Source organism: Caretta caretta, chromosome 5 (assembly GCF_965140235.1).
Source record: "Caretta caretta isolate rCarCar2 chromosome 5, rCarCar1.hap1, whole genome shotgun sequence".
Classification (NCBI taxonomy): Eukaryota; Metazoa; Chordata; order Testudines; family Cheloniidae; genus Caretta; species Caretta caretta.
The window spans coordinates 36,089,989-36,213,815 of NC_134210.1; the positions used below are offsets into that span (position 1 = coordinate 36,089,989).

A 123,827-nucleotide genomic window follows, 5' to 3' on the forward strand; every position below is an offset into this window, starting at 1 on the left:
GCATTTCGACACTCACCTAGTATTCTTTTCCCAATAAAGAAAAAAGAAGAAGCACAAAGTGCTCTTGTTCAGTGGTTTCTTGCTAACCACACAAACAAGTTTAGATCACTGGCAAATTTCCAAGGGTAAGATTGGGAAATGGTCTCCATTTGTTTGTTTTCTTTGTATCTTTGGTGCATAACAGTTTTAATTTGTACAAATACAGCCTGAACAAATAGATGTGTTTGGCTGTAGGTGGTATTCCAAATCTTGATGAGTGCTAAATTATTAGAACTATTTGATGCTGCAGTTTGGTTGATTGTGAGTTCTCACAATACATTTCATTAACACAGCTGATGAGTTATTCCTGGTTCATAGCACCAAAGAATTAACACCACCCTTCCCACCAAGTACACAAATTCAAATAGCTGGATGATCAGTGCTGACTGCTTCCAAGTTTCTCAAGTGTATGGCATAAAAAAATTGAACTCTAATTTTTCCTGAGAAGTACATAAGGCTATTAGGATAATTATGTGTTCTCCTAAAGATATCACTGTAATGTTTTTCCTAAGATGACTTCTTGAGCCCGTTTCAAGGCCTGAGTTCTGCTATGCAGAAGACATTTCAGAAAGAGTTTTCAGTGTAAGTTGCTCATCTTGAATCTAGCATTAATTTTGTTAGTGACTGAGTTTGTAAGGAACGGGTTTTCACCTGTAGCTCTGCCTTGTATAAGGCTCTTAACTGAACAGAGATCTGATATGGTTAAGCTGCAGAATGACCTTTTAAAAAAAATAAAATAAAACAAAGAAAAAAGAATTTGAAATACAAATTGACTTGAGAGACTGTAAATGTAATATGACTTACTTACACATAGGCTATAGCAGAAAACAGAAAATGCCGCATGGAATTGGGAATCTGTCACACACACATTACAAGTTAGAGCAAATTCTTCTGCTAACATTGAGACAGAGAAGCCACTGATGAACTAGAAACTTGAGAAGAGGGGCCCAGATAATTAATTAAATTAAGATTTATCTTAATCAAATTGGAAATTCAACAAAGACTTGAACTGCATATCAACACAGAGGTTAGCACTATAAGGACTTTCTCCAGTACTTTATGAAAATATATCTATTAAAGGCAGTTTGATTTATAGATGGAAACAACCCCTACTTGTGCATCTCAACTGAAACTGATGTTTTAAGACTCTGGTTAATACACAACAGTATTATAGAAATATTAGGTGCTTTAGCTGGGGTCTGGATGGCTACGAGTATTGGTAATGGGATAACAAGCTTTTAAGTCGAGGTCACACATTGAAATCCAGCTCCGGCCACTAGTCACTAACAGTTATCATCGTGTGATGGCTGTTTGGTGACCTCTGTGAACCGAGTTGATGATTTCAATTCAATTCTCAGAGGACAGTTGTATGCATAATTAGGGTAGGCGCCCTTGCTGGTGGCAGTGTCAGAAGAGCAGAACATGGAAACTGAACTAAGATCTTACCCCAGAGGTGGTCCATCCAGTCCAAGTCAGGTGAGACAGATTGCTGGGAAATTTGCTATACTGTTGCCTGAGCTATAGATAAAAGATCTCTTTGTCCCGTGCTGTTCATCTGGCACCTTGTATCAATGAAAACAATATGCCTATGTCCTTAAGAAGAGAGTGTGTTGGAGGTGGCAAATATACAGTGTGATGACGAGCCGTGTCAGATTTGGTGTCTGCAGGATGGCAGTGTGAAAAGAGAGTTTTAGTTTGGAATTTGAATCTGATTTTGAGAATGGAAGTCTGGCTGTGAAGATGTGTAAGGACTGGGAAATAAAATTATTCGCTGGGTCAATGGCTGTTGCATTTCCTGAATGTGTGCCTTCGACTTGTGGCTAACTGTCACTGCATATTGATTTTATCCTTTGTTCATTTTCTCCATAAGCTATTGTTGTTGCTATATGATAGGTTCAGGTGAGGTTAAGTGTTTGACATTTTCTCCATAAAATCTTCAAGTGCATTCAATTTGTATATGCTTTGTACACAAATATTGTATCTCGTAGCAGAGGTGCCAACTTCCTTATTTACCTGGGGGTGCTCAACCCCCGCTTTGCCCCAGACCCCGCCCCCACTCCACCTGTTTCCCCAACGCCCCACCCCACCCCTTCCTGCCCTGTTCCGCCCCCCCAGCGCACCCCACCCTTTCTGCATCTCTTCCTGCCCCTGCTTCTCCCCCTACCACCTCCTGCACACCATTGAGCAGCTGATCACGGCGGGCGGGAGGCGCTGGGGGAGATGGGAAGGAGCTGATCAGCGGAGCTGCCGGTGGGTGCTGAGATGCGTGCTCTAGCCCCAGAGCACCCATGGAGTCAGCGCCTATGCAGCAGGGAGTTGGTAGGGGAACCCAGGCCCGCCCACTCCACTGGATTCCAGCTCAGGGCCCTCAAACTAGACAAGGGTTTGCCGACTCTGACAGTCACCTCCTTCCCCCAGGCCTCTGCAGGCTCTCCAGCTTGTTGGTCTGTTTCTGGGGTGTTGTCCCTGGGCGGCTCCCTAGAGGTCTGCCAACAGGAGTTCCTTCCTCAAGCATGCTCACGCCTCTAGTAGCATCTCACCCCTCTGCTTCTGAGCCCTTTTGTCCTCCTGCTGTGAGGCTGCCAATCAACTGTGGCTGACAGTGCCTATATTAACCCTTTGGTTGCTGGGCCACCCCATGACAGGCATTTTTTGCCGAAAAGGTTTTGTCCAAAAATTCCTAACCGGCTTTAGTTTTAATCTGTCTGTCACAGGCAATGAGACTGAGGAACTTGGAATTATCCCAAGGATAATGGAGGAGGTGGTGCTGGAATTCTCCATGGTTGTTTCTTCCAAAGGGTTCAGAGAAGATGCAGCTGCAAGTCTTGACTCACTAGTTCTTTCACATCCTTTCTTTGACACGGATTATTAGAAACCATGAATCAAGAGTAGTATGGGGAAAGGCCTGAGTTATGCTTTAAAATAGTTGTAGTAGAACAGCAGCATGTGAGATAGAGTTGCACAATAACCACAACTCTGGGCAGTAAGAGCTGATCCTGCAACAGGCTCAAGTTTGGAAAAAAGGAACTAAAGTAACATCTGCTTTAGTAGTAACAAATCTGATTATATACTAGAGGAAGCTGAGCTGTGGAACAAGTTCTTCCATATATTATGTTCCCCTAGGGAGCCAGTAAAAATCTGCATAGAAATTTGCATGCAGATATCCAGCATTAAATCCTGGTGGCAGTAGGGCATAGACATGTGTCTTGTGAGAGAGTTGCATGATACAGCCAGTTCTCTTAATGGATGTCTTGCAAGGTTTAAAGCCATAACTCCTTCCCAGTCCTGCAAGACTTCAGGGAGAATTTCTTGGAAACTGGCAGTTCAGTCTTGGTTTTTGAGAACTATCTCCCGTATTGGTTGTTTTATGGAGGGGAAACATTTTATCTTCTTCTTCACATGATAGTTAACAAAAAAGAGAATAACCAAGCGCGGAATGGAGCTAGCTGTTACAAACTCTGACCTTGTGGTCTAGGACAATGTCTGTCAACTGCTTCTGGTTGGTGACCCCTTATTTGAAGTAAAAAATGTTCACGATCCTCTTACATTTACTATAAAAGTAGAAGTCAAGAATATAGCAATGATAACAATAAGCCTATATATGAGTGTTTCGAGTGGTTGACAGAGAATACTTGGCCTTTAAGAATAAAGGTTTGCGGTCAGTGGAGAAGCAAGATTTTCTTTGCTTGAGATTATATTAAAATGTTCAATACCTTGCGACCTCTCTGATCACCTTTTGGGACCTCCTCTGGGAGAGCCTGACCCACTGGTTGAGAAACACCAGTCTAGGAAGTCAGTGAGGTCTTGTTTTCCATGGTAAATGTATTTGGAGAAAATAAGGAGGCAGATTTATTAATTGGAAAGAGGCCACTGTAAGAAACCCTAATTGTGTTCCAGAGCCTTGAGAGCCCCTCACAATTCCAAACATGTAATAAACTGTATCAACTGCCTTCTTGGTTGAACCACATGTGTCTCAAATGAAAGATGGGCTAGGTCCTATCCCCCCAATACTCCACAAAGGGGGCATGCAATTGCCTTAACCCTGAAAATGGGGATTTACCTGGTGTTGGGGAGTCCCTGGGTGGTGACATAACCAGCTCTACTCCACTCTCTCTCCATTTCTTTGGCAGAGAGGACATGTGTGCCCAGGAGGTGCTGGCATTGGTGGAATACAGCAGTGTTCTCATGATCCTTGAGTAACGTAATGGCCTATTAGGGCCATTAGTTGCTGGCATAGCTATCGGAATCTTGAGGTAGTTCTGATTTACATTGGTCAGCCCTTGGGAATACCAGGGATGTTTTCCCTTCTGCTCCCTTTTAGGGCTTTGTGCTGAGTGCAGCGTGGCCCTATGATTCAGAAATGGTAAGCTTGATTGAACTTCTACACTGAGATAGCACAATCTTAGTACTTCCAATGAATAGTGCTCTCACTTGCAAAAGAATGAAGTATATCTGAGACAAAGACCTTAGAGACAGTGATAAAGGATTATATAGCTTTCTAAGCTCCTGTGGTATGTAATTCCTCATGTGTACTGAAAAATAGCGACACTGAAGATGGAAAAAAGCTTCTGTGAATGAGGACATACCTGGAGAACTGTGGAAAGACATTAGAAACTTTTCTTTTTTCAAGAGAGTCTGAAACCGCAAACTATGAATACATTATACACTTGGACTTCTAAAATGTTCAGCTACTACCCAGTAAGGGCACCAGACACAGAACATCATAAATGTTTGTCAGCGTTCCATGGACAGAGCAGAACTGGCCCTTACTTAGGTCCATGAAGAAATTTTAACAGTGGGAAACTTTGTCTGTAGAAGTATGTATTTTTAGTGTGACTTTTAAGATTTTGTTAGTGTGATTTTAAGATATTTTTAATAGTCTTCCCCTTATTTATATGGGGCTCATCTACAAAACACAGATCCAATTCTCTGTAATTTTTCAATTGTAGCAAAATCCTCTTGTACCTCAAAGTTTTCCCTCTTCATGCCTTTCAACATACACTTCCAAAATAAGGCCGCTTTTAGCATATAAGAAATCAAATTATGTTCCAGATGAGCCAAAGCTTCAGCAATAGCAGGTGTGTTGCATCGTAAAGTCACCTCCTGGAACTGGCATCAGAAGGGATGAATGACTAATTTAGGACCTGGTCCTTCAAGCTGCCTGTTTGAAAAGTCTGTTTCAGTGTGGTTGAAATGAGGTTACTACAAAACCAACTTAGAACATGATTTGTCCAGCCTTGTATGGAGGGAAGTCAAGCCATGTAATAAACCAGATTTGCTCCCACTGCATTTGAAACATATTTAACTACTGGGGTCTGCCCATGCCAGAGGAACTTGCAGGATTGAGAACACTTTTGATTATTTTCCTCAGATCTCTCTGTTTTCCTTTACTTTTGCTCGTAAGTGCAAGAGGCAGAGCAGTTTGATTTTGTGGATGGGCCATTCAAGATTAAGATCTAAATCTTGTTCTGATCTAGGAAACCTGGTGCAGTAGAAAGTCTAGTTCAAGGGCTACATGTCCAGTATAAAGGGTATCCTTCCAGTGCAGGGGAGAATGGATCAGTGTGGGCCATTGTAGTACATTGCAATATGCCTGTCACAGGGTGCACCACTCACCACTGGACTGGCTCCTCCTCCTGGTACTCCGAGGATTACTTGAGGCTGATGACCTATCTGCAATTTGCATACCATCAGTCTGTCACTGCTATCCACCTGTGGCCCTGCTTGCAGTCTTAGGCACCACAGTGTCCTTTTTGTGTCTCAGCCCATGTCACTGTCCATATTCCCCCTTGCAGGAGAAGTTTAGCTCCTCAACAATCCTAGGCAGTCTTCCCAACCACTACCTCAGTACCATTTGCCCAGGGGCTGGTAAGGGAACCTTTCCAGGTTCCAGCCCAGGGACCCTCAGCTCAGCAGTCTGGGCCTTCTCTCTCTGACCTCACTGCTCTATCCCTGGGCTGCTTCCTACCACTGGTTCCCCTTTTCTTGCTGGTCCTACCAGTTCCCTAAAGCCTCCTCCCTCTTCCCAAGGAGTGACTGCAATCTCCACTCAGTCCTTCCTTTCTCCTGAGAGTTGCTGCCTTTTCCCAGCAGCCCCTTCTCCTTTCAGCTCCTGGACTTTATAGGCTGTGCCCATTCCTGCCCAGCCGAGTCTCCTTAATTAGTTGCCTAATGGGTTAATTGGCCTATCTGGTCTGTATTAAACCCTGCAGGGTGAGTGTAGAGTAATCACCCCATCAAAATGCATACTGCTGCTCCTCTGAGCATATCTATATTCAGGTTAGCGCAAAGCATAAGACAATCAATATCAAGGTTACAACATTTCGGAAATGACTTGTCTACTATGAAGGCACAATTAGAATGCTCCAGTGTTGTGGGAGCAGTAAGGTTGGAGTTGCAGGACTCTTCTATAGCAATAAAAAACAAGTATAGTTGATAAATTGCAACCTTTAGTTTGGACTTTTTCCACAGACAATGCTGAGCCTTCATATGAGCAAAGATATCACGCCAGAGCCATCACATTTTCCAAAACTATGGAAGATGGGAAATCCCTATAGAACTGTGTTCAGCCTTAAGGAAAAGAAACAAAGTACAAAGGGGCATTGGTCTGTAGTTCCCAAGTCTCCCACCTTTGCTGGCTATTCAACCATCTGTGATGCGGTGTGCTCTCCACACTTGCCCTGAATGGGGTTAATGTAGGCCAGATGGGCCAATTAATGTAGTAGACTGAGAGGAAAGCCCTAACCAAGGGAAGCTCACCTGGGCAGGAACAGGCAGGGCTTCTATAAAGCCAAGGAGGTAGTAGTAGAAAGAGGGCTGCAGTCGCTCTTCTTGGGATGAAGGAAAGAAAAGGATTTAGACCATGAGGAAAGGTTTAGCTAGAAGAGTGGGGAATGTGAGCCTGGGATAGGCAAGGTAGGAAGTAGTCCATAGGAGTGCTAGGAAGGTTTATGGTAGTATGGACCTTAGCTGCTGGCGATAGGGCCCTGGACTGGAACTCAGAGTAGAGGGTGGCCATGGGTTCCCCTACCAGACACTGAATAAGTGGCACAATCTGGACAGTGAACTTGAAGACTGTTTGGGTTTGTTTGCTCTAGTTACTGAGGGAGTGACTCAGCCAGGGCATTGGACTTAAGGACTGCCTGGGATGGCGAGGAAGACTGTGATAATCCCCTGGAAGGGGAGGCCTATTATGCCTTGGCTGTAAGACTTGGCTCCTGAAGAGCAAGCAGGGGGCCACAGAGCGAGAGAGTGAGATGACAGGCTGAGGAACTGTGAGAAGAGGATGTCGGGGTGCCAGAGCTAATCCCTAGACATGGCCAGAGGGAGGTGCCCCTGTGGTGAATAAAGGATCCTATGACACTGTCTTTAAACGTGGTTCAACAGCAGCTGCAGCAAAACTGGTCTAACAACAGTCTGGGTCGAGTCCATAAAAGGTTGGCAGAACCATATTCTAAATTGGTTTTGCTGCAATCTAATTTCAGCCATGCAGAAATGTGATTTTAAAAACACATTTCTGCAGCCACAAAAGAGAGCAACCTAGTGAAATTCTAGGTAATCTAACTTATCTTTTAGGTATTATAGTGTGTTCACTACTATGGTAACTGAAGACTTTTGAATGAGCATTCATTCCCCCAAATACCAGAATTTTAATTTTTTTTTTACATTGGGCTATGTGAGGATAGTTGCACAAACATCATTTTACACATGAGCATTTGTTTTTACTTTAAACAATAATGACTCCAGCTAAAACATCTTGCACAATATAGTGGAAAGGAGGAACTCTGCATATGGGATAAATATATTACTGGGTGGGGGCAATGGACGAAATACTTAGGCAGATTGGAGTGCATCTCATTTTCAAAAGAAAATGTTTTTTGAGAGGAGTCAGTCTTTGGTTCTACAAATCAATCTACAAAGTGTAAGAATATGCTGAATGTAAACTATGTTACAGTTTGTAAATGCATTCAACCATATTGTATTTTGGTTGGTAAATACAGTGTTCCATATGTGTAGACTGTGACAAAGCTCTGTCCTTGCCTCCGTGGGTCCTGCGTTTCCTGGCGGATTTCGCTAGCCTCAGAGGCTCATTATGACCCTCCATGTAACCCTTCTCTCTCTAGAGACAAGGGTCACAGTCTACTGAGCCATTTTCATCATAAGCCAGCGAGGGAGGTGAGGAGAAGTTATCCTTCCTTGCACAGTCTCTGTTGTCTCCCAGTCTCAGTGATTAATCAGGGGGCAAAGGTCGGGGGGGGGGGCCCAGGCCCACCCTCTACTCTGGGCTCCAGCCCAGGGACCCTAATAGTATCAGCTATGGTAGCTGACCTTTTAGAAACATAACATGTACAATTCCCTGGGCTACTTCCCCTCCAGCAGCCCTCACTTCCTCAAGCTCCACTTCACCCTTACTTCAGGGCCTCCTTCCTTGTGCCTGATATGGTGTGTACTACTCAGCCTCTCCAACAGCACAACTTCCTCCCACAGCTCCTGACATGCATACCCACCTGACTAACTGGGAGGCTTTTAACTAGTTTCAGCCAGCCCCTGATTGGCTTCAGGTGTCCCAATCACCCTAGCCTTCTTCCTGCCTTCTGGAAAGTTCTTAATTGGCCCCAGGTGTCTTAATTGATCTGGAGCAGCTGCCATTTCACTTATCCTGGTACCAGGGATTTGTTTAGCCTGGAGCTAATATATCTATCTCCCACTACTTTTCCATAGCCATCTGGCCTTGCCCCATCACAATACATTCATTCCCAGATTCCTGCTCTGGGCCAAACTCTCCTCTAAGTCAGTGCTTCTCAAGCTAACTGATGTGGGGGACCAGCAACTTTTTTTCCCAATGTGTGCGCAGACCGGCAGCCGATGGCTCGCGGACCGGCACCCGTCCGCAGACCACCACTTTGAGTAGCACTGCTCTAAGTGATACTGTTGCAACACCCAAATAGTTATACTGGTGTAACTGACAGGAGAACTTGTCCAAGTCATTTTACCCATTAAATAAATAAATAAAACCCGTTGTGCCTGCCTCATCAGGCATTTCTTGGCAGCTAATAATCAATTGTGTTAAATACTCCATCTCATCATTATTTTCCAGGAAGACTCAGGCCACAATGACCTCTTGGGGGTGGAGTAATTACTGGTTCATTTATTATCTTTTATACAGTAGTCTCAAATGAACAATATGTTTCCAGTCAAGAGAGAGATTGTAAACTTGCTGTCTTTTTATTTACTGCACTGTTATTACTAGCTTTCATTGCCAAGGAGGTCATGATAGTTCCTGGTAAGATTGCTTCTGAGAATAACATTCAGTGCTTTCTCAGAGCATGTTCTGGATGTTTTCAAGTTCAATGTTTGGCATACTGTCAATTGTATAATTACCAGTACATCATGGAAACGTATCAAAATACCATTTCAAAAATGTATATGCCCCTGATTCAGGAAAGCTTATACATAAGTCCATCTCTGTTCAGGGAAGAAATGCTTTGCATTTACACTCTGTTCCTGAAATAGGATGTTTTCCTGATTTGTGGACCATTGGAAAAGAAAAATTATCTTTTTGGGGAAAAGTAAAAAGTTTACAGTATGAAAATGTCAATTGGCTTAGGTCACCTGGATAGCATACAAAACACTGTACATTATTATAGTGAGGATGTGTGATACCGTGCTATTATAGTGAGCAATGGTGCTTCCAGCTTCAAATTACTCCTACTTGAATTCTAAATAGTTTGGATTCTATGTGGTCTTTGGAAGAATGTATTTTCTTTGATCTAGATCTCTTTTCAGCTGAAAATGGCTGGCAACATTAGTTCATTACTCAGCTTTGTCTGTGCAAGACTGATTGATAAAACCTTTCTGGTAGCTAAATTTGTTACCTGATACTTTCTTTTCTGGGAATGACCCAACCCCTAGCCCAAGCTTGGTTGTGCTGTCTCACTCTTCTTAGAATATTGGAGGCAGTTCAGACTTGTCCAGGGGTTTATTGGCTGTGCCCCGATCCAGACGAGTACTCCCAAAGCTGTAAGGAAACATTCCATTCTTATTAGTAGATTACATGTAATGTTTTAGGTAGTAATGCTTTTTAATCTGAAGAGATCACTTCACAGACACCTGAAGAACTTGTCTTAGGTGGGGAAGGCTAAGCAAATGGTTAGTCCAGAAAAGAAACAATCCTACTTTATTCACATTTACAGGTAATACATTTTCCATTCTGGATCCTGACCTCTCTCCCAGTCTCTAGATTAAGGCAATCCAGGGCCCTAGAGACACCATCATATGGGGCTGCTGTGGTGTTCCCCCACTTGGAATCTTAGAGACCAACTACATAAGCTACCTGCTGGACTGGTAGGTGGCCTGATACCACTTCTCTGTGTGCAGCCTAGGGTCCTCCTACTCCCTGGATAGGCTGTGGCAACAGCTGGGAGGAGACTCTTCCCCCTGGAGTAGGGGCTGAGTCCCCATTCCTTTCAAGAGCAGCAGGGGTAGTGGCAGAAGGATTCCCTCGCTTTCCAGAGAGGCAGAGGCCTTGGCATGGGGCTCCTTCTCCCTGCAAGACAACAGGCATTTGCTTCTTTCATCCTGCAAAGGACAAGAGTGGCAACAGGGGGTCATTAAGTACTTACCCGAAGAGCCAGGGTGTATCTGCTTTGGTGAATGTTTGGTGGGCCAGGCCTGCCACACACAGTGCCCCTTTCAGGGTGGCCTTAGAGTTCACACCCCACTGAGAGGCAGGGGCAGTTCACATGTCTCAGAGCTATTATTTCAGGCAGTGTGCATACGAGGCAGACATCACTCTGGTAACACTTGGGTCACCACCTCAAACTTTCCGTGCAACCATGAGGGCTAGAAACGTACTTTTTTTCATGAAAGCTTAGATTCTGATGTAATAACATCGCTCTAGGAGAGTGGGTCTTGAGACTGCTGTATTCACATCTGTGGAGTTTTATACACGTTCATAGATAACCAAGTGGTAAGTTTGCAGACTTCCTCTGTAGTGGCTGCCACGCGTTTTGCCCAGGAGGCTGCTGTGCAATGCATTGAGTGGGCTCTGCATCCTTGTGGAACTGGTTTACCACTGACTTAGTGTGCTTCGGTGATACAGCTTTTTATCCACCTAGCTACAGAGGATTTGGATGCTTTCAAGCTTGTGCATTTAGGGCCTGATATTTGGATCAGGTGCAAGCACAGGAATCAGGAACCCATTTATAGGAGTTCTTTCCCCTCTATTTTCCCAAAACAGCTCTTGACTGTTGGGCAGTTTTTGTCTCAGGACACCTGTGAGAAGGACAAGCCATCCTTTTCTTTGACTAGATCACCTTGCATTGAAATCAGAAACTTAGGTATTGGCACTTGGACAGGTTGAATACCTAGGGGTATGTTGTGCTGGATTTGGCCTCTACTGTGAGGCAATTAAAAAAGAATAATGTAGTTAATAAAACGTTTATCTAGAACTACTTGGGAGTGCTTATTCCATTCTCATTGACAGAGTGGGATTTGGAGCTAATCAACTCATGTATTTGACTAGAAATGGAGAAGTAGGTTGTTAACTGAAGACTGTAATATGGGAAAGCAAACAGATGAGCACCCTGTAGCAATCATATGCTGACTAACTCTGTCAGCCTCCAATAAAGTACAGTGTTAGAAAATGTTTTGCAAAAGACCGTAGAGCATGCCCCCATATAATGCAATTCAAATTTCTGTTGATTAAAAGACTTTCAGTTTTGATTTTTTTTTAATTTGTAGTTCAGAAGGATTAAATTGATGAAATAACAGCTAATAACACTGATCTGATTGAATTATCCTTGTTATATGAAAATAATACAGTGTCTTGTTATTGAAGAATATAAAGTATTAAGTAAATCAGATACATAAATCAATCCGTGCAATCAGCAAACATTTTGAAAGGCCCATGCTATGTCCCTGTCTGTCTTACAAAGATTTGTTTTTTTGTATTACATTTTTTTGGCATGTGGAGATCACAAAAATCACAAATTCACAGTGTAGAAAATGTGTTAGAAATAAATTGGAAAATAACAGCTGATTTACCAAAACTGATGTTTCTTTAGAGTTCAGAATTTTAGTTTAAAAAAAAAAATTGGTTTTCAGCATCAGAGCCTTTGCTTTTTGAACTGCAGTAGAACCTCACCAACTCATATTTCACTTATCCAAACACTTTATGACTCTCACACAAACCCTGGCATTCTAGCCCTCCTTCTCAGCAAAGATTTAATACAGTGCTGTAGTGGAGTTGTACGCTACCAGGGTCTCCTTTCACAAAATATACTACAGTATATTTACTACTCACTAGCAAATTAATCATAAATTAAAATACTAAAAGTCAAAACAATGCACAAAATACGGTGTGTGATACATTATCCTTGCTTTTTAAATTGTTTAATCATTAACAGTCTAGTTGTCATCAGCTTTCATTAATGTGAATTAGCGAGGTTCTACTGTATAGTTATCTTGTAATAAAAAGCTTCGAAATATTTCCATCTATGTGTTTGAGGCCAGCAAGATGAGCTAATTTTCACTGTCTGATTTGCTGGAAGATTTCTTAAAGTATTCCACTGTGAGAGTAGACCCCTTCTGACTTGGGATAGCAGGCAGGACACGGCTTGTTCTGAGAGACTCCCCTGATACAACAGGTAAGAAGGAATGCAGTGAATGACTTTGAGAAAGTCCTCCTCTCTGGGATTTGGAGGTAAGTGCTGGTGGGAGAATAGTTGTGCCAGTCCTTAAGGAGTTTAAAGACAGAGACTTTGACTTCTTGACACCATGAGAAACTTCAGTAGGTGGTAGCTGGACTGAGGAAAAAAGAGAAAGAGTGCCCAGAAAGTCAGAAACAAATTCTATAATTTGTCAGTTTGTCACTTTCTTATTCTTGTACGTTTATCTTGTATCATGTGCACTTAAATTGAATCCATGAAATTTAGAAACAGTATAGAAAATGAGCAAAGAATTACTAAAGTAATTTAAAACACACTCTGGCAGAACTAATCATGTGTGAAAATACTTTTCTTTGTAATAACCAAGCAAACAACAAAATGACAGATGATTTACAAGGAGTTTTCAGTGATCTGTGAGCCTGCATAGCTTCACTTTTGTTAATCACTGAAACACACGGATACGTGTCCAAAACTTATCTGAACATGAATCTTCATGACTCCCTCCCTTCCTTGGGCAGTTCTTCAGTTCTTTGCTCCTTCCTCACAACCCACCTGATGGGGAGATTCTCTGCACAAGTTTAAGTAAATTCTACAAGCCAACAAGGAGGAGATTCTCTCTTAATCTGATGTAAATCTTGTGTAATGCCACTGAAAACAATAGAATTAATCCAGATGTAGATTGATTGATTGACTAGGGGTTACCAAATGAAATTAATAGGCAGCAGGTTTAAAACAAATAAAAGGAAGTATTTCTTAACACAGTCAACCTGTAGAACTCTTTGCCAGAGGATGTTGTGAAGGCCAAGACTATAACAGAGTTCAAAAAAGAACTAGATAAATTCATGGAGGATTGGTCCATCAGGGGCTATCAGCCAGTATAGGCAGGGATGGTGTCTCTAGCCTCTGTTTGCCAGAAGCTGGGCATGAGTGACAGGGAATTGATCACATGATGATTACCTGTTCTGTTCATTCCCTCTGGGGCACCTGGCATTGGCCACCATCGGAAGACAGGATATTGGGCTGGATGGACCTTTGATCTGACCCAGTATTGCCATTCTTACGTTCTTATGATTTAATAGAGGAGAATTTGGAGCAATTTTTGTTAGAATCAACAGGTAACATCCTTAGCTGGTGTCAGTTGAGTATCTTCACTGAAGTCACTGGAGCTATGCCAATTTATATCTGCTGAGGATCTTGTCCTACAAGTCCACTTTAAACAATCTGAATTTACCTGGTAAGAGTAGATTTGCTGTATACGGAACACTGTAGAATCCATATTTACCGATTAATTATACCGTTAGAAAGAATAGCAGGTAAAAAATGTGCAGACAGAAGAGTGGCCTGTTTGTTACACATCTAAATCTGTTTTTATTTAGGATATTTTAATAGGTTTACAAATCCTAGCCATATAAATATCAGAGACAAATGCAATAACCGTTACGACAGTGAGCTTTGGTTTGGAGAAACATGTAATTGTTGGAGCTCTCCACTTAACATAGTGCTACCATGTTACAGAGTGAGCATCTTTACACTACCCATGACATGTTGTTGTCTAGTGATTTATTGAATTATATTTAACAAACCAGGTATGTCTACAGAATGTTAATATAAAAAATTAACTGGTGTGCTTTTTTTGTAGAGGTGAATGTACTCTAAATGGTAACCAGTATCTAAATGTCCCATAATTTGTGACATGTTGGTTACAAACTGCACGCCAGTACTCTTTAATGACTGGACATGTCCACCACAATTTCTTCAACATTTATCCCCATTCAATCTATAAATATTCTTTAACCTGACTGGTGCGAGCGACCATTGAAGCAGTATCGGAAAGACCCAGTGTTTGGCTGGGTTAGAGTGCTCTCAGTCCACCACTGCAGGGGCAGGCAAACTTTTTGGCCTGAGGTCTGCATTGGGTTTCAGAAATTGCATGGAGAGCCGGTTAGGGGAGGCTCTGCCTCCCCAAACAGCCAGGCATGACAGGCAGCCGCATCTCCCAGCTGGAGCCAGCCATGCACCCCACAGCACAGAGCCTGGGTCAGGCCGGGCTCTGCAGCTGTGCTGCCCCAAGAGCTCGCAGCCCCACCGCCCAGAGCATTGCGCTGGCGGTGCAGTGAACTGAGCCTACAGGGAACAGCAGGGGAGGGGCTGGGGGCTAGCCTCCCAGGCCAGGAGTTCAGGGGCTGGGAAGAATGGTCCCATGGGCTGGATGTAGCCCATGGTCCATAGTTTGTCCACCTCTGCACTACTGCTTTGAGCGGGCTGCCTTGGTAGTGTCACAGAATATTTGTAATAGCTAATCCACCTTGTTCAATGGGAGTAAAGAAAGTATCTGCACTTATACTTGGTCTTTTCTTATTCCATATACATTCTAACACCATCCTCTGTATTTCTGCTAGGCTTTTTATCTGGATGATTTCAAGAAGACTTTGAAAAAAGAAAGATATCCTTGGCAAAATGTTCATTTTGACTGTGACTATTTCTCCCAACCAAGAAATGGCATACTTCCCCCAGGACTCCAAATCTCTTTTCATTTGCTGAAGTAGAGATTTGACATTTAAATTATAAAGCTCTTCTAGGTTGTTTGAGATGTGAATTCCCAGGTATCTTTGTGAGTCTTTCTTTAGGTGCCCAAAATCACAAGCCACTGTTACCCCACTACTTCTGTGAGCGAGCGCTTTACTGGAACTTAAACTGCATGTGTCCTCTCCTTGCCACACCATGCTACCTGTCTCACCAGCAAATTCCTTGAGACTCTGCCAGTCTTAACCTTGTGTGATAGGTGGCACTCACTGGCAGTGTCATCAAGTGGTTAGGATGCTAGGTCTCTATTTGCCCCACTTCCAGTGTCTCCCACTGGCTATGGTCATGTCCTGTGGTGGTCTGCCTTCTGATGGGTGCCCATCCGACCCTCTGGTCATGTCATCCATAGCTGCAGATCATCCAGGGGACTGGGCTTGGTATTCAGTACCCCAGAGGGCATTCCCCCCGCTGGGCCATAGATCCGTAGTCTGTGATCCTCTGGAATGAGCTTATTGAGGCCTCAGTGTTCCAGTGGCCAGGCATGTGGTCACCATATAATTTTCTGACAGCATTATTCCATCAGCCAGCGTCTCAGGCTTGTGTCAGAACACTCACCCATGTCTGCCAGCTGGGAGAATCTGCATGAATTGCTTGAGTGTGACTTGCTCAACTGGAGCCACAGCCAACAATGTTCTTTAAGGCTCTGAGCCACTGCTTGAGGCTGGGGTCCCGGTGAAAAGTGCTTCTGGTGGGTCTCGGCCATGATATCAAAGATGTCTAAAATGGCTGCCTTGACATGCATAGTCTTGCACATCCGTGGCATCAAGGTTCTGATATGCTGCTTGAGCTGTCCTGGTAAGATAAAGTACTGGCGAAACAGCCCAGTGTTCAGATGGCTATTGAGCTGCTGCCGCGATCTTCTCCAAAGTAGTAAGGAAAGCATCAGCGTTGTCCCCAGACACCTTACCAGAAGGTTTGGGGTTGGGGTGGGGTTTGTGGGCCTGACCACAAGATTTGCGCTTGCCCCTAGTGGTTGTGAAAGGGTCACCAGCTGCTGGAGCAGGTGTTGTGGCTGCTCTAACTGTTGTGCCATCAGCTCCCGGTTGAGCTGCTGCTGTCGTGCTGCTCACCTCTGTTGCTGGGTAGCCATTTATGTTGGAACAGCTGGTTCTGTGAATTCTGGCTGTCCACCAGCCACTTCAACAGTTTGTCTATATCCATGATTTTTTTTTTTCTTCCAAGGCTTTACTGCAGACCTCTGATGAGTGCCCACCTTCTCCATCAAGTTAGAATCGTAGAATCATAGAATATCAGGGTTGGAAGGGACCCCAGAAGGTCATCTAGTCCAACCCCCTGCTCGAAGCAGGACCAATTCCCAGTTAAATCATCCCAGCCAGGGCTTTGTCAAGCCTGACCTTAAAAACCTCTAAGGAAGGAGATTCCACCACCTCCCTAGGTAACGCATTCCAGTGTTTCACCACCCTCCTAGTGAAAAAGTTTTTCCTAATATCCAATCTAAACCTCCCCCACTGCAACTTGAGACCATTACTCCTCGTTCTGTCATCTGCTACCATTGAGAACAGTCTAGAGCCATCCTCTTTGGAACCCCCTTTCAGGTAGGTGAAAGCAGCTATCAAATCCCCCCTCATTCTTCTCTTCTGCAGGCTAAACAATCCCAGTTCCCTCAGCCTCTCCTCATAACTCATGTGTTCCAGACCCCTAATCATTTTTGTTGCCCTTCGCTGGACTCTCTCCAATTTATCCACGTCCTTCTTGAAGTGTGGGGCCCAAAACTGGACACGGTACTCCAGATGAGGCCTCACCAATGTCGAATAGAGGGAAACGATCACGTCCCTCGATCTGCTCGCTATGCCCCTACTTATACATCCCAAAATGCCATTGGCCTTCTTGGCAACAAGGGCACACTGCTGACTCATATCCAGCTTCTCGTCCACTGTTACCCCAGTTGCGAAGGGTGGCTCACTGGTGATGTTGCCTAGTGGTTAAGACAGTAGGTCTTTACTTACTTTGCCTCCAAAGTCTCCCACTGGCTACTGTCATGTCCTGGGGAGGCCTGCCTTTTGGTGAGTGTTAATCTGACCTTCTGGCCAGGTCACCAATTAGCTGTAACCCTCTGTGGGGGAACAGAGCCTCAAGGAAGATATTGGGCCCCACATCCCCATGAAGGGGTGATGGGGAGATGATCTTCAGTCTGTTTAGTGACTCCTGGGGGTGTCGAGTTCCAGCTAGGCAGTTTGCAAAGTCTTTACCCTCTCTGGCTTTCCCCAAGGGGGAGTCTGGAAGAGAGGGTTTTTGTGCCCCCCGTAACAAGGTGGTTGGAAGGGGAGCATGGGCCCTCCCCCTCCACTGGGCTCTGGCACCCAGGAGTACCTTAAGGCTGCCTCTGGGATCACTTCTTATCACTCGCTTACCCTGAAAAGTCTTACAGTTTGTCACAGTAGCAAAGGAAAGGAGAATAATTGAAATTTCTGCCCCTCCGGGCTCAGCAGGCAGGGTTTTTCTCCCAGGGAAAAGTTTTTGTAGCATCCTTCAGAAGCTTTTAGGGTAGGTGTCTCTCCCTGTCCTGTCAGGCCTCTTCTGAACTGTCTGGCTCCCTTTTAAACTCCACCTCCAGCTCGAGTATGCTCTGCAGGTGAAGATGGGTAGGGCTGCCTGGGCCCAGGATTACTCCTTAACCCCTTCAGTTCTGGCGTGGGGTAAGTACATCCCATAACACCTTGCCTTGCAGGTAACATTCAGTAAACTCTAGTTCCTGAACCTCCGGAACAGCATTCATTTGCAATATCCAGTCCTTCCAACTGGACAATCACAGAAATTACCAAGTCAGCTGTCTCCAAAGAGACAGAATACACCCCAGCCTATGGTCTCAACTGAGAATGCACCCCTCACTTTAGTATAACAGCACTGAGAAATTAATAAAACAAGAATAAGTTTATTAATAAAGAACAGATGTAAGTGATGATAAGCAGAGCTAATACAAGCAGAAAATAGTTACAAATAAAACACGCTTTCTAGAGTCTAAAATTTAGATTACAATCCTGGTGTCAGGAAATTTCTCAACTACAGTCAGTTCTGTATCTTAACACATGGGAGGGGGAACCACCTTTCACAGATTCCAAGAGTGCTGGCCCCTTTTGTCCCTTAAGTAATAGGTACCAAAGGAGTCCCCTTCCTTACCTTTTATAGTCCAGAAAAGCTTTGAATTGTATTTTTCAAACAGTAAGCCCAGATAAAGTTTCTCTCCCCTGCTGCTTGTTCTTTGGGGTGTAGGTACCAAGTCTTTTGATTGTCCTCCAGTCAATTTGCTCTTTTTATTGGCTTGAGCACTTTGTTTGTAACCAAGCCATGCTATTTTTTCATCTGCCTGTGAACTGGGTCCATGCAGACAGATAAATCCACATTCCTTTGTCTAGGGCAGGCTTGTTTATCAGCTGCCTCCACACCATACTTTAAGAACTTATTTCCAGCATGCTCACGTAACTCTGTATACACAATATGCACATACATCACACAATGATATTCCTGATCAGTGTGACACCAGTTTTCATGAGATACCTTACAAGACACTGTTTGGTAAAATATTCTGACAACTGTGTGTTGGGTGTGCATTTTTCCCGTCGGTATAAATGGGTTCTTAGGGCCACAATCTTATAGAATTTGTTGCCCATTTGTATCCAAATGTCTTCTGGAAGAATGACTTCTTAGAGCCTAGCAAATTTATAGCTAGCATTTCAGATTTGGCATAACTGACTTTAAATTCAGACACTTTCCCAACATCATGGATTTCTTTAGATACTAACTTCAGGGAAATATTTGGTTTAGATAAAAATAGTACTACTTCATCTGAGAGATACCTCAACTAGTTGAGGATTCACTGCCTCCATGCCTATCCTTCTCCAGCCAATCTCATGACCTCCTTCCAAGCTGACATCTAGGGAAGCTCTGTGATTTGCAGAAACCCTACGTGGAATCCCTGAATCCCACCTGCCCCTGCAGAGTGCAATCAGACCAGTATTGTCATGCTCAGGGCCCTCTATACCTGCAGAATTACAGAGGGGGTAGGGAAGCAGAATTTCCCCTTGTGCATCAAGGACCTGATTCAACTCCTATTGAAGTCAATGCTAGCTTTCCTGTTGACTTCAATGGACACTGGAACAGCTCCCCTCCCCATATATATAGAATTTTTTTTTTGTTATATGCCTGATACAACAAAGGCTGAAGTTCTCCCAACCATCCCCTTCCAAAGCCACATGCCTATATAATAATTCGTCATTTGCCATGAACAATAATTCCAGAATGGCCACTTTTTGCAAAGCAGATTCTTATAGAAAGGATTTAAAAGTACTGGAGGTCTTTTATTTAAATTTTTTTTACTAGCTTCTAAACGCACAAGTCTATTCCAAACTCAAGCTTGATCAAAGCACACAAACCAAGTTCTCATGGGGCGTAATAGGCAGTATTGTAAGCTAACTGCCTGGTCTTTTGCAGTTTAACATGATGCATAGCTCAGATTCATGGTTCATTAATATTTAATACTGTAATTCAAGAAACATTTTTAAAAGAAAAAATGCACCAATTATGGTTTCAATCACTTTGTACAGAATTTGCCTGGGTGACTCCAGGGACACATGCATTGTGATGTTCTAAAAGGGAAGGGGTCAGGATTTCTATTTTGTGGCATGTGGAAGAATTGGTTTAGTGGAGACTTTTGCATGGAAACCAATCACATCCGGAGGAGCACTCACTCATCTCTTAAGAGGACGGCACCAAGCTCAACATCTGTGACATTTGCAGATTGTTATTCACCTAAGTGAAATTCACACGAGTGCAAAGGGTCTCCAGAAGGCCCTAAACACCAAGAAAAACCCACTTAAGCCCTTACTAAAAGTGTAAGTGGTTTAGAGAACCTTGCACAGGCCTGCTGCGCTGTGGTGATTTTACCACCAAGCATCAGAAACCACTACATAGTAACATTCTTTCAAACAGGCAAGACGAGGTGGCCAGAAATCAAGCCCTGTCTGTCTGTTGGATCCTGAATAATGCAAAACTCCCTCTAGGACAGTGGTTTTCAAACTTTTTTTCTGGGGACCCAGTTGAAGAAAATTGTTGATGCCTGTGACCCAGTAGCCCTGAGGAAGAGGGGTTTGGGGTGTGGGAGGGGGTCAGGGCTCTGGGGTGGGGCCAGGGATGAGAGGTTTGGGGTGCAGGAAGGGGTTCTGGGGTTGAGGGATGCTCAGGGCTAGGGCAGGGGATTGGGGTGTGGGGTTGGGGCATTGGCTTACCTCTGGTGGCTCCCAGTCAGTGGTGAACCCGGGGTGCAGAGGCAGACTTCCCGCCTGTCCTGGGACTGCAGACCGTACTGCACCCCGGAAGCAGCCAGCAGCAGGTCTGGCTCCATGGCGGGGGTGCGCAAGCGGCTCCATGCGGCGCTCTCCCACAGGCACCGCCCTCACCGGCCAATGGGAGTGTGGAGCTGGTGCTTGGGGCAGGGGCAGCATGTGGAGCCCCGTGGCCCCCCTGCCTAGAAGCCGGACCTGTTGCTGGCCGCTTCTGGGGTGCAGTGTGGTGTGGTAACAGGTAGGCACTAGCCTGCCTTATCTGGGCAGCACTGCTGATGGGACAGGGCAGGGTCAATTCTCTGGGGAAGAAAGAGACTCCAGCAGCAACTCTATGCCCTTCCAGCCCTTGGTTCCTCAATACTCAAGTATGACTATTGCGAACTGCTCGTGTCTGCAGAGACAAGAGCAGATTGTCGGAGAAGTGGTGCCCAAGGGATGCTAGAAGAGAAACTGTAGAGTGAGGACAAAGGCATCATAGGTAAGGTTTGGAAGGAGAATGGAGCAAGATTAGTCATGACAAAATGAAATAATACTGGTTGGGAAGGCAAGGGCTGGGGAAATATTTGGAACAGTGACCGGCACTTCCGTAAGTTAAAAGTTGAGATTTTCACTTAAAGCAGAGATTCAACCACTTTGTTACACATGAAGAAAGTGTGACTAGAGGGCTAATCTTTCAAGATACCCTCTTTCAAAATGGCCTCGGACTCCTATTATGCCCTATGGGAGTGATGCCAACCTGCCCTCAAAGAAGATGGCGGCCTGAGTCCACAACTTCCCTGAGTAAAGCTTGGCTTCACTCTCATTGGGAAAAATGGGAGGCAGTGGTCAATTTGAAGGAGGGTGTCTTTGCAAAGGGCATTTTCAGCCTCCTCCTACTGAGACCCATAGGAGATGGCAGCCATTCTGAAAGAGGAGAGTCCTTTTTCGAATTCTCTGTTGTATAACATTATTCTTCAGCCCATGTTAATGAAGAAACTTTCACATTTCAGAGTAGCAGCCGTGTTAGTCTGTAACCGCAAAAAGAACAGGAGGACTTGTGGTATCTTAGAGACTAACAAATTTATTTGAGCATGAACTTTCATAGGTTACAGCCCACTTTATCGGATGCATAGAATGGAACATATAGTAAGGTGTGTGTGTGTGTATATATACACACACACACACACACCTTACTATATGTTCCATTCATACACACACACCTTACTACATTCTATGCATCCGATGAAGTGGGCTGTAGCCCACGAAAGCTTATGCTCTAATAAATTTGTTGGTCTCTAAGGTGCCACAAGTCCTCCTGTTCTTTTTGAAGAAACTTTCAGTTATAAAGAATAATGGCAAAAATGACCATTATTCCTATTTTCAAAATTGACCTGTTGAACCAGATCTACTCATATTTATATTTAAGAGGTGAGAATTTCACTGCAGTTCTACCCCCTTTATGCCACATGAAAGGGCCAGAGCAGTATAAGTGGGCCTTAAAAGCCCAATATTTTACCAGGGGAGGACTCCTCCATTGCAGGAGCTGTGAAAGTCAGCCCTAAGGCTGTCTTCTGAGGACCCTTTTGCAAGCCTTGGTTTAGGAGGTATATACCAGGGGCAGGAAGGGTGTGTTGGGAGTGGGGCAGCAGCACTGAATACTGCATAGATTCCAGGCCAACAGGGCAGCCACAGGAGGTTATGTTATGCTAGGGACCTCTCCAGTTCCCAGAAGCAGCTCAAAATTGGGAGGTCAAAATGATGGCTTAAAAACAGCCTAGTCCCTCCTCCCACCATATGTTTTTCTTTTCTTATGTTATTGTTTCAGTGCTACTTATAAACTTTTTTCTAAAAGATATTTTTAAAGTTGTTTTAAGGCAAATACATCTTCCTTTTTTTGCTTCGCTTCCTTTGGGAGGGGGGTGTACTTTTTTCTGTTTACATTCACAGAGGTTTCAGTTCTCTTTCTAATTATTTTTATACTTTTATTGTGTTTTATTTCACCTTTCTATTCTATGTATTTAGCACTTGTTTCAATTTAATTAAAAAGTCATTGAATCTTGTCTTTTCTATTTGAATCCTAACATTCTTACTCAGGTAAACTTCCCTGGGAGTAAAACTTCAGGAGTGGAAACCTAGATCTATTGAAATAGTCTCTAAGGTGCCACTAGTACTCCTTTTCTTAATTTGATTTCAGTAGATCTAGGTTTCCACTCTTGAAGTTTTACTCCCAGGGAAGTTTACCTGAGTAAGATAAATCCCAACAGTGTTGGATTTCACCCATCATTTAAGTTTTTCTCTGTTTACATGTTTCACTTGCTATAGAAAACAATCAGTTTTGCAAACAGATTTTCTTTTTGTTATTTATATCTGCCCTAGGAAAGGTGATACCCTGTATATGGCACTGCTGCTAAACATTAATACCTCACACCTCTATCTGTGATGCTTAACTGTGACAGTAATATGCTACTTGTAGTTGAAAATACCCTGGTTGCTTGTGTGAATTAAATCTACATAAATACCGATGACTATGAAATCCACCTTTGAAAGTTATACCTAACAACAGTATGCTAATTGGGGATGAGCAGAGAATATTTAAACATCAGAGTTTAAAATTAAAGAGACAACTTGAAGCTCTGATTCTGAAAGTAGCTAAAGAATTTTTCCTTGACGACATGGAGTGTCACTTGAGCATTCTTCATGTCTTCGCCTCAAAAGAGAAGAGGTGAACATTAGTTTCTCTTTTACTTTCTAGACAACAGCAGAGTTCAGGGTTCTGTTTTTCCACCACCCTCGCTGGAAACATCATTAATGTGCAGAGCAGTGTAAGGAGTGCGGCTTCCTTTATTTTGTTGTTGTTAGCAATGGGGTCAACTTCAGCTGCAGATACACAGATTCTGGAGTGGTAGAACTCAGGTCCTAATGGGCAAGAAACCTTTTGCTTAGCTCTAAAACATTGGTGTTGTAGGCCCTGGCTGATTTGTGCTTTGGTAAATGGCAAACGCACAAATCCTTATTCAAAACAAATATATGGGTTTGGAGCTTAATGGAACACAGAAATGTGAGACCATGCTACTGTGCTGAGAGTGGGGCTGGCATTGGTAGCATCACACACCCAAGTGCCTTACCATGTCTAGCTCCAGCTAAAGCTCTGACACTGGCCTATAGTCTTCCTCCTCTGTCCTGACTTTTTAAACATTCTCCCCGCTGCTGATGCTGATAACTGGGGCAGGGACCGGCTCTCTTTGCTCTTGCAGCAGCTGTCTTGGAGTTGCCATGGGAATGAAGAGGAACTGGCTGGCAGTCTACAGCAAGAGAGGCCCTCATTGTCTTCCTGCTCCTCTTGATTACAGCAGAAGCTACCAAGACAGCAATAATTTCAAGCACCGAGCACAGCTGTAGAGAATGAGTGAAGGCAGCTGCCACCAGCTTCCTGTGAAGGAGGAGACAGCCTCAAGCTCTACCTCCCATCCTTTCACTTGCAGATAGGATTGTGAGGCTTTGACCCACAAACTGTACACATTTGTAGCTGTGTATGATGAAATAGTGACCCAAATTACCTAGCACCTCAGACACCATGGTAAAGCGCACACTGTCAAAACCTAGACACCTAGGTTACTGTAGACAGATAAACTAATGCTTTGAAAGGTCTGTTGTAGCAACATATAATACAGTACTTTAGGTTGACTATGCGGATATGAAGTTATATGCTCTTGCTTAAGATCAAGTCCAAGCACCAGACTATAATACAGAGTAAAAGGCCAGCACAGACCACCTTCTCATTTGTGCACGATCTCTGTCTAAAGAAAACAACTTGATTTGTGGTAGGCACCCAACTAATCCAGAACTAATTCTCTTTCCTGTCATGATCATGGACAAGGACACATAAATATAAGCACATACTTATGGGAGATGATGGATTTTCTTCATCTTAACAATAGTAGAGCCATTGTTTATCCATGGTTTTATCACACACATCAAGCATTGCTCCAAAATGCACCAAGCAGGACACATCTTCACTTTTCAGTGGCACTGTACCTATTATATGTTCTATGATCTACAGCACATTGTAAATACATCCCTACTCTTCAGTAGGTAAAACATTGCTTTGGAGTATCTAGGAAGGGCTGCTAACAGAGTGGTACAAGGCACTTTCACTTCTACTGGAGACTGAGCATACCACATCTGCAACATATTCCAGCCCCTGCTATCCTAGTATTAAATTCTCCTATATGATCATGCTCTTAACTAATGCTAGACCAATTATATCAAACACATCTGGGATAAAGAAAAATTAAAAAACAATCCCAATGCAAATGATTTACAGATTCACATAGGAGTGCTACAGTAATTTAAATGCTCTACTTACTTTTCTGAACACAGTGGTCTGGTATGGGAGCTAGATTGTTCCGTACAGGAGTAAGGTCTTTTACTTTGAGTTGGTCTAGGGACATCTGTTGAAAACTTTTCCCTGTGATAGAAAAATATATACATACTATATGTACTTAGAAATAATATGGAGCATGACAGTACTCTACTTGCTGGTAGACCAACAACTTCTGTGTTAATATTCAGAAATGGGTACCTTCATATCTACAGAAAACCAACTGAAAATGGCTAGACAGAAGGTCACTGGGGATTGCTGATATTTATTTATATTCATTTATAAAAATGAGTTGACATCATTAAGTTGTGCACATAACAAGCCTATATAACAACATGACCTTGTTACTGTCACTCTGGTTCCTGTTCTCTCATATTGTGCATAACACTCATTTGTACTGTCTTGTTTAAAATGGGCCCAAAATCTTGTAACTAAATCCACATAGGAAGCCAATAGGGCTGCACACTTGTGTGTGCGTCCATCCATAGTACAGTTTGCTGTTCCCACTTCTGAAATGAGGTATTGAAGTCAGTGTTTCTTAGTTACTGTCCTCTATGTAGACAAATGTAGTTCATCTCACCAGTCCTGGACCAAAGGCCTGATTCAAAGCCCATTGAAAGCAATGGGGGTCTATCCACTGGCCTCTATGGGCTTTGGATCAGGCCAAAATAGCTTTGCTAAAATATGAAGAACACCTCTGAAAATCAAAGATTTTGCCCCACCACTAGAGTCTAAATGTAGGTGAACTCCCTAGACCTGCTTTTCCTTTGTCTGGCAGTCTGTTTAGTTCCTAATGCTTGTACCAAACGGCTGTAAAATACTGTCATTATCTTACATCCACTTTGCACTAGGATAAATGATGACATAAGCTTCAAGGTAACAGAGAATGTCCATCTGCTTCCATTACTATAGTCAAGTTGTGTTTGCTGTATTGCGATGCTTTAAATTGGAAGCTGTTGGTTTTGCTTAATTTGTATGTATTTGTATGAGTCTGACTTTGGAATTTTATTTTGCATAAGAAAATGACTTATTTCTTAAATGGGGAAGTGTGGTCACATAATGGCCATAGAGCATAATTATATGCTTTGATATGAATGACTGGGAGACAATCCTTGTTGTTGGTTAGAAGGTCTGGAATAAAGTGGATGTATATCAGCATGCAGAGAGAATTTATCTTCCCCAAAATATTTTCTTTGGGCCCAAGGTACAGACTTTTGATGGCATTTGTTTTTGTATGAGGTAGTAAGGATATGCTGTTTTGATTGCAAAATGTTGTAATCTCTGCTGGCATTTTATTACATTGCCAGTTTTATGATAGCTGGCATTGCAGCTGTGTTGTTGCTCTTTGCTCCCCATTTGCAAATGGGGACATGATCCCTGCAGGGGGGTTTCAAGTGGCACAGAAATAACTTCTGATGCATAGGGTATCATAATTTACCCCTTAGCTTTGAAAAGATCAGCTATTGCCCAGCTCCTTGCCCTCTATGCCAAAACATGTTCCCTTTTTTATTATTAGCCCATTTTTTAGATTACCCTGTCATAGCACTCAAGATATCCTGGGTGCTGTACAAACACATAACAAGGTCTAGTCTTGTGCCTGATGGCTTAGCAATATGCACAAGAAACAAATGAACAATAAAGAAGGGTGGGAGGTGGTTACATGGTGCGGGTCGGAAACATCTTGTGCACCTGCCTTTCCACCCTATACTGGGGATCCCTTTCCCATATTGCTTGGAATTTCTGTAATTTAACTCCTTTCCGTTCCACAGAGTAGATGAAGGGTTGTGTGTGTTTTACTGGCAAGGCTCATTTAAGCAAAATATTCTGTATCGCTGATGCCAACTCAAAGCTGCAGCTGACAGGAGTTTCTGCTGCAATGTTGCCAATGTTTTTTGGGATAGTTGATCCTCCTTGTTCTACCCGGGTCATGCGCTGATGGAGACAATCCAAGACAGTGTTTTTGTTCTAAATTTGTGCCAGTGATAAGATGGTGAGGCTCAAAATGCCCGATGCTACCAACACCACACTCTGCCCTTTGAATAAATGTCAGGTATCAGTAAATAGATCAGCTGAGCTTTCATTGCCAAGAGTACAAAAAACCACCAAGAAATCCCCAGTTTCATGACAGATGTCTCAGTAGCATTAGCATAAAATATAGCTCTAAATTTTAGTAAAGATAACTCCATTTTAGGGCTTAAATGCTGAATTTCAGCTGAGCTGACGACTTGCAAATTAACTTCAGCTACTAAAACCCCCCCAGATGACTGATAATCATAATTTTGTCCTATATTTTCAGTGGATAGGAAGTTATATGTAGCAACCATTGTCAGTATTGAAAATGGAGGAAAAGAATATTAACATTTAATCCCTGTAAAGAGCCAAAATGTATCTTTCTCTCTTATCCCTACCCCCTGTGCAAAGATGAAGAAAATGGTGGGCTTTATGAAAGGGCCTCCCCTATATCAAGCCCAGCTGTCTGGTGGGGAACCTTAATTTACTTCCAAACATCTACGATCCTGCAGGCAGGGAAATGCTGTGAAAGCTATGGAGGATAAAAAACCCAGAGCTAAAGTAAGAGCCAAGAGGCTCTGAATTCATAAAGTAAATGCAGTGTTAATAACAGGGATGCAGGTGTCCCTAATTACAACAGCAGACAGATTTTAAACAACACACACAGCTCTTTTCTATCATGAAATTTTAAGACAATACCTGGGCTATGCAATATGTTCCCATCAACTAGCGAGCTGCCTGTTTAGGTGCCCTTGTTTTATTCATTTCAATGGATGTCCTCTATTCTAGCTTATGGGAATCTTCTTACTGTTGGAAAATTTTCCTTGTTAAAGAGCAGCTGAGCTTGTACACAGATTACTGAACTCTCATAGTGCTCCAGCTTTATTTAGTAAGTTAATTTTCTAACTGTAATTTTTCATACCTCTAAGGTAAATTGCAAACCATTACAGATAAGGGGATACATTCTTCCCTTTGATACACAAAGAGCTCCCATCATAATGAGTTAACTGTTTCCTGTAGGTTCCATACGTGGGCCATGATCCTGCAAGCAGACCCAAGCAGGCAGAACTTTACACCCACCCCAAGCCCCATGGAAGTTAATGGGGTCTGTATGTGGATACAAATGTCTATTTGTTTCAATTCATTTGCAAGATTGGGGCTTTAAGACACAGAAAACTCTTGGAAGGATAGCAACTAGGTGATCCTGTCTGTCCGTCCATCTCTCCCTCCCTCCAGCATAGTAGGATTGACCCTTACCATATTATGCCTTCTTAAGAAAAGCCAACAATCTAGATTTAAATTACTTAAGTGATAGGGCTTTCATCACTTCCCCAGGGAAAGTACTCCACAGACTTGGGGAATGTTTCCAAATATTCAGTCTCCGTTTTCCTTTATTCAGTTTTATCCCATTTCTCTGAGTGAAAACCTCTTGCATGACCCTAAATGATTCCTCAGCCTCCTTGGTTTTAGTTTACGCTTGGGTTGCAAAAAAGTCCGACAGGATTTGTTTCTTAAGGGTTGTGTGAAGTGAACCCTGATTAATTCAATCTAGAGATGATTGCATCACATCAATCACTGCTAGTTCATCTGGAGTCTTGGGTGCATGTAGTGAGAAGGATGGCAAAGGGGAAGGTAGGGAAAAAAACATCCCTAGGCAGAGATCTGGGGTCCCAGACTGTGTGAATTTAATCAGCCAAGGTCTGTCAAACTTTTAGGAACCTGGCTCTACTTAACCCTCTACAAATAATTTCCAGCCCTTATTTGCATAACATCAGTTATTCTGAAATTATCTTGTCTACAGAGTCTCTATTACAAATGTAATGAAAGTTCAGCTACTGTGCAGTAAGTAGCTTAGTGGATTGTTCAGTCTTCACTGCCATGCAGGAGGCAGCCATGGCTCAATAGTGATGCATCTGACCAGTTAAGGGTTTGTATCAGAAAGGAGTCCTTTCCAATCCTCCTTGAACTGAAGGATAGTGGGCTCTGACATAGTCCCTCAACAGCAGTGGTGGTAGATACAAATACTTAAATTACATCTATTCTTGGAATTGGTGTACAAATAGCGGGTTTTTTTTGTTTAATTTTCAATTTGCATCTAGATATTATGGTGCTTGGTGCACTCTAAGATCCCACTTTGGGAAGGTACGTAAACATGTGCTGAACTTGAAGCATGCGAGAAGTACAATTGGGAATGAAGTTAAAATTGCTTGTATGCTTAAGTTATTTCCTGAATCAGGGCCTGATAGACAGATTCATGAAGAGACAGACGTGAATCAAAACATGGGATCCCAAACTGCCAAACGTCAGCTCCAAATTCACTTCAGAACCTTGTAGCTCAGGCTCTTCTTTAGTTTCATTATCATTATAGAACAGCTTACAAAATACTAGGTAAAAGCATTTACTTTCTCAGTAAATTTACCAACTTTAATTCAGCACTGAAGACAACATAAACTTGAACACAGCACATATAACTGAAGTGCTGAAAAGACAATATATTAACTAAAAATCTCTTAAGATGCTGTTTTGGAAGTCCTACTGCATACAGGAAGAATAAACTAAAAAAATTAGAAATATCAGCAGTCAGACTTACCTATATTTCCAACATGCCCCTATCCAACCTGCCATGTCTGTAGAGATTAGATGATACAGGGGATATTGAACAAAGAAATTACCTGATGGAGAACTAGGCAGATAGGGAAGGTGGGGAGGGCACAAAAGCACATGGCTGGATCTTTCAGAGAGTAAACCATCTATCAGTTTATCTGAAGAAGTTGCAGTACAGACTTTATATGAGAGTATTTGGTTAGCATCTGTGTTCCAAGGATTGTCTGATAAAGTCTGGCAGCTACTTCTGTGATTTAACAAGTCATGTTCACTTCTACTTTTCTGAGACCTGTGTGCAAAATGGTAGGCATTAGTAGCCAAGCAGACACTTGAAGTTGCACTGTAGGAAGTTGTTCGAAAAGATTTGTCTATAGTAATGGGGGGGAGACTTTGTGTTCTTATTGGAGGAAGTCCATTACACTCTGGCTGCTTCTTTTCTGATATGAGGTACTTCTGGGTGTCTGTGCTTCTTCTTTTAAAGTCAACAGTGGTCATACATTCCTCGGAGTTGTCTTTACAGTTCGTGTCCATAATGCAATCAAATGTAGTGATAATGTCATCAACTTCCGAGGTCTCTTCCCTTTGATATCTGTCTCTGCCTCTGTCTTTCTGGTTTGTTTTCTGATCATCTTTCTTCTTTTTGCAGGAGAAGATTTGGTTAAGCATACTGAATCTTCCTTCCTTCTTTAGGATTTTATTGTTCTGTGAAGGAGGGTGATGGACTGGCTCAGATCTACTAGAAAATAATAAATAAATAAATATGAGAACGGAAAGTGGAAATCCTTCAGAGTTTTTGTACAAATGTCCTGAATCTTAAAAGAAATCTTGCCTGTCTTAGCACACAAAATGAAGACTGTCATATCCAGAAGAAGCTGCAGGAGTAATTTAAGTAGGTTGAATGGTATTGCCAAAACTGGAATGTAAAGGACATTTATGATCAAAAAAGAAACTAAAAACGGTGCCTTCTGACTCAACTGATCTGCTTTTTGTGTGTATTAAGAATACATTAGATGGTGATGCATTAGCCAAAAATAACAGAGCTTAACTCAAATGCCAGGCTGAATTTACAGGGCAGGTAGTTAAAAAAACAACCTTTTTTTAATTTGGAAACTGAGTACATTTGGTCTGGAATCTTTGAGACATTAATAGATTTGGAACCTGGGGTGCCAATTTTGTGGGCAGTTTTCAGAGTATAAATGCACTTTATGCCAGTACACTGGGACTCCTTTTAACAAGAAAAAATGCATTGGGATCTTGAAAGACAAAGCAGCCTTTGTTTTATGTCAAATTTGAAAGCTGGTATTTCCAACTGCACAGCGATTGCTAGCACCACGTGAGGGGCAATGGTTCAGCAAAACAAAGCCACCGTTAAATCAATACCATTTTTTTACTGTGCCCCAGGACTTTCCTTGGAGGTTGCTCATCCAAGTGCCGAGCAGACCTCACACAGTTTTGGGAGCTCTAAAAAGATCATAGTTTGACGTAGTCTGGCTTCAGCAGGTTTTACAGGAGGCTGTTGCTGCCTAAATAATCAACTTCTAGAGGCTGCTCAGGAAATAGAGTTTGCAGCAGCCTCAAAGATCATTTGAAGTACGTCTCACCCTTTGTACACAGGAAATAATACTGACTGCTGATTGGAAAGAAAAGGGCAGGATAAAGAAATGTGACAAAAGTCTGAAAAAGAACCCAAAAAGCATGATAGCTTTCAGTCTTTATAAGTGAGTTTTTCTACCAGTGAAGGAGAACCTAAATGAACAAAATTGGAGCCATTGATAAAAGGAAAAATAATTGGTAGACAGACAAATAATAAAGCCTCTTTAATAGAAGAGGTTTAGAAAAGTGAAAACATGTAGACAGCAAGGCACAGAAGTAATCATAGACAAAAACATTTTATCAAGGGTGAAAACTATTTTAAAGTTATGGGTATGAAAGCTTACATTATTAGCCATTTATTGAACATGACTATTATATTTAGTGGGGCAAATTCTGCCATAGTTACATGAACCAATGGTGGTTACATGAACACATAGCTAACCTCCATGGGCTTCCACAGAAGGCAGATATTTGAGGGCAAAAATTGTCCCATAAAGTGTATTTTGTGCAGGAGACATTGCTGTATTGATTTACAACTAAATTCATGTTTGATTTGTTCTGAACCCTACAGTTATTATTCTGAACCCTATCTGAGACAGGTCATTCATTAGTTGACTGACTTTACCATTGCTATTTATAGTGAAGAATGTGAACCAATCGTTGTATAGGAACTGCAAATTAATTTCAGTAGTTACGCGGCTCTTACACTCCTCAGTAGCATGCAGAGAGAAGGAAATGTCATTTCTTTCCTACTGATATACTGTTCTAGCAAGTGACCTGCTGGCAAAAGCAAGAGGTTCTTTGATTTCTTGTTCCTTTACCTGTTCTCCTGAGAGAGCAGCTTGATGCATGCTGTGTGCCCACAGTACAAGGCGTATGTCAGAGGAGTGTTTTCATTGATGTCCCGAGAGCTACTATCTATCCCCAGCTGCAGCAGAGTCTGTACACAGTCAGCGTTCCCTGCTGCTGCAGCCCAGTGCAGAGGCGTCCTAGGGAAAATATGGAACAAATTAATGACCCAATGAGAACTATTTCAGTATTACTTAGCCCGCATCTACACAGAGTGCATCCACTAGCGCTCTCAATGATGTGGTGGTAAAAATGCTTGTGGTTGATCTACATTAACACTCCATGATTGCTAGCACTGGTGGATCTGAACTAGGGAAAGAACTGCCTAAAATTCTCAGTGTGGAGTTTGAAGAAAAGCTTTCTAGTCTCCATTGTCCAGTGGCAAATCCTTCCCACCTCTGCACTGGACCCATCTGTGAGGGTGTAGGGGAAAGGATGCTCTCTCTAGCCACAGAGCAGTAGTGGATTTACTCTGCAACTGCTACTTCATCCATCAGACTGCAGTAGCTTCTTTTGCTGCCGTGTTCCTATTACATAGTGGACGATGATCAGCAGAAGACCCATACAGAGGCAGATCCATTTTCTAAATCACGCTGTCCTGATCCTTTTTTGTGTAGGGGAACCTATCTGATTTTCTGCAACCAGGAACCTCTGAAGTCACAGTGAAAGAAGCATTATTTGGGCCTAGGGTCTAGAAACTAATATTTGGGCTCAAAATTGTAACATTACCCAGAAAAACCACAGCTTATATTTCTCAAATTGAAACAAGCTGCAAGGTACAGAACATGCCAAATAAGAAAGACTGTGAATGACAATAGGTGAATATAAGAGGAAATGTGTGAACATGGTGCAACCCACTAATTTCAAATGAGCGTAACAGGGAACAGAACTGAAAGGACAGCTAATGAGGGTTTACAAGGCATTGTCCAGTCTCCAACATGGTATCCGTTAAAGGAAAATGTGAGGGAATTTAATAGAATTTTTTTTTCTCATTTACATATTGAAGATGTTTAGGGTAAAATCTGTAGAATCCTGTTGGTTTAATCTCTATTAAGTTTTATAGGACTTTTCCATAAAGAATTAAATGTGTAAATCCTAAAGGAACAATCCTGCTCCCACTGAAGCTAGTGCGACTTTTGACATTGACTTTATGGGGAATAGAATAGGCCCATAATTGAACTAAGTCTGAGAGCTGTTACTGACAGCCCTCGGGTTCTAGTCTTACTGAACTCAATGCCAGAACTCCCATCGACTTTGATGGAAACAGGAGTGGGACCCTAAACAGTAAAGAGGAGGAATCTTCTGCATGTACAATACAATGGTGCAAAATGCTTCCTATGAGAATGGGAGATGAGGTTCTCAGCATCTTGGAAAATTAGGCTCTAACATCTTAGAATAGTAAGGGTGAAAGACTGCATCCACCAAAATCAATGGGAGTTTTGTCATTGACTTCAATGGGGCCAGGGCTTCACCCCAAAGTTGTAGGTTCTTGTTCTGGTATTTTGGAAGAAATGCCTAATTTTAGCGAATCAAACAGTAACAACCCCCTGTATATAATCACCATCTTTTCCTTCCAGGAATAGCATAAAAAACCATTTACATGAGTCAGCAGTTCTATAAATATCATGGCCTGATTTCCAGAGTCGCTAAGCACACACAATTCTCAGAAAATTCAGTTAAATTAAATAGGTCATGCCCTGTAGAACAGGAAACATGATTATTAAACAGACATTCTTAGGCTCAGGTAATACAATGGGACTTAGAGCTGGGGGTTTCCAGCACTTTCAGTACATTTCCATGGGTACCTGTCATCCACATCAAGGGCCTGTAGATTGCACTCCGGGACTCTAGCCAGCTCACTGATAATGTCACTGTAACCTGCAGCAGCAGCAATGTGCATACACGTCTTCCCATTCTCATCATCATAGTTTATTATCGATGGACCCTGGTGATGGTTCAGAATGATGGAACACAGAATCCTGTTTCCACTCTGGAAAACAAGTAAGGGGAAGAGAAGCATTTAACAATGAAGCACATGTTAGACTGTGCTGTCTATTCTTGGGAGGAATAAATACAATAACAGCATTTTCTGTTTATTTCAGATTTGAGAATTCCTGCCCCTCCCAAAATTGTCTGGTTTGTGAGTTTTCTAGAATGCCTCTGGGCATTGTAGAAATAACAAATAAGGTACCATAATAGAAATATCCAAAGACAGACAGCATATAAACATCCATTAATACTTTCTCAGAAATGTTTTGATTTTTATGAAACACAGAATTTAGAGGGATACAAACATGTATTTGCATGTGTCCCTTTGAAGAGCATTTACATTTTCCTCTCTGTTTTTAATCAAGACTATACAAAATAGTATAAACCCCCAGATTGGCTTAGGCTCTGTTATTCCCTTCTCTCGGTTCCACACTGGGGGTCTTAACTTGGGACTAAATTCTGCACCCCTTCATCGTGGTGAGTTGTACTTATATAAATAGTTCCAGTGACTTCAATGGGATTACAATTGTAAGTACTGCTCAGCAAGAGTAAGGAACAGAGAGTTGGACCTTTGATGATTACTGTTTTACAACCTTGTTTAACAATTAGTTTGTGTTCCGTGCAATGGTACTTTATCAGTTGGCATTTTTCCAGTTTATTTAGAAGCTTATAATGTGATAATTAACTGATGGCCACATTGAAATCCAAATATACAATATCCACTGGCTTCCTGTTATCTGCCAAATGGCTAACTGCATCAAAGATAACAAACCTGAGCAGTGTGTTGATTGGAATCTTTTCTCCCAAATAATGACACAATGGCTCCCTTAAAATATGTCTGAACATTTCATCCAATTGGCCAATGGTTTTCTAATTTTTCCTCCTTAAAAGTATAGTTCTTCATTTGCCTTTTAATTTTTATAGTCATCAGGTACTTTTTATAGTCATCAGGTACTCTATTGAAAATTCCTCATCTCAGTCTTTTAAAACATTAACTTGCCCCTCTCTAGAACTGGCAGTTTCTGTATTTTTTAATGATCACTTTAATTACCCTGGATCCCTTTTGTTGAATGCTGAGCAAAACAAGGTATTTGAGATTACTGTTATTTTGTAGTCCTAACTAATTTTGCTTCTTATTCTGGAATGGTCCTGTGCCCACAGCCCCTAATATTTCTCTTTTTCTGAGGTATTTCCTGTAAATCCAGAAGATCCGGTCACATGAGGATTTCACGTGTGGAAGACTCCTTGGGTGGTGTACAACCTATGCACACTTCTTCATCTACACCAGCATAGAGGAAGCATGGCTGAGACATCTCTACTCCTGGTGTTCCCAGGCTGCCACAATACCCTTTGCGATTGGAAGCCAGTAAAAAGTAAAGCAGCCCTGAGGCTGCTGTACTTTATGTTGGGGACAGGATGGGTGCAGCCCAGCATTTGGGAATGTAAAGGTGCTTTAACACCATCTCCACATTTCTCCCCTCCCCGATGCTTAACCAAATACTACTTGGACACAGCTCAGAAACTGGGCCTATGAATTCATGGGATCTGATTATGGATTTCACACCAATGTAAATTAAGAATAACTCCACTGAAGTCAATGGAGTTATACAGATGAGAATCAGAATGAAGCCTGTATACTTCCCAAGTGAATCCATGATGTCATTTGTTTGCCCGTATCCTTGATGCTTCATCCTCAAAGCACCCACTGATGCAGTGACTCTTACAGAACCATACTGTCCTAATGTGGTTTTGTTTTGTGCCACTCTTGGGGAGAGATTGTATTGTGCAAAAAACTCTGCTGTAAGGGCCCTGAAAACACTACAGACAAATATTTGTCACTGGATCAGTTAGCAGACGTATTTCTAAAATAACTATCCAGCCATAATCATATTACAGTGGAACCTCAAAGATATGAACACCAGAGTTACGGACTTACCGGTGAACCAGACACCCTCTGGAACCAGAAGTCAATCAGGCAGCAGCGCAGACACAAAAAAAGCAAATACTGTACTGTCTCGGGGCTTTAGCCTTGAAGTTCAGGACTTCAGCCATGGGAGGTCAGAGCCTAGCTGCAGGGGGGTGGGGCAGTCAGGGCTCTGGGCTTCTAGCGCTCCAGGCTAGAGTGCTCCAGGCTTAGACGGGAGTAGGGGGAGCCCCGTAGCTGCGCTCCTGGTTTCAGCCCCGTGCCGGGGTTCAGGGCTTTAGCTACAAGGGGGCACTGGTTTCAGCCCGAGTGCTCCCTCCGTAGCTAAAGCCCTGAGCCCTGGTGTGGGTCCCCACCCATTGAAGCAGGGAGCGGAGCTGTGGAGAGCCCCGAACCCTGGCCCCCCTGAGGGGGCTGAAGCCGTGGTTGGAGCCATGGGGCTGAAGCCCCAACCGCAGCGCTCCCCCCAAAGTCTAAAGCACTGAGCCCCAATGCTCCTGCGTGGCAGAAACCCTGAGCCTCCGTCCCGAGAGTCAGAAGCCCCAACTTTCCCTCCCTGTCCTGAGCCCTGGCTCCTCCCACCCTGCGGATGCAGCACCAGCCCTGCATGTCACTGAAGTCCATAACCTCTTCTTCAGAGTTACAGACCATTTCATTTCTCCATTCCTGAAGTGTCCATAACTCTGAGTTTCTACTGTATAGCCTTTGTGCTTTCCAAAAGCTACCAAATGACCAAGGATTCCTTGAGGAAAAGCTATCTGTCTGAAGTGTTGGTTTGTCCCTGTCTTTGTTGTAAGTATTGTTCAAATAAAAGTTGTATGAAACACTGACATTGTCTATTTGACACCTTATATGTATATGGAAATTTCTGTAAAGAGGGCACAGGGTTTATCAAGTACTACGATTATGACTAAAACGAGTTGCGATCTTTCTCCCTTTTAGCACAGTATTGTGTCAACTGGTTTCTGTGGATGAATTATGGTGTGGTTTTAACAAATGAGTGTGCTCCTGCGGGTTCTTTATTCTGTACTACAAAGCAGCAGAACTTTCCATTATTTTTGTTGTTGAGGATTCATTTGTTGGTACCCGAGGAGAAGATGAGTCATGATGCTGCATTTTGATAAGATACAGAAAATTAAAACATGTGGGCATTCAAAAGGTGTGGGGGCATGCCCCTTACTTATGTTCTGGCATTCAGCCAGGGGGCTACACACAGACCATCTGCAAAGAAGATGTCTGTTAATCATCTGTTATTCACCTGTTGTTTCTGTCACATGGCTCCATCCCATTACTATTGAATAGTCTGGCAGTCAGTGGCTCATCTAGGGGTTAGATCACAGCTGGCCCTGCCTGTGTACTCTCTGGATTACTGTTACCATCAGTGATGCTAGGCACATTGCAGGGAACATGGAGGTGTCATGACCCCATTCCTCTTCCACGGTAGCTGGTGGACTGGAAAAACGACATGGCATGTCTTCAGTTGAAGGGCCTGCATTTAGGGGGGAAATCATCTAAGCTCTGGTTAGTTGTTTTGATGACCTGATTACGCTAGTGAGGTTATAGCTGAATACTGAGATCCAGAGCAGTGGACAAGCCCCTTTGTTTATTATAAATCAAAATAAATAAATGTGTATATTCAAAGGCAGAGGCACATTTTTGAAAAGTCCCTGTAAGAACAGATGTAAATAGCTTTTATTTACTTAAATTCTCCTTATTTGCAATTCTTTATTATTCACTGTTTGAACATCAACAGCCCGACTGTTCAGCCCTCACTTCTGTAGAAAAAAAAAAACAAACTATCCCTGTCAGAAGTCCCTTTCACTTCAATGGGAGGACACTATTTGCATGAGGAAAGATCGCGGATGTGAGTACGTTGAAGAATGAGGGAACTGAAGGGTGAGGCTTGATTCAGATTTTTTTAAAAAAATTTAGAACTTAGAAATTTTTTTTAAAGTTAAATAGTCACCCCAAGCCTTAGGCATTCCTGGGAAAACACATGAAACCAGCAGACAGCAAGTTAAGTTTAAAAATGAAAAAGTTGTCTGAAAACACAAGCAAACTCTACCTAGCAAAGAGAAAAGGAGTACTTGTGGCACCTTAGAGACTAACCAATTTATTTGAGCATAAGCTTGCGTGAGCTACAGCTCACTTCATCGGATGCATACTGTGGAAAGTGTAGAAGATCTTTTTATACACATAAAGCATGAACAAATACCTCTTCCCACCCCACTCTCCTGCTGGTAATAGCTTATCTAATGTGATCACTCTCCTTAAAATGTGTATGATAATCAAGGTGGGCCATTTCCAGCACAAATCCAGGGTTTAACAAGAATGTCGGGGCGCGGGTGGGGGGGTAGGAAAAAACAAGGGGAAATGGTTACCTTGCATAATGACTTAGGCTTGAATAGAGACTGGGAGTGGCTAAGTTAATTGTATCCAATTTGCAAATGAATTCAAATCCAGACTCCAGCGAGAAACTGTTGAATTTGAATTCATTTGCAAATTGGATACAATAACTTAGGCTTGAATAGAGACTGGGAGTGGCTAAGTCATTATACAAGGTAACCTATTTCCCCTTGTTTTTTCCTAAGCCCCCCCCCGCCCCCGACGTTCTTGTTAAACCCTGGATTTGTGCTGGAAATGGCCCACCTTGATTATCATACACATTGTAAGGAGAAAAGGAGCACTTGTGGCACCTTAGAGACTAACCAATTTATTTGAGCATGAGCTTTCGTGAGCTACAGCTCACTTCATCGGATGCATACCGTGGAAACTGCAGCAGACTTTATATACACACAGAGAATATGAAACAATACCTCCTCCCACCCCACTGTCCTGCTGGTAATAGCTTATCTAAAGTGATCATCAGGTTGGGCCATTTCCAGCACAAATCCAGGTTTTCTCACCCTCCACCCCCCCACACAAATTCACTCTCCTGCTGGTGATAGCCCATCCAAAGTGACAACTCTTTACACAATGTGCATGATAATCAAGTTGGGCCATTTCCTGCACAAATCCAGGTTCTCTCACCCCCTCACCCCCCTCCCAAAAACCACACACACAAACTCACTATCCTGCTGGTAATAGCTCATCCAAAGTGACCATTCTCCCTACAATGTGCATGATAATCAAGGTGGGCCATTTCCAGCACAAATCCAGGTTTTCTCACACACACCCCCCACCCCCATACACACACAAACTCACTCTCCTGCTGGTAATAGCTCATCCAAACTGACCACTCTCCAAGTTTAAATCCAAGTTAAACCAGAACATCTGGGGGGGGGTAGGAAAAAACAAGAGGAAATAGGCTGCCTTGCATAATGACTTAATGACTTAATGACCTTGCATAATGACTTGCATAATGACTTAATTAATTTAGGCTTAAATAGAGACTGGGAGTGGCTAAGTCATTATGCAAGGTAGCCTATTTCCTCTTGTTTGTTATTACCAGCAGGACAGTGGGGTGGGAGAAGGTATTGTTTCATATTCTCTGTGTGTATATAAAGTCTGCTGCAGTTTCCACGGTATGCATCCGATGAAGTGAGCTGTAGCTCACGAAAGCTCATGCTCAAATAAATTGGTTAGTCTCTAAGGTGCCACAAGTACTCCTTTTCTTTTTGCGAATACAGACTAACATGGCTGTTACTCTGAAACCTGTCATTGTAAGGAGAGTGATCACTTTAGATAAGCTATTACCAGCAGGAGAGTGGGGTGGAAGGAGGTATTTTTTCATGCTTAGTGTGTATAAAAAGATCTTCTACACTTTCCACAGTATGCATCCGATGAAGTGAGCTGTAGCTCACGCAAGCTTATGCTCAAATAAATTGGTTAGTCTCTAAGGTGCCACAAGTACTCCTTTTCTTTTAGCGAATACAGACTAACACGGCTGTTACTCTGAAACCTACCTAGCAAAGAGTTACAGGTTACACACCTTATCCCCCAACAGACATAGGGCTAGACCATGGCCCTAAAGGAAACACCCACTGAACTAGGAAACTCTTTTCTTTATTATACCTTTGGAGGGAGGGATCACCTCTCCCCAAAGAAACCAGGGGTCTCCAAGATAACCTGAACCATAGGATTCAGGAGGGACTCCAGGCCATCCACATGCAGATCCTGCACTTCTGCATTGCCATGGGTGGCTTCACCTCCAGCCTGCGCTGCCAGCTATTCCCCCTGAAGGGGTTTCCCAGCACCTAGAGGGCTCATCAGGCCATATTAACTCTCCTCAAGGGCTGTCTATGGGAGATGGAGAGTGGGGAAAATGATATTTCCTCTGCCTCGTGCTCCCACCTTCTGGAGCCTGCCTACTCCCTCCACCTTCTCTATATGGAAATTCCCCAGGCCAAGCGAGAGCCTTCTATGGAACCTAGTGGGAGAGAAAGGAAAGCTGCTGAAGAGGCAGCCGCGATCCTTCCATAAGCAAAGGGCGCCCTCTACCCACAGCTCCAAAGGGTACAGTCTTGTTCTCAGAGAGCCTGAACTTCAAGTAACTCTCAGTAAGTCAGAGTAAGAAAAAGCTGTCAAGTCTTCCCCTATAAATCTCAACAAATAATCTACGATTTCATCACAAAACGTGTACTAATGAAAGTTTAATTGTTGCCAAGGAGCAAATGTTTCTGGGCACAAGTTTGATAAACTTAGCATCATTCAAACAACATGAACTTGCGCTGCAATAGATCAGGTGTGTGTTGGTTGGTTTTTTTCCCCCCCCTTCTGATTTTTGAGTCTTTAGGGTTCTGTTTTCCAACTTCTCTCTCCAAGCCTAAAGCCTAGAAATGTGTTTTTTTTTTTTTAAATGAAAGCTGAAATTTTCATATAATTACCTGACTCCAGGAGCTGGAGCTTTAAGAAAAAGACCAAATACTGTGACACTTTCTGTAAAAGTCATGAGAATTGGCAACACAGCACAGTGAGGAAACCTTTTTAAGGCGTTTCTAGAACCTTTGCCACTATTGTATTTAAGTGGCAGCATTATCTGGGATTTAGAACATTTTAAAGAAATTACATTTGGTCTCAACTTTAGTAAACATGCTTTCACGATGCAACTAAGTTTCCTTCCGGTTACAAAGATTATTGCTTGTTTGACTGAAAGGGGAAAAACAGCATCCAAGGCCCTGTTTAAATAGAGCAAGTGAAACTACGGGGATGACAGGACCGGGTGTTCACTCACCTACAGACATTCTCCTGTGTTTGTGGTGAAATCACATGCAAAGCTCCTAGTGAAGCCAAAGGGAAGTGTGTGTGTGTGTACATATGCAAGGGAAGTATTTGGCTCTAAGCAGGTGCAGAGTTTGGCACCTGATTGACTGTTCCACAAGGAAGTAGCCATGCTAACACTTAAGAATGCTGGGCCTAGTTCAACACTGCTTATTCAGCAGTATGAACTGGAGTATTTTCATGTGTGAAAGCAGCGGCTGTGTGTGTGTGGGGGGGCAGCAGGGATCTCTCAAGCAATTTTGGCTGTCTCGGGGGAGTGCATGCTGGAGCAGGGGCTCTCATCACCCTTTTTTATGGTGCAGTGTGCATTACCCTACTGAATTGGGCCAGCAGCATGGAGGTGGGTGGAGGTGCTTTGGCTCTGCCTCACCAGGAGATCAGAATTCAACTGTCCTGTATTGTTCCCAAGCAGGGCCCAAGCCTGCCCCCAACTTCCTTATTTTCCGTTTCTAAGTACTTTAATTACATAAATGAAAATACTTTGGGCCTGATTCACTACTGTGGCATGCCTCCATTAGATCTGTATACACTGACCCAGCAACACTGATGGAGCTGAACCAGTGCAAACCCCTAGCGCACATCTGCAAACTGTGACTTGCTCTAATATCTTATTCTCGTTTCAAAGGAGTTGTGTTTTACTCTGATGCAGCACGTCTACAATAGGGGCTTACACTAGGGCAACTACATCACTGTTGCTCTTCCTGTACAACCAACTTCTGGTTTAGGCAGCGCCTATCTGGTTCTCTAGTGTGACGTGCCTGGAACTCTGGTGGGGAAATCAGATGCACAAACTTTTTGTTTGCACCTTGCCAAGTACTAAACATGCATTCTTTGAAACTGTAGGCAGAGGAAATATATTTATCTCCCACCCACACATAATAACTGTAATGGGGTGTGATGGTATAAAATGGTGTATGTTTTAGCAACATCTACCCACGCTGCCTCTTTTCTGTGCCTTCTGGCACAGGTTTCTTTACTATGCCTGATGTTTCATCTGCTGCTTTTCTGGGAAAAAAAAGCACAAGGCCCCATTCAGCTGAAAACAGCTCCTACAGCTGCTGGCTCTGGGAGTTCTCTGGGCCTCTTGTGCTTCGCAGATGTTTAGTGCAGCTCTTATGGGAAAAATATCCCCTCTTCAGCAGCTCCAGAAGTGGTTACTAGACATCCCTTGCCCCTACCACTTCCACAGCACAGTCCTGGGACTCTACCTCTGGGCTCTTGTGAAAAAGTTTGGGGGTATCCACTGAGCATTTTCAGAGTTCCCCAGATCTCAGACTGTGGCAATGAATCCTTCCCCATCTAACCACATGGGTGTCAGCTTGGCAGGAGCTTTAGACAGGCCAAAGCCTTATCCTGCGTGGGCAGCAGGTCTGCTCCTGCCTGGGATCAGCTATGGAGGGAAAGTTATGCTAGTTATTCGTCTCTATTTGCCCTTATATTGACAGGGAGGTAGAGAGCAACAGCTATCAAATACTACTCCCTGGCTAAGCTCAAGTCAGAGAAGGACACTAAGGCCTAACACTACACAGTTAGGGGAATGTAAGGCAGCTTATGTTGACTAAATTATATCAGTGTATACACTACAGCCTTGTCCTGCTGAGGTAGTTGTCCTACGACACCAACAAACATACATGATATACACGAGAAGTGTATGACATATGTCAGTGTAGGAAGGTAGACACTGCGTCACCCTAACATCAGCTGTCTTGTCAATTTCATGGCTCCATACTGCTGCTGGAAGGCTCCCCAGCTCCCACCAAGAGCTGAGTAGGGAAGCTGAGCTCCAGGTGGGAGGGCTCTTAGCCTGCCACACTGCCCTCTTCAGTCAGGGGAAGTGCTCCTGGTGAGGACACGCATCACTGACAGAAGGAGGGTAGCGTGGACATCAGCCACCGCAGTAATTACTGAGCCGACTTTAAGTCAACCTAACATAGGTCAGTTTTGGGCTGTAGTGTAGACATGTCTAAGAGACTACGCCTGGTCCAGATATTTAAACCTGCCCATCCCTCTCCACTCCACACCCCCAAGAAATAAAGACTGTGAACCAGCCAGGTTCACTAACAGAAATTTCACAGAACAAATCACAGCAGTGAAACACTTATTCCCTCTGCTGTCAGGCAGACAGAGTAATCCAGCTGTGAGTGGGTGACTTGAGTGAAGCAAGAGCAAGGATTTGTTAACCACAGGAAACTGAGGGTTTATTTGCACCATTCAACCTCCCATGTTTTCCCAAGACTTGCATTGCACATTTGTTGTTCTGAGAGGAAGGTGTGGGGGGATATGGACTGAGTGGGCATGTCTACACTGCACACTAAGGTAGGGCGTCCATACACAAATCAATCTGACTTGGGTCAGCAACTGCTCGGGACATAGGTCTTAGGACCCTGCAAATGGGTTGGGTCAAAAACCAAGTCCCACTGAGACTCTGATCCAACACTTGTCATTTTGCACAGTACACACAGGTCAAGCTGCAGAGTGAAGCCAGGTCTCCATAGCACAATATGGATACATTAGCATGGCTGAGAGACCTGGGTTCAGCAATTGTAAACCCATGTTTAGAATGCAGTGTGGAAACACCAAGTCCGCAAACCTGGGACCCACAGACCCGGGCTTGATGTGCAGTGTAAACATAAGGCTTCTACTTGGCCTTTTTGACTAGCTTGGCCTTCACCGAGCTTGAATGCTGGACCCTCCAGAGCTTGCACGGTACAGAATTTCAGAAATTTTCAGCTGGATGGAACCTACACTGGAGCAAATGTACAAGAAGTATTTAATAACTATTAGAACAGATCCCTTTGAAATACCAAGGCAAAAAAAAATCTACAAGACAATATAGTTTTGAAATAATCAGAAAAATATGAAGTCAGAGAGGAAGTGTAGTTGAAAGTAATGCTATGTATGGAGGCTACACATTAATTCTATTCCAGACCGGGGGGGGGGGGGGGGGGGAAGAAGGGAGATATTGTAAGCATGATAGAGTTAAGACCAAAAATGTTAGAATGGGGATGTTTAATCAGTGTATCTTCTCCTTGCAATTCATGTTTTCTGTTTATATGATACAGAGATGTTTTGAATACTTACTATAAAAGTGTCACTATAAATCAATAAAAAAGTGTACAGTAAAAACTTTTCATCAGGCATGTTGGGGAATGGGGGGTGCCAGTTAGTCAAAAATTCTGGTTAACTCAGTTATACTTACTAATGAAGGGAGTTTGGGTGTGGGAGGGGGCTCGGGGAAGGGGTACGGGAGGGGTTTCAGGGTGCCGGATCCAGGCAGCGCTCACCTGAGGTGGCTTCTTGCCAAGAGCGACACGTCCCTGCTGCTCCTAGGTGGAGGCCTGGTCAGGCGGCTCTGTGCGCTGCCTCCGCCCGCAGGTGCTGCCCCCACAGCTCGTGTTGGCCATGGTTCTCGGGCAATGGGAGCTGCGGAGCCAGCCCTTGGGGAAGGGGCAGCGCACAGATACCCCGTGGCTGTTCCTCCACCTAGGAGCAGCAGGGACATGTTTCTGGGGAGCCATGTGGAGCCAGGTAGGGAGCCTGCCAGCCCCACACCAACTGGACTTTTAATGGCCCGATCAGTGGTGCTGACCGGAGCCACCAGGGTCCCTTTTTGACCAGGTCTTCCATTCAAAAACTGGACACCTTGCAACCCTATAAAGATTGATATTGGGAGATATCAGAAATGCCGATTTCTAGAGATTTCCAGTTGGTAAAGTGCTGGATAACAGAGCTTTTACTGTACTTTGATAATTGCACTGTAACCTACACACAGAACTCATATTTAGCATTAAAAAGTTATCTGAAGCAAAGTTCATGCAGGACACTTAACTTAAACAGTATTATAGATAATACCTTACCAATTGCTTAACATGATGCATCCTAAGGAAACCATTCACTTTTCTATAGGTTACTACTATTATTATAGTGCCTAGTCACATCTGATATTTGCCTGCTGTATTTTTCCACCTTTAATGAGTCCCTCAGTAATTTCTTAGCTGTTGTACATTTGGGGGAGCATTTGTGATGGGTAGTAGAAACCCTATGAGGCCCCAAAAGTGGCTCCCCGATTGCCCCATATAGCAATGATTTCTTTATAACTTGATAGGAAGAGCATTTAACATTACACTGTACTTAATGAAGTTAGGATTTCCACAGGATGAGAGCTTCAAGCCTTTAGAACACTGTCCTGTAACAATATTTGCCATTTTACACTACATGTATATTATTTTATTCTCAGTGGTCTGAAGTCACAGGTTTACAGCCCAGTCCTGACAGGCGTGGAGCACTCTGGCCCTGATCCATCAAAAACACGCATGTCCTTAACGCTCAGCACGTGACTACTGATGCCCCATGCCTTAGAATTTCAGACAACAAACAATCATTGTAATGCACGTGGTGTATTGTTAAAATATTGATAGTTAGCCCTCACCTGTACTGCCCAGTGAAGAGCAGTTTTAAAGTCTTTGTCCACCAGAGTTGGATCTGCTCCTTTCTGCAGCAGGGTTTGCACATGCTGGGGCCGATTGTGGAAAGCAGCCCAGTGAAGGGCAGTCATTCCCTAAAAATCACAATCCAAGACAGTAAAGAATTATCATTCACAGAAAGATTTAAAATGTCAAAGAATTTAATTTTCCTTTTCACTAGAAATGAGTTTAGGGTGACCAGATGTCCCGATTTTGTAGGGACAGTGCTGATTTTTGGGTCTCTTATATAGGCTCCTATTACCCCCCACCGATTTTTCACATTTGCTGTCTGGTCACCCTAGATGAGTTGGGCAATTTGGAGATCGGAAATCCACCTGCTCAAGATTGAATAATTTGAAGTAGTTTCTGGCTTAATGGGGTTGTATAAAAAAAAGTAGCAGCCAATAAGAAAGGTTGACTACTATAGAAGACATACAAATATTAGATACATGCCTCTTTTATTAAAGTAATACATCAGTCAGAAGCATAATAGGTTCCTCGCATGTTAAAGTTGCATACAGTTCCCAATAGAAAGCCCTCTTTTAGGCTTGTGTTTTATCACAACACAACAGCCTTATCTCTAACTCATAATAATTACTATGGGTTAGCTTCTCAGCTGGTGTAAAGCAGTCTAGCCCCACTGACTTCAGTCTGGGTCGGCTGAGAAAGCGGGCCAGTTATTTTAACAGTAATCTCAAAATACAAACATCACAGGCACCATTTTGAAAAACAAAAAAAAAACAACCACCAAACAATGAACGGAGAACTTGATTCTCTGCTCTATCGAAGCTGTCCTTATGCAGTGCAAACTGGTCTTAGCAGACCAAGAATCCACGTTGTATGGGCACATCAACCAACATCAAAAGCAAGTCCACATATACATTTTAAATCTATGTTACACACTTTTCCTATCAAGGTACCTAAGCAACATCAGTCTTAAGAAATATAGTATAAGCACCATTCTTGTTTGGTGGCTTGTTATACACCCACTTTGCACAGGCATCAAGGACTACACAATGTGTGGAAATCAGTTCTGTGGTTTCTCTTAGTTTCCAAGAGGGTAAAAACCCAAATCATGTAGAATGGAAGAAAAATTAAAACTTCAAATAAAACTCCAAATGATGGTTGCCAATCAAGTCCAAATTCCTTAACATTAGTTTCTCTCTGCTCATCGGGTCTGGGCAGGGGTTGGGAATTCCAAATACTTGAGAGATCAGTTAAACCAGGTTTTGGTTATTTTGGTTTTGCAAAACTTCTTCACTGGGGCTTTGTTTTTTGTAAAACTAAAAAACCAGGGTTAAATCCAGCCCCATTTAAGTTAATGGGAGTCCCCCCGCCCCACCCCATCAACTTCAGTGGTGCCAGGAGTTCACCACAGGGACTGACACTGCTGATGGACACTGAATATCCTGGGACTCTTGACCTGCGGCACTACAGCAGTGTTTTCTGCCCTGAGAAGTGAGAGCGAAGCTAGTTCAGGGGAACAATGAGTCAGTGTAGCCAGGGCAAGCTACAGGACACCAGATCAGCCTCCTCTCATCCATTCGCTGATAAAAGTGGTAGGTGTCCCCTTGAAAAGTTACCCACCTCCCACTTTGGCCCCAATGAGCAGGCCCGCAGGCAGCAGCTCACCCATCCAAACTTCTGTGTTGCCATCTGTGCCCCCCCCAAAGGTGGCATGTAATGTATTAGAAAACTAATAACTCCCTAATCATTAATATTTGCATGTGATGTACATACAATAAACCCACAAAGAAATGTACAGATATGTGCTGGAAATATGTTCTGAAAATGTATGTGTCGACCAGTGCCAGTTCCAGACAAAGGAATATGCTTGAATGAGTCTCCAGTGTAAATTAAGCAAGGTGTGACCAAAGATAAAGAAAAGCACATTGCCACGCAAGTTAAACAAAGCCATCAGGAGAGACAGTGGGGACAGATAATCACTTTATAACCTTGACAGGGGTTGGAAACCGTACCCTCAGGAAGCCTTCCTGAGGAATTGTGTGCCTCTAATTTTTGTTCAGCTGCCCTCCTTCTGGAGAGATTTTCAATACACATCTCTTGGCAACCTCCACTGAAAGTCCTTAGAGATAGCCCCAGTCATAGAAACAGTGCGGCTGCCAGCTGTATTTCTTACTATTTAAAGTGTTTGGGTTTTGTGGGGTGGTTTTATAAAGTTACAGGAAAAAAAAAAACAACTTGTTTTCCTTTAAATTGGGCAATAGCTAGGAGAAGAGCTATTAGTGCAAACAAGCTCTGAGCACATTTCCAAGCAAACATGAATAACCAGGGGGCTAGCACTGAACCGTCAGACAAATATGCTCCTGATGCCAAGTGGTGTTTAATACACTTTTGACCCTTGAGATTTTAAGTTGAATGTGGTAACATACAGAAAAAGCATTGAGGATTCCAAGTGTCCTGCATGGTTCACATTAAGTTTTAATTCTGTGCAACTCACCGAGACTATAACCCCACATTTTCAATATAGGGCCAAATCCTAGATCCTGTTCAGGCTGTTGTAAGTCCTATATAGTCAAGTAAAAAGGCTCTGCAAACCACAGTGTAGATGGGCACGAAGTACAAGGCAGGAAGGAAATTTGCAAGTTAGTGCCCTTCAGCAATATCCTCAAGCTGCTGCCAGGCTGGAGAGACATATTTGAAACAATGCACCAGATTCTCTGTTGTGTGCTGGCTCCTTTGTGCTGAATGGATGGAGCTAGTAAGCAGCCAGATGTGGCAAACAGAGTTCCTCCGGTGTGGGATGTGGAGCCAGCATATCTAATCCATCTCCTGGCACAGGGGTATATTTAGTTGGTGTACAATTAAGGACCATAGCAATCTGGCATAAAATGGTTGCTGGACCTATAACATGGCTTCAGGCAGACCTTCCAAGGAGAACTATCTGCCTGATGGTGAGATGCTCAGTGAAGCAGAGAATCTGTCTAACTTGAAAATAAGCAAAGAAATCCCTATCTTGGCAGGTGATGTAGGCAGGATGTGCAGGGAAGCATAACTGGTGGCATGGGGAGGGAGTGGGTTTGTCGACCCAGATTCCATTTGCATCTGCCAGCTCCATTTGAGAGCAGTCAGCCAGAAGATCCACAGTGAGGCAATGCAGCTAGGGTGACCAGATGTCCCGATTTTATAGGGACAGTCCCGATTTTTGGGTCTCTCTTATATAGGCTCCTATTACCCCCCACCCCATCTCAATTTCACACTTGTGGTCTGGTCACCTTAGATGCAGCATGTATATAAACTGGGAAAAATGAAACCAACTTCTGTAGAGTTCTCTGAGGCCATTAGCTGAGAGGTGCAAGATCAGTGCAAAATACTATAATTAGGGCTGTCAAGCGATTAAAAAACGTAATTGCGATTAATTGCAGTTTTAATTGCACTGTTAAATAATAGACTACCCATATTAAATTTAAATATTTTTAAATATTTTTGGATGTTTTCCATATTTTCAAATATATTGATTTCAATTACAACACAGAATACGAAGTGTTCAATGCTCACTTTGTAATAAAAATAAATATTTGCACTGTAAAAAAGATATAGTATTTTTCAATTCACCTCATACAAGTACGGTACTGCAATCTCTATCATGAAAGTTGAACTTACAAATGTAAAAATAATAATTTTACATGACTCCCTTCAGCTGAGTGAGCCCTTGTTTGCAAGGGAGGGTGGATTTTACCTTGACTTGGCATGCAGCGGGGCCGGGGGAGGAGGGAGGGGAAAGGCTGATGCAGGGAGTGTGGGATTGCCAGGCTGCTATCCTCTATGACAGCGTTTGTCAAACTTTTTGTGCTGGCAATCCCATTTGGACATATATATTTTTTACCCTCCTCACTAGAAAAAATTGTGGCCCCCTACCGTCAACCCCCCCCTCGGGGCACAGGGCTTTCCCACCTCAGGGTGCGGGGCTCTGGGTTTCAGTCCCTCTTGGAAGCAGGGCTCCAGCTCAGCTTGGGGCTTTGGCCCCCTCCACTGCTCCGAAGCTGTGGGCTGGAGTTTCAACCCTCCCCCAACCCTGGCTGTCCCCCACAAGCTGTGGGCTGGGGCTTCAGCCCCACTCCTGCTGCGGATGTTTCCCTCCCCACCCAGAGGGATCTGATTAACACTTTAATTTTGTTTTCAGTTAATTGTAGGTGTTAAATTATAATTAGGGTTGTCAATTGCAATTACTATAATAAAAAAAGTAATTCTGTGGACCCTTTTTAGGCAACAGGGAAGAATATGACCTGATACATGTTTACTTACCTCATTGTCCCGATGATTAATGTCACTTAGATGCGATTGCTGCAGCAGCACCGCTAGAAGCCTGTGGAAGCAAAGATATATTTAATATGCTACATTGACGGCTAAAACTGGATGAGAGGTTTTTAGAGAAACAGAACCCACGATCGAAAGCAAAATTAACAGCAGTGATGGATGTGAACCAGAATCCCAGATCTGGTATGTGTTCATGTTTGAAAGCCAAACCCAGATCCACTTCTGAAGTTTATGGCTTACTCTATTTGTAACTAAAACCAGAACACAAACTCAACACTTGGATCAGAGGTCACCTGTATGTAAATGCAAAAGCAGACACAATCAGGAATAATTCCAGTGTTAGTTTCCAAAATAATAAATGGGCATTAATATATCAGAATGTGCAGTGAATACCTGAGCAATTTTTTTATAGCCTAGAAATCAACAGAACTATTCGTTGTGATCCTTTTAAAGTGTTAAACAGAAATGCAAATTACCTTCCTATTATACTTTTGTATTCTTGGATTAAGAAGCCCCTGTATGCATGCACACACAGAGACAGGGTTAGATTACGGCTCACAGTCTCTCTGTTGGGAGTAAGGCAATTATGCCATAAACTGGAATTTATGGAGAAATACATCTGTTTACTCTTGTAGAGAAGTAGAGTATAAACACTGCCATGTTGTGGCGGGAACAGTTAGAACTATTACACATGAGATGTTGGTTTTTCATGGTATTGAGCCCTGAAATTGACAAGACAGCTGACGTAAGTAATGCAGTGTCCACACAGACGCTGCATCACCTTAGCTACACTGACATAAGCCCTATGCCTATCATGGAGGTGGAGTTATGTCAGTGTATTAGGGCACTTACAACAGCTGTGTCCCACCATTGTATGTTCACGGACATAGTCAGGTCAAAGTAAGCTGCCTTACGTTGTCTTAGCTGTGTAATCGAGACCAGGCCTTAGGTGAAACAATGGTTTTATAACCTGAAAGATTTTGCCCCAGGATTTTCATAATCCCCCTTCAAACTACTGCAGTTAACTCTGAAAATGGTTTGGTCACTGGATTTGGAGCAGGCACATTATGTTTTATAGAAGTGCGCTGAGCATTGGTTAAAGTGTGGAGATGGTAGGGATATCCAGACCATCTTGTCACATCCGCCTAGCAGGATCAGCCAACATAGCCCCTTATGCCTGTTTAGAGTCCATGTGACACTGGCAGATGTAAGGGGCTGAGCTAGCAGAACCCCACTATCAGATTGGGACCATAATACTCACCCAAGGCATGGTGGGTTATGTGGAAGTACTTGCTCCCCCTTCAAACAAAATACAAGAGAAAGGCTCTTCTCTCCTTTGAAATCTTTTACTCTGTTTCTTAGCTGGACAATCCTGAATTCAGGTAAAGCTCAGGTGGATGTATTATTAAACTTTAACAGTATCAGCTTGCAAAAATATAGCAAACTGTGACCCAGCATCATCCCATTCCTGTCTCTTTTCTAGCCACAAACCATCTAGAGACCTTCTTCTAGTCAAACACCTTGTACAATTTATTCACAGTCTTCTCCTCACCACCCTTATAAATGTTTTCAGGTCTATATTTACAATAGCATACACCCCTCCACTCACTCAATCCCAGACTCAGCCCCTAAAAGGCCCATCAGTCTCTTCCTTCCCCCTGTGCACGTCCTTCCTGTGCCTTTTCTACCTCTTGGGTAATGGGCTAATTAGCCTTTGGGGCTCTTCTCAGCCCATCCCAGTCTATCAATTACTAGGCACAGCTTTTCCTCTCAGGTTTACACCATGGCAATGTAATTGGTGATCCAGTGATCACAGAGCTGGTACAGATACAGTTGCCCAGAGCTCTGCCACACAAACCTATAATGAAATGCAGCCCTGCCATTTATTTAGCTGTTTGTGCATGAAGCCTGAAAAAAATCATTCTGCAGTCATGGATTGTGAGCTATTAGACAGTACAACTGTTTAAAGAAGCTGCATTCGAAACTGCTTAGTGATCATTTGCAGAAGTTACAATTCGCCAAGGAGGCAAAAAAATGATTTGCTCTGAAGTGACATACCAACGTGGCAGAACCAGGGTGTAACACACCCAGATTCTTTTCTAACCAGATACTCTCTTAAAAGTATTAAATCAATTAAAAAATATTATTTGGCCAATGGCACACCAGGGCCTGGACTCAGACTGGTATGATCACTAAAAAGCAAACGGGTGTTACAGCCCTCTTCTGAGGCATGCAGCCAATTGCATAGTCAGGCCATGTTATAATGGACTTAAAAGTCAGGTCATTTTGAGATTGCTGCAGGCCTGAATCTTACGTGTTCTGGGCCTTAAAGGGCGTAGATTTTTTTTGCTGGGAAGTAGAGGAAACATTTTTGTGGTAAACTGATATAATTAATAAAACCCCAGACTGACAGCTCAGAAGTTTGGTATATTAAAATAAGTCCAGGTGGAAATGGATTAGTGGGTAGAAGGAAGGAGAGATGATCAAAAGGTGCTTGGTAAATTCATCTATCACATGGCTCTGTAATTTGTTACATAGTTTCACAAATTAACATGGGATGTAATCAATTAAATTAGTGTGTGTGTGTACATATACATACACATACAACCCCCCACAACGCTGAAAGTCTGCAACCACACAGATGAGCTCTGCCAATTTTAACTAAACATGTAGCATGTGGAGAGTCAGCAGGGTCCATTTATCCCATTTCTCACTGAAGGCTCAGCTACTCTATGAAACATGTATTGAAGTTTAAAAACTTGCCAGCCCTTGTGCCTGAAGTATTTAAATGGACTGATTACAGCCTGTCGATTTCAGCGTGGTCTGTGTGCTGCTAGCTATTCCTCCAGTGCATTGATTTATAGCAATGGGCTGCCAGTTCTTAAACTCAGGTGAGGAAGCACTTCACAATTAGCCACCGCATTTCGTCTTCCTTTCAAATCTAAATAGTTGGCAGAGAGCAAAAATTAGTCCAATGGAAAAATCTCACTAATGGGTATGGCACTCCAGCTGCGCCTTCTGGTAACAGGGCAATCATATCCAGAACTAATTTTGTTGACTTGGGCTAATAAGACAGATGAAAAAGAGCTGAGCAGCTGGCACACTGCTGTGTGGAGCAAAGGTCTGCTTGTTTCCATGGTGACTGTGGAAAAAACTTCAGGGAACTCTGTGTGCTGCTGTTGTTAAAGTAAATTACTGTTTCCTTTCTAATATCAGCATGTTCAGTGTGGCACAAACATAGCCTTTTCTCTTCAGAGGCTTTGTGTAATGATAATGCACTCTTGCTCTGAAACCCTCCAACTGTACCATCAGAGTGATGCATGAAAAACAATGATGAAGGTGCAAAATTAATACATAAGGAGACATTATAGACTGTCACAATACTCACCTGTAACTTGAACATCAAGTTACAGCTTTGCTGCATCAGATGTGTCAAACTGCCACTCTAAGTTCTATACGTTTCTTGCAACTTACATTTTTAACCAGCCTTTTTCAGCTACTCGTAAATGATTTACTCAGGAGAGATTTTGCATGAATTTAATCAACTTATATAAATCAGGACTTGAAAAGCTTTAAGAAGCATTCCTATTCACAAAGGAAACTATGATACAAATAGCACATTGGCTTGTGACTTGTTTTGGTGAACTGCTCTTCAGACTTTTTGATACATCTTTAATAACAGCTGTCAAAAATCAACTGTACTACATCTTACCTGATCCTTTAGAGCTACTTTCCATAGGATGGACCAAATCTTAACAGAGTTTGTCTTTTGAACAACTTTCCTCCCATTCCTAAACCCATAGGTTGCCTCCCCTCCCAATAATAAACTATTATATTCAAAACAATAATATAAATCATCATATTATATAACAGAGACATGTTCTATGACTGTGGCTCCAAGGCACTATAATAATACTAATGAATTATAATAATAATAATTAATAAAAATATTTACTATTTAATGCCACTAACATTATCCATGTAATATTATGGTAGCTGTAGCAATTACTTGCACGAGAAAGTAACGTTAGGAAAGTATTTAATAAATTTTTAGCTCTCTTTTAATGCAGCTCTAAACAAGGAGGAGCCAGAACCATGTGACCAGCTATTTCTCCATGAACCACGAGCAAGAGTCACATTTTGGGAACCTCTGCTTTAGCATATAGCCTATAACATTTAATTTATATAATAAGCAGTGGCAATAGAGTGCAGGGCAACTGGTTTTGTGGCTCCTGCTGGGAGACCTGCATTTGTAAATAATGCTGAAGCCTGAGTTAAAGAAGAACACCCTGAACACTGGCACCAAGTTAGCTAGGGAAAATACAACATTGAACTATCATGGAAACAAACGTCCTGTGGTATTTCTAGTATAGAGGACAGCTTGATCACGTTGGTGGTGATTGTTCACTGTGAGAAATCTGGAGTTTCAGACTCCATTCTGAATTCCATTGCTTTTGTGAGGTTTAAATCAGATTCTTCAACCTGCCTGAACACGTTCCTGTAAAACAAGTGCAGCAGAAAGAGCCATAGACTTAGGTCTAAAGTCCCAATAGCTTCTTCATTTAAATATATGATAATCACCAGATGAAACAGCAAATCACATGGGTAATTGCCACAGCTAGCTTGCCTGCCCTACGCTGCCTCCAATCAGTCAATCTCCATGTTCTTTTGGTGACTATGTACCGGACTGAGAAGATGTTTTACTCAAATAAGCAAACGCCCTTTTAACATGTGGGCTTACCTCACATCAGGCTCTGCGGTAGCAGCGTGCAGTGGCAGTCTTCCATTTTTATCAGGTATGTTCTGCTTGGCACCATTTCGGAGCAGACTGACACAGCCTTCAAGCCACCCCTAAGAAAGAAAGGTCAAAAAGGAAGGTCAAAAAGGAGCGGAGAAGATTTGGGGCCAGATCCTCAGCTGGTGTAATTCTGCTTACACCAGCTGAGGATCTGTTCGTTGGTTTCAGAAAAACATCTAGTTAGAGCTTCAAAGATGGTTCACGTTTGGTTCAAATCCTGGACTGGTTCATCCATCCACTTCTGTAATTGAACTTTTTAGTTCCACTGCATTTTGGCCTTTCTTTGGCTGTGGTGGGGCTGGAGGGCTGTTTTAAGATTTGCAGTAGACATGGCACTGAAAATTGCTGTTGTACTAGAAAGTCTTAAGTATGTTCCTGCATATGGATTTTAATTAAATGAGAGTCAGCCAAGAGCCTGAGCATTTGATCTGATTTTCTTTATAAGAGGTTACTACAGGTAGTAAATTGATATGAAAAATCTGAGAATTGGAGTTATTTTAGGTTTTGCTTTCAGCTGTTCGTTCTTGTTTTAGCAAGTGGCTTTTTACAGAGTTCAAATAGAAGTGTTATACTGAAAATGGCACCTTCATTTATGGGGATTGGTCACTGACGGGAGTAAAATGCAGCACTGTCACCTTCAAAAACAAACCAAAGCAGATGAGCACTCTGGTTCTCACTGAGCAAAGTATTTTGGCATGTGCTTGAGTCCCAAGGAAGTCAAACGTGTGCTTAAGTGCTTTCCTCAAACTGGGGCCTCTGCAAGGTCACTCCCCTGCAGCTCAAGTCATCTGCCTGCCAAGCATGACTAGTATTTACTGGGAAGAGGTGGAATGAGGGAATTAAAGTACCTTTGTGTTGCTCACTGATCAAAGTTTTGTTGCAGAGAAGTTTGCAAACTTGGCTAAATCCAGCACTAAGTTGCATTCATGCACACATGCAATCCCATTGAAATCAATCCTCTGGGCAGACGTCACACCCAGATTCTCACGAGGCCTCACACTACTTACAGCATAGAAACCACCACTCACTAATTTAAATCACATGTAGCATGCTCATGGATCTGAAATTTCCCCATGCATCCAAGGCTCTTACTCTCGTTGTCTCTTTAACGCTAACCAAGGGAGTACATTACAATGATTCACTCTCCCTATCCCAGGCACCTGATTAAATTGCAAAGAATCGTGAGCCTAATCCTTAGGACATCCCTGAGGATTTTAGCCTATGTAAATTTTGTGGCACTGGTCACTCTATAATGTAATTAACCATTTGGGGTGGGAAAACAAATGCTCATCCTATCTTATGCCTTCTGTTTAGCTTTAGAGACCGTAAGGATAAGAATTTCAGCTTAAACTTGGGAATTCTGAAGCCATGAGGCCAGCCTAAGTGTCTGGAATGTTTTCCAGTAATTTATTTTTTCAACAGATGTTTTTTCCCCCTTCAGGAAAAGAGGAAGGGAAAACACAGCATGTTACTAATCATAGGATTTTTTGAAAATATCTAGCAAAGGAAATATCTGTTCTTGAAAGCGACATGCATATTTAATATGTTTGAATGGATTGCCCATTCTGCTACTTTTGACACATTTTCTAGCTGAAAATGTCACAGTTAAGCTGAAGCACTGTTCTTTGCACAGTTCCCTAGGACCACACAAGTCTTGTACTTATTCTCCCCTTGCTGTGATTCAAAATTAGTCTTTATTACTTCACCCTCTTGCCCTCCCAAAGTGCTCTCTGTAACAGACAGAAGTCTTGGTACCAGATAGGTTGCAAGAGATAAACTGGTGCGTCCACAGGCATCTTGAGTATTAATATTTGCTCCCATCTTCAACAGCAATTTCACTGTATCGACTTGGCATCCCGAAACAGCATGCATCAAGGGGGTACAACCTTGGGGGGAAATAGATACTAATTAATTAATTAAATAGTTAATAATTCTTTTACAATCCTTCGTTTGTTAAAGCCATAAGGAGGAGATAGTCTTTTGTTTGCTAAATAAACCACTGGTACATTAACAAACCTGCTCTTCTACCAACTGTTTAGCAACTGTACCGGAGGCACAAAGGAATTCCTATTCAAGCTAGCTGATCATCCACTTTTTAAAAAAATGTGCCTTAATTAACAAAAGGCTTGCCTAGTTAGCATTTGGGTGGGAAAATTCTTTTTACATTGACGAGCCTTCTATGTGAGTCAGGCCTCATGTAACAATTTTGAAGCTGATATTCCTCAAAATGCACACAAGCCCAGGCCTGGGAGATGCTCTTCTCCAACTTCAGTTTCACCCTACCTGTGTGTGCCTAGAGGGTTTATGAAAATAGGCACCACTCTGAGGGCACAAATCAGCATGCACCTACAGATGATACTGCATGTACGCAATTGCTTCTTTAAAAATTGGCCTTCAGTCTAGAATATTTTGCCTTCCTCCACCTTTGAAAGTTAAGTTCTCTAGTAGTTACTCTATATTAGCTGTCTCCAAGGCTGGAAAGAGCAGCATAAGCAGCATCCAAACTAATACTTGATTTTCCTCAAGAATTTCATCACTGCATTTAAATTGTTTCTTCTCTTATGTCTTCTTAATAATTAACTACTGACTAACAGCAATATGCTTTTCTCCAACAGGTAATGGAGTGATTTAAAATGATTAAACTGATACATTGAACACTAGCAACTATAGTTTGAAAAGTGCTGTATATTTGTGCAATTTAAGGGCCTTATTCTCATGTGAGTAGTTTCACTGAACTCTGTGGCACTACATGGGTGAATAAGTACCATTCAACATGAGAAAGCATTGCAAAATCTGGCCCTACATTTTGTCTTGAAGCAGGTTGTGATGGGTCCCTTCTAGGGTGCCATATGGAACTTGGGTACAGCTGAGCCCTCTGTTTTACCAGTCTGGGTTCCCTCTCACACTGTGACATTGTGACAAGCTACAAAGCCCTCCAAGCTTGTGCTCACACCAACATCCACAGGCAGGTGCCACACGCAGCTGTGTTCATGAATGCTCTGCCAGCCACTGCATGAACCAACAATAGAAAGGCTCAAGCCAAAATATCTCCAGCTCCCCAGTCTAGGACCCCAGAGCTGTAGCATCCTGCCCTGGTCAAAGCTTGACCAGTATGAATTTATTACACAGTGCACCCTTCCCTCGATGTGAAGAGGACGATGCACAAGCCCTTGTTAACTGAGCTGAGATTTTTCCACAAACACTTCACTCAAAAACATACTGGTTAACATAAAACTTAAAAAGGGTTTATTAATTATAGAAAGGTAGATTTTAAGTGATTATAAGTGATAGCAAACAGATCAAAGCAGATTACCATAAGAAATAAAACAAAACTGCAATCTAAGCCTAATGTACTAGTTAGGATTTGAATCACACAGTGTCTCACCCAGTTAGACAGTACAAGCAGGTTAGCTTTTGCATACACAGGCAGGCTTCCTTCTTTCCTGCCTGGGACCAGTACTTCCCCTCTCCCCCACTTTCAGGTGTTGTGTTGTAGGGAGAGTGAGATCCAGTTATGACAATACTTCTCCCTTTTATATCTCTTCCAACTTGCTGGAAAGCTCTTTTGCTGTGACCTGGGTCAAAGAGTTCCCATTGTGTAGGGCTATCTCTGAGAGGTTTCTATTGTACATAATTTCTGGGGTAATCCTGGTGCTTGTGTGCATTTCCTCAATAAGCCATCAACATTGTTTGGCCTTTTTATTGTTGTACCTGAACGGCTGCTTGTGGGTGTTCTCAACCTCACAACATGTTTCAGTAGCACATACAGAGCCAAACTTCATAACGTCACATACAGTGATAGCACGTACAATCCAATGATATATTAATGTCTCGCAGTTCAAGACTTTTAGAATAATACCTCAAAAGGCATACTTTGTATAAAACATATCATAATTATATGACAGTGGTGAATATGGGGGTGCCAGGGTGTCACACAGATGATCTCAGTTACATCAGTGTGTGTATATAAGTATCACTGAGTTACTTTGGAATTGAAACGTAATGGTTAGTCTACTTCAGGCAGTTAGACACCCTGCCTTTATTCTTCTGGTTTAGGAGCTGGAAGGTCAAAAGGCTCTCGTCTTGACTTTACTGAGATCCAGGGAACTATCTGAAGATAACACAAAGATCCCAATTTCTGAATCCAGATTTTACAACCAGTTTTCAGAAACAGACAGAGATATCTGCAGGGTGGTTTTTGTTTGTTTGTTTCTTTTTAAATGATTGAATCCTGCACTTTTCATGCTAATCCTGGGAAAATGCTGTGGTAAAAACTAGACTCTTGATTGAACACAAAATACTTCAAGGGACAAGCTTTCAAAGATCTCTGGTTCATATTCACTTGGAAAATACATGCCTGAAAAGACAACCAAGTAACTGCATGCACTCAGATGGCACCCTGTCAGGCATGGCATGAGAACCTGAATAGAAAAAAATATGCAGCTTCAAGCATAAAACAGGTAACTGATTATACATGCAATTGCTCTTTTGGCAAGAAACTGCATATGTTACCGTTTTATTAATTGTCTGTTTGTACCTGTGCCCTTATTCAGCAAGCACAAATAACTGCTGGTGTCCACTTTTTAAAATTTGGCCAAATGAGTCTTTAAGATGTCCAAAAATATATATAATTTGGATTTGACTAGAATAAATTATTTCTCCATCCTCCCCTGAAATTTCAGCAACTTTCCAGCATTTCTCTTTCTATGACAAACAATATAAATTCATGGCAGACAACTTTGTGTCTCATGTCCACTGTCTGATACATGGGATATTCTTATTTATATGTAAATGAATAAACTTGTAAGGAGGAAGAAAATATTATTTTGTGGCCATCCAAAATGCATATTCCCCATGGATATCCCCCCCAAAATACCAATTTCCCATTCTATTGCTCATAAAGGGGAGAACTTGATATAATTCTACTTATGATGTTTCACTAATTTTTAAAGTCAATATTAAAAATGGAAAAAAGATGATAGCTCAGTCACATATTGTATTGATTAACTCGTTGGGAACAATCTAAACCCTCTAAGTTTTACCCTCGCTGTCGCAGCATTCTAATATTGAAGGGTCTTCAAGAATCACTGCAGTCAGTGTGTTGACGTCACCATTAGCAGCTGTTTGGTAAACCACAGTGAGGTCGATTTCTTCTGCTGAATCACCTAGAGACAGATACATTTAAGTGGGTATGTGGGGAAACTCTACAAATGATGAATGGTAAAAATAATGCCATTTATTTTCATGAGGCTGGGTTTCATGAGACATCTAACCAAAAATAATCCAACCAACATGATGTTGCATTTGGTCATCTGAATCATGTTCTTCAGTATCAACAACCTCCTACAAGTTCTCAGTCAGAGTCACTGAGAAGTATGTACAAGCAATTTCTGAGGGGGCTAGGTTTCTGACTCAACTCATGAAGGCCATATTAATTGCACAGAATAAAGTCTGGAGTGAGAAACACTAAGTTTTAAAAAAAGAAACCCATCAATGAAGTTTTGACAAATTTCTCAAAAGATAAGCAGCCACGTATATATGTATGATACAGTGTAAGTTAAGGATACAGGTATTTTCAGTTTCTTTATTATCTCACCACAAAACATGAGGTGGAGATTATGAATTTGCTTCCTCTGAAGTATTCTGATCCTCCTCCAGGAAATATAAATGTTTGCAATTTCGATGTTGGTTTTAAAGGCAAATAGTGTTTAAAACAAGGAAGTGTAAACTGGCCGGTGAAGATCAATGAGAATTGTATAGTCCTTATTTTCTCTCTGCATTCTATAGTGCCAGGTGGTAGAAAAACGCTGATTTAAAACTGAAGTAACATATTCCGACAGGTGATCCTGATGACAGTTTGCAAGCTGAAATGGACATTGGGCCAATTTAAAATAAGCTTCCTTGAGGGGTGAAGGTGGGGTGGCTGGTGAAGAAAGCATTGGAGCCATCTCTGCCAGCATGCCATTAGTGCAGAGTTCGCTTGTACACAGGCTGTGACACTGGCTGTCTCCAGCTGCTTTAAGGCCACTTTGTACCATGGCCATGCAGAGTGGTCTTAGTTTACTGGAGAATCCAGCCAAGTACAATACTTCTGTAACTCACAGGGATGTGAGACTTAGTTGTTTGTAAAGCACCTTGAGATTCTTAGATAGAAGGCACTATAGAAATCCAGAGTATTATTTACTCTATTGCAACACTCTGCACTATTTAACTGTACTTAAAAATGAAAGAATAAAAAGTATGGATTACACAATCTAATACTGAAGAGTGAAATCCTGTTTGCTCCAAAACTTTACTTTACAGATTACCACTAGTGATGTAAAGTTACACTGGAAGGTAACCACAAGCAGGGCTTTGCACATATTAATATTTTCAAATAATAAAACCATTTGTTTGTTATATCATAAGTAACCAGCTATTGTCGTCAAACACAAACATTTTGCTTCCAGGGTTCTCTTGATTGTGCTCCATGTGTCATTTTATTCTAGCAGCTGGACTTTTAATTCTGTTTCGGAAAGGCTGGTAAATAGAGTCTACTCTTACCAGAGTGAATGGTTAGTCATTACTTTGCCTATAACTGCATTTGGATTTCATGCAACCATAAATCCTGTTTACATATTACTGCCATGCATAGATTAGAGTCCTCAAAGGGTTGTGTGCCTGTCAAGGGAAGAGTAAAAAGCAAAAAAAACAATCATGGGTTGACTAGACAAATGATCTAATTTAGCCAAATTCAATCCTTCAGAAAAAAGTACTTTTTAAATTTATCATCAACAGCAACTCATAGAGAAGGCAAACAAAAAAGTCTCTATGGTTACTCCGGGATGACAGCTTGGTCAGAGGAAAAACCCAGGAGTCTCATTTCAGAGGAGGTTACCCTAGTTTCATTAACAGTTACAGAAGACCAAGTGCAAAGCAGTTGTTTATTAGCAATAGTTGAGTTCTTCTTCAACTACAATGAACTTCACCAGTCAAAACAGGTGAAAGTGTCTTTTCATCTAATTTACTCCTTCATTTCTGGGAATCTTATTTGTTTTCATGGTGGGATTCTTTTGGAATTTATCTATAATTTCACCAGTGGCCCTTATTCTAAAAAGCAGCTTAGTCTCACTAGACAGAGGTTGCAGTCTCTATGACATCTATTATTGAATTATGAGTACACTCTTCTGAGCCTTCTGTACCAGTGATGAGGAAAAATAATGTCCAAGTAAATTTCAATAACAGTGAAAACAAAGTAAAAAAATTCATGGTTTTAACACAGTATTTCTAGACCTATATAAGCTTAAAATTAAAAAGACTCCTAATTCATCATACCAAGATGAGATTTTCAAGTGTGTTGTAATCCAAAAGTCTAGCGACACAATTGAAAGTCTCTGAATCTGTGACATTCTCACTCCACTCCCAGAAATAATTAAAAAAGATCAGCTATCTGTACAAGAGAAAAAGTAAATGATGGATGAGCATAGTGTCTCTCTATCTCACTCACACACCCACCCACCCGCATTCATTTTGGTGAGAATGCGACCTGTTATCTGAATAAATAAAAATTATGATTAACTCCCAGATTATAATATGTTACATTTTCAAGGTTAGGCATGAGTGTCTAACATGGCATATTAGTATGTGCTTTATTCTTGCCAGCAAGTTAAAGAAGTATGGGCTGGATGAATGGACTATAAGCTGGATAGAAAGTTGACTAGATTGTCAGGCTCAAAGGGTAGTGATCAATGGCTCCATGTCTAGTTGGCAGCCGGTATCAAGTGGAGTGCCCCAAGGGTTGGTCCTGGGTCCGGTTTTGTTCAATATCTTCATTAATGATCTGGAGGATGGTGTGGATTGCATTCTCAGCAAGTTTGCAGATGACACTAAACTGGGAGGAGAGGTAGATACACTGGAGGGTAGGGATAGGATACAGAGGGACCTAGACAAATTGGAGGATTGGGCCAAAAGAAATCTGATGAGGTTCAACAAGGACAAGTGCAGAGTCCTGCACTTAGGACAGAAGAACCCCATGCACTGCTACAGATTAGGGACCGAATGGCTTGGCAACAGTTCTGCAGAAAAGGACCTAGGGGTTACGGTGGATGAGAAGCTGGATATGAGTCAACAGTGTGCCCTTGTTGCCAAGAAGGCCAATGGCATTTTGGGATGTATACGTAGGGGCATTACCAGCAGATCGAGGGACGTGATTGTTCTCTATTCAACACTGGTGAGGCCTCATCTGGAGTACTGTGTCCAGTTTTGGGCCCCACACTACAAGAAGGATGTGGAAAAATTGGAAAGAGTCCAATGGAGGGCAACAAAAATGATTAGGGGTCTGGAACACATGACTTATGAGGAGAGGCTGAGGGAACTGGGATTGTTTAGTCTGCGGAAGAGAAGAATGAGAGGGGATTTGATAGATGCTTTCAACTACCTGAAAGGGGGTTCCAAAGAGGATGGATCTAGACTGTTCTCAGTGGTAGCTGATGACAGAACAAGGAGTAATGGTCTCAAGTTGCAGTGGGGGAGGTTTAGGTTCAATAAGGATAAGTGCAGGGTCCTGCACTTAGGATGGAAGAACCCAATGCACTGCTACAGACTAGGGACCGAATGGCTAGGCAGCAGTTCTGCGGAAAAGGACCTAGGGGTGACAGTGGACGAGAAGCTGGATATGAGCCAGCAGTGTGCCCTTGTTGCCAAGAAGGCCAATGGCATTTTGGGATGTATAAGTAGGGGCATAGCGAGCAGATCGAGGGATGTGATCGTCCCCCTCTATTCGACATTGGTGAGGCCTCATCTGGAGTACTGTGTCCAGTTTTGGGCCCCACACTACAAGAAGGATGTGGATAAATTGGAGAGAGTCCAGCGAAGGGCAACAAAAATGATTAGGGGTCTGGAACACATGACTTATGAGGAGAGGCTGAGGGAACTGGGATTGTTTAGTCTGCAGAAGAGAAGAATGAGGGGGGATTTGATAGCTGCTTTCAACTACCTGAGAGGTAGTTCCAGGGAGGATGGTTCTAGACTATTCTCAGTGGTGGAAGAGGACAGGACAAGGAGTAATGGTCTCAAGTTGCAGTGGGGGAGGTTTAGGTTCGATATTAGGAAAAACTTTTTCACTCGGAGGGTGCTGAAACACTGGAATGCGTTGCCTAGGGAGGTGGTGGAATCTCCTTCCTTAGAAGTTTTTAAGGTCAGGCTTGACAAAGCCCTGGCTGGGATGATTTAATTGGGTATGGGTCCTGCTTTTGAGCAGGGGGTTGGACTAGATGACCTCCTGAGGTCCCTTCCAACCCTGATATTCTATGATTCTATATGGTGATCAGTTGCATCCTGAGCACTTCAGCCAGATCCACCAACCAGATACCTGCGAAAGAATTCTCAGTAGTAACTCAGAGCCCTCCCCACCTTCAGACATTGGAGGTATTTGCTAAGAGCAGTTGTTGATGGACAATATGCCATTGTGGGCAATCTCATTGTACCATCGCCTCCAGAAACTTGTAAAGCTCAGTCTCTGCATCTGTCCCTGTGTGAGTTAATCTTTCTTAAACATAGGAGACCAGAATTGCACACAGTATTCCCGATGAGATTTCACCAGCGCCTCATATAATGATAATAATACTTCTAGATCTCTACTGGAAGTACCTTGCCAGATGCATCCTAGTGTTGCATTAGCCTTTTTCACAGTCACATCACATTGGCAACTCATAGTAATCCTGTCATTGACCAATACATCCAGGTCTTTCTCCTTTTCAGTCACTTCCAACTGATACATCCCCAGTTTATAGCAAAAATTCTTGTTGTTGATTCCTTGTACCTGCAGGGATCAGGTGTCACTAGCCCTGTGGCAGCTTCTTCAGCCCTACTCCTATGAACCTACTCTCTCATTCCCCAGCTGGGAGTGCTGCAGCTGTCCCCAGGCAAGAGCCATTCAACAGCATGGTGCCCTCACAGTATTAACCGGTGGTGTCTTCTCTCCCCCACCAGGTCCTCAGTCTTCCCTGCACCTTGTGCCTGCAGGGTTCAGGTGTCATTCGCCCTGAGGCCATGCAGGGAGCCCTCTGCAGCTCCGCTGTCATGGCCCTGCTCACTCATTCACCAGCTAGGAGTATGGGCAAGAAAAGTTCAGCAGGGGATGATCTTCCCAATAGCCGGGAGTTTGTCCTCCTTGCAGTCCTGGCAGAGGTCTCTGTTCTGCTGGGCCAGGACCGTAGCCTCCCCTCACCTTGTGCCTGGGTATCTTGGGCCCCTTGGCCATGCAGGGAGCCCCCTGCAGCCCTGCCCTAACTCTAACTCCAGCCCTATCCCCCTTATCTTCTAGCACCTAAATTTAACATAGTTAAAAATTGAAACAAAATCTTAATAAAAATCTATATTGTCAAAATTGCAAAAAAACCACCTCCAAACCCAACTTCCCCCCAAATTCTGCCAACCCTACTTATAATGTAATAAATTAGGCTAGGTAACACTTTATGTCTTCACAGTACAACACCCCTCAAAGCCTCGCAACACCTCTGTGAAGTAAGGGGGCACTAAGGCAAAGGGGGCCAGGACATTTATGCCTAGAAAGGACTACAATATGGGTCCAGAGAAACCAGGTCGTTTGCCCAAGCCCACAGATGGCATTAGTTCCAATGCTAATGAAAAATAAGCATGTCCTCCACTGGCCATGAGTAATTCTTACAGACAAATTATATCTTTGAGCATTTCAGAGGCTTTACTGGGTGCCTATTAAAGAGCCATATGGGGTATATTTCCTAGTAGTCAGAGTTTCTTTCACTTCAACTAATCTGCTTTTGAAAGTGTACTAGATCTAATTATTATTACCCAAACTTCTGACATATCTAAGTAATCTTTCATGCGACACAGTGAATGGCAATTTCATTTTGCACATTAGCAAAATTGCTGGGAAATGAAGATGAGCATTTATGAATCTCTAGCATTCAGATGTTAAATTGGACTGTGAACATATTTTCAATTTTAATCTCCTTCTTCAGTGCTCAGTAGCATCAATATGTCTCAGGCTGTTTCAGAATTTCTTTTGCAGTCCCCTATCGTTTATCAACACAATGATTAAGGATGTTTCTGTATTTTCTTTATTATCTCATACTGAGTTTTTAAATAAACATTAAAAGGGTGTAAGCCTGAGAGTGAACTGTTCTTACAATAGCAGAAAAGTGCATGTGAACATGTCTTTCTGAACCGTCTCTGAAATACAGTTCAAATATTAAATAAAAATATTATATACAGTACAAACTCATCCCCTTAATGCAGTCTATTTTTATTAACATAGAAGTTAATAATAAGATAAAGTTCATCTCAAACTTCCTCTCTCCTTCTCAGGTTCCTCCATCCAGCTTGTGTAGCTCCCACCTAGAGCTTCTCTGTCTAGAAAGCCCCCACCCCCACTTCCCTTATATCTTGGTAGGGTAAGGAGCCATCTTTCTCAGTAAGTCAACAGAACTCTCCTACCCTTTCTCCACAGGCTCACACCTATTATGGTGTGATGTTTTAGGTAAATGCTGCTGGCCTGTTACAGTCTGCTCTTTAAGGATATGTCTACACTACATCTGGGAATGAGCCTCCCAGACTAGGTAGACAGACTCACGCTAGCAGGGCTTGAGCTAGCATGCTAAAAATAGCAGTGTGGATATTGAGGTTTGGACTCTCAAGCCCACCTGACCCCTTAGGCTCCAGAGCCCGAGCTCCAGCCCGAGTCACAATATCCACACTGCTATTTTTGGTGCGCTAGCTCAAGCCAAACCAGTGTAAGTCTCTCTACTTGGGCTGGGAGGCTTGCTCCCAACAGCCACATAGACATACCCCTGGCACAACAAAGCAGCCGCTTCAGTTACGCAATAGATCTCAGGCCTGATGCTCAGTTACACTACCTGAGTGACATGAGCTGACCATCTACCTTAAGGCCCATTAGTGTAACTGAGGGTCAGGCCCTTAGTTCTTTAGAGTGAAGTTTGTCAGGCCACTGAACTACAATGTGAACAAAGGAAGGTGACAGAAAAGTGAGTTTAAGTAACGTGAATGGGAGGAGTTCGCCAATAGAAAGGGAATCTAAGTTAAGGTGGCATGGCCCTATGTACATAATTTTCTGTGCTAACATAATTACATTTGAAAATTGTTTGTAGGATAAAAAAGTCCAAGCAGCTGTAAAGAAGCCTGTTCAAACCATTTACTAACATACAAACAAACAATTATTATTATTTCCTGGATGGATACGTGATAAAATGTCTTCAAAATATTTAAAAATTATTTGACGTACAAGACCAATCCATGATCCTATGTGGTCTCAGCTCCGTTCCCATTAGCTCCACATTATAATTTCCCATCCAGCATAATTCCGCACACATGACTTTCTCTCCCTTGGAAACAATCATCATTCTTACTTTTAAAACTTGGCTACCATGGAGACTGAATCAACCCTCACCCTGAGAAAAGTTAGTCTGTCACACTCAAGGCCAGTGCTTATAGTCTTGGTAGATTTAGAAAGCTGACATGAACTCTGCCTCTAAAAATACAGACCCTCCCATTCCATTGCTGTTAAATTGAGACTGAAGCATGCTGTTTTCCTTTCAGTTAGTCTCTTAAATTGCACATTTTAAATAACTTACAAATAAAAATAGATAATTTTACTTTAAAATCCAGTTAGTAGTGGAAGAGGAATGCTCCAGGAGTGGTAAGTAGATATTGAGCCTTTGACCTGTAGGTCACAGCTTTCAAGATAGCTGGGATCAGAAGTGACTAAGAGCCATTACTGTTTGATGGATGCTCGGCAGCCTACCAGTATGTGAAATAATGGCAGTGGTTTCAGTTCAGTGTCCAATAATAGACAGTTTCCACATTACGCAAACCACTATCACAACTGGTAATCTCGGCAAAGAGGCTAAGACTTGATTGTATCATGGAGATTAGTTCTAATCTCTTACTCCAAGAAGAGTATCCGCTGTATGAAGTTTGAAGCAAATTGGCAGGGCAGAGAGGTGACGCTTATGTTGCTGCTACCACTATTCTGCAGCTAGATGGGGAATTCCCTCTTGAGTGCTGTCACTGGGAGTCTTTCACAGTTATAAATGGTTGGAAACCCTACAGGGTGGGAAGGGGAAGAAACTGATGGAATAAAAGAGCAGGATCAATTTTTTGTGTGGGGATAACTAATGAAATTGGGGTATTTGTAGCCTGGGTGCCCACCTGGGATTTTAAAATTGCATACACTTCGCATATGCAAGCTTTATGCAAAAATCCTCAGGCTTTATACAATGTAGGCAGGCCTACTCTTGGCAGAGACATGAAGTGATCCATCTAGAAAAGGAAGCCAAATTCTCCAGTCCTTGAGCATGTGAGGCACTTACCCTCCCACAGAGCAATAAAACGAAATCAATAGAACATTAATATTTAAGTAACAGCGGGTGCACTTTCCCACATAAAAAAACAAACAAACCTTCCTAGTCACAATAACCTACCTTACCCTCCCAATCTCCATAGCAACATCATAGCAACCTCCTTCCCACCCCAGGAAAGCCAGAGAAATATTCAGTGACTCTCTCTGCCCTTTTCCCCCCTCCAAAAAAGATTGACTCTACTGCTGTCAGTAGCATAGGGCTCTTTATAAGATTTACATAGCCCAAAGCTAGCACAAGACATGGGGATAGGTGGGGAATCCTTAACCAATAACAGGAATGACTAAATGAGCATATTATGTATTCCTAACTGCACCGAAGCCATAATATATCATTTGACACACATTTTAATTAATGCTAATTCCATTGATTTGATTTCAGAAAGGATGGCTTAAACAAGATCTGTGTGTTTTGACATACCTCTAATCTCCTATACCTCCATTGCAACTTGCCAAACTTTTGCATCACAAACAAGTTGAACTATACTGACAGACTGAGAAATTGTGTCAAAAAGGGGACTAATACAGCAGTCAGGTAACATATCACCCTTTTAATCTCCTTTGGTAAGTTGTTTACAGTACCAACTTGTGGATTTTTATTGTACGATTGGGGTCACATCCTCAGCTGGAGTAAACAGACTGTGATGGCACGACACCAATTTATCCCAGCAGCAGAGCAGGTCCTCTGCATTCAAGTGTGTTTACCTAACTTAATTTGCTTTCTCACTATGCTGTTAAAAACACCAATAAATGCTACATTTGTTTCATCTAAGCTGACTGTTAGACTGTTTTATCTGGGAAATTACTGTCTGGCACTGCTGAATGGAAGCTGTCACTCATCTTCTGGGAAGCGAAAAGGTGCATATGGGTCAAGGAGAAGCCTGTAGTGTGGCTATACATAGCAGTGCCACAGAAAGATCTGCAGGTAACATTGTGGGCAAAGAGCCAAATGATGTATGGGTTCAAAATGCTGTCACAATAACAAATCTGTGTTTAGGGTTTTTTTTAAAACGCTTCTAGTGTATCTTTAATGTTCAGGAAAGATGAATGTTCAAAGTTGACATCTCTGTTTAGCATTTCTGAAATATGTAGTAGTGTTCCACAACGATATAATTTCTTTCAAGACATTAAATACTAGAAGTTTGGTCTCAAAGGAAGTATATGAAATACATACAATGTGATCTTAATGTAGTGTTTTACAAGGAATGTGTTATATGTGCATGCGATCTTTTTGTTAGACTAAACTTTAGTTCTTAATATCCACATAGAATTTCTGGAGCTAAATGTATATGATCGTACTGACAAGACGACATTTATACATTATTAATTATTATTATTAGTGATTGCAAAACAGGAAAGTTGAAAATCAAGGTGTTACATGTTCAGTGTTGTGAAGAATTCTTTTTGCGGATACAGACTAACACGGCTACTACTCTGAAACCTGTATTTTTATTATTTGCTTTCCCCACCATCAATAAGATTCTGTTGGTCTCCTCATAAAGACCACCAGTGTCTGGCAGATAGTGACGTATGTCATATCAGGCTCACTTCCCAGCAGTTCAGCATGAACAACAGTGCTTAGCAACAAGCGTCCATCTCCCCCAGCCCTTTGATGCTTGAAGTAATGGGACATGCTTTCCTTTCTGGCTGTATTGTGATAACCTGTTTCATGAATTTTCACTGTATTTTCCACTGAATGCATCCGATGAAGTGAGCTGTAGCTCATGAAAGCTTATGCTTTAATAAATTTGTTAGTCTCTAAGGTGCCACAAGTACTCCTGTTCTTTTTGCGGCTACAGACTAACACGGCTGCTACTCTGAAACCTGTTTCATGAATGTTAGTATTCTATTCGGCCCTCCAGCAACAGACTATTAATACTCAAGTAACAGCATGTAGTGTATGAATACAGAATTCAGCAATCACTTAATTCTCTTATTTTATGGTTTTGATTATTTAAAACATTCTTGTGTTATTCAGACCTGTGAGTTAGCAATGTAAGAAAGAACAACTTATTAATGTAGAGACCAATTGTATGGATTCAGAAAAATTTGGACCTCGTCTCTTGATACATTTGGATAAAGAATGCTAAGATAGCTCAAATAATACCTCTGCGCTTTCCCCCTCCGTCTTCCTGCCACCTCTCCCCCAAACCCCTCCTTTCCTTCCTTTCCCCCCCTTTTCTTGTATTATTGTTACCACCACCCTAACATGTTATGTCTGTGTAACATTTTCCGATTTTATATTGACTGGTCTCACAACTTTGACAAGTTGCATAATTTTATTGATATCTTGTGAAATGTGGGACCACATAATGTGGTAACATATACAGGTTGTGAGCCATTAATTTTTTTGTATTTTTATTGATTGTTTCTTTATGAAGATAAATAAAGACACACACCAACAAAACCATCACTGGTTGTGCCAGAGTAGGGACATAATTTCAATCCATAAAGATAAAATTCTTGTTGCAGAGAGTCCTGAAACAACATGTTGTTCTTTGGGATTGTCATTTTGAAAGTGAATTATACCTAGAAGACAGGAGTGCAATATGTGATTCTCTGCTCCATTAGAGAAACCCCCAAAGTCCTGGACCTAAACATGTTTATTCACCATCACATTGTTTATGCAATTTCTGTGTTCAGTCTTTTCCCCGCCTCTCCCAAGTCTCTGTTCTTCTTATTTAGACTAGAAGCTCTTTGGGACTGCTGTGTACTCGCTTGTACAGTACCTAGAGCAATGGGACTCTGATCTTGGCTGGTTAATGGTGCTGCCATAATACAAATACATATTAATAAGCATTACTATCTGAGGGAAAGACAACAGGATTTTCAAAGCCCAAATATTTTGTGCCTAAACCAGTAGTTACATGCAACAATATGACAGGTTTCAGAGTAACAGTCGTGTTAGTCTGTATTCGCAAAAACAAAAAGCAGTACTTGTGGCACCTTAGAGACTAACCAATTTATTTGAGCATAAGCTTTCATGAGCTACAGCTCACATACATCAGTATGCATCCGATGAAGTGAGCTGTAGCTCACGAAAGCTTAGGCTCAGATAAATTGGTTAGTCTCTAAGGTGCCACAAGTACTCCTTTTCTTTATGCAACAATCTGTCATTTTGATACAATTTAACAGAGTGTACTTTAAACAGACTATCAGGTTCTTTTTGGTTGATGGCCCCACTGGCCCGTTACCAGGTAGTGCCCCCTTCATCCCACATGGATGACCCAGAGATCATTTTAGGAACTGCAGGAGCTTAAACAACACTTAACCTAGTGGTTCACAGACTTTTAATAGGACACTTTCCCTCCCATGCTTGGTAAATAAACTGGAAATCTCAGTCTATTTCAGTGTTATCCCTGGCTCCTCCTCAATTTCCTTCCCTCCCCTGCCCCATGTGTTTTATCTTCTCTCCTCTGCATGCTCTTGGACTAGCTTAGTATCCATCCACCCTGGGGGCACTGCCAACAGGGGGTAGAATCATAGATGATTAGGGTTGGAAGAGACCTCAGGAGGTCATCTAGTCCAACCCCCTGCTCAAAGCAGGACCAACACCAACTAAATCATCCCAGGTACCAGGTGACCAGAAAGAGGAGGTAGCATATGTTACAGAGGACATGGGATGAAGAATAGAAAGTGTGTGTGAGAGAAGTATTTGTCAGTAGGAACCTGGAGATAGCAGTTGAGTATCTAGTTCAAAAAAGAACTAGATACATTCATGGAAGATAGGTCCATCAATGGCTATTACCCAGGATGGGCAGGGATGGTGTCCCTAGCCTCTGTTTGTCAGAAGTTGGGAATGGGAAACAGAGGATGGATCACTTGATGATTACGTGTTCTGTTCCTTCGCTCTGGGGCACCTGACATTGGTCACTGTCAGAAGACAGGATACTGGACTACATGGACCTTTTTGGTCTGACCAGTATGGCCGTTCTTATGAGAGCTGTAGATCAAGCGCTAGGTCCTGACAGCTGTCCAGAGGTAGAACTGGACCATGAGAAGCAGCCCCGAAAGGCTGACTGATACAGCCATGAACCAGCATAGAACAAGCTTGAGAACAGAAGAGCAGCTTATAGAGTAGGCTGCTGTGCAACCCCCTTGTGGAGCTAGGAGAGAGCCTGGAGAGCTACAGTTGTGACAGGAGAGCTGGGTTCTGGGCAAAGGCAGCCCAGCCCATGGGTGCTAGGGGGCATAGTAAATTCAAATAAACAAACTTCCCAAGTTGTGAGGAACCCAGGCACTAGTGGCTATGGAAAGAATAACCTGAGTATCTACTGCTCTTGCCTTCAAGACTGTAGCTTACTGGATATGCCACTAAGGGCTTATCTACACTTAAAAAGCTACAGTGGCACAATGACTGAAGCTGTAGTACTTTAGTGTAGATGCTACCTATGCTGATGTGAGGGGTTCTCCCGTCAGCGTAGGGAACTCACCTCCCTGACAGGCAGTAGCTAGGTCAACAGAATAATTCTTCCATCAGCCCAGTTCTGTCTACACAGGGACTTGGGTCGGCTTAACAGTGCTGCTCCGGGGTGTGGATTTTTCACACTCCTGAGCAATGTAGTTAAACCGACCTAATTTTCTATCACAGACCAGGCTTACCCCTGTAAAAGGGAGTGGTGTCCCACAATGACATGCTGCAGGGAGAGAAGGGTGCCATTACACTAGCATTGGTGTGGCTGTCTGGTGTTAATTCCTTAAACAAAGGGCTGTGCGTTCAAGGCAAGTTGCATGGGCCCTTGTATAATGGATGTTTACACAATCCTAGTAGGTTGCGACTCCATGGGTAACCACTTGTGTTCGAATTCAGCTTTGGATACTGACACTGGCTGGTTTCTTGACATGTGGAGTACCTAGGTGTGTTATCAGTGTGTTGGGGTAGCCTCTGAGACCTTGTCCACTTGGTTCCCAAGAACTCAGCTCAATTCCAAACTCATCTCTGAGGTTTCTTTATTGGCATACAATCAAACTACATTTGAACTGGTCAGGCTCAGGTATAGGAGGTGCATATAGGGTGTACCAGACATCCAAAGTTACACAGCAAACCTCTTCCTTTATGTACATTTATACATTACATTGCCTCACATCTTTTGGGACTGGCTTGGTTATTTTGTAGGACCCAATCCCTGAACCGAATGCTCTGTCCATGCTCTGTGTCACCACATCCCATATTCTTCATAGAAATATTGTTATGATATAAATATGACATAACTAAGATATGTTTTATGCAAGATAGGTCATGTAAGTTATCATTGGAAAGGTTATGTTTTACTGAATATGATTATCCTATTTGTATACATGTATCATTTCTGTATCTGAAGTTAGGAATATTAACTATGTAACAATTACAACTGTGGTTACACCTGGGAAATGACCGCCAGACAGTATGCAATCAGCCTGGATGACCCATTAGGATAGACAATAGGTTTATGAAGATGCTGATCTCTCGTCTTCATGGAGTTCCTTCTTGTGGTTGTTACAAATAAACCTTGTCTCATAGTGGCTTTAACACTGTAAGGTCATGTGATAATGTCACCTAGTACAGCGTACCACCTTGGACACTGCTGGTATTTTTCCACTGGAGACAAAGGATTCCCGCCTTATGTAAATTCTACTTAAGGCTGGGAAATAAGTCAATCAGGGCTCTTCTCCATTACCTCCCCACCCAAGAAGGAAAACTGCTGAAAGTACCTGAAGAAACAAAGGAACTAAGCTGGGGAAAGGCAAGGGCTGAGTCCAGGCTGAGACAGGGGTCTAGCCTGTGAAGAGAAATAACTGGAACTCTAAGCTGCAGAAACTCTGCAACCTGCCTAAAACAACATTTAGGGTGAGAAATTACTATTTGTAACCTGTTTCTTTAGTGAATTAAGCTTAGGTTGCGTGTTTTGTTTTGTTTGCTATCCCTTATAATCACTTAAAATTTACCTTTTGTAGTTAATAAACTTGTTTTTGTTTATTCAAATACCCAGTTTGTACAATTCATATCTGGGAGGACCGGATGACAAAAAGCTGTGCATATCTTCCTCCACATTGAGGGAGGGGCAAATTTTTATCAGCGTGCATGGTACAGATCTTTCTATACAGTGTAAGACAATATTATTTTGGGTTTACACCCCAAAGGAGGTGTGCATGTGAGTGCTGGTTAAATGCCCGAGCTGAATCCTCCCACACAGAGCTGATTTCAGTCTGTCTGCTATGCATGTGCCAGGGAAGGCTTGAGGGTCTCGCACAGCAAGGACACGGGGAGGAAGCCCAGGCTGGTGGAATGCGTGGGCTCAGTGGAATCCCAGCACATCAGGTGGACACCCAGACAGGGGGTCCAACCCGTCACATGCACGCCTTACTCTTTATCTCATTTTACATTCCAGGTTTGTCTTATTCATTATTAGTGGTTCCCTAGGTGTTCCCCTTATTTTAGCTAGTACCAACATTCTGTTTCCAGCCTGCTGATTTATTTACCTCCCTAATCATCTCCCTCAAGAAATGAAGCCCCAGCCATGCCCAATTACTTAGGTCGAGCCAGGCCTATATTCCACTGCTTTTCTTTTTTTTTTATATTAGCATTTGTTTCATTTGCATTACATTCCTGTCTTTCTGGGCTTTCTTTTTTAAGTTCACTACCCAGTGACAGATTCCCGAGACCGGTAGCTGTAATCATTTGAACCACCATTGATACTGGTCTCAAAGTACAAACCAGGCAGTGCAAGCTCACCTCCTCCAGTATAGTCCAACAGGGTGTAATCCCACATTATAAGATTCCCTGCCTTTAAAGCATCCTTCTGTAATTTGCTTTCAGTAAAAAACCAGTACAAAATAAATAAAAAAATCTTTCCATTTATTACCACAAGAGATTTGGGTGTGAAACAGAACATAGGCCAATTAAAATAGCATTCCCTGGGTCTATACCGGAAGTGGTCCTCTTTAGCCACCACATAAAAGTTATCACCAGCATAGGCAGTTTTTACTTTATCAGCCTTCCAGCATCTCAACTGTACGGTGAAATTTGGAGACTGTTCCCCTAGAGTGAATCCACATGCCAGCAACTCTGTTTGTAAGACATTACACCTGCACATGCAAGTGTCCTCCAGGTGCAAATAGCAGTACAAACCTGGGACTTTCCAGACCTTGCATTGTCTTACAACAGTATTTGAGAAGGGAAAACAAACTTCTTCCACATTTCAGAGTAGCAGCTGTGTTCGTCTGTATCCACAAAAAGAAAAGGAGGACTTGTGGCACCTTAGAGACTAACAAATTTATTTGAGCATAAGCTTTCGTGAGCTACAGCTCACTTCATCGGATGCATGCAGTGGAAAATACAGTGGGGAGATTTATATACACAGAGAACATGAAACAATGGGTGTTACCATACACACTGTAACAAGAGTGATCAGGTAAGGTAAGCTATTACCTGCAGGAGAGTGGTGGGGGGGAACCTTTTGTAGTGATAATCAAGGTGTTCTTTCTTCCACATTGTACGTGTTACAGTGATTTCACATTTAACTTCATGGTATTGGCCCCTTGTTAATTTTCTTATCCTGCACCAACTCGTGTCACCTCTTGTGCCAAATTTTTAGCTTTTCTGTCAGGTTAAAAGAGCACATGTTTTCTTGCTCCTTATATTTTAAGGCTGCTTTTACTTTGTATAGCACAGTGGCTCTCAACCTGTTTATCACTGTGGGCCTCAGGCTGAGAACCACTGCACTCCCCACACACAATCCCTCCACAATCCCTTATGCCTAGTGCCACCACCCAGAGTGGGGCCAGGAGCAGAGCTCTGGGTGCTGGGTTGGGCAGCAGAGACCCAGACCACCGCGTGGGACCGGGCCCTGCAGCAGGGCCAGACACCAGACCCTGACATGGAGCTGGGTGGCCGGAATGCGGGACACCCCTCCCTTGTGCAGGGCTGGATCCGGACCCTGCAGCACGGGGCCAGGCAGCTGGAGTCCAGGACCCCGTGGTGCAGGGCCAGGTAGCAAGAAGCCAGACTCTGGGACCCTGAGGTGTGGGGCTGGACAGAGGGACTGGACCTAGACCCTACAGTGCAGGGCCAGGCAGCCATACATGGAACTGCCTTGTGGCCGGACCGGCTGACCAACAGCCGGTGCCTGACCCTGGAACCCTGCTGCATGGGGCCGGGAAGCTAGAGCCCGGAACCCCGCCACGCAGGGCCAGGCAGCGTGACCGGGACAGCTAGCAGCTGGACCAGGACCCCGCAGCTCAGGGCCAAGCAGCCAGATCCCAGGACCCGGGGGCCCGCAGCTGGACCTGAACCTCCCACCCCCAACAAGGGGCTGGGTAGCTGGAACCGACCCCTGGAGCTGAACCCTACCTAAAACCTGGGAGTGCTGCAGTACCCCAGCAAAACTCTAAATCCCAGCGTGGCCCCCCCGCCCAATCTACCCACAGACCCACTCTCTCCTGCCCCCTGAAGTACTCACCAGCCCCCTGCTGGGAGCAGCACTTCTGCAGGCTGCCATTCTCTCTCCCCTCCCTCAGGCAGCCCCTCCCCTGCCAGACCAGCAAATCTTTTTTTTTTTTTTTTTAAAAGCACACGTGGCCCACAGGCTGAGAACTGCTGATATAGCTGTATTGCCCACATACTACATGTGGTGTTATTATTAGCACACCTATTAAAGAGATGTTTTGTTAAATTTTGTGGTCGCTTGCTACGTTGTAAACAATTTAGTAAGAGAGACCAAATAAATCTTTTAATTTTGCTTGGCTTAGCCTTGTCAGCTGAACCTTTGAACTTTCTTCTTCTTTAAAATGGTTTTACACACCTGACATTTTCCTTTTGTAAATTGCAAATTGTAAGCAAAGACCATTTAATTTTTTTACTTTTTTAAACTGCAATTTTTATATTTAAGCTTTGAACAAGTTTTTTAAAAAAAAAAAAAACCAAGAAGTGAGAATTTTGGCTTGGGCCCTGATAACTGCACTGTTTTGTTTTACTGCTGTCTCTAAAGCCCTTGTTTTAGCTCACGAAAGCTCATGCTCAAATAAATTGGTTAGTCTCTAAGGTGCCACAAGTCCTCCTTTTCTTTTTGTTTTAATTCTGTGGCTCAGCTAGCTGAAGCTTTAGTAAGCTGATTGCTACATTGAAATTTGTGACAGGCGGTATTTCTTTTTAAAACTTACTAGGTATTCCCTTCCCACCCCTTGTTTTTGCTTGTAGTTACTTTTTTACACAACTGTATCCAAGTTACACCCCCTAGTATATTCAGAAGCAGTTAATCCATATTGGAAATTTCAGTGGCATTCAAAGGATCTCTGCTGTGCTCTTCCAAGCAGTCTCCCCATCCCCATAACACTCTCTGGAGTTCCTTTTTCACCTGGTTCCAAACTCCCCCTAATACTTCACTGAGGAGTCCAGAGGGTCCACCCTTAGATTTAGCCCACTTCTCCAGCATGGTACCCACTTGTTCATATTTAAACCCTTCCAGTGCCATTCCTTTAATGCTAGGCTGTGAGGTGTATATGCTACCTGCTCCAGACTACAGCATCTGAGTGTGATGGGATCTCCAGGGTGCAGCCTGGGACCATGGGACCACTGTGACCCCTTAACTCTCTCCAGCCTGGGCTGTCTCTCACAATGCCTTGCTAATGACCAGCAGCAAACCCCTCCAGGTGTTATCACTCAGCACAACCGCACGTAGAGACCCCACACCCAGCTAGTTTGCATGAATGATCCCAGAGCCACTCGGGAATCACACAGGGAAAGGCACCAGCCAAATTCTCCCCCTCCCCCCAAGACGAGCAATGGAATTTTATTCATTGGTTCACTACTACTTCAATGGAAAGTGCATATATACCAGCCTTTGCAAATGTGGGCAGTTTTGCCACACACTTCATACAGACTCACTGGTAAAGATAAACAGTAAAAGAAGCTTCTTGGCTACAAAAGATAGATTATAAGTGATAGGCAAAAAGTCAGAGCTGGTTACCAAAATAAAATATAAGCATGCAGTCTAAACTCTCATCCCTATTAGAGTTGGCAACAGCTAGATTAAGCAGTTTTTCTCACCCCACTGGGTACTGCAGTTCATAGTACACAGATTTCACCCTTGAAATCTGGGGCAGTCCCCTCAGTTGGAGTCTTCAGAGTCTCCTTGTTGCTTGCCGCGTAGGTGGGTGAAGGAGAAAGGCCCAGCCTGGGCCCCCTGTGTTCAGTTTTATACCCTCAATCCACGTGCTTGGAAAACACAAGTCCAGGCATGTCTGGGTGGGCATTGCTGAGTCTCCAGTCAAGGCTGAGCAATTCCTCTGGTGTGGCCTCATGCAGGTGAGTCATTGCATTGTAGCTCCCTTGTTGGACAATGGTTGTTGATGGGCTCATTGACATCCCGCCTGGGTGTTGGTTACTTTCCTTGCTGTTGTCTCTGGGGAGCTAATATGTGGCTGATTCTTCCCCAACATACAGCATGTTTTAGTGACAACCATACAACACAATTCTCATAACTTCATATGCATTAATGATATACATATATGGATAGAGAAATGACTTTCAGCAGATCATAACCTTTCCCTTGATACCTTACAAGACGTGCTCACGAAAGCTCATGCTCAAATAAATTGGTTAGTCTCTAAGGTGCCACAAGTACTCCTTTTCTTTTTGCGAATACAGACTAACACGGCTGTTCCTCTGAAACCTGGCTTTATATGTAAGGTAACAATGAAGGTACAGGTTTCAGAGGAACAGCCGTGTTAGTCTGTATTCGCAAAAAGAAAAGGAGTACTTGTGGCACCTTAGAGACTAACCAATTTATTTGAGCATGAGCTTTCGTGAGCTACAGCTAATGCATCCGATGAAGTGAGCTGTAGCTCACGAAAGCTCATGCTCAAATAAATTGGTTAGTCTCTAAGGTGCCACAAGTACTCCTTTTCTTTTTGCGAATTAAGGTACAGAATGTCACACTGAGTCATGGCACCAGTACGCTGGGGTAGCCTCTGAGACCTTTTCCACTCAGGAGTCTGTTGGGGTGAATTCTGAAAACTTATGCACTCAGTAGGCTCCCAGACCTAATCACTGAGGTTTCTTTATTAGCATACAATCAAACTACACTTGAGTTAATCAGGCTGAAGTGTAGGGGGCAAGTACAGGGCATACCGCACTTCCAAAGTTACAAAACAAACTTCTTCCACGCTTACGTATTACACTGCATTTACTATACCTTGCATTACACGTTTTGGGACTGGCTTGTTTACTTTGTAGGAACCAGTCCCTGTGCAGCACGCTCTGTCCATGCACAATTTACTTTTACCTCATTTATATGCCAGGCTTATTTTATCCATTGTTATCTTGTTCATTGTAAATGATGTTCCCTCTTATCTTAGCTACTACAGATATTCTTGTACAGCCTCCTGATTTATCTACTTCCCTAATCCTGTCTCCCAAAAAATAAGGCTATTCCCATGGCCAATTATTCATGTCAAGCCAGGCCTACAGAATGACCAATAACGAAGTTTGGCAAGAATGCTTACGTGGGAAGAGTGAATCCCACCAAATGCAAGAGCCAGCACAATGAAGTAATGGGTTTTTTTCTATCTCTGTTTTGATTCAAAACTGCTCAAGCTAGTTAAGTCCCAGGCAGACTGCAAAAAGCTACAAAAGAGCTCTCAAAACTAGGTGACTGGGCAACAAAATGGCAGATGAAATTCAGTGTTGATAAATGCAAAGTAATATACCTGGGAAAACATAATCCCAACTATACCTATAAAATGATGGGGTCTAAATTAGCTGTTACAACTCAAGAAAGAGATCTTGGAGTCATTGTTGACAGTTCTCTGAAAACATCCACTCAATGTGCAGTCATAGTCAAAAAAGCGAACAGGACGTTGGGAATCATTAAGAAAGGAATAGATAATAAGACAGAAAATATCATATTGCCTCTATATAAATCCGTGGTATGCCCACATCTTGAATTCTACGTTCAGATGTGGTTGCCCCATCTCAAAAAGATATATTGGAATTGGAAAAGGTTCAGAAAAGGGCAACAAAAAATATTAGGGGAATGAAACAACTTCTGTATGAGGAGAGATTAATAAAACTGGGACTTTTCAGCTTGGAAAAGAGATGACTAAGGGGGGGATATGATTGTGGTCTATAAAATCATGACTGGAGTGGAGAAAGTACATAAAGAAAGAACTAGGGGTCACCAAATGAAATTAATGGGCAACAGGTTTAAAACAAACAAAATGAAATATTTCTTAACACAACACACAGTCAACCTGTGGAACTCTTTGCCAGAGGATGTTGTGAAGGCCAAGACTATAACAGGGTTCAAAAAAGAACCAGATAAATTCATGGAGGATAGGTCTATCATTGGCTATTAGTCAGGATGGGCAGGGATGGTGTTCCTAGCCTCTGTTTGCCAGAAGCTGGGAATGAGTGACAGGAAAAGCGACAAACTTTAGCAAAGCTTTTGACACGGTCTCCCACAGTATTCTTGCCAGCAAGTTAAAGAAGTATGGGCTGGATGAATGGACTATAAGGTGGATAGAAAGTTGGCTAGATTGTCGGGCTCAACAGGTAGTGATCAGTGGCTCCATGTCTAGTTGACATCCGGTATCAAGTGGAATGCCCCAAGGGTCGGTCCTGGGGCCGGTTTTGTTCAATATCTTCTTTAATGATCTGGAGGATGGTGTGGATTGCATCCTCAGCAAGTTTTCAGATGACACTAAACTGGGAGGAGTGGTAGATATGCTAGAGGGTAGGGATAGGATACAGAGGGACCTAGACAAATTGGAGGATTGGGCCAAAAGAAATCTGATGAGGTTCAATAAGGACAAGTGCAGAGTCCTGCACTTAGGACAGAAGAATCCCATGCACTGCTACAGACTAGGGACCGAATGGCTCAGCAGCAGTTCTGCAGAAAAGGACCTAGGGGTTACGGTGGATGAGAAGCTGGATATGAGTCAACAGTGTGCCCTTGTTGCCAAGAAGGCCAATGGCATTTTGGGATGTATACGTAGGGGCATTGCCAGCAGATCGAGGGACGTGATTGTTCTCCTCTATTCAACATTGGTGAGGCCTCATCTGGAGTACTGTGTCCAGTTTTGGGCCCCACACTACAAGAAGGATGTGGAAAAATTGGAAAGAGTCCAATGGAGGGCAACAAAAATGATTAGGGGACTGGAACACATGACTTATGAGGAGAGGCTGAGGGAACTGGGATTGTTTAGTCTGCAGAAGAGAAGAATGAGGGGGGATTTGATAGCTGCTTTCAACTACGTGAAAAGGGGTTCCAAAGGGGATGGATCTAAACTGTTCTCAGTAGTAGCTGATGACAGAACAAGGAGTAATGGTCTCAAGTTGCAGTGGGGGAGGTTTAGGTTGGATATTAGGAAAAACTTTTTCACTAGGAGGGTGATGAAACACTGGAATGCGTTACCTAGGGAGGTGGTGGAATCTCCTTCCTTAGATATTGTTAAGGCCAGACTTGAGGAAGCCCTGGCTGGGATGATTTAGTTGGGGATTGGTCCTGGTTTGAGCAGGGGGTTGGACTAGATGACCTCCTGAGGTCCCTTCCAACCCTGATATTCTATGATTCTATGATATTCTATGAAAAGGATCACTTGATGATTACCTGTTCATTCCCTCTGGAGCACCTGGCATTGGCCACTGTCAGAATACAGGATAGTGGGCTAGATGGACCTTTGGTCTGACCCAGTATGGCCGTTCTTATGCTCTAATCCTATAGAAGACTTTAAGAGAAAAACGCAAATCAAAATGGATCCAGAAAATGACCGTGACAAAACTGTGTTTTGCACAGTCACTGATTCCCATTGCAATTTGATGCATATATATCTGATTTATATCAATTTATTCACAAACAGCAGAATGGGATGCTGATGTGTTAAAGAGACTAAACAAGCAGTATTCTTGGTGCACCACTTGCATTTTGAAGAATTTTGATGTTAGCCTTTTCACATACGCAGCAAGCCACAACCTTTTGTTTTGGGGCCAACTCTGCTTTATCAGCATGCACACCTTGCAGATGCATACTGGTGATTGGGAAGATTGCACATAAGTCATTTTGGGGCTTTGTAAATAGACAGAGAGATTTGATGCAACATAGTTGTTTAAACAATGAAAATTTCCTGCTTTGTGAAAAAAGGGGAATATAAAGAATACAGAACTTTAGTGAATTAGGCAAAAAAGGATGTAAATTATATTAGATATAGCATAGCCCCCACCCCAACAAATAAAATTCAAATAATCTAACTACAAAATAGATAACTAAGATCCATCTATATTTCCATAGCAACCTATTCGTGTAGAAAATTTATCATTGCCCTAGGGCTTATTTTAGATATCTTATGTTCAGACATAGTAATATTTGCGCAGTACATCTAAAGAGTTCCTGAATTAAGATCACTTGTTAGTGTGTATTTCTTTCATTATTTACATCTTATAATTCCAAAATAGGTGAATTTAATTAGGAAAATGGGCACTTAGTTTTGTACAAGTCAAACACCACATTTTTAACTGGTTCTAGTTTAATGTAACAACCGTTGTATACACAACTCTCATAGCTGACCTTAAAAAACTGCTGTCATTCTTCCTGATGAAATCATTGCTTTATTTTTAAAGCAATACTAGTAGGCAGAAATATCTGTCCTTAACACTAATGGAAGAAGGTCCCTTTTGTATAAACACAGAGAAACAACATACGATAAACATATAAGACATTCACATTAGACCAGACCTCCACCATAAAATATGAGGCATTGATTTACCAGCCAAAACCATACAATTTCAACAGGGATGCTGGGATTTTAGTAGCAATTGACTTACCTTTGTGCTGATCAAACACCGATGAGGTACTAAAATCCATTGTGGTCTCTCTCATTATTGACTGTTAGACCAGGCAAATACCATCTCCGTGGTTTCCAGGGAAGAATCCCATATATTACAGTAAACAATATATGCAATGATAGCTGTCGCCAATCTTCTTGTTTGAGAATTAAATTCGCTTTACGGCTGCAGGTTGTTGTCAAGGCAAAGACACGGTCGCTCACATAGTGAGAATGGTATATTCTGTTAATTAAAGACCCTATTAAAAAGACTTCTCCAGAAATGGCCTATTTGAGCTTCTAGGTCTTGAAAAAACACTAGCTTAAGAGGGGCAAACTGTCTATGATCAGGCCTGAGAAAGACACTGCAGATCACCCAGCATCAGCAATGAGAATGCTGGCTTTAAACAAACAGAAATCTCAATGGGTGAATGAGGATTCACTATGGCAAACAGAGCATGTGCAAAACTGCCAGTGCAATTTGGATGCTTCTGATGTACTCATTTTAGAAGCCAAATGGCATATGCTGTGCTCACAGACAATGCTGTCTTAATTGACTGTTATATAAATATTGTAGTAGGCATACATTCTGTCGTTTATTAATTAATCAGCCACCCACCTATTTGAGTGAGTTTTGAATAGCATGGAGAACATAAATAAAAGGGAATGACGTTTTTTGCTGTATTTAATAGATAAGGTTTAAAAGTTCAATGTAACCGTTCTCAGTAACTACGGTCAGTTGAAATAGAAAGCCTTTTTAATGTAGACATGTTTGGTGTGTTTTAGCAGTGTTTTAATTAGATATTACAATGCAACTTGTAATATACACATTTTATACTTACTCTCCTAGTCCTATGTCCAAGCCAAAGGAGAGGGAGTCCAGCTGTAGGCTGGTTAGTCTGACATCAATTCTGGGCTAGATAATGGAGAGGCTGATATGGGACTCGATTAATAAAGAATTTAAATGAGGGTAATATAATTAGTGCTAATAAACAAGGACTATGGAAAATAGATCCCAACAAACTAACTTGACACCTTCTTTGAAGAGATTACGAGGTAAACGTTTTGATATAACGTATTTAGACTTCTGTAAGACATTTGACTTGATACTACACAACATTTTGATTAAAAAACCTAGCTAGATATAAAATTAACATGGCGCATATTAAATAGATTAAAATCTGGAAAGGTCTCAAAATTGTAAACAGGGAATCATCATTGAACAGTGTTTCTAGTGAAATCCCGCTGGGATTTGTTCTTGGTCTTACATTATTTAACCTTTTTATTAATGGCTTGGAAGAAAACACAAAATCATCACTGACAAAAATTGGGGGTATAGTAAATAATGAAGAGGACAAGTCACTCACACAGAGTGTTCTGGTTGACTTGGTAAGATGGCCGCAAGCAAACTATGCATTTTAATATGGCTAAATATAAAGGTATACATTTAGGTACAAAGAAGGTAGGCCCTACTTACAGGATGTGGGACTCTATCCTGGGAAGCAGAGACTCCGTAAAAGGTTTGGAGGTTGTGGGGGCTAACCATGAGCTCCCAGTGTGATTCTGTGGCCAAAAAGGCTAATGCGATCTTGGGATGCATAAACAAGGGGAATCTCAAGTAGGAGCAGAGAGGTTATTTTACCTCTGTATTTGGCACAGGTACAACCATTGCTGGAATACTGTGTTTAGTTCTGGCATCCACAATTCAAGAAGGATATTAATAAATTTGAGAGGGTTCAGAGAAGAGGCCTGAGCATGTGTATAGGATTAGAAAACAAGTCTATTACTAAAAGGTTTAAGGAGCTCAATCTATTTAATTAACAAAGAGAATGAGTGACTTGATTATAGTCTATAAGTATTTCCATGGGGAACAAATATTTAATAAATATTCTCTAGAAGAGAAAGGTATAACATGGCTGGAAGTTGAAGCTAGACAATTCAGACTGGAAATAAGGCAAATATTTTTTAACAGTGTGTCATGGGTCATACATGCCCTGTCCATTTTGGGGATGCAGCACGGGTTGTTATAGGCCCGTGGGCAAGTCTGTGTGACCCGTCTGGTGTCAGAGTAATGTGGCCTAACAGCCAAAGTCACTCTATCTGCCCTCTCTATCAGGGCTGTGCAGCCCAGTGGCCAGAGTCCATAGGGCGGCCTTCCCAACCAGGGCTGTGCGGCCTAGCGGCCAGAGTCCATAGGGCGGCCCTCGCAACCAGAGCTGTGCGGCCTAGCGGCCAGAGTCATAGAATCATAGAATCATAGAATATAAGGGTTGGAAGGGACCCCAGAAGGTCATCTAGTCCAACCCCCTGCTCGAAGCAGGACCAATTCCCAGTTAAATCATCCCAGCCAGGGCTTTGTCAAGCCTGACCTTAAAAACCTCTAAGGAAGGAGATTCTACCACCTCCCTAGGTAACGCATTCCAGTGTTTCACCACCCTCTTAGTGAAAAAGTTTTTCCTAATATCCAATCTAAACCTCCCCCACTGCAGCTTGAGACCATTACTCCTCGTCCTGTCATCTGCTACCATTGAGAACAGTCTAGAGCCATCCTCTTTGGAACCCCCTTTCAGGTAGTTGAAAGCAGCTATCAAATCCCCCCTCATTCTTCTCTTCTGCAGGCTAAACAATCCCAGCTCCCTCAGCCTCTCCTCATAACTCATGTGTTCCAGACCCCTAATCATTTTTGTTGCCCTTCGCTGGACTCTCTCCAATTTATCCACATCCTTCTTGTAGTGTGGGGCCCAAAACTGGACACAGTACTCCAGATGAGGCCTCACCAATGTCGAATAGAGGGGAACGATCATGTCCCTCGATCTGCTCGCTATGCCCCTACTTATACATCCCAAAATGCCATTGGCCTTCTTGGCAACAAGGGCACACTGCTGACTCATATCCAGCTTCTCGTCCACTGTCACCCCTAGGTCCTTTTCCGCAGAACTGCTGCCTAGCCATTCGGTCCCTAGTCTGTAGCTGTGCATTGGGTTCTTCCGTCCTAAGTGCAGGACCCTGCACTTATCCTTATTGAACCTCATCAAATTTCTTTTGGCCCAATCCTCCAATTTGTCTAGGTCCTTCTGTATCCTATCCCTACCCTCCAGCGTATCTACCACTTCTCCCAGTTTAGTATCATCCGCAAATTTGCTGAGAGTGTAATCCACACCATCCTCCAGATCATTAATGAAGATATTGAACAAAACCGGCCCCAGGACTGACCCTTGGGGCACTCCACTTGATACCGGCTGCCAACTTGACATGGAGCCATTGATCACTACCCGTTGAGCCCGACAATCTAGCCAGCTTTCTACCCACCTTATAGTGCATTCTTCCAGCCCATACTTCCTTAACTTGCTGACAAGAATACTGTGGGAGACCGTGTCAAAAGCTTTGCTAAAGTCAAGAAACAATACATCCACTGCTTTCCCTTCATCCACAGAACCAGTAATCTCATCATAAAAGGCGATTAGATTAGTCAGGCATGACCTTCCCTTGGTGAATCCATGCTGGCTGTTCCTGATCACTTTCCTCTCATGCAAGTGCTTCAGGATTGATTCGTTGAGGACCTGCTCCATGATTTTTCCAGGGACTGAGGTGAGGCTGACTGGCCTGTAGTTCCCAGGATCCTCCTTCTTCCCTTTTTTAAAGATTGGCACTACATTAGCCTTTTTCCAGTCATCCGGGACTTCCCCGGTTCGCCACGAGTTTTCAAAGATAATGGCCAATGGCTCTGCAATCACAGCCGCCAATTCCTTCAGCACTCTCGGATGCAACTCGTCCGGCCCCATGGACTTGTGCACGTCCAGCTTTTCTAAATAGTCCCTAACCACCTCTATCTCCACAGAGGGCTGGCCATCTCTTCCCCATTTTGCGATGCCCAGCGCAGCTGTCTGGGAGCTGACCTTGTTAGTGAAAACAGAGGCAAAAAAAGCATTGAGTACATTAGCTTTTTCCACATCCTCTGTCACTAGGGGTATGTCTACACTACGGAATAAGGTCGAATTTATAGAAGTCGGTTTTTTAGAAATCGGTTTTATAAATTCGAGTGTGTGTGTCCCCACAGAAAATGCTCTAAGTGCATTAAGTGCATTAACTCGGCGGAGCGCTTCCACAGTACCGAGGCAAGCGTCGACTTCCGGAGCGTTGCACTGTGGGTAGCTATCCCACAGTTCCCGCAGTCTCTGCTGCCCATTGGAATTCTGGGTTGAGATCCCAATGCCTGATGGGGCTAAAACATTGTCGCGGGTGGTTCTGGGTACATATCGTCAGCCCCCCGTTCCCTCCCTCCCCCCGTGAAAGCAAGGGCAGACAATCATTTCGTGCCTTTTTTCCTGAGTTACCTGTGCAGACGCCATACCATGGCAAGCATGGAGCCCGCTCAGGTAACCGTCACCCTATGTCTCCTGGGTGCTGGCAGACGCGGTACGGCTTTGCTGCACAGTAGCAGCAACCCCTTGCCTTCTGGCAGCAGACGGTGCAATACGACTGGTAGTCGTCCTCATCGTGTCCGAGGTGCTCCTGGCCGCGTCGGCTGGGAGCGCCTGGGCAGACATGGGCGCAGGGACTAAATTTGGAGTGACTTGACCAGGTCATTCTCTTTAGTCCTGCAGTCAGTCCTATTGAACCGTCTTATGGTGAGCGGGCAGGCGATACGGACTGCTAGCAGTCGTATTGCACCATCTTCTGCCAGGCAGGCAAGAGATGGGGATGGCTAGCAGTCGTACTGTACCATCTTCTGCCGAGCAGCCATGAGATGTGGATGGCATGCAGTCCTTCTGCACCGTCTGCTGCCAGCCAAAGATGTAAAAGATAGATGGAGTGGATCAAAACAAGAAATAGACCAGATTTGTTTTGTACTCATTTGCCTCCTCCCCTGTCTAGGGGACTCATTCCTCTAGGTCACACTGCAGTCACTCACTGAGAAGGTGCAGCGAGGTAAATCTAGCCATGTATCAATCAGAGGCCAGGCTAACCTCCTTGTTCCAATAACAACGATAACTTAGGTGCACCATTTCTTATTGGAACCCTCCGTGCAGTCCTGCCTGAAATACTCCTTGATGTACAGGCACCCCCTTTGTTGATTTTAGCTCCCTGAAGCCAACCCTGTAAGCCGTGTCGTCAGTCGCCCCTCCCTCCGTCAGAGCAACGGCAGACAATCGTTCCGCGCCTTTTTTCTGTGCGGACGCCATACCACGGCAAGCATGGAGCCCGCTCAGCTCACTTTGGCAATTAGGAGCACATTAACCACCACACGCATTATTCAGCAGTATATGCAGCACCAGAACATGGCAACGCGATACCGGGCGAGGAGGCGACGTCAGCGCGGTCCCGTGAGTGATCAGGACATGGACACAGATTTCTCTGAAAGCATGGGCCCTGACAATGCATGCATCATGGTGCTAATGGGGCAGGTTCATGCTGTGGAACGCCGATTCTGGGCTCGGGAAACAAGCACAGACTGGTGGGACCGCATAGTGTTGCAGGTCTGGGACGATTCCCAGTGGCTACGAAACTTTCGCATGCGTAAGGGCACTTTCATGGAACTTTGTGACTTGCTTTCCCCTGCCCTGAAGCGCATGAATACCAAGATGAGAGCAGCCCTCACAGTTGAGAAGCGAGTGGCGATAGCCCTGTGGAAGCTTGCAACGCCAGACAGCTACCGGTCAGTTGGGAATCAATTTGGAGTGGGCAAATCTACTGTTGGGGCTGCTGTGATGCAAGTAGCCCACGCAATCAAAGATCTGCTGATATCAAGGGTAGTGACCCTGGGAAATGTGCAGGTCATAGTGGATGGCTTTGCTGCAATGGGATTCCCTAACTGTGGTGGGGCTATAGATGGAACCCATATCCCTATCTTGGCACCGGAGCACCAAGCCGCCGAGTACATAAACCGCAAGGGGTACTTTTCGATAGTGCTGCAAGCTCTGGTGGATCACAAGGGACGTTTCACCAACATCAACGTGGGATGGCCGGGAAAGGTGCATGATGCTCGCATCTTCAGGAACTCTGGTCTGTTTCAAAAGCTGCAGGAAGGGACTTTATTCCCAGACCAGAAAATAACTGTTGGGGATGTTGAAATGCCTATATGTATCCTTGGGGACCCAGCCTACCCCTTAATGCCATGGCTCATGAAGCCGTACACAGGCAGCCTGGACAGTGGTCAGGAGCTGTTCAACTACAGGCTGAGCAAGTGCAGAATGGTGGTAGAATGTGCATTTGGACGTTTAAAGGCGCGCTGGCGCAGTTTACTGACTCGCTTAGACCTCAGCGAAACCAATATTCCCACTGTTATTACTGCTTGCTGTGTGCTCCACAATATCTGTGAGAGTAAGGGGGAGACGTTTATGGCGGGGTGGGAGGTTGAGGCAAATCGCCTGGCTGCTGGTTACGCGCAGCCAGACACCAGGGCGGTTAGAAGAGCACAGGAGGGCGCGGTACGCATCAGAGAAGCTTTGAAAACCAGTTTCATGACTGGCCAGGCTACGGTGTGAAAGTTCTGTTTGTTTCTCCTTGATGAACCCCCCCACCCCTTGGTTCACTCTATTTCCCTGTAAGCTAACCACCCTCCCCTCCTCCCTTTAATCATTGCTTGCAGAGCCAATAAAGTCATTGTTGCTTCACATTCATGCATTCTTTATTCATTCATCACACAAATAGGGGGATGACTACCAAGGTATCCCAGGAGGGGTGGTGGAGGAGGGAAGGAAAATGCCACACAGCACTTTAAGCACAGCACTTTAAAAGTTTACAACTTTAAAATTTATTGAATGACAGCCTTCTTTTTTTTGGGCAATCCTCTGTGGTGGAGTGGCTGGTTGGCCGGAGGCCCCCCCACCGCGTTCTTGGGCGTCTGGGTGTGGAGGCTATGGAACTTGGGGAGGAGGGCGGTTGGTTACAGAGGGGCTGCAGTGGCAGTCTGTGCTCCAGCTGCCTTTGCTGCAGCTCAACCATACACTGGAGCATACTGGTTTGGTCCTGCAGCAGCCTCAGCATTGAATCCTGCCTCCTCTCATCACGCTGCCGCCACCTTTGAGCTTCAGCCCTGTCTTCAGCCCGCCACTTACTCTCTTCAGCCCGCCACTTACTCTCTTCAGCCCTCCACCTCTCCTCCCGGTCATTTTGTGCTTTCCTGCACTCTGACATTATTTGCCTCCACGCATTCGTCTGTGCTCTGTCAGTGTGGGAGGACAGCATGAGCTCGGAGAACATTTCATCGCGAGTGCGTTTTTTTTTCTTTCTAAGCTTCACTAGCCTCTGGGAAGGAGAAGATCCTGTGATCATTGAAACACATGCAGCTGGTGGAGAAAAAAAAAGGGACAGCGGTATTTAAAAAGACACATTTTATAAAACAGTCGCTACACTCTTTCAGGGTAAACCTTGCTGTTAACATTACATACATAGCACATGTGCTTTCGTTACAAGGTCGCATTTTGCCTCCTCCCACCGCGTGAACGGATTTTGGTTGAATGCCAGCAAACATACACTGCAATGCTTTGTTCTACAGTGATTCCCCAGTACGTGTTGCTGGCCTGGAGTGGTAAAGTGTCCTACCATGAAGGACGAAATAAGGCTGCCCTCCCCAGAAACCTTTTGCAAAGGCAGAACCGCAAATGCCAGGGCAAAGTAATCCTTTCACATGCTTGCTTTTAAACCATGTATAGCATTTTAAAAGGTACACTCACCAGAGGTCCCTTCTCCGCCTGCTGAGTCCAGGAGGCAGCCTTGGGTGGGTTCGGGGGGTACTGGCTCCAGGTCTAGGGTGAGAAACAGTTCCTGGCTGTCGGGAAAACCGGTTTCTCCGCTTGCTTGCTGTGAGCTATCTACAACCTCCTCCTCATCATCTTCTTCGTCCCCAAAACCTACTTCTGTATTGCCTCCATCTCCATTGAAGGAGTCAAACAACACGGCTGGGGTAGTGGTGGCTGAACCCCCTAAAATGGCATGCAGCTCATCATAGAAGCGGCATGTTTGGGGCTCTGACCCAGAGCGGCTGTTCGCCTCTCTGGTTTTCTGGTAGGCTTGCCTCAGCTCCTTCAGTTTCACGCGGCACTGCTTCGGGTCCCTGTTATGGCCTCTGTCCTTCATGCCCTGGGAGATTTTCACAAAGGTTTTGGCATTTCGAAAACTGGAACGGAGTTCTGATAGCACGGATTCCTCTCCCCAAACAGCGATCAGATCCCGTACCTCCCGTTCAGTCCATGCTGGAGCTCTTTTGCGATTCTGGGACTCCATCATGGTCACCTGTGCTGATGAGCTCTGCATGGTCACCTGCAGCTTGCCACGCTGGCCAAACAGGAAATGAGATTCAAAAGTTCGCGGTTCTTTTCCTGTCTACCTGGCCAGTGCATCTGAGTTGAGAGCGCTGTCCAGAGCGGTCAGAATGGAGCACTCTGGGATAGCTCCCGGAGGCCAATACCATCGAATTGTGTCCACAGTACCTCAAATTCGAGCCGGCAACGTCGATTTAAGCGCTAATCCACTTGTCAGGGGTGGAGTAAGGAAATCGATTTTAAGAGCCCTTTAAGTCGAAATAAAGGGCTTCATTGTGTGGACGGGTGCAGGTTTAAATCGATTTAACGCTGCTAAATTCGACCTAAAGTCCTAGTGTAGACCAGGGCTAGGTTGCCTCCCTCATTCAGTAAGGGGCCCACACTTTCCTTGGCTTTCTTCTTGTTGCCAACATACCTGAAGAAACCCTTCTTGTTACTCTTGACATCTCTGGCTAGCTGCAGCTCTAGGTGCGATTTGGCCCTCCTGATATCATTCCTACATGCCCGAGCAATATTTTTATACTCTTCCCTGGTCATATGTCCAACCTTCCACTTCTTGTAAGCCTCTTTTTTATGTTTAAGATCCGCTAGGATTTCACCATTAAGCCAAGCTGGTCGCCTGCCATATTTACTATTCTTTCGACTCATCGGGATGGTTTGTCCCTGTAACCTCAACAGGGATTCCTTGAAATACAGCCAGCTCTCCTGGACTCCTTTCCCCTTCAAGTTAGTCCCCCAGGGGATCCTGGCCATCCGTTCCCTGAGGGAGTCGAAGTCTGCTTTCCTGAAGTCCAGGGTCCGTATCCTGCTGCTTACCTTTCTTCCCTGCAATCCAGGAAGTTTTTGGAAAGCGTAGAGGACAATTTCCTGGCGCAAGTGCTAGAGGAGCCAACTAGGGGGGGCGCTTTTCTTGACCTGCTGCTCACAAACCGGGTAGAATTAGTGGGGGAAGCAAAAGTGGATGGGAATCTGGGAGTCCATAGGGCGGCCCTCGCAACCAGGGCTGTGCGGCCTAGCGGCCAGAGTCCGTAGGGCTGGTGAGGCAGGCTGCCACCCCAGGATGGGTGGCAGCCAGGATAGGGGGTGCCAAGCCAGGGCCCTGTCGGTGGTGGGGTTACCCGCCACCAGCTCAGTGGGGATCCGGCCAAAACACACCGAGACAGTCTCCGGATCTCCAACCACCACCCTGCAAAATCTCCCTAGGTTACTTCCTATCCACTTCTCTGCAGCTTGTGGTCTCATGGTTCCCCCAGGCTCTTCTCCCTCTGTGGCACCCAGAGCCTGGGGGTTGTGAGTCACTGCCATCTGACTGGCTTCTGTGTCATGGAGTGTCAATGATCCTTCAGCAGGAGTCTACATCACACCTCCTTCCTCTCCAGTGGTCAGCCCCAAATGAACTAGGCTGCTCCCTTTTATACCTGGCCTCCAGCCAGAGCATACCCAGCAGGGTCAAGGGGGCGTGGCCTGCTCGGCCCAAAGATAGGAATTAACCCCCGTAGTCCCATGCGGGGCATGCATGACCTGTCAAACAGTGAGAGTAACTGGAATAGCTTACCAAGGGTCATGGAGAATCTGCCATCACTGACAATATTTAAACTAAGAGTGGATGTTTTTTTCTAAACAATATACCCTAGGAATTATTTTGTGGAAATTCTATGGCCTGTGTTATATATTTTTCTGCAGGACCTGTGCCTGGCTGCCTTCTTCAGTGTGCAGGCTGGATTCTGTGCAGTGTATGAGACAGAAGCCCTTCAGATCTTTGCATTACACTGGGTCAATGTCTAGTTGCAATTACCATTGTGTAAGTATGATAAAATGGATTTACTCTGAATTTACTTTGGCCTCATGAGAACACATTTGGGCCAGCAAAGGACAGAAAGTTGTGGATGATGCAGGACCCTGCTTAGTGAACAGTAAGGGCAAAAATAAGTTCACTGAACACCATCTAACCTGTAAAATGAATGAGTTAGGGGTCCTGACTCAATAAAAAAGCTGAGCAGTGCTGACACAGGGGATTGGGGAAAGCTGTCAGAAAGCCAAATCTAGTTCCCTGATTCTCCATCAACCCAGTTCTGGTATGAGTCAGAACATAGGCGCTGACTTTTGTTTTTGCTGGTGGCTGCTTTTGAAGAGGTGTGTATGTTTGAGGAGGGTACTCTGTCAGTTTTGGGGGAAGGCTATTTTCAGCATATTTATACACTTCTTTCATATTCTAGTTATTGAATGTTTATCATTGATATCTTTACTATTTTAATAATGATTAAATTGCTATGAACTACATAATTACATTATCATGCATTACAGTATATTAAAACCATTGCAATCACCTACAAGCTGTCTTCACTAACATCCCAGTTTAAAGACATTATGTCTCTTTGTAGCCTTCTGGATGAAACTGTCAGCAATCTTATTTACATCTGGTTCTCTGGTATTATCTTGATGCACGTTAAGGACAGCTACATTATTCAGTTGCATCTATCCCATTGATGACTGGAGATAATTTTTACGTCTTCTGAAGCTGGAGCATGAGTTCAGGATGATACGGACACAATGAGAAGGATTCTTATAAATTTGCAGTACTTTGGAAGCATCGTACTTCCAGAGTACTGCAAGTGACTCCAAGATCTCTTTTTTGATGGGTAACAGCTAATTTAGGCCCCATTATTTTGTATATATAGTTGGGATTATATTTTGCCATATGCATTTCTTTGCATTTAACATTGAATTTTATCTGTCATTTTGTTGCCAAGTCACCCTGTTTTGTGAGATCCGGTTGTAACTTTTTGCAGTCTGTTTTGGATTTAACTATCTTGAGTAATTTTGTATCATCTGCAAACTTTGCCACCTTATTGTTAACCCCCTTTTTCCAGATCATTTATGAATATGTTGAAAAGCACTGGTCACTGTACAAGCCCCTCGTTGGACACCGCTATTGACTTCTCTCCATTCTGAAAATGGACCATTTATTCCTACCCTTTGTTTCCTATCTTTTAACTGGAGTGCCTGGAAATGCTTTCAGGATCATCTAATGATTCTTAATTTAATGACAAACCTTTTGATATCTTAATCACCCTGCCTCTGTTTATAAACAGACTCCCTGCCCCAAGGATGGAAGTTGGTAGCAGCACAGAGCTCACCACATTGCACACTCAATGTCCGACTCCTGGGTGCTGAGCACCCACTATTTTTTACCATGGGTGCTTGAGCCCTAGAGCGGCCACGGAGCCAGTGCCTATGAGTCAGAGAAGTCTAGAGAAACTCACAGTAGTGGTGGATCAGTAAGGAATAGCTCTGCTCCACCTGACCTTGATTTCTCTATATCCTCATCATGCCCAGATTGCCATCAGAGTTTTCTCCTTCAAAAGAAGATTCTGTGCTGGCTATTTATAGCCAGAATCCAGCTCTTTTGCACTAAGTGGTGAAAAGGAGCTGGATCACACCAGAGAATCTGGTGCAAAGACTTATCATTATATTCACCCACAGGGCAGAGTTAAGACTGTGTAGGGCAACCTTAACACGGGTGTTTCCTAACTTGATTGCTTCCTTTGCATTCTTAATGTAGTTTTATTATTTAATAGTTGCAAACATTGCTTCATTGTGAAGAACCTACTGTAGATGTAATAACACTTGTCAAACATTCAGAAACTCCAGTGTTCAAATTTGAGTCTGAATCCAAACTGCCTAAAATTCAGGGCTGTTAAGCGACAACAAACAGTTTGAGAGAGAGAATACACCACAAAATTCCAGGCCAGTTCTGAAGTTCTCTAACAGTTGAAGGTGTTCAGCTCTGGAGCACTGGTTTGCATGAAGAAATCTTGTTGTGGTATTTTGATGTCAAAGCTTTGACTTATTTATATTGCTTTCTTTACTTGACTGCCAATGTATTCATATAGGGAATTTGGACATTATTTCCTTTGAATAAGATCAGGCTTATTTATATTGCAGTAGCGCTCCCTATGCACTAGGCATTGTATGTACACATAAGAACACAGTCTATTCTGTTCTGCAGAGATTCTTTTATTGCCTTCATCACGGTAGTATCTGAGTCCCTTCCAGTAGTCATGCCCTGGGGAGCTACAGTCTCAATAGACAAACAGCAATATAAAAGTAAAAGGAAAAAGAACCTTTTGTAGTGATAATCAAGGTGGGACATTTCCAGCAGTTGACAAGAACGTCTGAGGAACAGTGCGGGTGGGGATAAACATGGGGAAATAGTTTTACTTTGTATAATGACCCATCCACTCCCAGTCTCTATTCAAGCCTAAGTTAATTGTATCCAGTTTACAAATTAATTCCAATTCAGCAGTCTCTCGTTGGAGTCTGTTTTTGAAGTTTTTTTGTTGAAGTATTTCCACTTTTAGGTCTGTAATTGAGTGACCAGAGAGACTGAAGTATTCTCCAACTGGTTTTTGAATGTTATAATTCTTGACGTCTGATTTGTGTACATTTATTCTTTTACGTAGAGACTGTCCAGTTTGACCAATGTACATGACAGAGGGGCATTGCTGGCACATGATGGCATATATCACATTGGTAGATGTGCAGGTGAATGAGCCTCTGATAGTGTGGCTGATGTGATTAGGCCCTATGATGGTGTCCCCTGAATAGATATGTGGACACAGTTGGCAACGGGCTTTGTTGCAAGGATAGGTTCCTGGGTTAGTGGTTCTTCCTGAAAACAGCATCCTGGCCACTATGTATGTAGAAGCCCTCTACACCAACATTCCACACAAAGATGGACTACAAGCTGTCAGGAACAGTATCCCCGATAATGTCACGGCAAACCTGGTGGCTGAACTTTGTGACTTTGTCCTCACCAATCACTATTTCACATTTTGGGACAATGTATACCTTCAAATCAGCGGCACTGCTGTGGGTACCCACATGGCCCCACAGTATGCCAACATTTTTATGGCTGACTTAGAACAACGCTTCCTCAGCTCTCGTCCCCTAATGTCCCTACTCTACTTGCACTACATTGATGACATCTGCATCATCTGGACCCATGGAAAAGAAGCCCTTGAGGAATTCCACCATGATTCCAACTATTTCCATCCCACCATCAACCTCAGCCTGGACCAGTCCAAACCAGAGATCCACTTCCTGGACACTACGGTGTTAATAAGCGATGGTCACATAAACACCACCCTATACCGGAAACCTACTGACCGCTATTCCTACCTACATGCCTCCAGCTTTCATCCAGACCACGCCACACGATCCATTGTCTACAGCCAAGCTCTACGATACAACTGCATTTGCTCCAACCCCTCAGACAGAGACAAACACCTACAAGATCTCTATCAAGCATTCTTACAACTACAATACCCACCTGCTGAAGTGACGAAACAGATTGACAGAGTCAGAAGAGTACCCAGAAGTCACCTACTACAGGACAGGCCCAACAAAGAAAATAACAGAACGCCACTAGCCATCACCTTCAGCCCCCAACTAAAACCTCTCCAATGCATCGTCAGGGATCTACAACCTATCCTGAAGGACGACCCATCACTCTCACAGATCTTGGGAGACAGGCCAGTCCTTGCTTACAGACAGCCCCCCAACCCGAAGCAAATACTCACCAGCAATCACACACCACACAACAGAACCACTAATACACTGGAAAACCACTGGATACAATTAACTTAGTCTTGAATAGAGACTGGGAGTGGATGGGTCATTACACAAAGTAAAACTATTTCCCCATGTTTATCCCCACCCCCACTGTTCCTCAGACATTCTTGTCAACTGCTGGAAATGTCCCACCTTGATTATCACTACAAAAGGTTCCCCCCCGCCCCCGCTCTCCTGCTGGTAATAGCTCACCTTAAGTGATCACTCTGGTTACAGTGTGTATGGTAACACCCATTGTTTCATGTTCTCTATGTATATAAATCTCCCCACTGTATTTTCCACTGAATGCATCCGATGAAGTGAGCTGCAGCTCATGAAAGCTTATGCTCAAATAAATTTGTTAGTCTCTAAGGTGCCACAAGTACTCCTTTTCTTTTTGCGAATACAGACTAACACGGCTGCTACTCTGAAACCTGTCAATATAAAAGTAAAGATTCAAAGTGATATTAGGTTGATATTAGGATATTAGATACATAGAATGTAAGCTCCATCTTTTCATTATCTGTGTGCACAGTGTCTAGCCCAGTGGGGCCCTGATCTGCTCCTAACCAGGACCAGTTGATGCTACTGCAAACCAGGAAATTAATGTAATCAACAAAAGCTGTTGTTCCTACTTCTTCCCCTAACCCTTCCTCTATCTTGATAGCCGATGGCCTCACCTGCCCCCAACAGTCCCTGGGAGTTTTTCTCTGCCACCCATCCTCATCCCTGAATGGATGGTTTGGAGGGCATCTATATATTCTTAATTTTAATAGTTTTCCTGAGGACAAGAGACACTGTAGAGCATATGGCCACTGACTGACTGAACATTCCCATGAAGCAAGGAGATAAACCTGTATAAGCCTTTTAGGGATCAGATTAATTTTGGGATCCCGTAAAAGGCACAAGAAGACTTCTTCCAGCAGAATAGGATTTTATTTGGTGATCACTTAAAACCAGCATGTCGTCTCCAGCTGAAAATCTGAGAGCAAAAATCTCTTGCTCTGTCCCATCCATTGAAATACCCCAACTGCTCCCTTATGAGCAGATTCAACACAAATTAATTAATCAGAACACTGTAGTCACTGCTTTTCTTCATGCATTTTAGAAACCAAATACTCAAAAGAAAGTCGATCCTTCCCGAGAATTATATTCACTCCTGAAGGTTTATTGAAAGAACACAAGGGGTTTTATATTTTAGTCTCGGCATGAATGTCGTAACACAATTTTTTACTGAGAGGCCAGCAGTGTCCACAAGACAAATGGCTGATGAACCACGCTAAAAATCCCACTCATTCTTTCCTCTGGACTTCTCAGTGTAACCGTTCCACTCTGTCCCACCGAGCCTGGGAGCTCCTCAGGGCAGGGCCTGTTTCTGCTTCGAGTCTTGTAAGTGTTGGACTTAACATGTATCTTTTACCATCATACACGATATTAAGCCATTATTAAAAGAATCTGACATACAAAATAAGGCCCTGAACCTTCAACTGGCTTTGCCAATGTAGATCTGATTGCAAGATTAAGGCCTCAATCTGTATCACAGCAATGCTGGACACATTGGAGCTTGAAGCTGCTGAACCTTAGACTTGGCTCAAGTCCTCGGCATTTTTAGTGGAGAGGAGTTGGGACGGGTGGTAGTTTAAGACCCATGGAAATATCTCAAAAAATTTAAGGCTACTGTCAGCGTGATGGCCATGGATTGTGAAAGTGACACCAAGTAGGACAGAGATGGAATCAAAGAACTGGTACTGTCCAGTCTAGGCAGGAAGCAAAGAGGACAGTTCTTATACTACAGGCATTTGGATTTAATTGAAGTTTTTCTGATTTTTAAAGTGATGCCATTTTTAATGGAAGAGAAGCCTAGCTACAGGTAGGGGTTGGAGTGATCATAGAGGAAAACCTCAGGTGTTGAGATTTACCACTGTATGCACGTATAGAATGGTAACTGTGTGTTTACACAGTGCCATGGTAATTCCCCCATGGTGCTTGGTGTGTAAAGAAATTGTGACATTTTAGGTCTAGGCACAAGGCTGGGAATAAGGAACTTTAGAGTTCAATTTCTATCTCTGCCACTACCTTTCTGTATGACCATGGGCAAGTCCGGTTCCAACTCTGAATTCATTTTGCACTCATAACATTGTAGGCTATGGGGAAGGAACCATGTTTTTGTTGGGTGTTTGTACAGTATCTAGGCCTGGTCCATGACTTACCTTCATCCTAGCTCATTATTTCTCACAACACACCTAACATTTGTACAACACAAATATTGTTCTTGTAGGATATGATCTGGTGAGCCAAAGTCAAACTCTGAGCACAGGGATAAAATATACCCCAAGTACATAACATTGACTCTTTGGTCTTATTGAATTGCCATTGTACTAATCTGATTACTGATATATAAAAATAGGTTAAAAATAACCCCCAAGGAGTTTTGGTAACCTGCTTCTACCTGCTCCCAGAAGTGTCCGTCATCTCTCTAAAGATCTGGCATAGCAGGTTTGCCATGAAACAGTTTCACTTGGTATGTGAGTAAGCATGTCAGTGGGCTGGGATGCAGGGCTAACTTCACTGCTGGCAACACTCCACCAAAGTGTACAAAGTTGTGCCCACTTGTCCAGGGTAAAGTTGACCCACAGTCTGAGTTCTCACAAAAGTGGGATTCTAAATGTCATATCTCCTGGTACATATCTAAGCACCTATTTATGCCTGCACATCTGGGCTGGCCTGTAGTCCATGTCATAATCTAGCCCTCAGTAGATGCAATATTTTTGCAGAATACAGAGTATTATTATACACAGTAGTGCCTCCACTGAAGTCCAAAGCAAGACTCCCATTGACTTCAATAGGAAAAGGATTGAGATCATTCTTTCAATTCTTATTTCTTCAAGGAGGTTTTGAAGGATTTAATAATCCTGTGTTCTGAAATTTCTATTGTTTCATTGTACCAGATGGCATTGCACCACTGCACTGAAAGTTCAGGACTGATACAGTCACTAGAACGACCTCCATTTAGTCAACAGATCAGTGGTCCCCAAACATTTTCGGTTGTGCCCTCCCCGTTACCCAGTCCACATCACCCCAGGAGCCGGGACTGGGAGATGAGAGCGGGGCCAGGGCCGTGATCGAGAGCCAGGGCCAGGAGCGGAGCCATGGCTGGGTTGGGGCCGCTGTCAGGGCCGGAGCCGCAGCTGGGAGCCGGGAGCCAGGGTCAGGAGTGGAGCCGCAGCCAGGAGTGGGGCTGCGGTTGGGAGCGGTGGCCAGGGCTGTGGCTGGGGATGAGGGTGGCTGGCGCTCCCTCCCCGCCCCCTGTAGGGATTGGCCTGGGTCTTGCCATACCCTATCCCTCCAGAACGTTCCTGCGTCCTCCACAGTTTAAGGACCACTGCAACAGATGGTAACTAATAGGGAGATGTTTCTGTACATTTTTCATAGCTTTGTAGTTTGAATCCAAGTTTTAAAGATGCTGTCTCAAAGTAAGACCATTAACTTCACATACAAATTCTACGTATGAACATTCAACCACATGCTTCTGAAACCTACATTAGTTTCTGTTTGAGTATAGAGCCAGGAGACAATCACTTTGTGCTTCTGGCAGGACAAATCAGTCATTATTAGAGCTGGACAACATTTTGTGTTCTAAACTATTGACAAAGGGGCTTTTTGAGGAAATTTCTCTCTTTCAGTATTTCTACCTCCATTTTTTTTATTTCCCTTTTCTTTCTCCCTGCATTTCTTCCACTGTGCCACTAGAAAAGGGGAGGAAACCACCACAACGTTCAGTGTATTTTTTTTTGTTAAAAAGTCTCAACGCTTTGTAATTTTTCATGAAAACGGCTTGAAATACAAGATTTTTTGTGCAGCTTTAGCCACTATGTTGCCTACTAAAGCTGTAGAGGCAGAGGAGTTGATCATCGATACAGAACAAGGAGTGAAAGAGTAGCAATTGTTGCAAGACAGCTGGCAATCAGAGAACACGAGGGTTCCATGGTTAAGCAGGCAAGTCAGGGAGTGACAAAGGTAACAGTAAGCTCCCACCTGTGGATAAGTATTACGATAGGGCTTGATTACTGACTCAATCCAAGAGGGCCTTGTGGCTCCCAGGAGCCAGTTGTGGCTCCCTGATCTGGACACTAAGCTGACGCTCAGAAGAAAGTCTCAAAGGGTATGTCTACACTGCATCTGTGAATGCGCCTCGCAGCCTGGGAAGACAGACTTGTGCTAGGTTGACTCGAGCTAGTATGCTAAAAATAGCAGTGTGGACTTTGTGGCACTTGTGGAGGCTTGGGCTAGGGACCAAAACTTGGACCGAAGGGGATCAAGTGGGCTTGAGAGCCCACGCTGCCACCTGAGTCACAACATCCACCTGGCTATTTTTAGCACACTAGCTTGAGCTGAGCTAGTGCCAGTCTGTTTTAGGGTTGTCCTGGAGTCTCCAAGATTAATCCTTTTAATTAAAGATTGTCATGTGAGGTAACCTCCAGGAATATGTCCAACCAAAATTGGCAACCCTAGTCTGTCTACCCAAGCTGGGAGGCTGGCTCCTAGTTGCCGCATAGACATATCTGAAGAACTTGTCTTCTTTAGTCTAGCAAAGCAAAGGCTGAGAGGGGATATGATTGCTCTGTATAAATACATCAGAAGGTTAAATACTAGGTAGGGAGAAGAGCTATTTAAGATAAAGGACAATCTTGGCACAAGAACAAATAGATATAAACTGACCGTGAATAAATTTAGGCTGGAAATTAGAAGAGGGTTTCTAACCATCAGAGGAGTGAAATTCTGTAATCAACAGGAGCAGTGGGGGCAATCAGTTACTTTTCAGATGGATCTTGATACATTTATGAACGGGATTACAGAATGGGGCTGCCTGCACTAGCAAGTGCCTGGACTCGATGACCCAGGAGGACCCTTCCAGAGTGGTAAAGCACCAAGCTTTGATGAGACAGAAGCTGAAATGTTAAAAGCTGGAAAGCAAGTGATAGTGAGTTACATGTGCTGGATGGTTTGGGAAAAGGAGAGTATCTTAAAGATTGGAGGAGAGGTGTCCTCTATCAATTCCCTAAAAAGGGGGAGCAGTTTATTTGTGATACCTGGAGAGAGGTGACACACCTATTTATACCTGGCAATAAAAAGTGTTTTGCATTATCGTTTCGAATAGGATGAAAACTGCTGTTGACAAAGTACTCAGAGAAGCAGCAGCTGGATTTTGATCTGGTAGGTTATATTCAGACCAGATTTTAACCTTGAGAAGACTTACTGAGAAAGGATTAGAATACCAGCAGAAGATGCTTTTCTAAAAGCAAGGAAGTTAAAAACTATTTACTAGTGTCCACAGAGAAGCCCTCTGGAAGATCCCCTGAGACACTATGGAATTCCAGCAAAGATTTTTAATTTAGTATAAAATTTCTATGACAAATCTGCAGGTCGAAGCTGGACAGAGTGGAGACACAGAACGTTTAAATTGTGGCATAAGGCAAGGTTGTATACTATCCCCACTTCTCTTCTGCATTGCCATAGACTGCAGCTGCCAAGGGCACTGGCATTGTTTGGGCGAGAGAGAAGCTGAGAGACTTGATTTTGAGATGACACAGACATATTGGATATTAACTTGGATAGAATGAAAGGCTCTTTATGACCATAAAAACAGAAGCTGCTAAAGTGGGACTTCATATGAATATGCAGAAGACCGAAGACCATGGAGACAGAGAATGTTGTCAACACTGGCGGATGTGTGATTAATGGAGAAGAGTAGGAAAAAGTTGATGACTTTGTCTATCTTGGAAGTACAATAGCAGGTAGTAGCCAGCTCACTAAAGTGAAGGCAAGAACTGGTAAAGTCCCTTGATATTTTCCCATTTGTCAAATATCTGGAAGAGTAAGAAGATAGATCTACACACTAAAATTAGATTGTACAATGCTACTGTCCTTCCAACACTACTGTATGACTAGAAATGTAGAAGTAGCCAATAAGAAGCTGAATGCATTCCACTAGCATTGTTTAAGAAAAATCTTGGGAATTCATTGGAGAGAAGTGTAACCAGTGTGGAAGTGCTGCACTACATGGGTCAGCAGTAGATCTGCTAGGCGTCCATTTTTTGTCCGGAACGCCTGGTCGAAAAGGGACCCTGGCAGCTTCAGTTGGCACTGCCGACCAGGCCATTAAAAGCCCGGGGCTAAGGCAGGATCCCTGCCTGACCTGGCTCTGTGTGGCTCCCAGAAGTGGCCGCCATGTCCCTGCGGTCCCTAAAGACATGGGCAGCCAGTCCCCTGCCCTGAGTGCCAGTTCTCCAGCTCCCATTGGCTGGGAACTGCGACCAACTGGAGCTGCAGGGACAGTGCTTGTGGGTGCGAGGGCAGTGTGCTGAGGCTCCCTGGCTGCCCACACACCTAGGGGCCGTAGGGACCTGGCAGCCACTTCCTGGGAGCTACAGTAAGCACCACCTGGACCCTGCACCCCCCCACATACCACCAACCCCTTGCTCCACCCCAGAGCCCGCAATGAAAAATCAAATCAAATTTGAATCAAATGGAATTTTGTTGGCCTCAAATGATTTTTTTGAGGGGAGGGTTCACATTTTGTCATGAAAAACAAAAAAGTTCAGTTTTGGTTTGAACTAAAAAAAAAATTTTTTTTCCAGATTTTTCATTTGGCCACCGATATACATGGCCACATCCTGGTCCTACTGAATCAGTCTGAATTGTGCCATTGACTTCAGTGGGACTAGGATTTGGCACAATATCTTTGTTATATTGCCAAGATTCGATTAGACAGTAACATGTCACAGTCATCCCTGCAATTCCTCTCAACTGTTTCTAGTATTAGCGTAATGCTGCCAAATTCCACTAGATGGTGAACTTTGATCACCACTTTTTTCTTTGATCCAATTTGTAGCAGAATTGACTCCATGTATAGACACTGATGTTGCTTTTCCAAATCATTTTAATGAGCAGAGGAAAAGAAGAAGATTAGCTGTTGGGAACAGGGAATCTCCAACATTATGCAGTGCATTAAGAATAAAGAGTGGTTAGAAAATTCATTCATTCTCATTCCAGAAGCTAGATTACAATGAAGACAAATACAAACTAGATTATACAGCAATACCAAATCTTGAATCTCTGTATAAACCTTTGATACCAACATTTTCATTGATATGTAAGCAAATAGTCTACTTTACACATCAACTGACACTTACCTGCTTCTAGAATGCGATTCTTTTTTTCTCTCCCCTGCTCCCGATCCCTGGTCACTCACTTGTCGTCTTGTTCCTTATTCTTCTTATTGACCCTGTGTGTTCTCAGACTTCTTATAATTCCCAGATTACCTCTAAATCACAGACCTTTTCTCACTCAAACTGCAGCATAAGTGGTATAGTTACACTTTGCCTCTTCTCATTGTGGAATGGGACACTTGGATGGTTTAACCTGGGAAGTGTGCAAATCCAAATAGGCAAAACTAAACAGAGAACAGGGAGCTCTAGGCTGAAAGAAATTGTCAGAAGAAACCTAGGAATGGGTTTTACCATCACTGTAGTTAATTCATCTCTCTGAGAGGTGTTAGCCAAGACGATGGAACAACTCTGTCGACCTAGCTTCATCTACACTGGAGGTTAGGTCTATTTAAACTACAGTGCTCAGGGCAGGAAATTTTTCACTGCCGTGAGTGATATAGCCAGTTCAATAAGAACATAAGAATGACCATACTGGGTCAAACCAAAGGTCCCTCTAGCCCAGTATCCTGTCTTTCAACAGTGGCCAATGCCAGATGCCCCGGAGGGAATGAACAGAACAAGTAATCAAGTGATCCATTCCTTGTCACTCATTCCCAGCTTCTGGCTAACAGGAGCTAGGGATACCATCCCTGCCCCTCCTGGCTCATAGCCATTGATGGACCTATCCTCCACAAATTTATCTAGTTCTTTTTTGAATCCTGTTATAGTCCTGATCTTCACAACATCCTCTGGCAAAGAGTTCCGCAGACTGACTGTGCATTGTGTGAAGAAATACTTCCTTTTGTTTGTTTTAAACCTGCTGCCTATTAATTTCAAATGGTGACCCCAGTTCTTGTGTCATGAGAAGTAAATAACACTTCCTTATTTATTTTCTTCACACCAGCCATGATTTTATAGACCTCAATCATATCCCCCCTTAGTCATCTCTTTTCCAAGCTGAAAAGTCCCAGTGTTATTAATCTCTCCTCATACGGAAGCTGTTCCATACACCTAATCATTTTTGTTGCCCTTTTCTGACCCTTTTCCAGTTCCAATATATCTTTTTTGAGATGGGACGACCACATCTGCACACAGTATTCAAGATGTGGGTGTACCATGGATTTATGTAGAGGCAATATGATATTTTCTGCCTCATTATGTATCCCTTTCTTAATGATGCTCAACATTCTGTTTGCTTTTTTGACTGCCACTGCACACTGAGTGGATGTTTTCAGAGAACTATCCACAACGGCTCCAAGATCTCTTTCTTGAGTGGTAACAGCTAATTTAGACCCCATCGTTTTATATGTATAGTTGGCATTATGTTTTCCAATGTGCATTACTTTGCATTTAGCAACATTGAATTTCATCTGCCATTTTGTTGCCCAGTCACCCAGTTTTGAGAGATCCTTTTGTAGCTCTTTGCAGTCTGCCTGGGACTTACCTATCTTGAGTAGTTTTGTAAGATCTGCAAATTTTGCCACCTCACTGTTCATCTCTTTTTCCAGATCATTTATGAATATGTTGAATAGGACTGGTCTCAGTACAGATCCCTGGGGAACAGCACTATTTACCTCGCTCCATTCTGAAAACCGAACAATTATTCCTACCCTTTGTTTCCTATCTTTTAACCAGTTACCAGTCCATGAGAGGACCTTCCCTCTTCTCCCATGACAGCTTACTTCGTTTAAGAGCCTTTGGTAAGGGACCTTGTCAAAGGCTTTCTGAAAATCTAAGCACACTATATCCACTGGATCCCTCTTGTCCACATGCTTGTTGACCCCCTCAAAGAATTCTAGTAGATTGGTGAGGCAAGATTTCCCTTTACCAAACCCATGTTGACTCTTCCACCAACAAATTATGTTCATCTATGTGTGTGACAATTTTGTTCTTCACTATAGTTTCAATCAGTTTGCCTGGTACTGAAGTCCAGCCTGCAGTTGCCAGGATCACTTCTGGAGCCCTTTTAAAAAATTGGCATCACATTAGCTATCCTCCATTAATTTGGTACAGAAGCTGATTTAAACGATAGGTTACAGACTACAGTTAGCAGTTCTGCAATTTCACATTTGAGTTCCTTCAGAACTCTTGGGTGAATACCAGCTGGTCCTGGTGACTTATTACTGTTTAGTTTATCAATTTGTTCCAAAACGTCCTCTAATGACACCTCAATCTGGGACAGTTCCTCAGATTTGTCACATAAAAAGAATGGATCAGGTTTGGGAATCTCCCTCATGTCCTCAGCTGTGAAGACCGATGCAAAGAATTCATTTAGTTTCTCCGCAATGGCCTTATCGTCCTTGAGTGGTCCTTCAGCATCTCGATCGTCCAGTAGCTCCACTGGTTGTTTAGCAGACTTCCTGCTTCTGAGGTGCTTTTTTTTTTGTTGCTATTACTTTGAGTCTTTGGCTAGCTGTTCTTCAAACTCTTTCTCGGCCTTCCTAATTATATTTTTAGGCTTCAATTGCCAGAGTTTATGTGCTCCTTTCTGTTTTCCTCACTAGGATTTACCTTCCACTTTTTAAAGGATGCCTTTTTGCCTCTCACTGCTTCTTTTACTTTGTTGTTTAGACACAGTGTAACTTTTTTGGTTCTCTTACTATTTTTTTTAATTTGGGATATACATTTAAGTTGAGCCTCTATTATGGTGTCTTTAAAAAGTTTCCATGCAGCTTGCAGGGATTTCAGTTTTGGTGCTGTACCTTTTACTTTCTTTCACTAACTTCCTCATATTTGTGTCATCCCCCTTTCTAAAATTAAATGCTACAGTGTTGCACTGCTGTGGTGTTTTCCCTGCCATAGGGATGTTAATTATATTATGGTCACTATTACCAAGCGGTCCAGCTATATTCACCTCTTGGACCAGATCCTGAGCTCCACCAAGGACTAAATCAAGAATTGCCTCTCCTCTGGTGCGTTCCAGGACTAGCTGCTCCAAGAAGCAGTTATTTAAGGTGTCAAGAAACTTTATCTCTGCATCCTGTCCTGAAGTGATATGTACCCAGTCAATATGGGGATAGTTGAAATTCCCCATTATACTGAGTTTTTTTATTTTAATAGCCTCTCTAATCTCCCTGAGCATTTCACTGTCACTATCCCCATCCTGGTCAGTAATGTATCTCTACTGCTATATTCTTATTATTAGAGCATGGAATTACTATCCAGAGAGATTCTATGGTACAGTTTGGTTCATTTAAGATTTTTACTTCATTTGATTCTACGCTCTCTTTCACAAATCACGATGTAATTTTTAAGCGTAGACCCAGCCTAGGTGTTCATCTAAGTCTGCTCCTGGGCAGCTTTGCTTATATGACTGGCAAATAGTGAACATCAGATCCATTCAGACACTGGCCTCGGCAGTAGTAGAAATGTAATTGTACACAAATGCAAATATTAGCTCTAGCCATCAACTACTACACTATATTGGGTATAAATAAGTTTTCCTAGAATACCAGTTATAAAGGCTCACGTTTTTAAATAACATTCATATTAAAGACTTCCATTTCATGCTGCTGTGGTTATGTTAGCACTCCAGTAGTTCCATGCCTTTGGAATGAATTTTTCCCCTCTGCCTGACACATGAAGATCTAGAGAGTGCCTTCTACCCTTGTCTAGGAGTGATTGGGAATGTGCTAGAAACTGTGCCAATGTCTTCAGCTCTACCTTATGAAGCCAGTTTGAATGGAGTGGAAGATATTGGGACGGTGCTAAAACCAGTGAGAATTTAGGTTTATTCACATAAAAAGTAAAACATTTTTTGCAAAATTAAAAAGAAAAAACCTGTTTGGATTGGGACACGTTTGCAGCTTCAAATATAATTAAAAATTAAGAATGGACCTTCACACAGTTCTAAAACAAAACCATAAGGGTTTTGTACATTATACAGAGACTGTATACCATGACCAGGCTGCAGCATCTATTTGTTATTATAAACCATAAGAAATTAGTTTGACTTTTCAGTCTTTGATCCCTATCCCATAGTTCATAAACTCAAACATAAAAACCTGTGTGGAAGCAGGTGAAAGTAAATGATATAAGCCTATACTTTCTTGTTTAACTTTGCTTTTTACATAGCTAGTCCATGTTTAACTAGCTAAATATCAGATGTATAAGGCTTACATATATATAAAAATAACACTCCCCCATACATGGATGTTTCTTAATCCATGTTAAATTTGCGATCAAATATATTTTACATTTCAAAGCAAGTGCTTCCCTAAGCCCTAAACATGAGCACAAGTAAGCTCATTAGAAACTGTGGCCTGACTGCATCACAAAGGGCCTAGCGCTGCATTGCTTGCACACTCAGAACTCTCACTGAGCGCAGACCTTAGATCATTAATTTGTCTTTTGATCTGTGGCCTTCTGTTCCAGTCTTCTCATAAATGGTTCTGACACCTCTGGTTTGTCACAACCACAGCGCACTTTGTGTTTTATTAACCATCATCCTCTTATAGCTCCATGCAGCAATTCTATTTACAGTGTCATATAACCATAAGAGGGGGCAGAGATCTCCCTTTGCCCTGGCCCTGCTGACCTTTTTCCCTCTCACTGTGTGCTTCCTTCCTGTACTTCTTTTCCACTCTTGCAATTAACAGGCTAATTAGCTTCTTAGTTCTTCCCAGTCTAGTAATTAGCCACTCCTTTCCCTCAATCAGATCCTCTCAAGGGAACTTACTGGATTTACAGTGACCAGAGTGCTGCTTCAGCTGCTGGTTCTCAGCACTCATCACAGTCCAAAAGGCGTTATGTGCACTACCAGTAACTGGGCACAGTAGATCTGCACATTTTTATTACTGCATTTGTATTGTAGTGTTCGATTTAACCCTGTGCATGTATCCACAACACTCAAACCACAAGGAGAATATTTAACCCTGCTGACTGACCATAATCAACACGGGCATGCACAGGCAGAACTGAAGGATGAAGAATTTGAAAGTTTCAGAACAAAAAAAATGGAAGAAAAGTGACTGATCAGCCACTGAGTATCCCAAATTGCTATTATACCTGGAGCAGTGCTTTGTGATGCAGTTATCAAGAGCTGATGCAGTTCCAGATGCTGAGTGCACATGAAGTCCACACTTAATATGGCTCTGAAAGAGGTAATGAATTATGGTGATTTTAGGTATTACTTTGATATAGCACAAATTAGCTAGACAGTTCCCCAAGGGCTTTGTTATCTACGTATGAACTCACCTGTCCAGCTGTATCACTGGAATTATTATTTATTTTACTATAGCACCTAGAGGCCCACGCTAAGACCAGGGCTTCGCTGTACAAACACTGAGGTGAAGTGACTTGCTTACAGTCACACAGCAGGCCAGTGGGAAAGCTGGGACTAGAATCTACATCTGCCTGAGTGCCAGGCCAGTGCTATCCATTGGACTGCTCTACTTCTCTTGCAAGGGGTTAACACCTTTACTCATCCAACTTTGTTTACTGAGAATACAGGCAGACACGATTCACAGTGAACAATTTATTTGGTGAATGTGTCTTTATGTTAGCTGTCCAAGACTGCTTCAATGGGTAAATATTCATCTGTAGCTTCTCAAATGGAGACTCAGTCTGTTCTTCTCTGCGTGGATTAGTTACACGTCATATGGAATTGTTTCTCCCTTCACTGGAGAACTTAAATAATTAACCAACAGAGGTCGTGTAAGATTCCCAGTGTGAAAGTTGCACACTTGTTGGTTAGTTGCACAATTCAGAGTGTGCTCTCAGTGAAAATGCAAGCATACAAGCTTAAAGTGTGCTTCTCAAGAGAATCTACACTAGGGCTGATGGTAGAGAGAAGAATGATGGTCTTCGGTTGAGGTGCTAGACTGGGAACTTAGGAGATCTAGATTCTGCCACTAGCCTTGTGTGTGACCTTGTAAAGTCACATAGGTCCTGATCCTGAAGTTTACCAGGAGCAGGCAGACCACTGTGTGTGTATGCAGCTTGTTGATATCAGGATCAAGTTCTTAATCTCTGTGAACTTCACTTCCCCTCTGTAAAATTGGGATAATACTTCCTTTCTCCTAGCCTAGCTTGATTGTAAATGTGTTGGAGCAGAGTTGCATGAATACTAGGCTCATGTACAGTGCCTAGTCCAGTGCATAGTTCAGTTGCAGCACATAGGTGGTACTATAATACAATAGTAACAAAGGTCAGCAGACAGTCATAGAAAGCAAACAAAGACCTGCACACAAAATGCATGTGAGTTTATTTTAAAAGTCTAAATGAGCATTTTCAGAAGATTTGTTGCAGTTCTTGCCCATCTCTAAATTGTGACACCCACGACTGGGTATGCAGCACCAAAGCAGAGGCCATTTTTTGTTGATGGCTTACAGGAGGATTTGAAAAAGTCACTTTATATAAACTACAAAGGACTTTTGCTGAGAGAAGGAAAAGTCGGCCTAATTGTGGCCCTAAACTACTTGAGCAATCTCCCTTTAATGTTCAGAAATAACTGGGACCTCATTGTGAACGTGTGAAAACTATGGGGCAAAAATAAACCTACAGTTAAAGAGGAAAGTCTTTCCTCGCAAATGAGACTGAAAACTCAACCAGATGCAAATATACTGTTCAGAAAGACAATTTATAGATTAAGTATTGACAAAGCTCCAACCCTGTCTCAGTGGGTCCCGCGCTTCCAGGCAGATTATGCTATCCTCAGAGGCTCACTGTGACCCTCCACGTAGCCCTTCTCTCTCTAGAGGCAAGGGTCACAGCCTACGGAGCCATTTTCATCATAAGCCAGCAAGAGAAGTGGGAGGAAACAACTCTCCCTTGCACAGTCTCTGTTGCCTCAAAGTCTCTATGATTAATCGGGGAGAGTGTCGGGGAGGGAAGCCCAGGCCCACCCTCTACTCTGGGCTCCAGCCCAGTGACCCTAATAGTAGTAGCTATTGGTAGCTGACTTCTTGAAACAGGACGAGTACAATTCCCTGGGCAACTTCCCCACAGCAGTCCCCCCCTTCTCCTTCTCCACCACATCTACTTCACCCTTACCTCAGGACCTCCTTCCTTGTGCCTGATAGGGTTTGTCCTGCCCAGTTTCCCCAGCAATGTGGCTTCCACCTACAGCTCCTGATGCACACGCCTCTGACTGACTAACTGGGAGGCTTGTAACTAGTTCCAGCCAGCCTTTGATTGGCTTCAGGTGTCCCAACAAACCTAGCTGTTTCCACTGCTTTCTAGAAGGATCTTAATTGGCCCCAGGTGTCTTGATTAACCTGGAGCAACTGCCATTTGATTACCACGGTAACAGGGATTTGTTTAGCATGGAGCTAAACACTACTTTCCCATAGCCATCTGGTCTTGCCCCGTCACAGTATGTAAACATTCCCATAATCGGTCATTATTTATACTGCTGAAAGTCAAGAGTAGTATCATGATTAGGGCTCTGTGTCTGTCATGGAGATCACAGAAGTCACAGATTCCGTGACTTCCTGTGACCTCTGTGACTTCTGAAGTGGCCAGTGTGGCTGACCCCAGGGCTGCCCAACCAGCTGGCTCTGGGGCCAGCTTCTCAGGTGGCCCCAGAGACAGCCACACTGGCCGCTGCTGGAGCGGCTCTGCATCCATTCACACTGGCCGCTGCTGGAGTACCCCAGGGTCAGCTACACCGGCTGCTGCTCAGGCAGCCCCGGGCAGCTGGCCCCAGGGACTGCTGGAGCAGCGGTCCCGGGGTGGCTGGGTCAGCTGCTGCCTGGTGATCCCCAGCACCTGGTTCTGCTGGCCTTAGCCCCCCCGCAGTGGCCCCCTCCACCCAAGATTTAGTCGGGGGTATTTATAGTATAAGCAGGGCCCTATCAAATTCACAGCCATGAAAAATGCATTATGTACCGTGAAATCTGGTCTCCCCCCCTCCCCTCGCTGTGAAATCTGGTGTTTTGTGTGCTTTTACCCTACACCATACAGATTTCATGGGGAAAGACCAGCATTTCTCAAATTGGGGGTCCTGACCCAAAAGGGAGTTTCAGCGGGGGTCCCAAGGTTATTTTAAGAAGTGTGTGTCACAGTATTGCCACGCTTACTTCTGCGCTGCTTTCAGAGTTGGGTGGCCAGAGAGTGGCAGCTGTTCGCCAGGCGCCCAGATCTGAAGGCAGTACCCTGCCAGTGCAGAAGTAAGGGTGGCAGTACCATACCATGCCACCCGCACTTCTGCTTTGCTGCCTTCACAGCTGGGCTCCCAGCCAGCGGCTGCCACTCTCCAGCTGCCAGAAGCAGCATAGAAGTAAGGTAGTATTACCGCACCCCCCTACAGTTACCTTGTGACCCCCTGCACCCCCCACACCTCCTTTCTGGATCAGGACCTCCTACAATTACAACACCATGAAATTTCAGATTTAATTAGCTGAAATCATGAAATTTATTATTTTTAAATTCCTATGACCGTGAAATTGACCAAAATGAACCGTTAATTTGGTAGGGCCCTAAGTACAAGTCATGGACAGGTCACAGGCCATGAATTTTTGTTTATTGCCTATGACCTGTCCATGACTTTTACTAAAAATACCCATGTCTAAATTGTAGCCTTAATCACGATGAAATACTGTGTAAACTGAGCTGTAGCTCACGAAAGCTTATGCTCAAATAAATTGGTTAGTCTCTAAGGTGCCACAAGTCCTCCTTTTCTTTTCATGTAAACTGTGTGTGTGAGATACTTGGAATATTTAGGTCATCTTGTACTTACTAAAGCCAGATTCTGCATGACTCTTACCTGGGTATCCAATAGTTGGGGAGTGTGAGAGCAGCCTCAACCCCTTGTGCAATGTGTATAGGGCAGGAAGAACTGGAGTACCCATGTTAAGAAAAAAAAGCAGGGACAGCTCCCTCTTTATTCCCATAGGCACTTTAGAAAGGATGGGAGAGTATGTGGCCATGACTCCTCTCACCTCAGCATTTGGCCACAGAGGGCGTAAGGAATCTAAACCTCGTGAGCATAGCATAAGAATGCTGCCTCTGTGTAATGGGGAGCTCTTGGAGGCATTGTTCCTTCTATAGTACTGTGGCTCTGCACAGCCTCACATATAGGACTATGTCCATGTGACATAACCAAGCCCTAAACTAGGGCTTTGCAGGTCTGCAGTTTGACCTGAGGCAATAATTAGCTTGGCATTTTATGGAGCCAGAGTACATGATCAGAAGAATAGCACTGCATGGCCCAGTGTAATATTTGAGTGCAAAGTACTTTGCATTGGGATAAATTTTATGCGACACACAAGGTGATACATGAAACTGCAAATCTTCCTCCCAAATCCTGAGTCTGCATTACATGTGATGCTCAAGATATCACACACACCCCTTTTTGGCAAAACTGCCATTCTTCTGTTTTCAATGGAAAGAGAAACATTTCTCACTTTGATCAATAAAAATTAAAGTAAAGCATGTACTGGACAGGATGAGAGAGAAAACAAGTGTTAGGAAAGATAAGGGGGCGAGATTTTACTCCCTTAGGAACAATGCAAAACAAACATGTACTTTTCTGCAAGCATCTAGTTCAGGGGGAAATACTCTTGCAATGTTTATTCAATTAAAGCAGCACTAAGGACAGAAAGGCCCGGTAACCAAAACATAATATTCAGTGCTCAATAGAACTGTGTGCCTGAGATCCTCAGATGCAGGACACTCTAGCGGCCAGCTGGTGTCAGAGATGCTCCTTGTCTGACTAAGAAAAGTCACTGTGACTTGCTCATTGAGCTAAGTGTAGATCCATCCTAAGAGCTAAATTCTGCTGACAAGACACCCAGGCTGCTCTCCCAATTGGCTGCCTATCTGTGTGTGAGCGGGGCAATGGGAACATGAATCTCAGTAAACAGATCAGACTGTCAGAGGGGGGTTCTCATTTGCTTTGAGAACACATGGCTAATATTCTGTCAAAAGCTGGCCCCATATTTTTGGGTTAGATTTAAAGCATATGTTGGCTTGTTCTGGCTGCCAAATACAGAACAGGCTCTTGAGCTACATTCCATCCTAGAACCACACAAAATATCTTCCTAACTAGGAGACACATATTATCAGAGTGATAAGAGATACTCAGTGCTGGTTCCTCCGTGCCCCCCCCCCTTCCCCAATTGATTATCTCAGACAATTCTGTGTTAATATTCCCTGTTCTGGATACTCAGTCTAGTCACATTTTTGATCACCTGTTGAGTTTCTCACTAGATGGTAGCTGTGATACAGATAGCATCAGAGCACATCCCAAGCATGTCTGCTTGTAGCTCAGCTGCCCAGCTCACCCTTCTTCATACACACTATTTGAAGCACCTGCTGTGTGCAAGTCACATGACTTCCTGAGCAAAGCAAAACAAGACTCTCAAATAACACTGATCATTTAACTCTTTAGGAGAGAAGACCATGAAGAGTAGGTGCCAAAGGAAAGCTTCTGGTCACATGTTAAACATATATTACTGAAGTGCCAGGCTTTTTGATTGTACTATGCTACTGCTAGTCATGCAGGCATTTTTGCTTCATCTTTGTTTTTAATGGAACAAAGCAAGGAGTGATTTGGCCCCCCCTCTCCCCCTCTCCATGTATGTCAAGCTATGTAACGTGTGTCTCAATCTTTCAGAGTACTGATGTAGTGTTAGGTGTAACAGGAATTAACAGAAAGGCAGTGAAAGCAGAAAGAGAAGAATCTGAGTGTAGCCTGGTATGAGGGAAGGCATGGCTGTCATCTCACTAGCTCATTGACTCTCAAACCACCACAAAAAGAGGTGACTTTGCAAGACAAGCCTTTGGACAGCACTGAAAGAAACAGACAAGATAGAGTGAATGTCTATTTAAATGGTAGTGCACTGACTAATCCTAGTAGTATTTAAAGTTCCTTACTCAGGTTTTTAATCTTCACTTTGTGGAACAATCACATTCTTACAGAATAATAGCTCATTCGTTTCTTTAACTGGGTGGCAATTATGCAGATTATAAATCCCAAATTATTAATTACCGCATTATCTGGGGGACGAATGAGGCTGTGTGTATGGAAGAAAACATGAGACATTGACTTTATTACTAATACAACAAGGAGTCCAGTGGCACCTTAAAGACTAACAAATTTATTTAAGCAAAAGCTTTCGTGGATAAAAACCCCACTTCTTCAGAATGGTTCAAGTTATAAACTCAAGGCTGATTTTTATGGATTAGATCTGGTGTTTTTTTGTTTTTTTTTTTAACTCTAAGAAAAAGATGCTTGGATGTGAGGTGTATCAACATTAGGGGCTCTGTGCAGAAGTAGTAAAGAAACTGATTTGTGTACACTTTCGCTGTTTAAAGCCTTGACTTTGGTTTGATGAGCTCATGAAGTCATTAGTTGTTCACAAGTATTCTGGCAGCCATGTGACCAGATAATCTTGTTTGTGAGTCATGAAACTTTTATGATTCACAAACTAATCTTAATATAAATTAATACTTAGTTATCTTAATTTTGAACTGGCAATGTATTATTTGTTGTCCGCTGCCTTTTCCTGTCATACTTTACTGCTTTCAGAGTGAAACTATACCAGGAAAAAATGCACTCTTATTCTGAAATAAGAATGTCCACATGGGAAGTTATATCAGCATAGCTAGAGTGGTATAATATACTCGTATACTTCTGCGAGTAAATTCCCCATGTTGACAATCCCTTAGATGAGCAATCAAACAATTTAAAGATAACTTTTCATGAATAGTTATTCGTAGGTTTTCAAGTTGTTTGAAAGAACACCTATCAGCCTAGTAAAGGAGAGGATAGTAAAATTAGCATCAGCCAAAAATATTTTCATTAACTAGAAGAGGGCTAATTTTGAATATTATTTGTAATCTAGTGTTGAATCAACTCTAACTCATATTACTTACACACATGCACAGTATCTTTAACTGGATGTTAAGTTTGATTATAGGAAAGTTGATGAAAAGAAAGATTGCAATGAACATAGAAACTCAGAAAAAATGCCTTATATTAAACAAAGATAATAGAGAGCCTTATACTGAACTTTCTTACACTATAGCAGATTTATAATTTATAATCAGGATGGAACAGCTTTCATTCTAGCAGAATTCTACACTCACTGAGACAAGTTGTAGAAAGGATGATGTCCTGCCTTGGACAAGTGCCTCCCAGCTCCTGTGGTGGAAAGCAAGAGTTTAGATCTGACCTCTGGTCTCTCAATGGCCCTCTTTCCCTTCCAACACCAAGGACTCTTTCTTCAGAACCGTAAATTTTTAACAGTGAGGCTGATTAACTACTGGAACAGTTTAAAAAGGGTCACGGTGGATTCTTTATCATGGGTGATTTTAAAATCAAAATTGGATGTTTTGCTAAAAGACTCGCTCTCAAAATTATTCTGGGGAAGTTCTGTGGCCTGTGTTATACTAGAGGTCAGACTAGTTTATACAGTCTTGACACAGTCACATGAATCCCCCGCAGTACGCTTTCCTTAAAGAGTGGAGGATCACAATAGGGGCACTGGAACATGCACAAGCACTGCAGTGACCACTGCACCATTATGTAGCCAGATACTATTTGTTGGTGTGAATTTGGTTCTTGGAAAGAGGCTGGACTAATTGTTTTCAGTACTGAAGTGCTCAGCTGTCTCTACAGAGCAGGTACAGTGCAGGTAGTAGCAATATACAAAACTAGTACCGTGCAGATAATAGCAATATAAGCTACTCATCGGTTTACCTAACCGCCTTACAGAGACAGTGTTCAATCTCTTCCCCAATAAGTCCTTGTCTTCTTTGAGGATATTGGCTGTCAGGATACAAATTAATATCAATTAGTGATGTGGACATTTGTCCAGTAGGAATAACATGGACACCACCAACTCATTTTTCATAGGCCACCAAACAGTAATCAGATAGCAATGACTTGCAGTCACTACCGATCTTGTTTGGATTTGATCTGGTGACCTAGAGGTGAAAGGTTCTGTATGCCATTACCAATCCCCCAATGCATTCCAGTTCCCCACATGCTTTTTAAACCATCTGTTGTCAGTGCTTTTTTAAAGAATTCAAAGAATGAGAAATAAAGGCTGTTCCATATTCATCAGGAACTCCGTTACATCATGAAACTGACATGCATCTTAAGATGCACGTAGTCTAAGGTACACTACTTTGAAGTTTAGATTTAATGAAACACGCTGAGAAATGAAGTTCTATAGCAGGTCTGGTGCAGTTGCATTATTTTGTGCCAAACTTTTACAAATCAGAATCATAGAAGTGAGGAAAACTACAAAGAGACCCCCAAAAGGAATAATTCTCTGATTAGGGAATAGCAAGCAGATGTTTCATCAGTGCTTTGATAGGTGACTGAAAGGTCAGTATAGCTGTCAGCCGGAGCTGGTACAAGAGCTGCTTAAATACAGTGGACAAATCCATCCTAGCAGAACTTCATGGATATCAGTGGAGTTCACTGGGGGTGAATTCAGTCCAACAACTAACAAATCATCTGAAAAGGCAGTAACAAAATATTGCACACAATAGCTGTCAGTGTTATGATCAGATGTCTCAGCAAGTTTACTCTTCCTGCAGTAGTGAAGGGAGAAGATAAAGTTCTCAGACTTGGAAAGCAGATAGAAAGCTTAGCATACATAAGACTACTTGGCAAAGATCAGCAAACAGCAGCTTATAGGAAAGCCATGGTTTGGTGTAAGGATGATTAGCATTTCATTGTCTTGGTGTACAGGAGAAGGAATGGCTGGATGTTTGCTAGGGGTGGGGGCCAAAGACCAGTGGAAATTCTATCAGAAGCACAGGAAATGAGGATGAGGACCAAAGTTTCAATATTCCAAAGGGGTCTGCCTGAAGTTCCACTCAGAGTTTCTCCCCTATATAGCCTGCTTGCTTTTTCTTCACCGAAAAAAGTCCAGCCCAGAACTGCCCTCCCTAGACAGAATGGTTCTTGCTCTGCATTTGTTGTTGAGATGTCAGCTATGCAAGGCCCCGTTCTTCTCCTGCTCTGACTTGGGACTATAGACAAGTCCTCCCCAACATGGGGGTGAAGATTCAAAGAACATTAACTTTTCTTCCCCTGAGCCAGCAACTATCAGAATAGTAAAGGGAAAGCTCCAACCTCCAAGAGAGCACAGCCAGCAGCAGAGCAAGTGGTGACCGGATGTCACTGTGCCAAATGCTGAGCTCGAAAGCACCTCTTCAGGACACATTGCAGAGCAAAGCGATTGTAGCCTCAGCTGCAAAGCGTAGAAGGGGATGTAGCATGAGTGCATTAAGGGATACTGCACTGTTAAAGTTGTCATTTTAGTTGTTCTACAGCAGTAAGAAATGTGTAATATACCCAGTGTCCCAGCCAATATTCTCTCCACAAAATAAGCAGGTCTGATAACCAAGGTGATAGGCATCATATAAATATGATAGCTAGATTAGATACAGTAATGTACCTACTGTCGAAGGCTGTGTATAAAATACTACGGAAGATCATAGATACTGTAGTTGCCTGAATAGCCACTGCATAACTGGTCTCTAAATTATTATTATTTTTACAGTGCTAACTTTTAAGATCCTTTGAATGTAAAAGGCACTATTTTACTGTCTGAGAATTACAATTAAAAATTGCAGTCCTATGAAACTCTTTTAGCCACACACTGTCATTTGTTGTTGGCTGCACATTTTAATCAGGATTATGAAGTCTAATGAGATTATCTAGATAACACTGCTTGTTAATTAGGGTGGCCTTTCCACTGGACTCTTTCTGAGGGGGATGGTGGTGGAGCAGAATGATTTGGAAGACAAGAGGCTCTATCAGAACAGGGTCAAAGGGTATGGGCCTGAATGCAAACATGGAACATACATGGCAATGTTTTTTTTAAAGCAATGGATTAAAAATAGATGGAAGGATGGAAAAAAGACTAATATTTACAGGAAAAATTCTATCCACTGAATTTTGAAGCAGAGGTGGGTTGTATGGGCAGTAAGTGGAATAATAGGAAGAAAGCTTATTCTTTGAAGAAACAACATAAAATTTGTTTTAAGTTGGAGGCAGACCCACGCGGCATAGCTCCAAAATATTCACTAATGTTCTACCTACTGTGTCCCACTTATACTTCCTATCTATTTTAGGATTTTCCACAGCACCTAACTCCAGAGTTATTTCACACTTCCCAAGAAGCCAAAACCTAAAGGGATCTTGGTCCTTTATGTAGCAGTAAAAGCAAGGACAACAATTTGAAATAGTGGGATGAAACTGAACAAAGTAAAAATGTAGGCGATCTGAAATTTTTTCCCAGCAATGGACTACAAAATAGTCTGACGGAAGCCTGAAGGTCACTTAAAACTAAACAGGAAAAGATACTCCGAAATATATTGTAGGGAACATTCCTGAACTGACAGGGGGAGGGACAAGATAATAGATCTTTTTCCATCTTATATTTTCTAGTTTCTATAATCTGTGATAAGACATAGGAAAACATGTGTATGGAGCTAGGCCAGTATTTCTAAGCATAGGCACTGACAGTTTGGATCAAGTTTAAAGCAGTATACATAATCAATCATCGGGAGCTGTTCCAGAGCTCTGAGAGATGATGCAAAAGAGTTCAGGAAATTATTTTGTTGAATAGACAAGTCATGGGTTAGGGGCACGGATTCTGTGTTTGTGCAGAGCCTAACATAATAGGGTCCAATCTTAGTTGGTCCCTAGACATTATTGTAATAAACCATGACTGATCCTAGTGAGTTCCTGCCCCTTCCTGGCTACCCACTAGGCCTGCTGCGAGGGGAGTCCAAGCGTCTGACACTCTGGATCCCTGGGGTGTTTCAAGCTCCTGGAGCCTGAATGGAGTCCAGCCAGTGCCCCACTCTCAGGATCACTAGGAACACCCTCAGCTTGCAGACCTAATGTCTGGTACTCCCCAGAGATGCCCTGGGGGAGGGGGGGGCAAGTGGAGCAATTTGCCCCGGGCCCCGCAGAGGCCCGCACGAGAGTTTTCAGGAGCCCCCACGAGAGTTTTCGGCGGCGGGGGTCCTTCCACTCCATGTCTTTCGTGAAGTGCCCCGAAGTGGAAGGACCCCCACCGCCAAAGACCCCAGGCCCCCTGAATCCGCTGGGCAGCCCTGGTACTCCCACCTCAGTGTTGGAACCCACTGTCCAGCCACCAAGCCCCTTGGGCACACTGCTGACCCTTCAGACTGCCCAGGACTTAAACTCACCCCAGGACTCCATTCAAAGCTGTGAAGCTTCTGGTAACTTCACATTACTCCCAACCCCCATCCCTTCAGACAAGAGGAGGAAGGGTCTTCTCCCCGCTAGAACAAACCCATTGTCCCAAGGGATGTGACTTTGACTAGATCATCAAGAGCTTCTCACTCCCCACTGTCTCTGGCCTGGCAGAGGTATGACACAACCTTGCTAAACCCCTTTCAAGAACAAACCCTGGAATACTTGTGTACCCCTACTCTGATGTTCTAGTACCCCACTTCTAGACGGAATATTTTAGTACTCTGCATTGGTAGCTGCAACCCAGTTTAAAAGACTGACACCTACGAGAGCCCTATGTTGGATTTGGGGATGACCTCTGGTACACTTTTAGCATACATGGAGGTTCTCTCATGTGTTTTCTCTGTAAATGCTTTTGCCCTAAGAATAAATGGTTTGCTTTGTGAAGGTTGGCTGGTAATTGGCATATACTGTGTTATCTTCTGAAGAAAGAGAGTTAAACCCAGGTGCTAGACACTGATCAGACCTCCTGGGAAATTGTAGTGAGGTGTAGAAGGACTCCAAGCCTAAAACCCCCAACTGAAGGGAGGGACACATGAATCTCCACTCCTAGAGAAACGACAGGTGGAAAGCCTAAAATCTTAAGTGGGTGCCCTCAAGGAAGACTGGGAATGTGTGTGTCAAAGGTGCAGTTAATCTTGAAACTGTGACAAACATGATTATTAATAAATAATGGAGTACTATTACCCACCTATTGATAGGAGAGTCCAAAACTGTACTGATTATGACCAAAACCTGCATTTGGATCATAGAAAGCTCTATGTAGACACTTCATTTAAAATCAGAATCTTTGAAAACAAAAATTGGGCAAGATATAAAAGTCACAATGGAGACATGCATTATCTCCTCAGCATCACAAGATAACATGATTGTGTTATCACGTCATGGGAATTAACGCTTTCAGCTGCCAAGGAAAAATATGGCTTCTTGATACTGAATGCTGGCATTCCATGACCTGCAAAATCGCAGGGTGTCTACACAGAGCTTTCTGTGATCCAAATGCAGGTTTTGGTCATAATCAGTACAGTTTTGGACTCTCCTATCAATAGGTGTGTAATAGTACTCCATTATTTATTAATAATCATGTTTGTCACACTTCATTTAAAATCAGAATCTTTGAAAACAAAAATTGGGCAAGATATAAAAGTCACAATGGAGACATGCATTATCTCCTCAGCATCACAAGATAACATGATTGTGTTATCACGTCATGGGAATTAATGCTTTCAGCTGCCAAGGAAAAATATGGCTTCTTGATACTGAATGCTGGCATTCCATGACCTGCAAAATCGCAGGCTATGATGTGCTGGGCTGGAAGTTAATACACACTATCATTATACTTTTGCTTCCAGCTGCAGTGCAGAAATAACCATAGTGGGAGAACTGTGCCACCCACTCAGCCTGGATAGACAGACTTGAGCTAGTACGCTAAAAAATAGCGGTGTGGCTCCAGATCTAAAGCTGGGGGACCTGACAGCCTGAGCCACAACGTTCTCACTGCTATTGTTAGCATGCTAGCTCAAGCCCTACTAGAACAGTATTTTCTCCTAGGCACTATGAATGCTGCAATTACAAATACCCAGGCTAATTTGTATCACAACATTCTGTAGCCTAAATTTTTTGTAAGATATTTTTATGAATTCTTTTCCTCTATAAAAATGTTAACATACATAAGAGGAAAACACAATCTAGGAGAAAATATCATTACAATACACTCACCTATATGAAAGCTATCAAGAAATACTGATGAATCGGTGATTAGCCACAGCATAGTATCTAAATTAATACAGGCTTCCAGGCTATATATTTACACTGGAAGGAGATTCTGCATTTATAGGATAACATTTTTAAAAGCAGCCTAACTCTGCTCCCATTGACATCAGAGAAACCACAACTGACATCAGAGAGACCAATACGGAGGACTTTTGAATATCCCACCCATAGTCTATGGCAGTAAGGTTGGGAAACCCATTACATAACCTTACTTTCTCTGAAACATCAAGTTTTGTCCATAGCAGGAAGTATTAAGGACTAAGGCCCTGTCTACACTACGAAATTAGGTCGATTTTATAGAAGTTGATTTTTAGAAACGAATTTTATACAGTCAATTGCATATGTCCACACTAAGCACATTAAGTTGGCGGAGTGCATCCTCACTACTGTGACTAGCATTGATTTACAGAGCAGTGCACTGAGGGTAGCTATCTCACAGTTCCTGTAGTCTCTGCTGCCCATTGGAATTCTGGGTTAAACTCCCAGTGCCTGATGGGGCAAAAACATTGTCGCAGGTGGTTTTGGGTATGTGTCCTCAGGCTCCCTTCCCTCCCTCCGTGAAAGCAACGGCAGACAATCATTTTGCGCCTTTTATCCTGGTTTCAGAGGAACAGCCGTGTTAGTCTGTATTCGCAAAAAGAAAAGAAAAATTGGTTAGTCTCTAAGGTGCCACAAGTACTCCTTTGCTTTTATCCTGGGTTACCCATGCAGACGCCATACAATGGCAAGCATGGAGCCTGCTCAGCTCACTGTCACCGTACGTCTCCTGGGTGCTGCTGGCAGATGCGGTACTGCATTGCTACACAGCAGTAGCTCCTTGCCTTTGCAGCAGACGATGAAGTAGGACTGATAGCTGTTGTACATCTCCTGAGTGCTCCTGGCAGACCTCGGTGAGGTCGATCCGGGGCTCCTGGACAGATGTGGCTATCCTCCTCCTAGGGTATGTCTACACTACGAAATTAAGTTGAATTTATAGAAGTCGGTTTTGTAGAAAGCGTTTTTATACAGTTGATTGTGTATGTCCCCACACAAATGCTCTAAGTGCATGTAGTCGGCGGAGTGTGTCCACAGTACCGAGGCAACCGTCGACTTCCAGAGCATTGCACTGTGGGTGGCTATCCCACAGTTCCCGCAGTCTCTGCCACCCATTTGAATTCTGGGTAGAAATCCCAGTGCCTGATGGGGCTAAAACATTGTCGCGGGTGGTTCTGGGTACTTATCGTCAGGCCCCCGTTCCCTCCCTCCCTCCGTGAAAGCAAGGGCAGACAATTGTTTCGCGCCTTTTTTCTTGAGTTACCTGTGCAGACGCCATACCACGGCAAGCATGGAGCCCGCTCAGCTAACCTTCACCGTATGTTTCCTGGGTGCTGGCAGATGTGGTACTGCATTGCTACACAGCAGCAGTTAATTGCCTTTTGGCAGCAGACAGTGCAGTATGACTGATAGCAGTCATCAACGTAGTACTGGGTGCTCTTTTAACTGGGTTCCTGGGCAAACATGGGAGAGACTCAGCCAGGTCATTTCCCTTGTTTTGTCTCATTGCGATTCAGTCCTACCGGCAGTGCACTGTCTTTTAATCTCCAGCCAGCAGAAGATGATGGCTAGTCATCATACTGCACCGTCTTCTGCCGAGCACCCAGGAGATGATGATGGCTAGCAGTCGTACTGCACAGTCTGCTGCCAGCAAGCTGTATAAAGATAGATGAAGTGGCTCAGAACAAGAAATAGACCAGATTTGTTTTTATTCATTTTCTCCTCCCTCCCTCCTTCCCTCTGTGAAATCAACGGCTTGCTAAACCCAGTTTTGAGTTCTGTCCTTGAGGTTTTGAGTTCTATCCTTGAGGGGGCCATTCAGTTTCTCACAAAGCCACCCCCTTTGTTGATTTTAATTCCCTGTAAGCCAACCCTGT

The 123,827-nt window shown here is 43.1% G+C and overlaps 1 protein-coding gene across 7 annotated transcripts; it reads right to left on the reverse strand.

Annotated features, from left to right (window-relative positions):
* Positions 1 to 11,826: 11,826 nt before the first annotated feature.
* On the reverse strand, positions 11,827 to 104,082 carry ANKRD55 (ankyrin repeat domain 55). Of its 7 annotated transcripts, XM_048851838.2 has the most exons (12): positions 82,869 to 83,283; positions 81,658 to 81,775; positions 59,721 to 59,843; positions 56,434 to 56,564; positions 54,622 to 54,731; positions 49,869 to 49,929; positions 45,569 to 45,697; positions 33,812 to 33,996; positions 31,979 to 32,146; positions 29,633 to 30,300; positions 24,936 to 25,037; positions 11,827 to 12,845 (listed from the first exon to the last, which is right to left on the reverse strand). In XM_048851838.2, the coding sequence occupies exons 4-12, from the start codon at positions 56,548 to 56,550 to the stop codon at positions 12,562 to 12,564; spliced, it is 1,824 nt and encodes a 607-aa protein (XP_048707795.2). In that variant the 5' UTR covers positions 56,551 to 56,564; positions 59,721 to 59,843; positions 81,658 to 81,775; positions 82,869 to 83,283; the 3' UTR covers positions 11,827 to 12,561. The 7 variants fall into 7 exon arrangements, 6 of the variants coding, with proteins under 6 accessions (XP_048707795.2, XP_074984575.1, XP_048707792.2 ...); XM_075128474.1 differs by lacking the exons at positions 81,658 to 81,775; positions 82,869 to 83,283 and adding an exon at positions 103,938 to 104,082; XM_048851835.2 differs by lacking the exon at positions 81,658 to 81,775 and having other exon boundaries at positions 29,633 to 30,297.
* Positions 104,083 to 123,827: the final 19,745 nt, after the last annotated feature.

What these genes read in the sequence shown, in the direction of transcription:
- ANKRD55 (XM_048851834.2), bottom strand. Translation starts at nt 82,923, where the DNA reads ATGAGAGAGACCACAATGGATTTTAGTACCTCATCGGTGTTTGATCAG. An exon ending in TTAATCATCGGGACAATGAG is followed by an intron (nt 45,698 to 49,868) that starts GTAAGTAAACAT and finishes TGTGATTTTTAG; the next exon opens with GGAATGACTGCCCTTCACTG. An exon ending in AGACCACTGTGTTCAGAAAA is followed by an intron (nt 12,846 to 24,935) that starts GTAAGTAGAGCA and finishes TTTTTTCCTCAG; the next exon opens with TCCAGCTACCACCTACTGAA.